Source organism: Peromyscus californicus, unplaced genomic scaffold (genome assembly GCF_007827085.1).
Source record: "Peromyscus californicus insignis strain IS unplaced genomic scaffold, ASM782708v3 Scaffold_5__1_contigs__length_169319896, whole genome shotgun sequence".
Classification (NCBI taxonomy): Eukaryota; Metazoa; Chordata; class Mammalia; order Rodentia; family Cricetidae; genus Peromyscus; species Peromyscus californicus.
In genome coordinates this window covers 159,203,654-159,347,832 of record NW_026294573.1, presented here as the reverse complement: position 1 = coordinate 159,347,832, position 144,179 = coordinate 159,203,654, and the positions used below count along the sequence as shown (strand labels likewise).

Sequence of the window (144,179 nt, the reverse complement as noted above, 5' to 3'; positions counted from 1 at the left end):
TTTTGGAACTTATTCTCCATGCTGGGATGCCTTACCCAGCCTTGATGCACGAGGAGGAGCTTGGTCCTGCCTCAACTTAATGCGCCATGCTTTGCTGACTCCCATGGGAGGCCTGCTCCTTTCTGAATGGAGGAGGAGGGGATGGGCAGTAGATGGGAGGTGGGGGGAGAGAACTGGAGGATAGGCGGGAGGGGAAACTGTGGTTGGTATGTAGAATAAATGAAAAAAATTTAATTAAAAAAAAAAGGAAAAAAAATGCCTACTGTGGTGATGGGAAGTAAGAAGTCCATTCATGCAGAGAAACCTCATTTGGGAACTCTAGCTAAATACCTCCATCTCACTAGTTTTCTGTTGGATGCTGGAAGTACCTGAGTTGATGATGTTATCTGCTGCTAACTGCCCTTTTATTTGGAAGCCTCACCTGAAGGACACTCTGTTCTACCACTCTGTTCTACCTGGGATTCCCTTTCAATTAGGAATTCCAGCTGATAGCCTCAATGGGGCTTCCCAGTTCTTGCTAGATGTGTGTAGATTCTTTACTATCTATTTACTAATGGTTATTTATTCCTTTACTTTGGTTCGCTTGCTATATACTTAACAAACTCACTCATTCAAAATGGAAAGGACGGCTATTATAGGTCATTCTCTGGCCCCTACAGAACAATGATTTGGTGTGAGCAGGAATCTCAGATCTTTCTTTTCAAAGAAAAGCCTTTTTAAATGAGTTCATACTTTTACATCATTATTGATCCTACCACGAGGTCTGGCCAAGGTTTCCCTAAGTCAATTCTTCTTTCTTCCTTCCTTTCTTCCTTCCTTCCTTTCTTTCTTTCTTTCTTTTTCTTTCTTTCTTTCTTTTTCTTTCTTTCTTTCTTTCTTTCTTTCTTTCTTTCTCTTTCTTTCCTTCCTTCCTTCCTTCCTGTTCTTTTTTTTAAAGATTTATTTATTGTATGTATATGGGGCTCTATTTACATGTACACCTGCATGCCAGAAGAGGGCATCAGATCCCACTATAGATGGCTGTGAGCCACCATGTGGTTGCTGGGAAGTGAACTCAGGACCTCTGGAAGAGCAGCTAGTACTCTTAACCACTGAGCCATCTCTCCAGCCCCCCCCCCCCCCAAGTCATTTTTTATAGTCTTAGTTAAAATCCTTGGGTCCTTTTAAACAGTGTAATATTAGCAACTGCAGCATCATTGGCCTCAAAGTTTGTGTGCTTCAGTTTTAGCTCATTGGAAAGTTTTCAAGTTTTTGCTCCTGACCTTCACTGTACACCTGGCTAAAAACAGACAGCTACATACATGCCACAGACTGAATTTTATGCTGTTTGAGATTTCCTCTACTAGATTCGTGTGTCCTCTTTAAAGTCAACCATATTCAGTGTCTTCAGGGCATGCAAAAATGAAGTTGTGAGTTCCCGTTGAAACTGTCCACAAAGCTCTGCTTAGATTTGAGGGCTTCTCTAACCTACATCTCCTTCTAAAGGCTTGTCAGCTGCACAGCCAGGTATTCACAACCATGACCCTATTCACAGTCCTGAATTTCTTAGTCATTTTTTTATTGCTGTCACAAATAATCTGGGAAAGTCAACTGTTCATTGACAATTTAAGTTTTCATCTGTGTTAATAAATGTTTTGAATCCATTTTTTTGTGTAAGTTATGTATAGTAAATCACTTTGCAAAAGAAAGTCACTGTGTAATTTTCTATATTTTATCTAATTTAAAATAATTAAAACATTTAAAAATTCAGTCTCTTCTCTCTCTTATCTATAGATTTAGGAAGGATAGGGATGCAGTTTACTTGCAATGAATTTTTTGCTCTGTAAAAATGGTACAAAATAAAAAAGCATGACTAGAACTCTTCCTGGCCCAAAGTTTTATCTGAGACCCCAGTATTGACAGAAGTTTTCCTGTGTCCTGCATGGCCTCATGTTAGCGATGAATCTCTACCAATCATGGTCCCGAAGCTGCTTATAAAATAATCACTCAGAGGCTTACATTAGTTGCAAACTGTATGGCTTATGGCTCAAGCTTCTTGCTAGCTAGCTCTTTTGTATTAAATTAACCCATTCCTATTAATTCATATGTTGCCATGTGGCCATGGTGTTACCGGTCTGCTGACATCTTGTTGCTCCTTTGGAGGTGGGCTGGTGTCTCTCCAACTCCACCCTTCTCTTTGTATCCCTGCTTGGATTTCCTTCCAGGCTGTAAGCTTTTTTTTTTTTTTTTTTTTACCATAGGCCAAAACAGCTTTATTTATTATCCAATAGCCACACATATTCACAGCATACAAAAAGACATCCCACAGTACCCCAGGATATGTCTTGAGGCAAGATGTGGGCTTATTTTTTTGCTTATAGAAATCACTTGAATTTTTGGCCTTAAAGTGGCAATCATGGATAATAAGATTCCCAAACTGTCTTATTTGTGCCAAAAATAGCCACTTAAGGTCATCATTGTAGATGCAATTCTTTTTGGAAAGATATCAAAGAACTTACGGTTTAATTTCATTTTTTAAAAAATTTTTTTGAGATTAAACATTTCTCCCTTCCCTTTCTGCCCTCTAAACACTTCTATATTACCTCCTCTTGCTCTTTTTCTTATTCATGGCTTCTTTTTTTCATTAGTTGTCATTACATGCATACATTTATATCCATATATGTTCCTGAATATAGCATGATCAGTCTGTATAATATTACTTATATGCATGTTTTCAGGGAGGACCATTCAGTATTGGATAACAATTGGTGTGCTCTTCCATGGAGAAGACTGTTTCTCCCACTCTCAGCATTCCTTGGTTGTCTGTAATTCTTTGTGTAAGGCTGAGGCCCCGTGTAAGGGCTTTTCCCTTTCACGTTGGCACATCTTTTGTTATTGTCCTTGTTCAACTCATATTTGGGCAGACATATCAGTGGGACTTTATGGGTGTAGCTTCTGATATACTAAGAGGCTCAACAGACTCCTGGCTCTCAGGCTCTGACCATCTTTCTGCCCTGTCTTCTATAATCTTCCCTGATCTTTAGGTGAGGGAGTTGTTTTGTAGATGTATCCTTTGGGACTGGGCTCCAGAACTCTGCATTTTGATTGGTTGTGGTTTTCTGTAATGGTCTCCATCTGTTACAAAGAGTAGCTTCCTTGATGAGGGGTGAAGACTATACTTACTGTGGGTATAGGACAGATGTTTAGATTGTTGCCAGGGATGATGCTGGCTTAAGAAAGTAGCTGTTGTAGATTCTTTTCCGATACCCATGACTCCATTGGCACTGAGTAGTCAGCTAGGATTCTGGCAGCAGGCATGATTTTACTTTTGTTGAGCGGGTCTTAAGTCCAATTAGAGAGCTTTTGGCTACCACCAAGGTACATGCCTCTACTTTAACCTTAGGGTCATTGTGCTGATGGTCATTAATGTGGTTCATAGGTATCATAGCTGGGTAAGACTATTGGCTGCCTCCCTCTTTTGGAAGCTTGCGTGGCAGAGAGAGAGAGAGAGGGGAGTTACATGTGTGTTGTATGCACATACATGAATGCGTGTGTGTGTGTGTGTGTGTGTGTGTGTGTGTGTGTGTGTGTTTGTGCATGCATTGAAGCTAGAAGTAGAGGTTAGGCATCTTCCTCAGTTGCTCTCTGTCTTTTTAGACACAGTATCTCACTGAATCTGTAGCTAATGATTTGGTAACTGACCAACAAGGCACAGTGGTCCTCCTGTGCCAGAATGGTCAGCATTAGCATTACAGATGCATGCTGCTATCCCTGGACTTTTACATGCTTGCTGGGGATCTGAACCTAGGTCCTCATGTTTGCACAACAAGCATGACTGAGCTACTTCCCCAACACTAATGACTTATTATTTTTGTATGTGTGCATGAGAGAGAGAGAGAGAGAGAGAGAGAGAGAGAGAGAGAGAGAGATGCATGTGTGTTTGTGATATGTGTGTATGGTGTGTGTGTGTGTGTGTGTGTGTGTGTGTGTGTGTGTGTGTGTGTGCATGTTTGTCATGGCACATGTGTAGATGACAGAGGAAAGCATTGCATGTTTTTTGCCCTTTACTTTATTTGAGACAGAATCTCTTTGTTGTCCTCTATAGTATATTCCCGGCTTCTTGAACTGTAAGCTTCTGATGTCTGTCTCCACCTCCCATCTTGCCACAGAAGATACATTGGAATTACATATGCTGCCTTACCTGGATTTACATATGTTTTGGATATTCAAACTCAGGTTTTCAAACTTGCACAGCAAGCATTATATCCACTGGCCTATCTCCCTCGTCTATTCTTAATGAGTACAGCATCTACTCCATTATCAAAGGTAGAGAGTACCTTGCCACCCCTAGTCACTTTACATCATTGATGAGTAAATATGGTGGGAAGAAGGTGGTGATGAAAAACGTTAAGTTAAAGAAAAATTCCTTTTAACTTCTCTACACAGAAGTAAATTACAGGCTTTCAAGCTGGGACAGAAGCCGTCTATTTATCAGTTTAAATTGTCATCCATACGGAAGGCAGAAAGGCCCTTGAGGACAGAGTGAAAGTCATTCTTTTGTAAGCTGAGTTCTTATGATCTTTTCATTAACTCTCTCTTCTAATGTCTAAGGATTTTTCTTTTAGAAAGAGTAGAATTATAAAAAATTGAACATCACTCTGAGAATTCAGTTGTATTGGCTGATTTTAAATATTGTACCCTGAATCCAGACAGGTTATAAATTCCCATTATTAGAAAAGATAAATGCCCTGCCACCAATATGACAGATTTTTTACAATTAGATTCTGGCAAGTTATAAGCAATATTTGGTGAGGTGATTCAGTGGGTAGCAAGTATTAGAAACAGAGGGAACAGAGAACTCAAAAGACAGAGGGATAATCAATATGCTTGATTCTCTAGCCTCTCCTGGTAAGCCGTGCCTCAGCTTTTGAGGGTACTGTGTAAAGTGTTTTCATGGACTCCTCACATATTTCATGCCAAATAATACATACATCTATCTTTGTCTTTATGTACCTAGAATCTAGCCATGCCGAGCAAAGTACACAGGTTTAGAATAATTAATCATAATATGATTCAGCATCATGGGAACTGTCACATAGAAGGGTAAATTCATTGGTTTTTGCTGAAAACAGACACAGTAATTGCAATTCTTTCTATATTGTAGAAACATGTTAACAGTACATTAGATGTTGCAACAAGCAGTGGCATTGGCAATTGTGTAGACTATTGACCTGATACTGTGAACAACTAGCATAGAAAAAGTATGGCTTTTCATTACATTGAAATATGAAGTAAATCAAGGCACAATATAATCATGTAGATGATTTTACTAATTATCAGCAAAGGGAATTGGAAAGTAACGTGTAGGGTAAATGTCAAACTGAACGACTTACTTTTCAAAGAATGAAAGCAGAATACACAGTTGGGTATCCACATACAAAATAAAAAAAGGAGAGAAAACAAACCATTGTTTTGAACGGCATGTGCAATGCAGGTGGAGTCTGTTCTGAGGTCTCTACTCTGCATTTGCCTCTATGCCGCAGAGGACTCTGGGTTTGGGGGCGGATGGAAGGTGAAAGCAGTTGTTCCAAACGCAGTTCAATGATGAAGGGAGTCTGAAGGGTCATGGCGACTGCCATGTGAGAACCTTCTTTGTTTCTGATTTTTCAAGTCTTTTCTGCTCTCCATGGAGGCATTTCAAGCAATTTCTTGTCTATTCCACTACTCATGTTTAGGACAACGGCTTCTTTCATGTTCTCCATAATTTGTAGCCCAGACTCTGAGGGTGGTGTCTAATAAATGCTTGTGGCAAACTGATACATTAAGAGAGAGATATTAAAAAATCCTCCATAGCATTGTTGATATTCTATTAATTTGTTATTACATTTGTAAGTAATGAAATGGCATTTCTTTTATGCTCTAGAAATTAAGTTTTTTTCTCATTAATTCATGTGGTATTTTTCCATATTTGATTAAAGTCAATTTAGTTTTCTTTTATGCTTGGAAGAGAAGCAATATGAACCTAATTTATAAAATCATAAAATTTAGAATGAATCAAGTATGGGTTTGGCTTTTGCTTTTGCCTGGTAACAAACTGTGTAGACCTTGTGACTCCCTGCACTGTGCCTGTGATTTTAGTTCATTTGGTCAGTTGTAAACATATGAACATGCTCTTCAGGTGCAGGTGAATCTAGACATGCCACAAAACTGGTGCTACCAAGAGAAGACAAGAGTCTATGGCACAACCCAGGATCAAGAGGGAAAGGACATGTGTTAAGGCAGGAATTGTAACCGGCCTGCAGCTAGCATCTCGAAGCTGGGCTCATTCTGCATTTTAGTCACTACCCTTTGTAGCTTCTTTTCCAAACACAATCTGTTCTGCCTGGAACACTTATTTTCTCCATTTTACCAAATGATTTGGTATCATAATTATGGTTTCACATCCTCTGGGTGACATTTCTTAAGCCTTCACTAGAACTTTCACTAAGAATCCCAACCTTATATTCTCACATAGCTCAGTGAACTATAGTTTATCAATTTTTTAATAATTACTTGGTTTCTACTATTCCTATCTCATTATCCTTTTAAAAAAAGATTTTTACTAATTTAGTTAGGTTAGGTATACTTTAGCAATGACCGAGTCTGAAATCACAAGTATATAAAACAATAAAGTTTGGTTTCTTGCTCATGCTTTGATTTTAGTGCAGGCCAGGAGTGGGTTTAGTGTTGCACAATCATTGAGGACTAGACAACTGAGGCAGACTTCAGTGTGTTGCCCATATTCTTGCTGGAACAAATGCCCCTTCCTGTGGGTGGGGATTTTTTTGTTATCGTTGTTATTTTGTTCTGTTTTGTTTACTTGTTCGAGAGAAGAGAGACTGCTGAGAAATTGCTTAAGGGTTTCTTATTGTCTCCTCTCTAGGGTTGCTCACACACTTCTGAGCACTTGAAATGGCAGAAATATAGCTTTCCATGTGCCTGGAAAGAAGGACAACCTGGTGACATAGCCTGCTTCCTGCAGTTATAACAGAATCCTCAATGCCAGGTAATTCATAAAGAACAGGGATTTATTTTTTCTGTGGGATGGGAAGTCCAAGATCAGTGTGCTGGCATCTGGTGAAGGTTTTCCCACTGAGTTCTCACATTAATGACATTAGTCCATTCACAAGGGCACAGCCTTATGATCGCACACCTCTCCTCTGATCCAGATTCCCAACACTAGTGATTGCACTTCCCATTCACCCTTCCAGGCCACTTCATACCATAGACCCTTATATCAGTGAACAATTCTCTTAGTCACTGCTCTGTGGCTGTGAAGAGAAACCATGACCAAGGCAACTCTTACAAAAGAAAGCATTTAATTGGAGGCTTGCTTCAAGTTTCAGATGCGTGGTCCATTATCATCATGACAGGAACCAGACAGGCATGGCCCCGAAGCAGTAGCTGAGAACTGCATGCTGATCTACAAGCAGAGAAGAAGAGAGAGACTAGGCCCAGTGTGGCTTTTGAAACCTCAAAGGTCACCCCCAGTAATACACTTTCTCCAACAAGACCACACCTCCTAATCCTTCCAATTGGGAAGAGTTCTGCTCCCTGGTGACTAAGTATTCAAATATGTGAGCCTGCGTGTGCCATTCTTATTCAAACCACCACAACAATAATAATCATCTTTGAATTTAAAACATTAGGAAAAGCAATGGTCAGAAGGAAATGAAGCTTTTCCATGTTTTTGAGAAAGTGCTTTTAGCTATTCTAATTAGCTTTGATCTAATTATACGACACAGCCACTAAAAGGATTTGCCACTGGGATTGTAAATCCATTTTCAGTGATTATTGAGTAATTGTGCACAGTAGATGAGGTTAAGAAAATTGAGAGGCCAAGTGTAATCCATTTTCTGGAAGTTTATAGGAAGTGGAGTAAGCAAACTATGAACCCATGGCATACTGGGGGTGGGGGGTAATTGATAGAAAGCTTTGGAAAGTCTGCATGTATCTGTGATAGTTTATTACTGCTCCATGTGGTAAGTCCAGAAAAGGTGAGTATTTAGAAATTGTTCAACACTAGTTAGAGCATTTCTTATCTGTTGGATCTAATAATAAATTTCATTTTAAAATAAAATTAATAAAAATGAAGCTATATTTTCTGTCTTGCCTTTCTATTAATTTATTTTCTATCAAATTATTTTTATTATATCCTGTGAAAGTCTGTCAGTCCTTGATAGATTGGAAAAATAGTTAATTATGACAGATAGATAATTTGGGAAGTACTGGCTTGGGCATTTCTGAAGGAATAAGGGAAATGATGCTTGGGAATCAGTGAAGTAGCTAACATGGGACTATACTTATTTTCCTTTCAAACAATTGACACATATAGTAATATTAGGGAAGCACAATACCCTTAATGCACATGGAATTCTACACATGATATTCTTTCTTGTGACATTCTCCTTTTGGGAAGAAAAGTTAAAATGTGTGCTGGGTACCAGCATCATTGGGCAGATTGCAGGTTAAATGACCATATGTAGAGTGCTGTATAATGTCAATGTGTACCATCTAGTTGCTCCACTAGACACTCTTTCTTGACACTATTTTATATCTGGGGTATAGTCTCAGCTCTTCCCCACATTTGTCACCTCTCTGTTGTAGAATTTTTTTAAGGTGTGTTATTTTTATGTTGCATTTATTTGTTGAACTCTGTGAAGCTGTGTTACTGTGCCTGTCTAAAACACCTGATGGTCTAATAAAGAGCTGAGTGGCCAAGACCAAGGCAGGAGAAAGGATAGGAGAGGCTGGCAGTTAGAGAGGATAAATAGAGGGAGAAATCTGGGAGGGAAAAAGAAGGAGCCAGAGAAGGAGGAGGATATCAGGGGCCAGCCACCCAGCTACACAGCCAGTCATAGAGTAAGAGTAAGATTTACAGAAGTAAGAGAATGGGAAAAGCCCAGAGCCAAAAGAAAGACAGGTTAATTTAAGTTAAGGAAAACTGGCAAGAAACAAGTCAAGCTGAGGCCAGGCATTTATAATTAAGAATAAACCTCTGTGTGTGATTTATTTGGGAGCTGGATGGCAGGCCCCCTAAAAGAGTAAAGACCAACAGCAACACTCTCTTCCCCCTTTTCCATTTGTAATGTTGTATCAGTTCTGAGGGATAAAGACTGCAAACATCAAATAATTTCTAATAATTTCTGGGAAAACATAGAGGAAGTATATGTTAAGACTTAACATAAGAGGGGAGATGATGCACAGGCTCCTGAAACTCAAAAGAAACTTGCAAAACTCTAGTTTTTGGGTCTCTCTCAAAGACTGTATAAACAATAAACAGTTCCCAGAGGAGAGCATATTTTTCAGTGGTGTAGCTAATTGAAAGTTGAAAATTGAGACGCAAGGATGCAGCTTTCATGATTCATCACCCATGCTGGGGTGGGGCTCAGTGATGCAGCTGCCTGAACCACCCATGCTCCCGTGAGTAATGTCTACCACCTCACTGGTTCACAAGCTAGACATAGTGGATTCATTTCTTTGGTTTGTTGTGCGTCTGCTGAGGTGTTCACATCTCAGATAGAATCACCCCACATAAGCACATGTTATGAGACATATGCATGTCAATTTGACAGGTAAATGTGTCATTTGGATATCAAAACAGTGAAAGTAATTTTAGATTGCACTATTACATTTCTTGAATACATATCAATCTATATTCAAATTTTCTACCACACTGGATTTCAATCAGTTTACTATCTATATTTATTGAAAAATATTATTAAACCATTGAAATAGTCAATTAACTGAGTTACATGCTGCTATATTTTAAGATCTAAGTCTAAAATTTGTTTCTAACCTATCTATTGCTCAGAACAAACAACAGTTATGGCTGAAAGTTGTTGTTCTGCAGAAAAAGTGCACTTTATCCTAATGCTAAACATTTCTTTATTCCTATAGAAAGGCAATTCTGTAGCACAGCGGTCAGTGTTCACCGATAAATATTTAAAATAAACATAATGCTGCATTTGTTTGTTTTAATTTTCTTACCGTAGCAACTTGGTGATATGGTTTGATCAAAACAAGTACCTAATGGGTTGTGTCAGAGTGACCCAGGGAGAGTCCAACTTGGCAGCTGCTGGGTGGGGTAGAGGAACCATTGTTAGCAAGGGCACCTCTGGATTTTGATGCCTGTCACCCATGGACCACAGCTTGAGGAACATTTATCTAGAGGAAGTCCTGACAATTTTCCACAGATACTTTAATCTCAATTGAGCCTTGCATAGGAATCTCTGGTACTTGTGATTGTTATTTGGCAAGAGTCTGAATCGCAGAAAGTAAATCTTGCTAATTCAAGAGACAGCCATATAATTTAACCTTAAGTGTTTCCTGTTCAAAGTTGTTCTTAAGAAGGAAGATTGACTACTGCTGTGTCATCTATTCCCCCTGGCTTCTCAGCTATAAGTAAGGATGCCAAAGATGGGGCAGAAGGAAGAGTGGTCTATGCAGAAAAGTTCTCATAGACAGAATAAACATACATTGCCTTAGGAGGTTCATGGGTGATGGATAAACTATGTAAAATACAATCTTAAAGGCCAAACTGACAAGCACCTTATTTAACCATTTAAAAATCAATTAGCTAATTAATTTAATTTTCATTTTAGATGACTTAGGATAGCATCCTTTATTTATTCTGAATCATGGTTATGTTGTACAAGAGGCAAATGGGCTAGTGTCTTTTATAAAACAGGGTTCAAAGTAATGAGTCATGTATTTTGAAGGTTTTAGGTCCTTTCATAGACCAAGAAGCACATGGTAGGGGGTGAGTACTAAATTTCTTAGAATTTGTGTCACTGATCCCCTGAAAGGGTGTTTGAACTAACCTCAAAAGAAATTTCAGTCACCTTCTTACAACTCAGGCAGCATTAAGAATCAGAGGACAAGATAAAAAGGGTCTGCTCTGTGCAAAAGAAACTCTTTTGAAAGGACTTCAGAAAAGACTGAAGCAAAAAGAATAGGTGTCCTAGATGGCAAAATGTCTTTCAGTCTCATACACAAACATGAGGCCAAGTAATCCTAAATTCATGCTAATGTTTTAAGGATCTTGCAGGTAGATCTGTTCATTACACTTTTGCTAAAAGTGCTCTATTTTATGGAACACGTTAGACAGGACACACTGGAATTCAGTTCTTAACAGGGAACCATCTTTTGTTAACATAAAAGTGCTGCCTAAATTATGGTAGTTCTTGAAGTATTATGCATTTCCTCACGGAACTTACGGTACAAATCTTGCTTTATGGATTGTAAGACTGATAGTTCTTGTCCACAGGATAAAAACAGGAGCCAGATATTTTAATTCTGATTTTATGGTCTCTAGTACATACATTTTTAACACACCGGCACAATGTTATCTACCCCAGGAGCAGGTTCCTTCTCACTGTTTCTTCCAGGTTCCCATTTGATCAGCTGCTTCTCTAGATGGGGCTCATCACTCTGTAATGGAGTCTCTCTCTTACTATGCATAGCTAAGGGCTGGCAAGTTGTCAGGCTAGACTTTCTCTTCCCAAAATTTTCCTCCTGACCCTCTGGTATGACACAGAGAGACCAAACAGGCATCCAAGGGATCTTTTCAACGTTTTTCAGGTATATTTGGTGTTCTTCAAGTCTCTCCTCTAGCAAGAATGTTCCCATGACTTCACATTTCAATTACCTCATATATTTCTTATACTACCAAGTAGTGTTGCTGGGTTTTAGATGTGCAGACTTTCTTGACAGTCTTTTGTTTAGGAATCACCAATCTTGGGTAACCTAATCCTGCTCATCATTATTTATATAAATTGATGTTTGCTTCTGTAATTTTTGGTTTGACTTCAAATGGCAGGAGATACAAAATTTAGGCCTATTTCTCCACATTGGAATCAGTTATCTATTTTGTGTGTGTGTGAAAAATGATCTTTAAACATATTGGTTCAACACAAGCACTCATTATCTCACATAGGTGCTGAGGTCATCTTAGATGGATGACTCAGGATCAGGGTCTTTCTTGAGGCTACAGCCAGTGTTTTGGGAAAGTTCAGGCTTCTACTGCTGCTGCAGAGTTATTTTCAAGCTACTTCAGATGGCTTTTAGGAGGCTGGCTCTCTGTTGGATTTTAGTTGGCACGCATAGGTGAAGTAGTACCTGGGAACCAAGAAGCAGACACAAGGAACCTAACGTCATCAGTGACTGTCACACACAGCATCCTCAGAACAGAGTGGGTCATAGTGCAGGTCATACACAGCATTACCCAGAACAGAGAAGCAAGGGGAAAAAAAAAAAAACAAGAGAATGAATTCAGGAAGCCTAGAGCACAGGGGCTGCTTGAGGATGGTTGGCAGAGAGCGATCAGTTTCCTATCTATTCTAGTTTAATTTCTACTTCTGTGATAAAACACTCTGATCAAAAGCAACTTAGGGGAAGAAAGAGTTTATTTGGCTCACACTTCCAGATCACAGTCCACCACTGAAGGAAGTCAGTGTGGGAACTCAAGCAGGAACTTGAAATAAAGACCATGAAGGAATGCTCCTTGCAGGCCAGCTTGCGGGCTCATGCTTGGTTACCTTTCTTCTGCAGCCCAGAATCACCTGCCTAGGGAATGGTACTGTCCACAATGGACAGGACCCCCTATATCAATTAACAGTAAGGACAACCCTCCTACAGATGTGCCCACAGACCAATCTGATTTTGGCAATCCCTTAGTTGAGACAATGTTATGGGGTGACTCTAGGCTGTATCAAATTGACAATTAAAGCTAACTAGGGTACCATCCAAGCCTTCAAATGGGAACACTGGATTCTCCTGATGATTATCAGTTTGTACTGGAATGAATAAAGTGGAGGTAGGGGATTAGGATTATGAATTTTTCTATGTCTTCTGATTTCAAATACTTATTACTGAATGGTCACCGTCTGAATCTGAGTAGCCTCACTCAGTATACAGACAATGGTCTAAACTGCATCCTAATTTTCACATCAGTTTCTTCCAACATTTTCAAAGATTAAGGTGAATGCTCTTGCCCCACATCGACACTAGTTAAGATTAGCTTTTTTATATGAAGTCTTCAGAACATTTTATTCAGTTTTAGAAATTTAGCTGTATGTGAACATATTCTAATTCTGTGCATTATAGTTTAATTGGGAATATTTTTGTCAAGACAGACGATATGGTGGCACAGAGTCCATGTATTCATTTCAGCTTTTCAAATTGTGCAAACTAATGTCTTCAGTGGGGGCGGTGAGACTTTGGGCCTTCTGCTTCCAAGGGTGCCAAGTCAGACTAAAGCCATTGGGCTGTGGCTGTGCCGACTTCACCCTGAGGCTGAAGGAAGTTTATTATCTGACAGTAGACCTGGCTAATTCACAAATGCCCATCACCTTTAATACAGACAAAGAAACTCTAATCATCCTGCACCAATTCTTTCTTGAAGTGTGGTACTTTTGAATGCTGAATTCTCAAGGAGTAATTTCTGAAAGTGTCTCTTGGCATTGTGTTATTTGCAAATAATGGCTGTATTACTTTAAGAAAATTCAATATCTGAGGATCATTATTTACCAAATACATAGAGGAGAAAAAATGGTTACTATTTGTACTATAAAAAGATTTCATTCTACAAAAGGATGCACTGTGTACTTCCCATAGACAAGGAACTCCTCCAGTGCATTCAAGAATGTGTACTGCAGAGCAGATGTGTGCTGTGTGCAATTTTTAGTCATGTTCTTATTGTAGACCAAAAAGGGAGAGAGTTTTTTTCCATATAAGTTTGTTTCTGATTAATTTGTATTCAGGGTCAATTTAAACCATTTGACAAATACCTTGAAAGTCTTGATTATTTTCACCAGTAATCTATCTTGTCATAGATTTCTTCAATCAGCATGATCACACTTATCTTTTAGTTCATCCAAATCCCACAGAGTTTCTCTGAATTATATCGTCAAGATGCTAAATGAGGATATAGGACATCTATGATCTCCTAATGCATCCGTTGCCATGGAAGCTACTCTTCTGGCCTGATTTCATCAATTTTTTTCAAGCAAGTAATTTGATAATTCTTTCCAAAGAGAAAATGTCATAATGTTCTTGCTACCAAATTGAAAGAACCAAATGATTTCTTTTAGCTCATAATGGCCTCCTCCTAATAGCCTTATTTTGATCATTTTATTTACAGTCAGCAGAAAACTAAATCTTGAATTTATTTCAATACTTATCAGTAGACAACTTTTTACTTTTAACTTCTTTCTCTGTAATTCTCAAAATATGATTTCAAACAATCAGAATCTTTAAAAATGTAAATATTCACAGGGCTTTCTTTGGACAGGTGGTTAATTGTGTCTCACAATTAATGAAACCCGTAGCCAACCTCTACCCTCACCACACGCATTCATTAGATGCTGCATCTGAACATTGCACTTGTCTCCCTCAGCAGAGTTGGGATACCTGTTTGGAGTCTCTTGACCACCTGGTTTTGATACTTGCTTCCTGAAATGAAATGCGACAGGGACAAAAATATGCCTTATATGCTTTTCTGTGAAATGTCGTGTGCCCAGGGGGACATTTCGGCTTCCCCCAACTAGTCTCAAACTCTAGGCAGCATTTTTATTTTACGATTATAGACATAGACCCAGTGGGCACTTACATACTTAATTTTAATGCTGCATGAAAAACAGGGACATCATGAAATTAATTAGGACATTTATTTTCAGCCATGAGAAGGAAAACAAGTTTTATCTACCAGCTGCGGACTGTCCTGTAGGTGGCAGTGTGTAGCAAGGAGAGGGCGACTGTATAGTTCTCGGGCAGATTACCAAAAAAGAAAAAGAAGGAAAAACAACCTGCGAGTTTCCTCTCAGAAACGTGTTCTAGCATTGTCAGTGTCTGGGCTCTCTCTAAGGCCAGACTCTAGTGTGAGACCCTACAACATACATGCCCTGGGTGATTGAAACCATTGTTTTGGTTCAAAGATGTGATCTGTTCTTTAATATGTACCTCCACTCACCCACAAGAGCACTACATGCCCCGAGGGTGTGGTGGGGTATTTTCTGACAGACTGACTGACTGTCAATACTCAGTTGGAAATAAACATCGCAACTGCTGGAATTTTGTGTTTCAAAATTGGGGCGTAGACAAGCACTAGACAAGATACGAAGAACAAATGTATAGGCAGGTCGCCTAAAAAGTACCCAGAGATAGGGATTTGTTTGGGAATTCCGAATTTCTCTCTGTGAGATGCCCTTCCATCTGGTTGTGTTGGGGATTAGCCTTTGCCAGATCTGCCAAATGCTCTGTCAGGATTTCACACATGGAGCCATGTTTATCTCTGCTCATGATAACCATGTGTTCATACAGACCCACTTTCTTTTAATGTGAAAATAAAATGCAAGTAGAGGAAAAGTCCCTGTGAATTTTCCTGATTTTCTTTTCTGTCACCCTAAACAGGAAGTGCTGGAGGTCTCCACTTGATGGAGATGTCTAAACCCAGCCCTTTCTTGAGAAAGACAGCAGAGGAGTCGTAGCCCTTCCGATGGAGCATCCCTGAAGTTTGAGCAGGGGCTCTGGGTCTTTTTTAGTGATGTGTATTCAGTCTGTGTCTGATTTAATGAGACGTCTTTCCGACAAGCAGGTTACATCATCTGGAGCTTTTGATCTCCTTTAAGCCTCTGATGTAATCAGGCCAAATGATCACTTCAAAAGGAGAATGCAAACCCACAAAACCAATCACCCCGATTCCAAATGATACTTTCAGCCCTATGCGCTCTTTGCAGCTGACGCCCATCGCCCACAGCTGGGTGTAGCTGCAGGCTGTCAGCACAAGCATTGTAGACCACTTCAGCAATTTTTTAATGCTGTGTTTGTCAACAGTGGCTTACTTTCTTTGCCTACTCTTTAAAAGGGCATCAAATCCAACTTATTAAATCAGTGTATTAAAAAACAAAACAAAACTCTGGAAGAGCAGCAATTCATGATGACCTTTTCAGGCTATGTGGACGTGTGTAGCTTTTTGAGTTTGTGAGGGATTTTCTGTTTCCGTAGTCATTTGAATGTTTTTAAATTAGGCATCCTTCCACCCCACCCACGCACACACCAAGCTTTTTCTCTGATCTTGATTTTCATCTTTCTGTCTTCAGATGTCACTAATCTTCATGCTCTGATGGACTTAGTGCTTTTTTGTCCTTTGTGAGGTCCTATGGATGACTGTGGGTTCATTTCACTGACGTTACTGCTCTCCTCCTTTGTGAGTTCCCTTCTGTGGGTAGAGTACAGATCAGCCGCTGGCTAGTGAAGCAGGCATCTCTTTTCATTCTTTAAGTGTTTCAAAGTGTCTTTGTCTAGAACTGACATTTTTCACTATTATTTGATTAACTTGCCACCTACAAGTGATTTTTCATTTCTTGATTGAAGAGAGAGACGCTGTCAAGGGTGGTGTTTTCCTTGTCAATTGGAAAAGGCCAGTCTTGCTCCCAGGTACAGAGAGTATGCTCTTCTGCCATTTTGATAAGGACTCAGGCTCTAGCACCTGGACGTGCCCATCTTTTGTGAAAGTCAGTGATATTTGGGAGATAATGTCACATATTAAGCTCCTGTTGAATCAAAGAACAAAGAAAAATGGCACCATACAAATGCATGGACTGCTCAGTTAATTATGGTTAGGACATTCTGAGTGTTGGATATGTAAATATTTTTCTTTGTCCATAGGAAGCTCAAATTAAAGCATTTATATATGGACATCCATTTATTTTCTTCCTATTATTCTTAAGAAAAAAAAACCTCAATGGTTGCTTTTTTCCCTTTTTGTTCGTGGACAAAATGAAGCGAGACTAAGTGAGCAGAAATATAGTGACAGAAGACGGAATAGATGTCTCCTGATTCCAAGCTTGCTGCCTCCAGCACTTTGAAGCTGCTGGCTTCTGTGAAAGTTAGTGATATTTGGAGGAAAATGTCACCATTAGAGCATGCTATAGTTTCTACTGGACTGAAAGGATTCTGTGGCTACAGTCTTCATAACATTTTGAAAAGCCTTGAGTATCTGTAATTGCTAAAAGAAGCCTATTTTGTTTGGTTACTCCAAGAGTCTCTTAACTGATTAGAAAGAGTTCTTAGTTGCAATGAGATTTGGGATCTGCTATGAATGTCTCTCCGCTGTACATTCCATGTGGTGGCTCATCATTAAAACCCTGTTAAATATACAAAGCATGTACATATTGAGGAACAGACAATGCCTATTGTAAGGTCTGCAAATAACCAATTTCATTTTTCTGAGGAAGTCAGAATTTTATTTAAAAGACTATATATATATGTGTGTGTGTGTGTGCATGCGTGTATATATTTACACACATATGTAGATATGTGTTAACTGTTTTCAGAGTTTTGAGCTAGTATGAACAGAACAGTTTTCATGCATGGATTTGTAATTCTTGAGAGAGTCTCAATAGCCAGTATCCTTTTTCTCCATCTGAAGTCAGAGAAAAAACATTTCAAACAGACATTGGAAGTCAAAACATTAACAAGGAGGATGTGAAGCAATTGGCTTTACATCTGCCTATGAAATACCATAGACATTTCCTACCTGCTTTCCAGTAGCACTAAACTAGAGCTTGCTTGTGCTGAAAACCTGCCCAGGTAGTGCAGATAGCACAGAGAAGTGGAAAACTTGTGTTCTCTGTAGGAAAGGGCCCTCTCACTCACGAATACACCCTATGTAGTCTGTCCAGACGTCTTAGCTAGTTAACACTCATTACAACACTTCATTTCATCTTTGTTAGCAAACAGTGTTATTTTCTTTCTATGAACTATTCATTAATTTAGTCAATTTACTGCCAGGTGACTGAGCACACTATGTCACTGAAGGATGGGTCCTGCCCACGAGTTCAATTGAATGTATATAATTAGCCAAGTAAGGCCTTGGGGACACAGCGGGCAGTAAACATTGATGGTGATACTATTTGATGAATTAGTGTGTGTGTATGTATGTATATGTATATGTATATGTATATATATATAGCTTTTAATAGATGGTAGTATATACTAGGAAATTTAAAGCTCGAGAGAACATATAATTCTGTGTTTACTTGGGTTACCTAAACTCTAAATATTCAAAGTAGACTAATAGAATTGCCTCATTATAAAGAGCTTCTGAACAGGAAAACAGTGGGTAGAATGAAGGCAGACTCTCAAAAAGAATGAGAGAAAAGATTTCTTGAAAAGTATCTTTGAAAAACATCTGACAAGGAGCTATGCACCAAAAATAAAAGGAAATCTCAAAGCTCTTTGACAAAGAAGAATGACAATAACACAATCAAAACAATTCAAAGTAGATCCAGATAGACATTTTTTCAGAAGACAGGCAAATGGCCAACCAATCAATCAATAAATACTCAATGTAAGGAATTATTAGAGAAGAAAATCCAAACCATCACTTCACCCCAGAAAGGATGGTTATCCTAAAAACACCAAACCCAGTCACAAGCAAAGATCACAAATGATAACAAGATGTGGAGAAAGGGAACTCTTACACACTGATGGAGGAGATGTAAATTATACAGCCACTGTGCAGGGAAGCACAGAGTTCTCAAGTAAGTAAAGAACTATCTTACAACTTCAGAATCTGAATATTAGGTGTATCTATGTAGATAGATATAGACAAAATGAAATTGGTATGTTTAAAATATATCCATCCCCATGTGTTTTGCCCTATTCACAATAACCAAAAATGGAACCAACTTAAGTATATATTAATAGGTGAATAGATAAAAAGAATTATTCATATATGTAATACTATGTAGTCATAGAAAACATTTGCCACTATATATATCGAGTTATATATATTCACTATATATACAAATACATGTATGTATACACACACATACACATACACACACACACACACACACACACACACACACACACACACACACAGCTGGAGATGATTTTATTAGATGAACCAAGTACAGAAAGACAGGTACTGCATGATCTCACTCATCTAAAGAGTCTAAAATGTTCGTCTCATAGAAGCTGAGCATAGGATGGCACATAGTGGAGGCTGGGGCCGTGGGAGGAAGGATGTGAGAGGAATAGAAAGATTGCCCACCATGTACTGAGTGACAGGAGAAAGACATTCTCATGTGGAACTGCACAGGAGGGTGACTACATCGTAACTCGCTGTGTATTCAAGAGCTGCAAGAAAAGATTTTGTGTGTTTCATTGTAAAGAAATGATAAGTGGGTAAGGAAATGGATATAGTATATAGTATCCTATGAATGTGTACATTGGTAGGTTTTTAATCTATTGACTAAAAATAAATTTAATTCAATTAAAACAAATATTCAATGTAACAAAACATCAAATAGTTTAAATCAACAAGAATTTCATAGAAGAACTCAGATGTCCCTTGACCCATGAAAAAGGAATATAATTTGATTAGCTGTGGATCAAAAGAAATAGCATTAGCAAAAATGGAGCCACATCTGAGGATTTTGTGGATTCTCAGAGATAGGGGCACATTTCACATCATGACATCAACCTTTTGTTTTTTATTCTTGAGAAAAAACTTCAATATATAAGTTAGGCTAGCCTAACATTTAGCATGTAGCTCAGGCTGGCCTGTAACTCCCAATTTTCCTGTATCTGCCTGAGGACTGGAATTGCAGGCATGTACCACCCCATTAAGTATTCTTGATTATTAATCTTCAGGGAGATTTGTATGTGTTGGACCTTTAGTGCTAGAATGGAGAATCTGGTTCCTCTTTTTCTTCGTCACAGTCACCCCGCCCTTCTCTTCCTCTCCTTTGGAACTTCTGCATTTTCCTGTCTTTTACATCAAAATATTGAAGATGTAAAGAACTTTAAATCTCATGAAGCAATTATGGGTAACCCTTAAATAACACTCACCTAAGCACATTTGTGGTCCGACCAAGTGGTGACTCTAGAGTAATCTTCAGTGTTAAACCACACAGTAAATAGTAGTTACAGTCTTCAAGTATTTCATGCAAGTTAATAATATATAGAATATGCAGTAAAATTGCTGACCCCAAGAATATTAGCATCTAAAAAGTTAAATGTTTTACACCGGAGGCCAGTGTACATTCCATGATGGTACACTAGGGGATTCTTCACACTTTTACATTTGTAATAATTGGTCTGGTAAGTGTTGATTCGGCCACAATCATTAATATTTATGAACTGTGATTGCTCAGTATTTTTTGATAACAGCATATACCACAGTGGAATTCCTTACCAATTGGTGTCTGCTTGTGCTATGAATAATGAAAAACCATTATATAAAACAATCCCTGGAACAGGAAAATATTTACAGTAGGAGAAAATTGGAACGGATTTCTGGTCCATGAGTTAGTTGATAGGGAGGTAAAAAACACAGTTAGGATTGGAAATTTTAGTTCTGTTGCTTGTTATTTTCATCCATCTCAGGAAAGTCTATGCCTCAAGACAAAGTCAGAATTTAATAACTTCTATTGCATAATTAAGATAGTCTTTATATGAAGCTAATACTAATATATATATATATATTATATATAATATATATATTTGAGTGGGTTGTCATCTTTAAAGTTGCTTGTCATACTTTAGTTTTAGTTATCAACTTGACACGGTTCTAGAGTCACCTATGAAGAGGGAACCTCAACTGAAGAATTGTTTAGCTCAGGCTGGCCTGTGGCCACCCTGTCAACAGAGTATTTGCTTAATCGTTAATTCATGTAGGAGGACCCAGGCCACTGATGGTGGTGTTGCCCCATGCCAGGTGGTCTTGTATAAGAAAGCAAGCCACGGAGAGCAAGTAAGTGTTCCTCTACAGTCTTGGCTTCAGTTCTTGCCTCAGGTTTCTGTCTTCAGCTCCTGCCCTGGTTCGCTCATGGTGGACTGTGTCGTGTCAGCTAAAACCAACCCTTTCCTGTCCTAGTTGTTTTGGTCACAGTGCTTATCACGACACTAGAAAACTAAATTAGAGCATCACTATTATTTGACTCCAATACACTTAATTATTACAATAGTAACTTCTCACCCAACAATTCATAAAGTACTTCAAATCTGCCTCAACATTCTGTCATGCTTAGCATTAAATCACACATCCAATGGTATTATTTACTAATATGTATAAAAGATTTGCATTTAGCATGTAAAATAGTTGGATTTGGATGTGATTCTTTTATTAATCATGCTTTGCTTCTGTTTTCCCACCAAGACATGTTTTGGTGTTTTGCTTGCTCTAATATTTTTTGTCTTTTCATTCTATGCAGTTAGAAGCTGTCTGTGAAAGCTCTTATTTTCTAGTCAGAATATTTGTTTCAAATATTTTACTGTTTAAATCTTCTACAGACTAGTCTTTTTTTTCAATTAAAAGCTCTGTTTTTAGCAATGTTATAAAAGAGAAAATTTAAATACATTAGAAAGTAAAAGTCATACTCTGAGTTTTTCTTCTAAAATATAAACACTTAAAATTTTAATATATTTTTACTAATTTTTTCTTCTGTGTTTTAATGTATATATTTTCATGTCTACTTAAAACAATTTGTTTTATTTTTGAGACCATAAAACAATTGCATCATTATTATCTTCTCTTTCTTCCCTCCAAACCCTCCCACATACCCCTACTCTATTTCATATTGATGATCTCCCTTTTATTCAACTGTTAGTATATACATGTATGTGAATATACATGAATGCAACCTACGCAGTCTACAAAATGATGTTTGTGTGGACATGCTTTCAGGACTGGCCACTTGGCAGTGGACAACCAGTTAGTGTGTTCTTCCCCACAGAGAGTGGGACAAGCAGCCTTCCCCAGTTTTTCACTCTCAGTCACCAAGTTTGTGTTATGATACTATAGTATATCTTGTTTGTTCTCTACTCATTACTCTGGAATGAAATGCCTACTCTTACAGGATGTGTTTATTAATGGCTATAACCATATAAATGCATATTTTAATAAACATTTAAAAATAATATACATTTTCCCAAATTGCTTTACCTTGCATTCAGTAAGAAAACTTGAAAATTAGTGAAATGTGTATGATTTCTAAGGGACAGTCACTCACTATTAGAAAATTAAAGAATGAGTACCACAAAAATACAGTCTTAGCTTTTAGGCATGTCCTTTCTTTTGACATTGTGAGACAATGTTGCCACTTTCAGAATTCACATTCCAGAAATGAGCAACTGAGTGTACACATGCACACAAACTCTCTCTCTCTCTCTCTCTCTCTCTCTCTCTCTCTCTCTCTCTCTCTCTCTCTCTCTCTCTCTCTCTCTCACACACACACACACACACACACACACACACACACACACACACACGCACAAATCACAAACTATCTCACAATGCTTAAGTGAGCTTATGGTTTTGTGTTCAGTTTCTTTTGCAGCTGTTCTCAGCCACACATGCAGGCTGAAGGCTGGACATGCCGACAGACTGCGTGAGGACAATGGATATGATCATGCGTGTAATAGAAACGTGCCTGAGAGAGCAACTGTTGCCTTTCTGCTTGCATGTAGCACAGAAAGCCTCCAGGTTGTTCTTTGGTTTGTAACTATGGCTGTGGTTCCCTTAGATTCAGATATTCTGTGTCTTGATAGTTTGAACAATAATCTCTACTCTTGAGCATAGTGGTAATGTGATTGAAAAATGATTTGGCCTTTGTTGTTTGGTAACATAGCGTATCATTTACTGCTGTGATTTATTAACCACCTGTGTATAGGTTTGCCATTTAATTCATCATATATTCTTATTTGAATAGATTTTTATGTCATTTATTCTCCAGCTGAGACTACCCTGGTAAAGTCATACAGATGTGTCTTTTTTTCCCCACAGCTGATAGCCAAGTTTTTTTTCTAGGACTAGTTGGTGCCTTTTTCTTTTCTTTTCTTTAATTTAAAAATAATGTTTATTTTATTATACATGGTTTATTGATGGAATTTTATTAGAAATCAATGACCCTCTCAAATTTTACAGGGAATTTATGGGGCTGAAATTGAATGTGGCACCCAAGAAGTCAAAGGATAGAACATAATTTCTGAGGAGAAATTACAGTCCGATCATATGAGTTAACATCACGGTGGATTGAGGTTATATAAGGTTTGGGTGTTGATTGGAGAGAGTCAGTCTGATGTGTATGTGTTCTACAAACCCATATTTATGTCAAATGTCAGCTTGCATAAACTTTGTGACAGTTCTTGCATACATGTCAACAGTGCTGTTGCCTGGACAAGAGAGTGATTTTTATAGCTTTCCCTTAGGGCAGTTACTAATGCATAAGGTAGTGCTCAAGAGAACGGTTTTCATATATTATCTTTTTGAAGAATAAGTGCATTCATTTTTTATTTTTATAGCATCTTTAAAACTACAAGCTTAACAATATAATTGAAAGTCATAAGGCAGCCACTAAGCTAATAACCCAAGGTAGTGATTCAAGGTGGAGGGGAGAATATGAGAGGGCAGAGTATGTACACAGACTCCTGTATCTTGTCTCTTGATGCTAAGCTGCATTCTTACCCACTTATGAAATAGGAAGATATATGCATCTATGGTGGTGAGGGTAGGCAGTGTGGAAATGATGTATAAAAGCTGTTGAAATATCTGTTTTAGGAAAACAGAAGGAGAACGGACTTTCTATTCTGTTCTGGGAAAGTACTTTATCTTTCATTGTTTGACTTCCAAGTTGTTTGATTTGGGTGTGAGCATATGCTTATACATGTCTGTGAGCATGTGTCTGTGTACCCAATATCTTCAGGAAAGGAAAACAGTTCCTTTGGTGTTTCCTGCCTCTATTCTCATTGTCTATGCCTCTTACAAACATACGTGGCTTTTCTAAAGTCTCAAATAGCGTCAGTCGCCACTGCCATCTGCTCTAAGAACCTGACTTCCAGAGTGCTTTTGTGGCTTATTCTCCCATCGATCTTCAGGAGGTTCCATCAACACTGTGTTCCCATTGTTGCTATGTGGAGTGGATAAAGCAAAGTAGGCGTGGCAGAGCATGGCTTCAGCGGTTACAGGCCACCCACCCTGCAGACACAGAAGGAAGGGAGAGTCCATTCAAAGGTGAAAGGATTGCTTTGAAGACAGTGGGAATCTGTCACCAGAAGGTCACTAGTGACTTAAAGTGATCAGTGAGGTCAAATTCTAGTTAAATTTCTGCTTTCCTGGAGCCTAGGGTATATGCAGGAGACCTTGCTTTCCTTGGATGTGTTGAAGAGAATGGAAGGTACAGCCTCTCTCATGGTGTCTCTTCACGTCTATCCATTGACCTCATACCTGTGTGCCATTCTTGCTTGAAGGGAAATTTCTGGATCCCAGATGAAGCTACATCAGCATTTTTTATTTATTTATTTATTTTTTTTGCATTGGAGAACATGGCTTTTCCTAAGTTCCCCAGGTGTTTCTGGTGCCCAGTAATCATGAGAGTCTCTCCCTAGAGAGTTAAAGTTGTGCCAGGTAAATAAAATATACACGTTGACAGTTTGGCAAGGATGTTACCATCACCCTGTGCACAGTAAAATAACGTCTGGGGGATGTTGTCAGTGGCAAGAATCGAGAAGAATTGTGTACATTTTGTTTTCTTTCCTCTTTCCATTTTCTTTCTCTTCACACTATGGCAGTAGTGAAGAATGTTAATGAGGCAATAGTTAATCCCACCCCAGGCATTCATTTTCGCTGATTATTTGAAACCGGAGCAGCACTTAACAGCGCTGACTCACCTGCCTAGGAGATTAAGTAATTAAAAGCTCAAGTCAGCCAGGTTTTTGCTTTCTGCTTTTCATGTTCTTTCTATTAGCTGGGTGAGGGGAAGGGGAAGGACAACAAAGAGGCCGTTCTGCCTCCCGGTGTCTTCCTACTGTCACTTTGTGTTGTTGAAATAACATACAATAACATAAAATAGGGCAACATTCCAGGTTAATTTGAGACGGATGGCACAGAAGGCACATGTAGCAGATAAATCACCATTTATCCAATAACATTTATCTAGAAAGGTTTGGGAAGGGCAATATTTTTGACGAATTATCTGGATGATTAAAAGAAAACAAAGTCCTAGATTTTATTAACTTGGTAGATTTAATATATATATATATATATATATATATATAAAATTAAATGTAATATATACATACACATCATCTCAAATCACGCCCCAGCCTCTTCACTGTACTCCAAACCGTTGCTGGCCTAATAAGGGAGATCAGAGACATCTGCAAAACTACCAATCAATGCAAAATGCACTCACTGTTGTTAGGAGAGGACCTACTTTTGCTCTTTTGTTCTTTTTCTGAGAGAATGTTAAAATGAAGCCGTGTTATCTTTCGCCCATTCTTGCACTTTGCCGAGGTGGTGATCAAGTGTGCCTTCCCGAGAGCCCTTGTTGTGCTTGGCTGCCCATTTACTTTTGAAGCTGTGGAGCTGTATATCAAAACCATCTTTAAAAGGTAGGCTCTCTTTCAAATGGCGATATCTTGTCTTTAAAAGTTTCCAGGCATTCTAGCATTGTAAGGATGCTGAAATACCTGCTCTGGGCAGCAGGGTTTTGACTAAATTTCACACATTATTAATCTCTCGGTGTTTGCTTCATACTCTGGGCAGTTTGGTTACACGTTGCCTCTTATAGTGTGGCGCGCCACTCGACTTTCTCCTCCGAAGGGCTGCAATAGCGTTGCGTGTGAAATGATCCTGCTTATCATTTGCTGTCAGCTTGTCAGATCTGGGAGGTGATTTGGGGGGGTCTTTGGTATGAGACACACGTTAAAATGTAGTGACAATGACCATTCATGAATTCAGATTCATGCATGGAAATGACAGCCTCTTTTTCTCTCTTTTGAAGCGAAGAGATGAGGGCTGTTAAAATTATTCCTTAAGATGCTATGTGCTCCTTAGTAGAACGTGAAATGCAGCTTTATTAAATATTCATCCAATCTGCAGGACTTTACGGAGTTTATCACCATTTCAATTTTGAGCTTTTATTATCTGCCTCCAGCACCACCACCCTGGACCACTCTCTTTCCTCCCTTTGATTTCAACAACAAAAGATGTAGATCCTTTTGAAAATTTATCTCACACTCATGTGTAGCCTTAGTAAACAATCTTATAATACTCATTCACGAACACTTGTCTCCTGGGATAAGGCAGCCGCGGTTTTCACTGCAGTTCTTTCTCTTTTCTTCTTAGAATTGAGAAGCTAGTTCTCATTTCCCAAGGCTCTTTCTTTAGCACATCCAACTTTCTGTGGCACTCCCCAGAACAGCTGTGGGTAGTGATGGGGATGTTTTAAGATAGTGTTCAGCACTCCGTCTATGCCGGCCAAGCAGCTTCAGAGGACACCAGACGCTGTAGGTGTGTATAGCACTGCTCTGTGGCAGATGGACTTTCAAATAGCATTCACCGAGAGCTTTCCACTTCATATCAAGAAACACGTGCTGTGTACCCTACTTAGTACGCTGACATTTCACAGTTGATATCCTCGTATATTTTCCCCTTCACTTGATGGGCAAGGATGGGAATTGAGGTGCCCTTTTCAAACAAAGCATGTTTTCTCTCCCTCCATCTCTCCTCTCTCTCTTCCCCTCCCTCTCTCTCCTTTTTCCTCCTCCTCCCACTTGTGAATGGTGACTATTCAATGAAATTCTGTTTGTTTTCTGACTGCAAGTGCCCATTAACTAGTGGTGGCTGCCCAGTACTGGGAAGATGCAGGGTACTTCTCAGTTTGCTTCATTTCCTGTTGGCTCTGGGATTGCTCTGTTCAAATACATATTTTGTTTAGACATTGTTATGAAAGTGACTTTGTACCATCTTCTGTTTCTTTACCTTTGGCAGCTTGATCACTTGTGTTATGAGATTTAAAGCTATCAGAAATTGGTGCTAAAACATCCCCAGTGGGCAGCTTGATGATACCAAATATGGTATTTCCAAAATCTCGGCAGTAAAAGGCATTATCTAGTTTACTGTATGATTGCAGTTTGTACTGACTTTTATCTTGTAATCTAGAACAATTAGATGGGGAAGCAATTTTCTCAAATGGAAGAAGTGATTTTTGCCAAAAAGATAGGGGGAATTGCTTTGAGGCTCTAACCTTCTTCTAAAAGGCAGTTTCAAATATCAAAAAACTTTGAGCAGAAATTGCTCTTGTCCTCAGCCCTGCAGTAACTTTGGTTATGGAAAATTTAATACAGTCCAGAAAGGCTGGAGATAAGCAAGAGTGTTGTTTCCTCTTGGGTAACTCCAAATTGTTTCCTTTAAACTTGTGATTTAGCAGGTAATCCTCCAGATGAACCCTCACAGTCTGCTTACACTGGGACAGTGGGATGTCTTGAAGCAGCAGGTGACCCGCCATCTGCTTCCCTCGACATTTCAGGCATGGCACGAGTGGAGATAGTGTTTATGTGGAGTTCCAAGATGAGCGTTGTTTAGAGTGAAAAGCAGCAGTGGAGGAGCAGAGAGGGCATTTGCGAGGAGTTTGGTTGGGCTCATTAGGGAGAGGCCGTTTTGAAGTCTTCATTTATGAAGCTCCGATTCCTGGTATCACCTCTCTTGGTTTCTGGACAAATTACTATCAGAGGTTCAAGATTAACTTGCAGAAGAGATAATTTTGACTTCCATTTACAGGGGATTATAAGGATGACAGGGGCAGGCTGGAAGTTGAAAACAGCCTCAGTTATTGTGGAAGCAAAGGGTGGATTTTGCTAGACGTGAATGAGAACAACAGACAGGTGATCACTCATGGCCGTGACATGATAGGTACATCAGCACATGCAGATGCCAAGGTAAGTGTGCTTGTGTATGCTCACATTTTGTTCTCCCAACCACACAGTGCAGAAACTCTCATTTCTCCTGTTAGGCAGGTGAGGAAGTTGGGCCTGATGAGCATGACTTTGATTTTAGTCTTCAGAAAATAACAGGGCCTAGAAGTACCTTAGTTTTGCAGAAAGAGACCCACATCAGGCTTCTGATTTCTAGAACTGTGAGATACTAAGTGTGTCTCAGTCACCTCAGGTCAGGTAACCTGTTACGACAATGTAAAATGAACGTAGTAACGGTCTTGTTCATAAAGCCGCCAATTAATAGAGCTAAGATTAAAACTCAGATTCGCCTCACTCAGGAGCTGAAGACCTTAATCTGTATGCAGTTTATTTCTTGTGAAATGGCCAAAAATTACTGTCTTCTGACTCTAGCTGAGAATGTAGGATGGAAGAAAGATTCCAGATTCCTATTTTCCCATGATGCTGAAACCCAAGGCCTGTGCATGCTGTGCAAGCCCTATGCTGTTGAACTGTGGGTTTACCCCCGGGAACCCTTTAAACACTCAATAATGTTCAGGCTTGGCTCTGAAAAATTCTGTAAGTATTTTAAAATAGGCACCATGTATGTATCTCTTGCAAATCCAAACCCACACCAAAACAATCAAACAAACCAAGAAAGTAAAAAACAAAACACCAAAACCCAAAGGAAAAATTTAAAGGAAGAAGTAAAAAGTAAATGTTCTAAAAGTTCTTTCAATTTGAATTAAAAATAATTCACTGGGCCTTGGAGAGACCGGTCTGTGTAGATCTCGGGACTGTCCTACTCGTGGCAAATCACTTCTTTCATTTGGTCCCACTCTTTTTAAATGGAACAAAGGGCACAGATGCTGCCATGTGGCTTTGACGCAATGAATCACAGGGGTGCTCTGTGTGTCTGGCTGTGTACCCCAGCCCCTGTTTCTTCTCCTGAGGTGTGAGGGTGCTTCACAATTGTCTCAAGGTGGCTATTAGTCTATCCACCCCTGGGTCTTTAGAGTTAGTTCTGGCTCATTTCTTCACTCTGGGCAAACATTCCTTCATGAGACTGCATGAGCTCAGATGTGGCTGGAGTAATCCTTTGCTCTCCCGGTCTGTGGGATGGAAACACAGGTTGTGGTGCCAGGAAGCTTATCTTTTTCTTTCTGCTAAGTCATTCCTAAATGAGGGTAGTTAGTGGGAACGATGCCCCTAAAACCTTCACCCCAATTGCTTCTCCTAATTATTACTGAATTGAACCAGCCCACTCCTCTCCATCAATTTCCTTTCTTCCCACATTTGCCCTTTATATAATTTTTAATTCGTACCCTGTTTCTGGTCTTATAATATAAAGTGGTGGGAAATTGGTTTTGGCATATGAGGTACTGCTTTACTCTCTTGTGGAACGTGTGTGCTTATCTTAAATATAACAATTTATACCTAATGTTTGGAGTAAAACCATGTGCTGAATTTTAAGCAAAGTGAGGGGGTGGAGGAAAGGATCAGAAAGTAAACAGCAAAACAACCTCCCAACAACCCATAACAAAGAAAATAGAGGCAATCAGTTCTTGTTTATACAGAAGCATTTCTGGTTCTGAAGGCATTAATTAGTTCTTAGCTGACCATGATAGACTGCTTTTTAATATCCCCTCTTACTTTATTATAATAATTTTAAACTATATGAAATGATTTTGTTACTAGAAACTTGAAGCTATTTAATACTTTGTCTTCATTTCTCTCCATGTCTCCATGTAAAATATTTATTGAATGCTTATTTTATGGCAAGTATGAGGGTAGGTCTTAGGTAGGTGGTGGCACTTCATAAATACGATGGTCATGATTGATGCTTTTCAGGGGGCATTGTCTTTTGAAGATATTAAAATAAAGCAATAGTCAAGCAAGTATTATAACCACAATTTTAGTAAGTGTGAGGAATTATATAAATGAATGAATGGGATAGAACTGTGAAGGCTCATTAAATAGTTAGAGAAGGTTTCTCTGGAAAATCCACATTTACATTGAGATTGTTGAAGTTGAGAGACAAGGAAAATGTGCTGGAAAAGTAGAGAACTAGGCAAAGAATAAGAGTTATGCTGATGTGCCAAGGAAGGCAAGGGTATGTTGTTACATCTACAGAATTCGGCAAATATCCTAGAGCTGGGGGAAGGGAAGCAAAGGGGAGACTTGGGACCATGTTGGGACTAGAAAACCAGATCAGACAGGGTTTCAGCAGACTTTGATTAGGAGTTTATATCTTGCTCTAGCCATCACAATAAACCATTAGACAGCAAAGGGTGAGAACAGCAAGAAGGAATGAAGATGATTGATGCCTCAAAGAAATCTGTTCTATAGAAGAACTATGGAGAGCAAGAGTTGAGGAATGTAATCCCAATGAACTAGGATGTTCCCAGCCAGCACAGGCCCACCTGTATACAGATAAGCACCTCTTGGGGAAGGAGACCATGCTAGATTCCCTTCTCTAAGAAAGGGCAGAAGGACTGCCTTACCCTGGCAGGTTCTTTTAGTCTAGATAGAAAGCTCTAAACTTTCTAGATAGAAAGTTCCTGCAAGGACTGGACATAGAGAACAAAGATTTCTGCAGTCTTGTTATCAAAACGAAATATATTCTTTCTGCATGGATATTTGTATTTATTCAAAATCTGAACTGTGAGCTGAAATAGCTTCTTCAAAAATCATAGTTCATATATGTGAGTCATTTTATATTTCTTCTGACTTTTAATGTGATTTATATGATTCAGTGTAAATAGCCAAGTTGGTCGGGTATAAAATTATCTCTGAAGTGGATCTAATGTCTATATAGGTCCTCACTTGGATAATGTGTTTACCTTTATATAATAATCTTTATTTTGCTCTGAAGACATTACAGGGAAATTTTAAAATGCCAAAAATTGAAGTGAATGCAACTTCTAATTTCATTTTGAATTAAAAATCCATCTGCAGTAAAAAAAAAAAAAACTTGACAATGATGTCAAGTTAAGGCTTTATGTCTGAAAAAATATCCCTTCAAGGAATTAAAAAGCCAATCATCTTGTAACAATAAACACTTGCCTAGATTGTTTATGCATGGCATTCTGCTTGTTAAAGAGGCTTGCATCAGTGTGTGGAGTACATGCTGTGTAGGTGAATTAAGAGTTCCTAACTACTTGTGTCGTCAACTGTGCGTTTTGGTAGGGGTTTTGTCTTGAATGCTAATGTGTTTTTTTAAAAGCATCACTGTGATGAATTTTTTTATTACACTAGATATAGTCTGTTTTTTTTTTTCAATCATGTCCACTTTGTCACTGTCAATGTGCTACCGTAACATTAAATATGACCAGAGGTAAATGTTAGTGAAGGCTATGTCTGCCACTGCTGTTTTACAGTAGCGTAATTTTGTTTTTATTTCCTTTGATTTTATGCTGATATGGGTTGCAGCAGTATTTGCCTGCAGCCTCTCTCAACTTTTCCTTTTAATTAAAAAGCCTAATTGGGAGTAATAAAAACTTCCAATTAAGCCTTTTAAATAAAAACCGAATGCTGAAAGTGGCTGTGGCTGCAGATAGAGGTTGGCACCGACACATTCGTTATGGAAGGTTCTATCACTGCGGCACTCTGTGATGCACAGGTCTAACCGGAGACTGGTGGCGTGTTAGGGACAGGGGACTTCAACAGATGCCCAGCAAACGCAACTCGCTGTAAGCTTGAGCAGTTAGGGTTTTTTTCTCTTTGGTGTAGGGGGACTGTCTTTTCAGAGGCTGGAGACTTCTAAAGAGACCATAGGCAAGAAAGAGTCCAGTGTTGGAACAGATGACAAACTATTTTAGTCTATGTGTTATTCTCATTTAGGTAGAAACCATATGCCTAATATGTGGCATGCATGCAAGCTTTAATACACTTTCTTTTCTTTCATTTATTTCACTGAAGTCATACGAAAGAAAGCCTGCCACAGAGCCTGTGATGACTCCATTTGAATCAGGGCAGGTTGCTGCACAGTTTGATCCTTGTATACTAATTGAATAATAAGAAACCAAAATAAACTTTTCATACTACTTGAAGTGTGTAAATAGGTGGTGTTTGGGGATTTGTCTGCAAATGTAATCTTTTAATGTCAACTTCAATTCCCATTAGCTTGCGGTTTCATTTGTATTTGGGAATGGGGTGAGGATACAGCGAGTGTGGCACTGGGGAGGTGGGACTTGTCACTTTGTTTTAAGGTTGGCTCTCAGCTGTCTTTATTTATTTAAAAGTTACAGGCAGAGCACTTTCTATTTCTGAATATCTCCGTTTAGCAAAATAGTTAAAAAATAACATTTTCATTATGGCCATTCACTCCTGACCTATCGTTTTCCACCTTCCCTGGGACCAGCGTTTCTTACTGAACCTATCCTGAGCCCCAGCGATCCTCCTGCAGGCTCCCATCCTCAGTGCTGGGGGTTACAAGTGCCTGTGGCCCCGCCCAGTGCTGGGTGCCCGTATTTGAACCCATGTTCTTATGGTTGAGCTGTTAACCTGATAAGCCTCCCCCTTGTTCAAATATTTTAACATACAGTTTTGCATTTAACAGAATGGTGGGTCTTTTCCTTACGTTGCTATCTGACATTTTTTCACATTTTGTTTTATTTGCCTATATACTCCTATCTTTCTTAATTTTATTCTATTAATCTTTCTTTTGTTTCAAACTCACTTCTACTTTTATTTCTCAAGCTAGTTATTTTTGTAACTTCCCTAAGTAAATGATGAGTTAGTTGTCTTTTTTTTTTTTAAGCAAAAGCAGGGCAATTTTGTTTTGTTCTGTTCTGTTTTCTTGCTTGCATCCTAGTGTATTCTGGCATTCAGTTAGTTTTCATCTTCTTTTGGGCTCTGGATTTTAGTGATATCGTTGATATTGGTTACTGTTCATAACTTTCACATAGCTTCTTTGTTTGTTTCTTCAGGGTTTGCAGTTTTTCTTGTCGGAGTCCATGTCAGACCAGGTTCCAGACTGCTTCTAGGGGAATCTCTTCCTTCCTTCCTTCCTTTCTCCCTCCCTCCATTCCCTCCATCATCCTCTTTTATTTTTTTCTTTTATTGAAAAATATTTTTCTCATACAATATATCCTTATTGTGGTTTCCCTTCCTCTATTCCCCCTGGTCTTTCTCCAGCTCCCCTCCCATCTGGAGTCAACCCTTTCTGTCTTTCATTAGAAAATAAACAGGGTTCTAAGAGATAACAACAAACGAATACAATACAGTAAGATGAAGAAAAAAGTAGCACACTGGAAGAGGACAGAACAAGCAAACAGAAGAAAGAGAGCCCAAGAGAAGGACGGAGGGTTAGGAATGAACAAGAGACACACGCGTTTGCACACTTAAGAAGCCATACTGTGTATGCAAAGGATCTGTAAAAAGAGAGGGAAAAAGAGACATATTAATAAAGCAATATAAAATAAAAATAAGATAAAATATAAAAAAAGCCCTGACAACATCATGAGACAAAAAATCCTCCAAAGGTGCTGTTGAGTTCGTTTTCTGTTGACCATCTGCTGCTGGTCATGCAGCCTATACTTAAAGGTAGTTTGTTTCCCCAGTGAAACTCCCTTGGAGAAAACTAAATTGGGATATCTTTTTAAAAACACAATGATTTCTAGGTTCCCTAATAAAACTTCTCCACTGACTCTACCTGATACAATGTGAAGTCAAAGTCTGCAGAAGACAAGTAGGTTGTCTGCATGTTGTCCCTGTCCCGGTCTATACTCTAGATGTATCATGTGTCTTTGGTGCCTCCGGTGAAGTGGTTCATCACGCACTCGGTAAAACTTGGTCTCTTTATTTGGCTGCTCTTAGGATGTCACTCTGTGTCTTTATCCACACCCTTCTTCCATGCACTGCTCCTGTGTGGAATGGCTTGCCCGTCTTTACGGGGCGTGTCCCTTCTTTTGAAGTTAGTAGGATACACCATACTACACAGGCACCATTCCCCACTGCGCTTGCTTCCCACAGGTGACAAGGTCACAAAACACAGCTTTTTGGTTATCATTCCCTATATTTAATCATCAAATGTGTAAAAGGTCGAGTCCACAGGCTTGCCTGAATAATTGAATGTCAGTGCAATATTCCACAATAGCACTTTCTTACAGCATGCACAAGACCTGCCCAGGTTCAAGCCAGCACTGAGAGAGGAAGAGGAAAGGAGCTACTTGTAACTGAATGTATTTTCTTCTGCAATAAGCCTCTGTGTTTCGCTTCACCTAGTATATGTTCATATATATCTTAATGTAAAACAATAGTTTATTATTTTCCTTTAAAATAAATAACATTTTACCTGGCCCTGATAGTTGACTGTAGTATATTACTTGTGATTATTAGTCTGAATCCCAAGAGGTGAATCCATGCCTTCAATTCAGCAGTGAGACAATTTATTTTTCTATTAACCCAGGCTCCCATAGCAGCACACATATAGATACTAACACGGGTTAGCTTTCAGTCACAGGAGAGAGCTGCCTAGAATTCTGCCACAAAGTGATACAGTGAAAAGAATTAAGCTAATGCTGATGGAGGTTTCTACATTCTTCTCACCTTGTTGAGACAGAAAATCACCTTCTCATGTGTGAACTGAAGGTTTACCTCAGCTCTGGCTCTTTTACTGTTTCCAGAAAGTTATTGTCAATGGACATTTCCCCAGGAATGCAATTCTTAATTTTAGCATTAATATCATCCGAACAATTAGTAATGTCTACAACTGACTTTCTTTGTCAAACTCCTACACTTCATTGTCACTGTGTCATGAGTTTTACATTAAACATATTCATAATTTTGCAAAGCTATAGTTAAGCATTCATCCTCAAATGAATGTCTGCTTGATACACTAACTTTATGAATTACTCTATTATCAAGGATATAAATGAAGCAAGTACCTTGTCACTTTTTTTGTTTCCTTCACAAAAAGAATAATGTATTTGAGCAATGAATTATAAGCCTCTCATCACTGACTTCTGAAGCCATAAGGAAAATCTCTGTAGTAGAACCATCCTTCATAGTCACCATTCATGAGATTATGTTTTATAGATGAGCAGTTGTAGTGTATTTAAAATGGTTCTTTTTTTTCTTGCCACATTTACCATCTCTAATGCTTTACCAAACACACTGAAATGACCTAGAAGCAAATCATTTGAGTTCATGATGCCTGGTTCTCAGGCTCTCAGCTCACTGCTGCAGTGTATATAGTTAATTGGATAGAAGCTAACTTTCCTGTGGTTGTACATGGCAAAGTTTGTCTCTATTCACATTTACCTATTCACTCATTGACTTTCCTAGCCAATAGAATCCTTTCTCATAAATGGATTCAGATATATTGATAACTTGTTCAACAATTGTAATCATTAATCACTTTAAAATGTGCACGTTTTAGTAGACATTGTTCCTAGACACAATTATCATGACCTATAGAACTACTCATTGTTCAACAGAGCTCTTCACCCACTTTCTCCTACTACATAGGCTTTTCATTAGAGAAGTTGACTTGGAAGGAAATTAAGCTATTTTAATGATTTACTCGATTCAATTTTTTATTAGATTATTCCAACTTACACTTTTTAATTCCTGGCTCTTCACTCATCTACTCAGTAGTCAGCATTTCATTGGTATTGGATTTTAAAGAGCTGCTATGAGGTAGTAGAGCTTTCTTGTGAAAGGAGGTAATAATTGCTTGGTAATAAAAATAATGCCCTAGAGAACACCTAAGGATATTTGAATGAGCTTAAATTTACTTACTGATAATTTGCAAATTGTAATTGGGCTAAAATTATTATCATGTTTGCTACTGTATTCTTCTGAAGGAGCCATGTTGGTGGAGTCAGGTAATGACTGAACTTCTTCATCATCTTAAACATCTCCACTTGCCACATAGGCTTTCAGCTTGACTATTTCTAGCATTGAATCTTTCTATTTGAAAATGATTTATAAAGTCACTAACCTTAGAAGGGAATGAAATATGACCCAGAAATAGCAGAATCAGTGTTTTACTACTTAATTATTGACAGGAGGGTGAAAGTAATATAAGATAAACTTAGATCTTATATCTTGAAAACACAAATTGGAGTTTACACAATTTCTCCAGGAAGTTAAATTGATTTATAAAAGTAAAATTGTATGTGTGAACTCAAACCTTAAAACAATACATGATGTATAATGTTAAGAACTTATTAAAGAAAGAAAAGAAAAAATGAGAGAAACATGTAATTTTGCATGTCTCCACAGACTTCTTGAGCCATTACACAGTTAAGATATCTCCACTTCTGGACCAATATGCTCTACAAGCCATGGCTCTTTCCTCTTTGAGTGCATCTCAATCATGCATATCTACTTTTGTGATAAGGGAAATAGTAATGTGGTTAATCCGTGGAGTCTATTTAATGATCAAAGGAATTTATTTGGAGGTAAACTCACAACCACAGGAGATTTATTATAGGGTCCAGGAAAGCTGAGCTATGTCCCACACTGAACAGCTTGATCCAAGATCTCATCATCCAAAATCACGAGGTAGCCAAGAGAGAGGGTGTGTATGCATCCCAGGTCTTAAGGGTCCCTGGTGGTCACGCCCCAGGGGCAGGTATCTCAAGGTCACAGGCAGGTGTAACAGCTACAGCTGCCTCACTAGGGGTGGTGCTTTAGGGCATGGCTCAAACAGCTGCTACCCACTACATCTCCCCCTTTTGTTTAAATAAGAAAGTTCTAACCTAATGTAAAACTATATACAATAGGAATGATTATCCAGGAGAAATGAAGGGTAATGACATAAATAGAACTGTCATCAACAAGAACATCAAATAAAAGACATATATTAAAATCCAGAGATGTCTAGAACATAAGCAAATGATGTGTTAGAGAGATTATTCCAAAAGCTGTCCTATCCTGAAGAATCAAAATTTAGTACTTAGTATGTTCTATCTAAGATACAAGAAGATTGTAACTGTAACTGTTAGTCTCCAACCCCATCAAAGAACTGAGAAGGAATATAATATCTGGGAAAACGGGAAATGCATGCAAACAACTTTTGGAAATCTTTTGAGAATAGACAGAGATAGCTGGCAGCCTGGACAGTCACCTAAAGTCTCAGGATCTTTGAGGCATGCAATTTGGCTATAGGCCTAGAATATCTGACAGACCATTTTCATCAGCAGGAATTCTGAAAGACCATCTTACCCTGTCTTGGCAGAGTTCTTGTGTCCCACTCATCCAGAAAGAAGAGCATTTGTACTGTCAGCAGTCGAGACAAGGGCAGTTCTTCGTGCAACAGGCCATTTTGTGTCAAGAAGACAAACTTCCAAAAGGAAATGTCTTAGAAGCCCAACATTCTCTCGGGATCAGATGGGTGCTTCCAGGAGCAATTGTGTCTCACTTCAACAGAATTCTAAGTTATTTAAATGCCATATTCTCTAGGTCTATGAAGTGTTTGAAGACTATCTATCCATCTGACATATGTTTCTATAAGTCTGGAGAACCTAGTTCTATAAGTCTGGAGAACCTAGCTAACATAACTATAGAGGTGACAAGCATAGGTGACTATAAATCTGTAAGTCTTATCTACCTAGATAACCTAAGGACTAAGGCTTCACATAAACAGAGTGAACAGTCTGTAAACAAATGTACAGTAAAAGGACAATGACCTCAAAATTGTGATAATACACAAACTATCTTAAACAGAGGTAGAAATGTATAGTGCAATATGCAATATGACAACAATCCTAAATATGTATCAATATATAAAATATCCTAAACAGAGGTAGAACATACATACAGTATGACAAATATAATTTTACATTTGTATCAATATACAAAATATTTCAAATATGAGTAGAAATATATGTATATTACAACAAATGTAGTTCTGTGTTTGTATCAATATATAAATTATCTTAAATAGGAGTATAAAATAGTTTACATTTCTATCAATGTACAAGAATTCATAACTGTAAATTATCTAAGGCTGATAATTTACTAAATTAGTTTACTAGTATATATAATAATCTACCTTAAGTATACCTATCCATTCCCCTATTTCTTTTCTTAAGGTATCAGCAGATCACACTGGGTTTGTATGGAATCTGTGGAATCTATCTGGGTGGGTAAAAGGCCAGGAATGACCAACCCATGCTCCCATGTGGCGGAGTTGGGTACCAGATAATGTGGTTAATCCACAGAGTCTATTTAATGATCAAAGGAATTTATTTGGGGGTAAACTCACAAACACAGGAGATTTATTGTAGGGTCCAGGAAAGCTGAGCTATGTCTCATGCTGAATGGCTTGATCCAAGATCTCAGCATTCAAAACCACGAGGTAGCCATGAGAGAGGTCATACATGCATCCCAGGTCTTAAGGGTCCCCAGTGACCATGTTCCAGGGGCAGGTATCTCAAGGTCATAGGCAGATGTAACAGCTCCAGCTGGTTCACTAGGGGCGATGCTTCAGGGCATGGCTCAAATAGCTACCCACTACAAAATAGAGTAGATTTTGTTCTCCATTACTATTACTTTGATTTTTTTTATTGTTTGCTTTTTTCTCTGATTTTCTTTTTTCTTTATTTATTTCTGTTTTCAATACATCCTGACCACAGTTTCCCTTCCCTCCACCCCTCACAGTCCCTTCCTTATCTCCCCTCTCCCCTAGATCCACTCCTCCTTTATTTCCTTCCAGAAAAGAACAGGGCTCCTAGGGATATCAGCTCAACACAGCTTAACAAGTTACAATAAGACTAGGCACAAACCCTCATATTAAGGCTGGATATCATAATCCAGCAGGAGGAAAAGGGTCTCAAGAGCAGGAGAAAGAGTCATGGAGACTCTCACTCCCACTCTTAGGAGTCCCACAAAAACACCAAGCTAACAACCATAACATATATGCAGAGGACCTAGTGCAGACCCGTGCAAGCCCTACACTTGCCACTTTAGTCTCTGTGAGCCCTTGTGAGCTGCTTAGTTGGTTTTGTGAGCCGTGTTCTCATGGTATCTTCCTCCCCTCTTGCACAGGGTTCTCTGAGCTCCCAGGGGAGGGACCGGATCTATCTAGTTTGGTCTCTCTTTCTACCTAATGTTTGGCTGTGGGTCTCTACATCTGTTACCATCAGCTGTAAGTGGAAGTCTCTCTGAGGATTGGGCTAGGCACCAATCTATGAGTATATCACAATATCATTAGGAATCATTTTATTGATGTTTTTATCATAGGTCTCTGGGCAATCCAGCCTCCAATTCCTGGTCATCTAGGCAGTGTAAGGCATGGGCTCCCTATCACGACATGGGACTCACATAAGACCAGTCATAGGCTGGCCACTCTATGCCTCCATTGCCCCAGCACATCTTGCAAGTAGGATCTATTATTAATTTTTAAGTTAGTTTATAAAATGATGCATTTCAATTTTATAGTCATTCATTACACTTAAAATATTCTCCTGCCAAGTATCTGCAAAGAAAATCATCAATTCTCCAGTACATAAAAATATAATTCTGTCAATATATTTATGAATAAATATGATAAAGCCTGTATTTCCATCTCTAGGCTTCCCCTTCCATCTCTCCCCCTTCCTCTTCTATTCACCCCAAACTTCCCCAGGTTACTTGGCCTTTGTGGACACATGGAAGCAAGGAATTGTGCTTTCAAGGACAAGCCTATCCTTCTCATGGGGCTTCTAGTCTGGAGTCCTAAGCCCTTGTTGTAGTTGGATTTCTACTGCTGTGCAAGCTGGGAAGGAAAGAGTTTGTTTGGCTTATGTGTCCCTGTCATAGTCCATCACTGAGGAAAGCCAAGAAACCGAAGCAGAGACCACAGAGGAATGCTGCTCCTTGGCTTGCTCTTATTGGCCTGGTTTTTCACACAATCCAGGATCTGCTTGGTGGTGGCACCATCCACAGTGGGCTGGTAGTTCTACATCAATTATTAATCAAGAAAATCACCCCCAAACTTTCCCACAGGTCTATCTGATATGGGCATTTTCTCTATTGAGAAATGTTCTCCTCCCAGATGATCCTACCTTATATCAAGTTGACTAAAAGCAAACAACAAACAAACACTGAGTCAGCACAGCCCTGCTGTGACCCATTCAAGCTCTGTGTTGCTCCTTACTCAGCGTTCCTGGATAGAGTCTTTTCTGTCGAGAACAGTCACTGTTGATTGCACAGCTGGGCCAGCGGAGATAAAAGGGAGTGGTCTGCTCCTATCATCTTCCCCAGTTTTTACTAGATTAATGAACAAATATTAAACATAACAGAGGCATGGAATTGCTAAAGGTTTATTATAATAGGAAGCCAAATACTTTTAGCCACAGCTCCCCACAGCATCCTTCACAGTATAAGGGAAAGAACAATTGTAACATCATGCCCTGAACCTGGTCTAAGATTTCATCTTTGTTCCTCAGCTCTCAGAGTCCCAACTCTTCCATAACACCTCCATCTTGAACTTCACTGTCCTAGAATACCTCCTTCCTGGACCTCACTGCTCTACAACACCCAACTCTTTTCTGAACCTAGGGTCATGAATTTTCAACATGTTAAAAAGAAGCCCAGGAGGCAAACTCTCTAAAGCAGAATATAACCCCAATGCTCAGGTATTTAGTCTGAATTAATCTGAATAACACGTCTAGCAGCAGAGTCTGTAGACACTGGCATTCTGAATATAAAAGACCTGGACACTAGAAAATTGAAATATGGTGATACTTTATGTTGATTATTTTCTCATGATAAATGCTTGCTAATGTATTTTCAGCTTTTGTGAATAAAATCATATTAAAGTGGTAGAAACCTGGTTTTTGCAGGAGTAATATGGTCATTCAGCTTGTGCCAATAATTCGTTTGTAACCCCACTCTTCTACCCATGTTTTCTTTTCTTGCAGTGAGTGTTTAAATTGAGCCTCTCCTAAGTTAATTCCATGATAAGCATTTCATGCAAGTTTGCTGCCAGGGTCTTTCCCTGTGAAGCTACTATGTCCATAATTTTAAATTTGTCCTCTCTTATCGTGTGACCTGACATCTGGAAAACAGTAGAACAGTTACAGGCTCCACCTGTTTTTTCTTTTACTTTTATTACTAGATTAGGACTCAAGTTTTCTGGTGAGTTTCATTTGAATGCTTTAAATGTGAAATCTCTTGAAAGCTTCCTTCATCTTTTAAAACTCTCACCCCATGACCTCGTGCTTCTTTTATTCTTTGTTAATATGCTCATTTATGGGACCATCAGTAAAGCTATAAAATAGTGTAAATAGAATGTCCTCTGGAAGGTTTCATGGAATTATATATTTATCAGCAAGTGAGTACACAGAAAAGGAAATCAGTGATAAGATACCCATCTACTGATGCACTGATGGTTTGGCGTAAAAATGCAGTGATTAAGTTAAAAGGTAGTAGTTACAGCGAGACTTGCTCTTCAAAAGCCAGCTGCTAACGAATGAAATAGAAGTGGCCTCACCTAGGATCACATTTTACTAAAGCCGATAAAGCACATTTTTTTTTGGGGGGGGGCGGGGACAGGGGAGGTCTGTTTGGGGCACTAAGTAACCAGGAAGAATGGAATAGGGTTCTTCACAAAATGACAGAGTCCATAAAGCAGGACTTAGAGGAACTCTGACAGTCTTTGCCGATTTCTGGCTGTATTTTAAAGATTACCCTTTGTAGTCAGAGTAAAGGAAGTCTTAATGGGCAGAACAGGAAGAAGCAGACTCTTAGTTCCTTTCTACCTGCTCCAATCAACTTTCCATGACTTGCCTCTAGACCTGTAAGCTCTAACCTCGGATGAGCTCCCGAGTAGAAATAAAAATGATAATTTTATTTCTTCTGTTTCCTATTCAGTCATAATAGGCAGATTTTCATTAAACATGGGAAGATAAAAAATGGGAAACGCACTTTCCCTGAACTCTCTTGATGTTCTATAAAATGTTCAATTAACTGTCCTTGCCACCATCCATATTTCTTCCCATTCGCTCCAGATCACATGAGGTCTCTCTGGTGGCTGAGTTAGCATTAAAAGGAGAGACTCAATTCAATTCATTATTTTTACTGAATGAGAAATAGCTGGTAAAACATTACTGCTGCTAGTCATTTTATTTGTCTCGTGACCTGTTATGTAAACTTTTAGAGAACCACAGCACAGCAGGAACTAAAACTACCTTAAAAGAAAAGTCAGCTACTGACCAACAGGAATAAAGCATGCCTGTCTCCCTGGCCTCTGTTTCACAGTTAAGCGTCTCTTTAAAGTAGGCAAGCAAGTCATCAACAACCAACCAGACTATTCCATTACACACAGTGCTCGCAAAATTAACAATGACAAAACCCACACAAGAAGTGGTGATACAGCTGGGAATATAAGGCGTTGCCCCTGGGGAAATCTGGCTGTGAATATCAATGCTGTGATCTAGTAGCTGTGTGAACAGGGACCAGTTACTTTGAGCTTAGTTTCTCATTTGTACAAAAGGGACAGTAAAACTTTACTCACAGGTTGTCGTGAGGATTAAGTGACACAGAGAATGAAAACCATGAAGAATAAAAAGTGGCAGAGGATATTAGTGTAATCGTCCAGTGATGTTATTATCACTAGAAACCAAGCAAGAGCTTTCCCTCATTGCTATAATCAAGGGATTACTGTTCCTAAAGAGAGCAAAGGACTAACTGATTTCTCTTTATGAGTTTCTTCTATTGGAAAGGACTGTGTGTGTGTATCTGGGTGGGGGTTACAGTGGATGGTGGTGTTCCTGCTTGGGTGTTCTTGGACAGGTTGTTTTAAAGCATTATTTAATGTCACTGTAGTGAAAAGGATGCTGCCATGGAACAAGAAAAATTGGTTTATATTGTGCCCACTGATGATTACTGATTATATTAAATTCATGATATGTGTGAGTGCTCAACAGACATGTGGCAGATTCAAAGACATGCATTGCTAGTCCCTTATTGCTCGGATTGGATATAGCTTTAGTGTTCTGCACTCTAAGATCTTGAGACAGCAGCAAGAACTTGAAAGCAGAATCCAGGCTGACTAAGTGTCTGCAGGTAGAATAAACACACTGAAGCTGATAGAAATGTTTTATTCTCCAGAATGTTCTTTTTACTTATCTGTAGCTACTGATACATACTCCATTGTCACTGGACATTATTTAGGCATGACACATAAACCTCTTGTTCTCAGAATCCTTTTCCATTTTTAAAAACAACCAAGGACACCAGAGACTTATGGCTTACTTAAATTATATCTACACATTGATGTTGCTATATTAAAATTCAAAATAAAAACATTTAAACTATTGTGAATTGTAGTGGTATATTAATGTAGTGGTGTATTAATATACTGTGTGAAGATGGATTGCTGTGATTGGTATAATAAAAAGCAGAATGGCCAATAGCTAGGCAGGAGATATAGGTGAGACTTCTGAGCAGGGAGCGATCTCTAGGAAGAAGAAAGGTAGTAGAATTGCCAGCCAGATGTGGAAGCAGCAGGATGGGCAGTATTGACGTAATGAATCACATGCCAGAACATAGATTCAAAAATACGGGTTAATTTAAGTTGTAAGAATTAGTTAGGAATAAGTCTAAGCTAAGACCAAGCATTCATAATACATAATAGGTCTCTGTGACATTATTTGTGAGCTGGCAATCAAACAAAAAAAAGTGCTGTTACAGTAAATCAGGTTTCATGCCAAGCATTTATTTTTTTTTTTTTTGTAAATCTTATGTCTTGCTTACTCAAAGGAACCAAGATTCTTCTTTTGGCTTTTGCATTCCATTTGTAAATGCTATATGCATAAATGAACAAGTGTGATAAAACAGTATTTTTAGAATTTTATTAGAATAAATATTTCAGGATCACAGAAAAAGTCTTGAGCATTCTTTTGGCTTCTTGACTTCACTACTGAGAACTACTGATGCAGACTAGTCAGCTTTTCCTTATGTCTTACCCTCCTGAACATTCTAGATGCACTTTACACACCTTGGATTCTTGCTCTTGGGAGAGAAGGAACAAGGGACAAAACGATGTAGACTTGAGAAGTTGGACATGGCCACAATAGGCAGCAGTTGAATTTTGCAGTTTCTACATTGACTCCAACTTTTAATAATAGCTTAAACTTAACCAGTTCATTTCTTTCTCTTTTTCTTTCTTTACAAAGCTTTAGTTCCCTGTTTGTAAAATAGGGCTAGTAATATTCAGTTCATGATGCTATCCTGTTGGCTAAAACAGTTAATGTAAAACACTTAATATTTGGTAAAGAAAGATCCATTATTAAATGTTATGTAACTCTTCCTGGGAAGAGATAGAGAAATATTTACTCACTCCAGGTGAAGAGGGCACTAAACACCATGTCTAGCTTATTGAGTCAATGAGTTCCCTTACAGGACCATAGGCAGCTCCCAGGAAGCTGAACCACCCAGAAGTCTTTTTGAGCCAAATGTTGACTCCTTGAATCTCAGGAGGGAAGGGGACTGACGGCAGGTCACTTGAAGGTCTTTTGAGCCTCATGGGTCTCCCCTTTCCCTCCATGATGGATGAGTATTATGACTTTCTGAGGATTTCCTATGTGTCATCACTGCTGTGTGACTCTGCTTCAATGGTAGTGGTCTGTCCAAGCGGGGTGGGGGTGGGGGTGAGCGGCGGTGGGAGTGCAGCTCCACAGTGTTATATCACTATATTTACTGTTATTCTATCCATGCTATGACCTGCTTATAACACATATGAACTCTCTCTTTAGGGTTATCCTGTTCTGCAGCAATAAATATCTTTGAAAAAAGCTTTCCATATTTAGAAAAATGTCCTTGGGTTAAAATTTCATTGGACTTAAATGTCACAGTCAACAGTTGCAAAGCTTTGAATTTTTATGGTAGGAAATTAGTTTCCAAAGGACTCTATCACCCCCTCTCCCATCAGAAGAGCATGAGTGCATGGCAAGTTTATGTAGATTCTGGATCCTGGAATACAATAATAATCAAATATAAGACTTATATTCTTTGCTATAATAAGTAAAGTAATTTGTTTAAAATTTCACAAATTACAAAAAGTTTGGTAGATAAGAGACACAGTATTTACTGACTATAAAGTAAGAACACAAGCACTTGGGGAAAGGTGTGGTCTTGGTACATACATCTTTTTTGTGACTTAACTAGCATCTACTAAAAGTGAATTTATCATGTTTTTCTGAATCTCTAGTGCTAAAGGTTTTGTTTTGTTTTGGCTGGTGGACCCTAAAAGCTTTCATAGGATAGTTTATCAACCTATTTATTTTCTAGGCAGGAGTTTACCCTTGGGGAATGTATTCTAAGGGCTTAGTATTTTATCTTATTTTCAGATAGTGGTAGGGATGAGGCAGGAATGAGGGCAGTGTAGAAGATGGAGAGTCTTCTAGTGGAATGTGGGATTGTAGAGTAGGGGACCAGGTGGTAACAGGACCTGAGTTGTGCTCTTTCCTTGTTGCGGTCTCCAATCATAGTACTCCAAGCTGTGACTGTGTTTGGAGACAGTTCTTACTTTCTGAGACAGGATCTTACTATGAAGCCTGAACCAGGAACTCACTATGTAGACCAGGATGACCACAGACTCACAGAGATACATGCACCTCTGTTTCCCAAATGGTGGGATTAAAGGCATGCAGCTACCATGCCTGATTGGAGACAGGGCTTTAAAAAGATGATTATGGCTACATGAGGTTATCATGATTATCATAAGAGGGTCCAATCCAATATGACTGGTGCCTGAGCAAGTGGACATCTGGGAGTGCAACGTGGTGTGGAGCTGAATCTGATGTCCTTCCCCCCACTGCCCCCCGTTTCCAGATTGCTGGGGAACAAATTCCAGAACAACTTTGAGATGTTTTGTTAAGAAAGCTGAAGCTAGAGATGCTGTTCTCAGGAATTCATCCCAAGGAAACAATCATGCAAGGACAAGAGTTACTGGTACTAGGATTGTTGATGATAGGGAAAAACTAAGAATAAACCCTAATGGTTATTAATGGCAGACAGCTTCAAGTTTTCCATCTCCAGTAGACCCTCTGCAGCCATTATGAGTAATACGATGATGGCTACATAGAACCATGCACTGGTAAACTGAATGTAGATTCTGTCCTTTAGGCCATTGTGTGGAGGCCACTTACACTATAGCAACTGGATAGACTGAGCCTGGCGACACTAGAGAATGCGGCAAGTGCAGAGCCACCTGCCCAGACTTCTATGCAAGAACAAGAAATGAGCTTCTATCATGGATTTATCACTATTTTTCTTGTTTTCTGCCCCTTGTAGGTGAATATGTATAAATGTGACCAAATTATGGTAATTAGCATATTCAAAAAATTTATCATTTCTTTGTGGTAAAACACTTAACATCTGTTTTTAGATACTCTTTTCATTTTCATTAATGTTTTAGGGTAGCAAACAAAGTATTAGATTTTATTACAACTTTTTCACGTGTGTGCACACAGCACAGTGAATGTGTGTGCTCGTGACAACATCAGCAGTCACTGTTTCTGGACTGCAGGACACACAGTGATTTATCTTATCTATAGACACATCTTACAAAAAACAAGTCAGAAGAAAAATACAATTCCCTTTACTTCTGCCCTCTAGTTTCAGTTCAGTGATCAAATTCTCACCTGCCCCTCTGCCTGTCCACAGAGCTGTGACTCTGAATGACTGCTCACCCTGCGTCTCTGCTTGCCTGATGCTGAGGTTCAAGCTTAGTCTGCAAGAGTGTGTCTTCAGCTCACTGCTCTTCAGTGAGAATGAGAAAAGAGGAAATAGCAGCAGCAGCGGCCACAGCAACAATCAAGCCAGAGAGATGTGCATCTGTATTGCATTCATTTATTCAACACACGTGTCTGCAGGGTTTTAGGTTCCCGGCACTGTGTTAGGCAAGAGTTAAGGCACCAAACAAGTCTTTGATGCCATAAGTGCACGGTCTTGTAAAAGAAACAACATTTAGCCATAAAGCACATGGTCCTGTAAAAGGTCCAACACTCAACAATCAATCATTCATTTATTCATCCATATTTTTTAAACTAATGTATTTTTTAAACTAATGTAACTGTACAAAGTTATAGAGGACAATGTGATGTTGGGATAAACATTTACCTTGTATAATGGCCAAATCAGTGTAATCAGCATGTCAATCACTGCAAACATTTCATCATTCCGTTGTTATGGTGATACATTCAGAATGCTCTTTTAGCTATGGTGACAGCTGCACTATGTTGTTATTGACCATAGTGACTCTGTTGTATAAAACTTCTGAAAGGAATCGTAGAGGAGATTACAACACAGGCACATACAGTAGGGTCATGTGAAGACACAGGGAGAAAATCGCCATCCACAGGCCAAGGAAAAGAGCACACAGGAGGAAGGTGGTCCACAGACACCTTGACCTTGGATTTATTGCCCTCAACACTATGAGTAAATTAATTCCTGATAGTCAAGACACCTCGGGTGTGGAACTTTGTTAACTACCTAGTGCAGACAGCATCCGGGGACAGGAAAGGTCAATTCATGTTCCAGAAGTTTCTTGAGGTCAGGAGTGGCAGATTTTCTGTCTTTGGCTATTCCCATAATAGCTGCTGTTATGGGTTCATGTTCTTGAATCTGATTTGTGGCTGCAGACTGGGTGAATGAGAAATACTATCAAAACTATAACCAGAAGGGGCTCTTTTGAACATGTTGTTGGTATTAAGTATTAACTTAATCCATTCTGCTCAGAGTAATTTTCACAAGAATCTCTTTGCTTGCAATACCATTTGCATGTTTTCACAGGCATCAACTTTTACTTGGTCATTTATTTTACAAATGACTTTTGATTTACCTTGGAATCTTAAACAAGCGGCCAGGCTTCCTTGCAGGATAACTTTTGCCCTAGTAGTTGTTTTGTCATTAAACTCCTTGTTGTAAATGTTGCAAGCTGAATCAGAATAAATTTAAACTTCCTTAATTGAGTTAGGTTTTATTAAAGTTATAGAACTATGGATAATTAAGTCAAGAACAATAAACTACGTGGGATCCTAGTGGAAAAAAAAATCAATGCATGCAAATCCTACTGCTGTTTTTCCAAGAGATGCTAAATTAGGGACTGCAGACTGCTTTAGTACGCTCAATTTGGAGCCTCTCCTTTAGCTGGCATGCATTAGCAGAGGCATTGTTTTAAACAGGAATGGAGATGGCTCCAGATAATGACGTTAATTTCTAGCTTTCTGTCTTTCTGGATACCGATGCTTCACTCTCAAGTATTTTATAAAGGAGAGACTGCTTGTCACACCATTGTTTCTCTCTTTGTCAGATTCCTTTAGTAGCAATGTTCAGAGATTTGGAATTAAGCAAGTAGAGTAGGTGGTAAATAATTCCTTTAAATAGGCTTTGGTAAGGTTGTTTCTTTTTCTGAAATAGTGATTATTTATATTCTTTAGTCATTGGGTATGGATAGAGTGATTACATTATGAAATCTTTTGGAACTAGGTTGAAGTTTGAGAAGATAAGATTTAGATGAATCTGTCACCTTTATTTCTACATAAATATTTGGAAACTGTATAGGAGAACATTTATTTAAAAAGAAACATGAATCCTTTTAATAAGTAGAAGATGTCCTTCCGTCTTTGCTTCTACTGTCTGGGTCATGTGTTATAGGATATGATTTGTATTAAGATTAACAGAAAATTTAAATGGAAAGCCGTAGAATATAGTCCTAAGAAAACCACACAAGAGTAGGTGTGGGAGCCATACAACTAAAAATTCACAGAAAAAAAATCAGGATTCACTGTGTGTATAAATTATATGCACTTACATTCTCTCTGTGTACATTTTAATTTTGGCCATTGATCTTGGCCCTCCTTTTTTTTCTTCCCCACCTTTTCCTGACTTTCTCCTTTTCACGCATCAGGCTGGTTCACAGGATTTTCTCACTGTGCATTTTCAGGTGCACACTTAATGCACTGTTCCTGAAGCCTTTAGGAGCTAGGCTGGGCTCAGTCTTTTTGACCCACATAGCAACCTCATGAATCCTTCTAGTCTGCTTTTTAGAATAGCTCAGTAATTTGTTTCGATGAGTTCTCTCTGCTTCCTTTTCCAGTTTAAATTCATGTAAAGGAAACAACGATTTTGGTATCTGAATGGCCCTTTCTTGAAATGGGAAGCCTGCAGGTGATGTGAACACTCCTGTGGGAACAGGTCCATCTGATTCTTCTTGAGGCCTTAATTGTACAATCAGCCCATTTTGCTCATATTTTCTGACTCACTTAAAGCTCTTCTAATGAGATATTTTAGTAGCTACAAAATCTATGGGGACTTAACTCCAGTGGTTACTGGATTTGATATTTTTTGAAAAACATGGATCTTTTCTTCCTCATTTACAGAAACAGTGATTATAGTCTCCATCAAAGGCAACTGAGTTCAGAAGAGCACTGGGCACTTGATAGAAATATAGATTTGAGGTCTATGCTCTGTTCTTTGACATCTCAGGCACGCAATACTGAGTCTGTGCATTTCTCAAATGGTTCCAGAGTGGTTCTGATTGAGAAAGAGGTGGGATCTGAATCACTGCATACAGATACCTCCTTACACATCAACTGATCTCTGTGGGTTTTGGGGCTTAGGTTCATTTATATCCAAGAGTTTCCATAATATCTAGCAACATCTCTGCCTCCCATCTCACTATTTTGGTTTTGGCTTGCTAGTCATTATGTTTTCTAATTGTTTTGATTCCTGTGTTTGCTAATTATTTTGATTTTGATGAAATGTTACCATATTGATATCTGTTGTGCCCAAATTTTTTTACTCTTAGATTCATTACTGTTTTCAGGCATGACTTACTAACTTATGAACTTACATTATTGGATATATATATATATATATATATATATATATATATAGTCATCAATTTATTGTTTTTCATCATTGACATATGGCTTTTCTTTATTAAGAATTAAATGGATTTCCTAAACAAATATAGAAGAGATTACTAAATTGCTAAAAAGAAATAAAGCTATTGTAGTTTGGCTGGCTTGAAAAGGAGGTTTTATGAAAGATTTTAAAAAATGAAGTGAGAAAGAGCTGCCTCTGATGTCAGCATGTTTGTAGATGTAGAGGATCTACACACATTGTTGTTAAAGGGTAGTGAGGGTCATTGATTACCACAACATTAATTTGTGGGTCACTTACGCTTTATCAGATTCTCCTAGTGATACAGGTGTAAATAAAAGACTGAAGGTCTTTCCTTATCTGGATTAGATTCATACTGGTGGGAGGCAGGTAGTCAATAATCAATCAATAATTCATTAAATAAATGTTAATATTAAGATAGATGATAAATATTACAAAGTCAATGAAATGATGTACTAGAAATACTGTGTGGTTTCCTTGTACTGGGGGCTGTGCAAAGTCTCTTTGAAAAAGTAACAAGAAAGCACAGAGTTCCTTGACCAGAGACAACCATGCAAAATTAAAGAACATCCTCTGTGTTGAAAGGTGGGCTTGGAACATTTAGCGAGCCATAAAAACATCTTGGAGAAGAGTAAACAGTAGGGAAGAGTCCTGGGAAGTGGATAAGTGAAATGTTCAGGGCTTTGCAAGAACGTTTAGTCAGGTAAGAAATGACATTGTTTTATTTAACATATTTTTTAACAGCATGTGGAGAACTACTAGAAGAGATCATAAACACATTTCAGAAGGTAAGATAACTTGTTGGGCAAGAAAGAGTAGAGCTATGGTATCGAAGATGGAGTAGTAGAGTAGTGTATGAGACTCTATGATTGATTTACAAGGGAATTTGTAATGAGTCAGAAATCATTCAAGATGCATGTTTGGAACATCTTGAAAATGATGGAACTGTTTACTGAAAAACATATGTTTGCTTCTCCACTCTTAAATTACTGAGGTTATTTGAAATGGAACAGCACTTCTAGTTGTTGAAACGTCTATGCTATGCCCTCAACCAGCCTTGGGCATTGAGCTATTTATGTAGATCGTGTGAACTTAACCTCTCAATGTGCAGTCTTGGCATTTGATGAGCTCTTGATTGTGCATGGCCAAGTTATGGGCATCATAGCATGCCAATCTTTCCATAAGAATCTAAACTTACAGGCTGAGACTGTAGCTAAATATTAGAGTACTTGCCTCGTCCAAGTGAAGTCCTAAGTTCAATTTCCAGTGATGCCACACCAACTCCAGTGTCATCTGTGTGACATGAATAATTATGTTTATAATATCGGACGGGAGATACATGTCCCATGGGACTAAGCTCCCTGGAGGTCCCTGGCAGAGTGTCCTCGTTATGTTTCCTTTTCGAAGAAGATGTACTTTATAGATCATGAGTTCCCTGGGCTATGGGAACTGTTTTTTTGATAATGTTTTAATTAATCTATAAAGCACAGGCAAAATTAACGAATGTTTGGGTTGTAAACTATGGAGTAAAGGGGAAGCTGGACATGGATCTTAATTAAATATAGTAGAATGAGCTATTTTTTAAAGACTCTAAGCTATTAGATAAAGAAAGTATAATAGTTTAGGCACTTTTAGGGAATGAACACTCATCCACTCGGAATCCTTTAGGAATCCCAATTAAAGTGATTTATGGTAGAAAAACTTTATCTCATAAGAGACAGATGGTGGGCCCCTCTGTTGAGGAAGTTCAGCATGGGAAACTTAAGGACTACAGCAAAACCCCTTCCCCTTACAGACAAAAAAGTACAAGAGTCCATATTCCAACAGGTAAAAAGGTTTTATATTAAAAGAGATATGTGGTGAAAAAACTAAAAAAAAACTTAAAGGGGGTCTGTAGCATCCAAATTGGCTAAGTGGGTCATAAGAACCAAAAAAGTAAAAATGTATAATAAACTAAAAAGCTGCTGAGATAAGATAAAAGACACAGCTACAACCACAAGAAGTCTACACAAGTCTAAGAACTGTATTGTTTAGAAATCACAGACTGCTCTTTGGGTCATAAAGTTCTTGTGGGTGAAGGGATATGTCTAGTGCCGATTAAAATTGTGTGCTTGCTGTTTTTTAAAGATGATGTAATTAAATTATTGCCAAGCTCTTGTTGTTCCTTGTATAACTTGATAGTTTTCTTTTCTGTATATAAACTACTGCTTTACAAAAATAAAATTACAACAGATTCAAACCACTTCTGAGTGTGTTGTCTGTCTGTCATTTGCCAAATCCTTGCCTTCCTGACTACCCAAGCCCTGTTTCTCCTATGGTTGTGGTACCCCCTAATGGGCCAGTCCGTGACACAGTGATGAATCCAAGCTATTTTTGACCACATTCTATCCTATCAACACAAGCATGGCTTTTACTATTTACTTGTTACTTCAGGTCATTTTAGCACATGCAATCTGAAATGATGAAGGATCTGGAATGTTTTGATCTTTCCTTGAAGATCTTGAAGCTTAATTACCAATGGAATACTAAGCAATTCTCTAGCTCATCCATACATGTAGCTGGAGAGTTTTCTCTCCGGGTCTCACCAAGCCCCGGCAGTTGGACAGCCCACTTATAAAATAAACACACAGACGTTTATATTATTTAAACTGTTTGGCTTAATGGCTCAGGCTTCTTGTTAACTGTTCTTATATCTTAAATTAACCCATTTCTATAAATCTATACCTTGCCACATGGCTCGTGGCTTACCTGCATCTACCATTTCTCAGTACCATTATATTCCTTCTCGGGTCTTTGATGGGATTGAAGACTAGCAGTTATAGTTACAACTTAGTGTATATATATATACATATATATATATATATATATCTTAGATAGAACATATTAAGTATTAGATTCAGGTTCTTTAGGATAGGACACCTTTTGGAATGATCTTTGTAACATGCCATTTACCTATGCTCTAGACTTCTTTGGATTTTAGTATGTGTTTCTTGCTTGATACTGTTCACATTGGTTGTAGTTCCATCTTATCTAGGTCATTATCCCTCATTATTCCTGGCAATATTTGATAACCATTCCTTTGTATGTAGTCTTGTATTAGGTTAGAACCTTCTTATTTAGACAAAAGGGGAGATGTACTGGGTAGCCATTCCAGCTTTGATCTGGAAGTTCCAACCCCCATTGAGGCTTCAGTAACTGTCAAGCCTACAAGGCGGGGCCAAGAGAGGACTCTGAAGACCCGAGATCCGGATGTGCCGGCTCTCTTGGTTCCTGGACCCTGGACACTGGAGGTAGACTGAGCAGAGTTCTCCAGAGAACACTGCCGGACTGTGCTACGTCTTTCCCAGACCCTGCAACCTACCTATCCCTTCATTTGTAAGTTACACCACTAAATAAACTCCCTTTTAACTACATGGAGTGGCCTTAATTATTTCACCAATACATACACAAGTACATGACCCTACTATTCTGTCAACACAGGGATATGTGTTTTCCTAATTGACTGAATGCTATTCATCACACCTAGGGGTTAGAGCACACTGGACAAACTTGGAAAAAATGAGACATCTAGTTACTTGCATAAATTGATGGAAGTTCAGCTGTGATGCATCATTAAAACATACATGCTGCTTTACATATGTATGTTAATCATATATGACTGCTAAGCAGTACATCTGCATATTGTTAAGAAATATAATTTATCTTATTAAACTATTTATACTTTAAAATTTAACATCATAACCACTTGTAGGTATGGAGTTCAGTGATATTAAACATATTAATCACACTGTAGAGCCATTAGCACCACCCATCTCTACAATTCATTTTAGAAACAATTACTGTATTATTTAAGGTATACAACATAATATTTAAATATACTTGTGAGTAGTGAGATGGCTATTTCCTTAGATGAATTCATGCCCATTAGCTCACAGAGGAACTATTATTTTTGTGGTGAGTGTACCAAAAATGTACTGTTTTGCAAAAATGTTGCATAGAATATATGATGAAGTGGGGCCTTCTTGCAGCACCAGCGCTCTAGATTTGCTCATCCCTGGAATCTGTGACCTTGTTTCTCCCATCATTTACTCTTAACTCGTACTAACCTCACTGTTTTATTCTCTGTATGTGTATTCAACATTTTGTTTCTTTGTTTTTGTGTGAGTGTGCTCATGTATGCATGTGTATATGTGTGAGTATGCTTATGTGTGAATATGCTCGTGCGTGTATTTATGTGTGTGTTTGTGTGTCTGTCTGTGTGCATATGAGTGTTCCTGTGTGTGAAAACTAGAGGTCAGTGTTGAGTGTCTTAATCCCTCTCCATCTTATGTTTTGAGAGAAGATCTCTTAATGACCTACACCTCACCAATTTGGCTAGACTGATAGGCCAGCAAGCTCCTGGAATCTTCATGTCTCTGCCTCCCAAGTGCTTGGATTACTGATGTACACCAAACATTTTTATATAGGTTCTGGGAATCGAACACAGGTCTTCATGCTTATATGATAGCACTTTACTGATTGAGTTGTCTCCTCAGAGACAGAGTGTGACTGATTTGTATCTTTTTGCTTTTTAAAAATTTCACATGTACCTGTGAACTGTAGTTGGAATAAAAGACGTCTTATGTTAAATATTCTACAAGGTCAACTGACTAATTAGAACTACCATGATTTTGGAGAGTTAGAATATTACAGGTCTTTGTTTATCATCTTTAACCATTCTTCTTTTGTTTGTTTGTTTGTTTGTTTGCTTTTTTCGAGAGAGAATTTCTCTGTGTAGCCCTGACTGTCCTGGAACTCACTCTGTATACCAGGCTGGCCTCAAACTCAGAGATCCACTCTTAACAGCTTTTTATTTTGCACTTATTTGACCTAACATTCATCCTTGTGACTTGTAGGTAAATTCTCTTGAAATGTACCAAAAGACTATTAGTTTCACCGATTCAAAGGTTCAGAATGTCATCAGATAACATCCGATGCTTATAAACAGAAAATTTCCCACTTCATTGCAACCAGTCTACCTGCTGTTACCATCAGTGTGTTTTAAAAGTGTCTTTATCTATAAATTACTTCTTTCTTTTTTGTAACTCTAAGAACTTCATAAAACTCTTTTCAAGCTGGAATATGTTATTTGGGGTAAGTAGATTCTGTGTTCCTGGGCCATGTTCATTCACATTTGGCTCCAAAATCAACTCTCTTTTATTCTCTTTGGAGAGCTGTGTGTTTGTGTTGACATATCTGAGATCATGAAATGCTTTTATTTTTGTGTCTGGTTTGCTTTAGTTTCCTTGATGTCCCCAGGCTCACCCACGCTGTGGCAAATGGCTAGGTCCCCTTCTTCAACACAGTTTAGTGTCCACCCATGTACACTCTGCGGGTATGCCTTATTTTCTTATCCATTCATGTGCAAATGGACATTTTGGTTGTCACCACATCGTGGTTGCTCTTGAACAAAGCAGCAATGACCATAGAGTTCAGATGAATCTATTAGATGATGGTTTCATTTCCTTTGGCAGTGGCAGGGTTGCTGGATTGTGTCTTACTTACACTTATTTTTCTTTTAAAGTTTATTTTATTTTTAATCATGTATCTCTGTGTGAGCATGTGCACAATAGTGCAAGTGCCTGGGAAGGCCAGAGGAGGATGTCAGATACTCTGGAGCTGGAGTTACCTCATGCATGGACAAAACTGACCTCAGGTCCTTTGCAAGAGCCACAGTGCATGGTCTTAACAGTAAACTATCTTCACACCATTTTCTGTGATGTTTTCTACACAACTGTACTGGTCTCTCTTCTGACCAGCAGTGTTTGCTGTCTGCATTTGTTCTCTCTCTCTTTTTTTTTTCCTTCATGACAGTATATCTCTGTGTAGACTTAGTTGTTCTTGGCTGTCCTGGAACTCATTCTGTAGACCAGACTGGCCTTGAATTCACTCTGTAAACCAGGCTTCCCTTGAATTTAGAGACCCACCTACCTCTGCCTCCCCAGTGCTGGATTAAAGGGTGTGCCACCACTGACTGGTTCTGTCTGTTTTATAATGGCCTCTGACCAGTCTCATCGTGTGACTGATTTGCATCTTCTTGCTAGCTACAGATGTGGAACATCTCTCTACACACCTGTAAGTATCTGGATGTCGACTTAGCTCTTCAGTTTTTAGTTGACTCATTTGCTTTTCTGCTATTAACTTGTATATTTTTTGTAAGTTTTAAATATTAGTCCAATAATTTCTTCTAGGAATTTGTGGTCTCAGGTTGCGTTTAAGGCTTTTATCCTTTGGCACTGATCTTTGTGTAATGTGAGTGGAAGATAAGGGCCCAGTTTCATTCCTGTGAGTGTGGAAGTCCAGTTTCTCAGCACTGTTTATTGAAGAGATCAATCTTTTTTCCTTTATGTCTTGGCTCCACGGGACTAGAATTAGCGGGGCACATTTGCTCAGGTTTACACTTTCATGATTTGCTTTCCCCTCCAGTGATAGGGTAAGCTCTCCCTTACCATTGTGTATACTATGAGACCCTGACCTTCATATATCCTCCATGGGTGAGCTACACATTGCTTAGGAAGCTCTCACCACTAACAGAACTGAAGGAGAGTTAGAATGGACAGAGGTAGATAAGGAATGTGAAAGAAGTTTCCCTGAGATGTGTAGCTAAAGTTTTCCTGCCTGGCCCACAGTCAGGACAAATCTCTCTCACCTGCCAGTCCCACAGCCACTCAGACCCGACCAAGTAAACACAGAGACTTATATTGCTTACAAACTGTATGGCCGTGGCAGGCTTCTTGCTAACTGTTCTTACAGCTTAAATTAATCCATTTCCATTAATCTATACCTTGCCACATGGTTCGTGGCCTACCTCACATGCTGTTTCTCATCATGGCAGCTGGCAGTGTCTCTCTGACTCAGCTTTCCACTTCCCAGCTTTATTCTCCTCCTTGTCCCGCCTACACTTCCTGCCTAGCCAATGGCCAATCAGTGTTTTATTTATTGACTAATCAGCAACACATTTGCCATACAGAACATCCCACAGCAGAGATGTCTGCTTCTCCATCCAGGAAGACATTATGGGAAGAAATGGTGGGAAGGCATGGAGGAGGTTACTAAACGGGACCAATTAAGGAAAGGGGAGAACCTGGAGGCTCTATAAAATACCTAAGCTAGCATCTATTTAGTGGATTCTTAGCTCCAGGACCTCTCCACCCTGAAGGGATAAGCTGTTACTCTCCTTTTCTCAGTGGCTTGGCTTCTGTCTTTCCCAGACATTCAATTCTCTATCTGTGCCAGGAAACGAGCTTAGTGATTCCCTAGCCCACTGTGAGTGCAGGTTACAGAACCTATTGGTACCATCAGTTTCCATTCTTCAGAGTGGGACTGAACATTCCATCACTAGGGTTGCTGAATCGTTCTTTTGTGTTTTTTAACTTTGCTTTTGGCTGCTCCTGAAAAATCACACCAGCTGCATCCCAATGGAGATATTTTATATTTTGAGTACAAACTTATGATTTGGGATTTTGATACGCCAATTCATAGATTTAGGCTCATACTTTTTCCATGGATATTGGACAAATTGAATTATTTTGTAAGTGGAGTGGATTTCATGTTTAAAGAAGCCTGCATAATTGCCTTTAGCCTCTTTCTATATTTAAACATTTCTTTGAGGGGGAAAGCATAGTGCCTAATACCTTTGAAGCTAGAATTAAAGTGCATTAAAGCTTTCTTGAAACTTGTTATCTGTCATCCTAAATCCTCTTGAAGTTAGGTATAAAGAATAATAGATATGTATGCAGTCAGGATACTGAAGATTTTTGCTGGCTTTTGGATTAGAAGATTTTCAACTATCAGTGTCTAAGCTTCAACTTTCTGACAGTCTTGACAAGGCCAAAATAAGATTCTAATGGCTGCGATTGTAGAGGGTGGTTTTTCATTAGATGAGGCAACGTGTCAATTAAAAGGGTATTGAGATAAAGAAATAGAAACTAGATTAAGTTTAAACTTTTTCATGGATGATAAGAAAATCCATTTTTGAGTTACAGTGCATGGGAGATACACTTCAGAGCCAAAGTGAGAATACCTTACTAGTTAAAAGATCACCTTTGGTCCTCAAAAGACTTATTGACTTCCTGATACTCATTTCAAAACAGTTATATATAGCAAATTTTAAATAAAATGAAATTCCTATGCAAAAATAATGGTAGCAACTTGCAAAGAATTTATGATTAGTGATTTTATTTTCTCTCCATTTTTCTCCACATTCCTTACTGTTTGAACACTGAGTATTTGCAGTCATTGGCGTAGCTTCTAATCTCACAAGAAAGCCTAGAAGCTGTATTTGATGTATGTCCACAAAATAAATACTGTGTGCATTTTAATGTGACCATCCTCTTTTAGAGCCATGTATGGCAAGCTCAGGCTTATGATTTGAGCACTCCCAGGAAAACTGAGTATGTGTCTATAAGATGCACTGACTAAAATGTAGTACTTGCTCCTTTGACTGATCTTTATGAATAAATTAAATTTCTCCTTGATGGCTACTGTATCTCATGAAAATGGTTTATTAGATACTCCCAAGTTTAGAAAGCCAGCTTAAAATCATTGGGCAAAAGATGTAGGCTGAGTGTCCAGTAAGAAACTCAGAGGATGTGCGAGGCTTCTGCTGCCAGTGGAATGAAGTTATCCATCCACACAGAGATAAATTTAGGCAGCAACTTGGTTCCTTGTCTTCTAGCTAAGCACCACCTAGCCTTTAAGGGCTTGATTAATAGAAAAAAACATGATGTTGATATTCACTGACTCTTCCCGATTTCTAAGGTTTGGTAGAAGAGCAATGCTGTTCCTAGGATTTTATTCCTCTGTTAGAGATACAAATCTCTGAGGGCTCAAGACATGTTCTCCATTTTAGTTTTGAGAATTTAATTGTGGGGAGTATTGACAAAGATTTAGGTGGGTTGATCCTGTTGAAGGTGCATTTACCTCTTGACTCTGGCAGACTTAATGTGTCTTGAACTTCCTTCTCTGATTATCCTGTTTCCTCAACTTCTGAGGCTTGATTGATTGGTTCATTTTGCACTTGTTTGCTATCATCGTGTAGGTTTGTTCATTCCCTCCCTCCTCTGTTTCCCATTTTTTGACTGAGGATATTGTCCTGTCCTTTTACTAACCCAATTCTGTTACTCCACCTCTAAGAGAACCCTGGAAGGTTATGATTTCTGTTTTTGTAAGTTTTAGCTCTACAATTCACATTTAGTTTATTTTTACTAATTCTATTTCTTTGCTGATGTTTTTTGTTTATTTAAAGAAAGAAAATTTGTAAATGACTGTTAAAACATTTTATGGTGGATAATTTAAAATCTATTCTAGATGATTATAATTTGAAACTCACCAGCAGATATTAATTTTTTTCCATTTAATTTATAGTTTTGTGGCTTGGGCATGATGTGTAATTTTTTTCATTGCATCTTGGACATTTCATCTATTTTGGTAAGGGACTGTGTATCCTTTTAAATCATTACTTAGTAAATAGTTGAACTTTGAACTTTGGTTCCCAAACCAGTTTCACAATGTTATTTGGGTCTCCTTAGCCTATCAGGTGTCAGTGTTGCCATTACTGGTCTCTGCTAGTGCAACTTCAAAGAGCAGGTAGTGTTTTGTGGAGCTCAGAAGACAGTCTCTCAGTAGGTGGGAGAAATTAGAGCCCAGGAGTAATGTAGGGCTTCCCAGGATACTGAGATCTGTGATGAGTCTTCCTACCTTTGGCACTGGGTTAGCTGTATCTCTCCATGGTGCACAGAGCCATAGGCTCTGAATGGAGGGAGAACAGCACCATTGACTCTTTGTTACTGGGGTCATCTGTCCATCTGCCTTAACAGTGGTGCTGATCCCATTGGGCATTTGAGAGGGATGCTGGTCCTTCTGGGGGCCATTAGCCTTCTATTGCCCAGTGAATTTTGTTAACAGAGTTTTCCTTGTGCTGTCTGTAATTAAGGGAAGTCATGTAAAGCATCGCCTTGTGCGTTTTTCTCAAACTATTTTAATTTTCACTTTGGCTGCTCTGGTCTTATTTCCAGAGTTTAAAATCATGTTAAAAGGGGGAGGGGGCCTCAGGCTCTCTTGCTCACATCTTAAGTTGCTGTAGGCTAGAGCATATACAAAACAAAATGGAATTCAGGGCCAATCAAGTTCATCTTGTAAGTGCTCAGTTACTACTCCATGTTATCTGCATATGGGAAATTCACCAAACTTCTTTGGGTCTTGTCTCCTCATTTGTGAAATGGGTTGAGTCACTGGCTCATCTGCTCTTTTCTTGAAACTAGTGTCCTTTACTGAGCCCTTGCTTTCAGCTGGGCACTGCCCCAGCACTGGAAATGCAGCAGAAGCCAGCCTGGCGAGCTCTTGGTACTCTCAGGACCTGTCATACTTATGTGTGAAAAAATGGACCAGTCCTGATGGGGAGCAGCTGACATGGATAGAGAGGAGAATGTTTTTGGAGCTCAGGGAAGGCTCCGTGAGGAGGTGATGGTTCATTCAGGCATGTATTTCACTGCTGTTATCTCATTTAACCCTTAGAACTCCTCTATACTGTAGATATGAGTATTAGTTCTACTTTACTGCTGAAAACAAAGGCCTAGAGTGGCTAAGTAGTTGATTCAAAAACTGTGAGTAATGTCAATTTAAAAATAAAATCTCAATATATTATTTTCACACTTAACACAATTGTGCTTTTGTGTGTTAGCTTGTGTTGAAAGACTTAATGAAAATGAAATGTCTGGAGAACCTGTGTAATCAAGATTCTAGACTGGATAAATAGTTTTATTTAATTCAGAAACACACACACAGAAACAGAGAAACAGAGAGAAAGAGTTAGATAGGTCATAGATACAAACTCTAGATATAGCAAGCTGCTTTTAAATGTGGAACTCTATGTCAGATTTAATGTATATCTTGAAGAAGGGGTAGGGCAGAGAACCAGGTCAGTAGATCATAATCTGTATGATCTATCTATCTATCTATCTATCTATCTATCTATCTATCTATCTATCTTTCATCTATCTATCTAATTAGTTGTGGGTTCAACAGAAAGGAAGCAAAGAGAAAGGAGAAAATATGGGCAGAAACCTTTTCTGTAGTTTCCATAGGAAAGAACAAACCAGGCAGAGCATACAGGCTTAGAGCTGGATAGGTGGAAGGACTTCAGTGGGCTTTGGAGGTGAGGAGTGTTCAAGTATGTGGTCCTGAGATGATTAAAGACATTGGATTAGAATCTGAGAAGTCTGCTCTCTGTTCTCCTAGACCCAATTCCTCAGTCTCACCCCTAGTGCTGCAGCAGAGCACCAGCTGTAGCCTTCCTCCCCGCTGCCCATATCTCCTGTGTATCCCACAGACCATTCCCTCCTCACTTCTCTCTCCCCACTCATCACACTATCCCAGATCCAACTCCAGCAGGTATGCCCTACATGGCCAGTGGTTACTGGCCATGCCTGCCAGAAAACCAGGTAGGCTGCCTGCAGACCTTTTCTCTTGCTGTTTCCCCAGACCCAATCCATCAGTGTTATCTCTAGTGCTGCAACAGATCACTAGCTGTAGCCTCCCTTCTGACCCTGACCCACATCTCCTAAGATTAAGATCCTAAAACCCCAAAGATTACTCTCTCCTAACCTTCCTCCACCCATTTTCTGCTGTATCCCAGATTCCAACAGCAGCAAGCATTCCCTGTGAACACAACAGTTGAACATGGTGTAAAATAGGAAACACACAGCCATCACACTCTGAAAATCCAGAAAGGAAACAGAAACTAAGGAACAGAATACCCACTCAAAAAAGACAAACCCAAAAAGTCAGCACCTAGATTTATAATCATCCTAAACCCAGATGCCTAGATACCAGCATGAGAACACAATAATAGCCAGGGTAATATGTCTCCACTAGAGAGCCCAGCAACCCTACCACAGCAGGCCTTGAATATTCCAGCATCACTGAAGCACAAGAAAGAGACCTTAAATCTAACTATATGAGAATGATAAAGGTCTTTAAAGAGGAAATGAATAAACCCCTTAAGGAATCTAGGAAAATGCAAACAATTGGAGGAAATAAATAAATCCTTTAATGAAATCAAAGAACATAGAAACAGTTAAAAAATGAATAAAACTGTTCAAGACCTGAAAGTGGAAATAGAAGCAATAAAGAAAACACAAACTGAGGAAATTCTGGAAATGAAAAATTATGGAATTTGAATAGGCACTACAGAGGCAAGCTTCATCAACAGAATACAAGAGATACAAAAGAAAATGTCAAGCATTGAAGATATGATAGAAGAAATGGATACCTTGATCAAAGAAAGTGTTAAATCTAAAAATTTCTGACATAAAACATCCAGGAAATCTCAAACACCATGAAAAAACTAAAGCTAAAAATAATAGGAATAGAGGAAGGATAAGAATCCCAGATCAAAGACATAAAAAAATATTCTCAGCAAAACCATAGAAGACCATTTTCCTAACCTAAAGAAGGAGATGCCTATAAATGTACAAGAAACATACAGAGCACCAAATAGATTGGATCAGAAAAAAGGCCCCTTGTCATATAATAATCAAAGCACTAAACATCTAGAGGAAAGAAAGAACATTAAAAGTTGTAAAGAGCCGGGCGGTGGTGGCGCACGCCTTTAATCCCAGCACTTGGGAGGCAGAGCCAGGAGGATCTCTGTGAGTTCGAGGTCAGCCTGGGCTACCAAGTGAGTTCCAGGAAAGGCGCAAAGCTACACAGAGAAACCCTGTCTCAAAAAACCAAAAAAAAAAAAAACCAAAAAAAAAAAAAAAAACCAAACAAACAAAAAAAAAAGTTGTAAAGAAAAAAGACCAAGTAATATATAAATTGTGATTTACACTATTAGAATTACACCCAACTTCTCAATGGAGACTCTAAAAACCAGAAGGGCCTGGACAGATGTGCTGAAGACAATAAGAGACCATAGATGCCAGCCCATGCTACTGTATCCAGCAAAACTTTCACTCACCATAGGTGGAGAAAACAAGATAATCCAGGATAAAGTCAAATTTAAACAATATGTATCTACAAATTCAGTTCTATAGAAAGTGCTAGAAGGAAAACTCCAACCTTAGGAGGTTAACCACACTCATGAAACACAGGAAATAAATAATCTCACACCATCAAAACCAAAAAATTAGGGAAGGGTATACATACTATATACACCACCACCATCACCACCACCATCACCACCACCACCACCACCACCACCACCACCACCAACAACAACAACAACAACAAAATAACAGGAATCAGTAGTCATTGGTCATTGATATCTCTCAATATCAATGGCATCAATTTCCCAATAAAAAGTCATGGACTAATAGAATTGCTGAGAAAACAGGACCCATCCTTCTTCTGCACCAAAGAAACACACCTAAACATCAAGGAGTAGACATTACCTCAGGATAAAAATTGCAAAAAGATATACCAAGTACATCAACTTAAGAAGCAAGCTGGTGTAGCCATTTTGATACCTAACAGAACAAACTTCAAACCAAAACTAATCAAAAGAAATAAGAAAAGATACTACATAGTCATCAAAGGAAAAATCCACCAAGATGATTTTTCAATTTTTAACATCAATGACCCAAACACAAGGGAACCCAAGTTTGTAAAAGAAATACTACTATAGCTTAAATCATATATTGACCCTCACACACTGATTGTGGAAGTGTACAAAACCTCACTCTCAACAGTGGACAAGTCATTCAGATGAAAACTAAACAGAAATACAGGAGCTAGCAGAAGGAATAAACCAAAGGGACCTATCATATCTACAGAATATTTCATTCAAACACAAAAGAATATTCCTTCTCACTACCTCATGGAACTTTCTTCAAAGTTAACTACACACTTGGACAGAAAGCAAATCTCAAAACATAGAAGAAGATTGAAATAACTCCCTGTATCCTATCAGACCACCATGAATTAAAGCTTGATTATCAACAACAACAGAAACAACAGAAAGCCTACAAACTCATGGAAACTGAACAACTCTCCATTAAATGAAAAATGGGTCAAGACAGAAATAAAAAAATTAAAGACTTTCCAGAATTCAATGAAAATGAATATACAACATACACAAACTTATGGGACACAAGAAAGTGGTACAAAGAGGAAAGTTCATAGCTCTGAGATCTCATACTAGCAACTTAACACCACACCTGAAAGCTCTATAACAAAAAGAAGTAAGCACACCTAAAAGGAGTAGAAGATAGGAAATAATCAGGGCTGAAATCAATAAAATGAAACAAAAGAAAGTATCAATGAAACGAAGAGTTGGTTCTTTGAGAAAATCAACAAGCTAGAGCAACCCTTATCTAAACTAACTAAAAGACAGAGAAAGAATATCCAAAATAAGCTCACTACCTATGGTGGGACACCTCACGCAGCCTTGAGGCAGGAGGAGGGGCGTATACCTGTCTCTACTGAATGTACCAGGCTCTTTTGACTCTCCATGGGAGGCCTTATGTGCTTATAGGAAAGAATGGGGGGTGGATTGGGAGAGGGGAGGCTGGAAGGGCGGGAGGAGGGAAGAGAGGGATCTATGATTGGTATGTAAAATGAATAAAAAAATTTCTTTAAAAATAATGAATATCCAAAATAACAAGTCAAAAAAACAAAAAGGGGAACTTAACAACAGACAACAAGGATATCCAGAGAATCATAAAGTCATACTTTAAAAACCTGTATTCCACCAAACTGGAAAATATAAATGAAATGGTTAATTTTCTTGAGTGGCGCCACTTACCAAAGTTAAATCAAGGTCAGATAAACGATTTAAATAGACTCCTAGTGAAATAGAAGTGGTCATTAAAAGTCTCTCAACCAAAAAGAGCCTAGGACCAGATGATTTTAGTACAGAATTCTACTAGACTTTGAGGAAGAGTTAATACCAATATTCCTCAAATTATTCCACAAAATAGAAAGAAGGAACATTGCCAAATTCATTTTATGAGGCAACAGTTACCCTGATACCCAAACCACATAAACACTCAACAAAGAAAGAGAATTACATACCAATTGCCCTTATGAACATGGATGTAATAATACTCAATAAAATACTTGCAAAGGAAATCCAAGAATACATTAAAATGACTATCTATCATGATCAAGTAGATTTCATCTCAGAGATTCAACGGTGGTTCAGTTTATGAAAATCAGTAACTATAATTTACCACAGAAGTAAATGGAAAGAAAAAAAAACATGATCATCTCATTAGGCTATAGTAACAAAAAGCCACATGATATTTGCATAAAAACAGGTTGATCAATGGACCTAGACACAAATCCACACACATATGGACACCTTATTTTTGACAAAGAACCTGGAAATATACAATGAAAAAAAAAGGAGGCATCTTCAACAAATGGTACTAGTCTAATTGGATATTGGCATGTAGAAGAATACAAATAGATTCATGTCTTTCACCCTGTACAAAAGTCAAGTCCAACTGGGTCAAAGGCCTCAACATAAAACCAAATACACTGACCTTAATAGAAGAGAAAGTGGGGAATACCATTGAATTTATTGGCACAGGAGACAACTTCCTGAACAAAACATTGGCTCTAAGATCAACAATTAATAAATGGGACCTCATGAAACTGAACAGCTTCTCTATGGCAAAGGATACTATCATCAGGACAAATTGGAAACCTACAGAATTGGAAAAGATTTTCATCAACCCATCTGATAGAGTGCTAATACCCAAACTATATAAAGATCAGTAGGATTATGATGGTAAACATGGCCATTCTACCAAAAGCAATCTACACATTTAATGCATTCTCCATTAAAATTACAACATAATTCTTCATTGAACAAGAAAGGACAATTTTCAGGTTCATATGGAAACAACAACAACAACAAAATGTCAGGATAGCTATATCACTCCCGAATGATAAAAGATCTGTGGGTTTATCACCACTCCCAATCTCAGTGATAAAAACAGCATGGTACTGGCTCAAAAGCAGACATAATGATCAGTGGAACTGAAATGAATACCCATAAACCCACACACTTATGGCCACCTGAATTTTGATGAAGAAGCTAGAAATATACACTGAAAAAAAGGCACCATCTTCAACAAATGGTGCTGGTCAAGCTGGATGTCTACTTGTAGAAGAATTCAGATAAATCCTTATTTAACACCCTGCACAAAACTCAAGTCCAAGTGGATCAAAGACCTCAACATAAAACCAGATACACTGAATCTTTCAGAAAAGAAAGTGGGGACTAGCTTTAAACTCATTATACAGGAGAAGACTTTCTGAATAGAACACTGATAACACAGGTTCTAAGATCAACAATTAATAAATGGGACCTCATGAAACTGAAAAGCTTCTTTGAGACAAAAGACACTGTCAATTGGACAAAGCAGCAGCCTACAGAATGGGTAATGATTTTTACCAACTCCACATCTAGCAGAAGTCTAATATCCAAAATATACAAAGAACTCAAGAAGCTAGACATCAAATAATCTATGCAACTGTCAGCTGGGTAGTTTGGTCTTGTGGGACTCCCAACAGCGGGAGCAGGAGCTGTCTCTGACTCTTGCTGGCTTTTGGGACCCTATTTTTCATACTGGGTTGCCTTGCACAGCCTTAATACAAAGTGAGATTTTTAATCTTTCTACAACTTGATATGTCCTGTTTTTTTTGGATATCCATGGGAGGCCTGCCCTTTTCTGAATAGAAGAAGAGTAGGAGTAGATAGAGGGAGGGGCAGAGCAGAGGTGGGGGAAGGGACTGGGAAGAAGGGAGGATGGGGAATCTGCAATCAGGGTATTAAATATATAAGTAAATAAATAAACAAATAATTTAAGTAAAAAAATGAAGTCCAGATCTAAACGGAGAATTCTCAATAGAGGAATATCAAATGTCTGAGACACAAAGAAGTATTGAACATCCTTACCCATCAGAGAAATGCATATCAAAAGTACTTTGAGATTCCATCTTATACCTGTCAGAATTGCCAATATCAGTAGCACAAGTGACAACTCATGCTGGTGAGGATGTGGAGCAAGGGGAACACTCCTCCAGTACTGGTGAAAGTGCAAACTTGTACAGCCACTATGGAAATCAATATGACAGTTCCTTAGAAGTTGAGAACTGATCTACCTCAAGATCCAGCTATACCACTCTTAGATATATACACAAAGGACCCTCCATCCTACCACAAGGATACATGCTAAGCCATGTTCATTGTGGCTTTATTCATAATAGCCAGAAACTGGATACAAACTAGATGTCCCTCAACAGAAGAATGAGTAAAGAAAATGTGGTACATTTATACAATGGAGTCTTACTTAACTGCCCAAAAAAAATGACATCATGAAATTTGAAGGCAAATGGATGGAACTAGAAAAAAATCATCCTAGACTCAGAAAGACAAACATGGTATGTATTCATTTATAGGCTGATATTAGCCAATAAGTAATTGATAACCAATATACAATCTGTAGACACAGAGAGGTTAGATAAAGAGGAGGTGTCTAGGGAGAACACATAGATCTCCCTGGGAAGGGGAAATGGAATAGATTTTACAGGTGGACTGGGAGACAGTGGGAATAGGAGCAGGATGGATCAGATGGGGGCATGGGATGGAGGGGGAACGCATGAGGAGAGATGGCTAGAATTGGGGAACATTTAAGGGGTGATATGGACACAGTGCAGTGGAAACTTACTGGAATTTATGACAGTGATCTTAATGGGGACTTCTAGTGATAAGGGATATGGAGTCTTCAACCAGCCATCTCCTTTAGCTAGGCAAGGCTTCCAGTGGAGGGCGTGGGTTGTGTTCAGTTGAGTTGCTGGCTAAGAGGGGTCCCATGGAAATCCCCAAATAACCCAGGCTGATGCTAATACAAAGGGTTGCTCTCTGCAAAATGATAACAGATCCCCATTGTCTAGGAAAACATCCACACAACTCATTCATTGAACATGGAGAAGTTGAGCTGGTGACTACATGGAGGCTTCATCCCTACATTCTAGTCTCTTTGATGCAGGAAGGTCCTCTGCAGGTTATCAAAAGAGAAATATGAAGACCAACACATCCACAAAACCTTTGACCTACAATCCATTCTGCCTGCGAAGTGTACTAGTTCAGTGTTGGCACAGAATGTGTGGAAGTGGCCAACCAATATCTGATTTGATCTAATGCCTACTCCACAAAAAGAAGATCGTATATGACACTGCTTAGGTAACCAAGAACCAAACTAGATAGCCCAGATACTGAGGGTAAAACCAAACACACATGACTGTTCTAAAGAAGATGACTCCTAATGATATTCTGCTATACTCATAGATCACTACTTCATCCAGTAATCATTAAAGAGTTTCTTCCAGCAGCAGATGGGAACAGATGCAGAGACCCACAGATAGACATTATGCAGAAAGAGAGTCTAAATTGGAGGTCTCCATAAAATTCCTCCCCTTAGAGCTCAGAGAATCCTGTAGAAGAGGAGTTCGAAGTATTGTAAGAGTCATAGGAGATGGAGGACACCAGGAGAACAAGGTCCTCTGTATCTACTAACCAAGTCACATATGTGCTCACAGAGACTGAAGCAGCAAGCACAGGGCAGACATGGGTCTACAGCAGGTCCTCTGTACATATATTATAGCTATTAGCTTAGTATTTTAGTGGGACTCCTAACTTTGAGAACAAGTGGGTCTCTGCCTCTATTGCCTGTTCTTGGGACTCTTTTCCTCCTGTTGTTTTGCTATGTCCAATTTTGATATGAAAATTTTTGCTTAATTTTATTATATTTTATTTTGTCATGTCTGGTTGCTGTCTCTTAGAAGCCTATTCTTTTCTAAAGAGATACAGAAAGGGAATGGATTCTGAGGGTAAGGGAAATGGGGAGAGGGGAAACTATAATCATGATACAGTGTATGAGAAAAGAATCTATTTTCAATAAAAAAAAAACATTTCAATAAAAAGAAACAGAATCTGAGAAGCCACTAGGGAGGGCTGTTGGTGTGGCCTATACATTGTTTAATTTGCATATGAAAGGTATATCCCTTGCTGGCAAATAGTTTCTACATATTAGCAGGAATATGCTGACCTAGGCAGGGGTAGTCCTTTCCCTCCTGAGGCAGTGAGACCCAGATGGCCAAAGAATAAAAACCCAGAAAATAAAAAAAAAGGCTTGTCCAGTGGAGTATTAAACATTTACTATAGAATCCAAGGACAGAATTTATGTTGTTTTATTTTCATGACATCCCTGGAGGTAGGACTTATGTTCAGTTTTATAGCTGAAGGAATTGATGTTGAATGTTGTGAGAACAGACCTAATTTGAGTCAAAACCCAGCCAGCACCACTGTATTTGCTGATGGGTATGTCTGTGACGGTGCAAAGGGACATAAATGATGTGTGAGGCTTCTTCTTTCTGAATGTGCGATCTGTAGTGTCCCAGTGAAGAGTGATGTGAAGAAACTCAGCCTGTCTTGTGTGGAAAGAGTGCTGCTGATAGGCAGCTCCCTCAACCAAGTGTGGCCTCAAAGGTTGTAGTACAGGGGACATGGGTCAGGATCACGTGTGTTTCCATTCTAGCCTTCTTGCAAGGCAGTGGATGGGAAGTGCTGAGTGACTTCTGTGCCAATGATTCAAAAACAACTCTGGAATGTCTGAGGATTCAGAGCAGTGTAGAAGAGTTGAGGTTCATGAAATAAACCAGAAATGGAAAGCCAGATGGTGACATGGTAGTTATATGGAAGTCTACCACAGGACAACTTCACCTGATGGCAGAGCTTTTATGGAAATCAGACTGTAGTTAACTTCAAGACAATCTGGATGCCTGTAAAGTGTACAGATTTCTGTTATTTATTTCCCCCTTTCTTTGTTCTGTATCACTGTATCTTTGATAGTTAAGATGGTGCTTATGAATTAGTATTTATTATGTTCTAAGTGCTTTTTACTGTTTCTTAAAGTAGACTGTAAGTTCTTCAGGATGGTAACTGTATATAGATACTGTAGCATCTAGAAAGGTCTGGAGATATTTATTCCCAATACATATGAAAAGATTATTAATCTATTAGTTGAAAGGATTTTAGGACTTTTAAATTTGGTGTTATAATCTCTGTGCTGAAGAACTTGGGGAAGATGAAAGGCTCATCCAAGTTCAAAGGCAGGTCAGGGGTACCATGACAGTCCAATGTCTTACTGCCTATGCCACCCCTCCTGGTTGAACGATTGAATATTCATCCAGCTCTTGCTTAAGCTTTCTTACGAGCTTGCTGGGTTTAAAAAGAAAAAGCTAAATTCATTTAAATATTTTACAAATTCTAATTGCCCATAATTATATAAAATTTCTTAGATGCTGTAATTTTTAACAAGGCCTTCATTCTGTCATTTGTCATTGATACTGGTGACAGGAATAGAATATGTATTAAAATGTCAAGTGTACTAGGATGATGGCATTTTATCTAAGTGCATAATTAAATTGCATTTTAGAACTGATAATCCCTGTTTCAAAGGAAGTGAATTGTATTTGAGAATCCTTTCTTGAGGTGTCTCCAATTGACATTCCATAACTCTGTACCAACCAGCTCTATGTATGATTCCAGAGCTGCCAAAGGAGACAAGATGGTGCTTTCCATGGCAACATGGGAAGACTGTGTGAAATTGAAGATGTCTAAATCCTTCTCCAAGGCATAGTCGAGGATGAACATTTTGTGTCTAGTAGCATGTCCTGGGGCCAAAGACAACTGCTCACCTCTGTTATGAACAGTGACAGAAGTATGATCCAGAATGCGATAATTGAAAATATTTACTTACTAGGAAGCAATAGCCCCCACAGGGATTTGGGTGACGGCAATCCAAACTTTCAGCAGAGTTTGGCACCTGTGCTTTGGCCCCTGTTGTATGAAGTTCTCAAATGCCAAGTTTTCCACCGGACAAAAGCATGATTATAATTATTGAAAATGTATATACAGTATGATTCTGCTTTATAGTTACATAAGCATAGTCCTACAGGACAGAATATTAGTAATAAACGACATGTGTTTTTAAAGAGCTCTATAAGAAATTAAATTTCTTTATATGTAAATACTCATGTATGTATATGCACATGTGGGTATAAATGAGTTGGAAGAAAACTAAGGAAAAGTCGTGTAACAGAAGAATTTTGTAATTAGGACTAGTAAATTATTTCAGACCTGTTATTCACAATTTTGTTCATTTTTTATACTTCTATTTCTTGGTATTTGTGGTGTGTTTACCCAGATTTACAGTTTTACAATACATTGTATGATGACCTTAAAAATCTCGGTTTTTGTTTGTTTCTTTGGTTTTTAAGATAGCATCTTACTCTATAGCTCATGATAGATTTAAGCTATGCAACGTTTCTTCTGCCTCAGGCAACTGCCGTGATTACAGGTGCGAGCTATCATGCCAGTGTGTTAGGGTTTATTATTATTATTATTAATATTATTTCATTCCTCATCTTTAATCAATTAAACTCTACAAGATGGCATAAGAAATGGTCTATAGTGCTACATATGGAATAATATGTATTTGTCAAAATATTAGAAAGTGTTATAGCACCAAGTATAAACATTGATGTATCAGCATGTCTTACAAATCAACTGGGATTTCAGGAATCTCAGGGTAGAATTTTGATTTTTGCTTTGAGAAAACAAGTATCTATTATTCTACAAACTTTTCTGTGAAAGCAATGCCTTTTCCCACCATTTATTGAAAATAGCTTCCACTCCCTCACATAATATGTTCCAATTATGGTTTCCACTGCCAGTGCCTCCCTTCCTTCCCTCTTAGGCAATTCACCAGTGATTGTGTATACAGATGTGGCCTGAGCTGAGTCTGGGCATGTCATGGGTAGTGCAGGCTGGGGTGCGGGACACTGACTTACTGGGCTGGTGTTCAACTTTGTGAAGGGAACAGGGACATACTTCTGCCTTTGCATCAGTCTGTGTATTCTAGGTTCTAAGTGGAAGAATTTTCAGTCCTTTCAAGGACTATCTAAACCTGCAGCTTGACATTTCAGCCTTGTACTTTCATGTGCTAAACAAGATGAGGAGCCACAGGACAACGAGTAGGGGAAAGAGGCTGACCTCCAAGAGTCAAAATCTTGCCAAGAAAATCAGCCTTCTAGAAATAAAATATGAATACATTATTACTCTTTGCATTTCTCCTGTGAGAAGTTTTGTTCTTCTTGTATGCAGAGGGTGCCTCAGGCTGATCATGAGAAAATCAAATTTGGAGAACAGGAAAAGAGAAAATACATGATCTTTTTTTCTTTTCTAATTAATACTTGAATATCACTCAACACCTTTTGTATTGCCTTTTTGCTCTTATTCTTATTTGAATGTATTCTTTCTGTTGAATAACGCCAACTGGATATTTAATGCAAGATCATAAACATCTATTTATTTTTTCTCTCTGCAACCCTTCTGTCTGCAAACCGTAGTCATATATAGAATTCACATTTGCTTTCAGACTTTCTGTTGCAAAGTTTCCTGACAGCTTTGATACTTTGCTTGAAGATTTCAGATAAAACTACTTCTTCCTGCAGTTCATGCCAGCCATCACATAGGTTAACTTCCTGTATTTTTCTCTTTTTTTTCTAAGTGTGCGAATAAGTGAGTCTCTGATTCTCATGCCTTCTCTTGGGCTCTTTTCTTTCTGTTTGCTTGTTTTGTAGAATTCAATGTGTTAATTTTTCTTTTGTCTTACTGTATTTTATATTTTTATGTTTTATTATTATCTTTTAGAAGCCTGTTCTTTTCTAATGAGAGACAGATAGTGAGTGGATCTGGATGGGAGAGGAGTACCTGGGAGGAGAAGAGAGGGCAGGGAAACTAATCAGGATATATTATGTGAGAAAAAATTATTTTCGAAAAAAGGAAAAAAAACCCAAACTCTTCGTTTCATTGATTCTTTGTATTTTTTTTGTTTTTATTTTATTGATTTCAGCCATGAGTTTGATGACTTCTTGATGCTAAGTCCTTTTGGGTATGGTTTGTTCTTTTTGCTCTAGAGCTTTCAGGTGTGCTATTAATGTACTAGTATGAGATCTCCTCATTTATTTTTTAATGTAGACACTTAGTGCTATGAACTTGCCTCTTAGAACCACCTTCACTGTATGCCTTTAAGTTGGTTATGTTATATATTCATTTTCATTCTCGTCTAGAAAGTCTTCATTTCTTTCTTAGTTTCTGTATTGGCCCATTTTTCATTCAATAGTGAGTTGAACAGTTTCCATGAATTTTCAGGCTTTCTGTAGCTCCTATTGTTGGTGATATACAGCTCTAATCCATGGTGGTCAGATAGAATGTAGTGTTATTTCAATTCTCTTGTATCTGTTGAGACTTGCTTTGTGTCCCACTGTGTGGTCAATTTTGGATAAAGTTCCTTAGGCTGCTGAGAAGAGGGTATATTCTTTTGTGTTTGGGTGAAATTTTCAATCATATCTGTTAGGTCCATTTGGTTTATAAGATCAGTTAGTATTTCTTTGTTTAGTTTTTGTCTGCATGACCTGCCAGAGTGGGGTACTGAAGTCTCCTATGATCAGTGTGTGAGGGTCAATATGTAATTTTAGCTGTAGTAGTCTTTCATTTCTTTTACAAACTTGGGTGCCCTTATGTTTGGTGAATAGTTGTTAAGAATTGCAATGTCCTCTTGGTGGATTTTCCCTTTGATGAATATGTATTGTCCTTCCCTCTGTCTTCTGATTAGTTTTGTTCTGAATTCTATTTTGTTAGATATTAAAATGGCTACACCAGCTTGCTTCTTAGGTCCATTTGCTTGAAATATCTTTCCTCATTCTTTGAACCTGAGATGATGTCTATCCTTAATATTAAGGTGTGTTTCATGTGTGCAGTGGAAGGATAGATCCTGTTTTCCCTTCCATTCTGTTAGTCTGTCTTCTTATTGTGGAATTGAGACCACTGATGTGTATGTGTGTGTGTGTGTGTGTGTGTGTGTGTGTGTGTGTGTGTGTGTGTGTGTGTGTGTGTGTGTTTTCCCTCTTTAGATTTGCTGGTCTGGAATTATTATATATTCCTTGTGTTTTCTTGGTGTGGTTAATCTCTTTAGATTGGAGTTTTCCTTCTAGCACCTTCTGTAGGCTGGATTTGAAGATAGATATTGCTTGAATTTGGTTTTATCATAGAATGTCTTATTTTATTGTCTCTTGTGATTGAAAGTTTCTCTGGGTACAGTAGCCTGGGTTGGCACAGCACATCTGTTCAAGCCCTCTGGCTTTTAGAGTCTCTATTGAGAAGTCAGGTGTTATTCTAATAGATATGCTTTTATATGTTACCTGGTCTTTTCCCCTCTGAGCTTTTAACATTCCTTCTTTGTTCTGCACATTTAATGTTTTGATTATTATGTACAGAAGAGAATTTCTTTTCTGGTTGTCTATTTGTTGTTCTAATTTCTTCTTGTACCTTTATAGACATTTCCTTCTTTCGGTTAGAAAATATTATTATTATTATTATTATTTACAATTTTGTTTAAAGTATTTTCTGTGCTTTTGACCTGGTATCTTCTTTCTCCATTTCTATTATTTTTAGAATTGTCCTTTTCACAGTGTCCCAGATTTCCTGGATGTTTTGTGCCAGGATTTTTTTCAGATTTAACATTGTCTCTGACCAAGGTATCCATTTCTTCTATTGTGTCTTCAATGCTTGAGAATCTCTTTTCCATCTCTTGTATTCTGTTGGGGAGGTTTGCTTCTGATGTTTCTATCAAGTTTCTAAATTTTTCTTTTCCAGATTTCCTTCAGTTTGTGTTTTCTTTATTGATTCTATTTCCACCTTCAGGTATTGAACTGTTTTATTCATTTCCTTTCACTGTTTGTGTTCATTGATTTCTTTAAGAGATTTATTCATTTCCTCTTTAAAGACCTCTATTGTGTCTATAAAGGTCAATTAAGGACATTGTCTTGTGTTTCAGCTGTGTTGCAATTCTCAGGGCCCACTGTGGTTTGGTTGTTATACTCTAGTATAGGCATACTGTCTTTGTTGTTGTTGACTATGTTTTTACACTGGCATCTAGGCATCTGGGTTTGGGAAATTGCAATTCTAGATTTTGATATCTGGTTTTTGTCTTTATGGGTTTTGTTCCTTGGTTTCTATTGCCTTCTCTGGTTCTTAGGAGAGTGTGGTCACTATGTTTTGCCTGGTGGGGAATTCTTCTGGGATCTTGCTAGGTGTGGTCATTTGGGGTTCCCAGTAAAATATATTTCTAGATATTGTTGACTGACACTTTATAATGGGGATGGGGGTGTTGAGAGAGTCCTCTGGAGGGAGGAAAGCAGGATGTTCCACAGGGATCTACTTAGACCTTTGGGAATGGTGTTAGAAAGTGAGGGGAGGCCAGGGCAGGTAATCTGCTGTAGAGGGCCAGATGAGACTGGGAAATTAGATATGAAGGAGAGGAACGAGATTGAAGATCTGAAGGCTGCCCATCTGCTTTGCTGGGATATTTGCTTCTACGGCAGGCTTGGCTGGTGGGTTCCCAGGAATGCCTGCTGGAGTTGGCAGCTGAGATAACAGCATGATTGGGCAGGAAAGTTGGAGGAGAAAATTTGTATGATCCACTGGAGATGGGAACAGAGATGAGGTGGTGGCCACAGCAGGTGTAGGGTAGTACAAAGCTTTGAATAGGGGGCAGGAAGTTTGGAAGGGATGATTTCTATGATCTACTGGAGATAGGTGTATGTGGGGAGTGGGGTGGTGGTGGGCTGCAGCAGGTGCTCTTTTGCAGAGCTGGGGATCAGACTGGGAGAATGGATTTGGAGAGAGGAGGAGGTGGAGAAGCTCTTCAGTTAGTTTGCCTGCTTCTCTGGAGGGAATACATTGCTGCAGTTTCTTAAATGGAATGTGGAAGATACCTAAATGTGTCAAATACTTTTTTCTTCTAGATCTTTGCCTTTCTGATTTTTAGTGACTAATATTGAAAACAACAGGGAATTACAAATAAGCACCTATGATTTTCCTGCGAGCAGGATACAGCACTTTTAATGAATTACCAAATGAGCTCTGTCTTTTACTCTGCATCCAAAATGTCAACTATGGGATGGTAGAAACACCATCTTGCAGGAAGAGATTTAACTTTGAATAATAAATAGCATTCATAAGAAACAAGGTGATACCAGAAAGTGATATGAAGTAAACCAGATATTAGTAGGTTGTTGTTAGTATAACTGCTAATTAATAATCCAATGATCTCAATGAAAGATTTCTTTTTAAGTAATTCAAAGAGTCCGTTCATGGATAATAGTCATTGTTAAGAGAAAGAAAAGTACATATTTATAATAAATTTGTGTACACCCATCACTTTAATTACATCTGTCTGTATATTTTCTATAATCTATCTATGTATCTATGTATGCATCTATATATCTATGTATCTGTCATCTATCTATCATCTATCTATCTATCTATCCATCTATCTATCTATCTATCTATCTATCTATCTATCTACCTACCTACCTATACCTACCTACCTATCATCTTCTTTCTTCTCTGTACTAGTATAAGGTTTCTTGTACTAATCTATGCATCACCCACCCTTCTCTCATCTAACCTGTTACTATCCACCTCTCATTTATCTAACCTATCATTATCTATTCTTCATCTACCTTCTGTGCTAGAGTATAAAAAGGAAAACAGAATTTGAAAGAAAGAGAAGTTGATCAGGGAACTGTACCCACACATTTTATAAATAGTAAAGAGGAACATGTTAATCTGTAACCATAGGGAGGAACAACCATTCTTAGGAAAGCACATAGGCTACTGGACACTGGGAACTCAGAGTAGGGCTGCATGGGGGCTGTGGCAAGGCCTTTGTGGAGCAGGTGTTTGGGTAGAGTATGCAGTAGCTCTGAGGATCTCCACTCAGCAGTTTCTCAGATACCGAGCCTTTCTGACAGGAGAGCAAGAGTGTAAGAGAGAGCACTGTGGCTGGTGTTCAGGCTTTGGGAGTGTGATGCCATTGGTCTAGCTGCCTCTAGATCTAGGAAGCCGGAAGGCAGCATGAAACTCCATTGCAGAAGCAGCTTGGAGCTGGAGGCTGCTGTCTGCTGCTGTTACCATAATATAATAATATAATATTTGTGGCCACTAGAAAACATAAATTATTTCATGCATTTCTCCTTCTTTCTTACAACCTTAAAATAAAACCCAATGATCAAGACCCAGCTATAGCAATCTTGGGCATATATCCAAAGGATGCTCAATCATACCACAAGGATGCTTGCTCAACTATGTTCATAGCAGTGTTCTTCATATTAGCCAGAACCTGGAAACAACCTAGATACCTCTCAACTGAAGAATGGATAAAGAAAATGTGGTACATTTACACAATGGAGTGTTACTCAGCTGTAAAAAACAATAACATCAGGAAATTTGAAAACAAATGGATGGAAGTAGAAAATATCATCCTTATTGAGGTAACCCAGACCCAGAAACACAAATATGGTATAGACACACTCATAAGTGGATATTAGCTGTATACCATGCTACAATTCACAGCTCCAGAGAGTCTAGGTAACAAGGAGGGGCCAAAGAGGGGAAATAGAAGAGATCTCCTGGGTAAACTGGGGGTGGTTGGGGATGAGAATATGAGGGATCAGGTTGGGGGTAGGATGGTGGGCAAGAGTAATGAAAGCAATGTCTTGATGAGGGACATTTCTGGGTCAGGTGGAGACTTGGTGCAAGGGAAACTCCAACAAATCTGCAAGGATGACCCCAGCTAAGACTCCTAGCAATAGCAGATAGATGGTCTGAACTGGCCATCTCCTGTAATCAGATTGGTGACTACACTAATTGTCATCAGAGAGCCTTTGTCCAGTAACTGATGGAAGCAGGTGCAGAGATCCACAGCCAAGCACTGGGCTGAGCTCTGATAGTCCTGTTAAAGAGAGGGGGGAAGGATTGTATGAGCCAGGGGCTCAAGGTCATCACAAGGGAACCCACTGAGAAACTGGTGCAGCTCAGGAGCTCACAGACACTGGACCAACAACTAGGGAGCCCTCATAGGACTGACCTAGGCCCTCTCCATATGTGTGACAGTTGTGTCTACTTGTGGGACTCCGAGCAGTGGGAGCAGGGACTGTCCCTGATGCTTTGGGTGGCTTTTGAGAACCTATTCCTCACACTGGGTTGCCTTACCAAACCTGAATACCAGGGGAGGAGCTTAGTCCTACCTCAACTTTGATAGGCCATGCTTTGTTGACACCCACAAGAGGCCTACCCCTTTCTGAATAGAAACAGAGGAGGAGTGGATTGGGGGTAGGCATAGGGGAGGTGGGGGGAGGAATTGGGATGAGAGAAGGGAGGGGAACAAATTTACTTAATAAAAAACTCCAATAAATACTAAATGAGAAACAAACAGGAAGTCAGAAGTGAAACATGTATTGAATATGTAGCTTTTAGTAAACTAGCCTCAATCTTACAGAGCCAAATATACAAAGGTGGGCACCAGCCAGAGACTACAGCCCGCTCTTCTTGCTTATTTTGTGACAGTCACCATTTAGATGTCTACGAGACACCACCTAAATATAACAAGTATAAAAACTGAACAATTGAATTTTGACCCTCATCCCTAAATATGCCCTTTTCTGTCTGTGAATGACATATCCGTCAATCTACCGTCTGCCCAACTGTTTAGAGGGGAATTTCCATTCTCACTTGTTTAATAACCAACATTTTTTAATTCACTTGGAGTGTTAGCAGTTTTATCTCTGGAAGAGACTCTAAACTCGGTGCTTCCTGCCATCTCCACATCCTGATGTGAGTCCTGCGGCCACCACTCATCCTGTCCATGTGGATGTGGCACTAGTCTCACACCTGGTCACCCAGCCTCCTGTTCCTGTCTTCCTCATGTGCTCCACTTTATGATCCCGCAACAGAAAGAACACAGTCATTGCCTCCTTGGGCCCTTTCCCATGTCTTCACATCTGTTCTTCCATGTATTGCCATGCCCACATCTTCCGTATTTAGGCCCTAGTTTCAAGACTATCTCCTAAGAGAAGCCTTCCTTACCACATAGACTGAAGTTTTCTGTCCTGTTTTTCAATATCCATGGTTTCTTTCTAGTCTAATTTTAGTCCTGGTAATATTTAAAATAATGTTTGAAAACATACATACAAGTAACATCACACAGACTGAGCATATTTTATATATATATATATATATACATATATATGTATACACACATATATAAATATATATATATATACACACATATATAAATATATATATGCAGGCAATAACAATTAGTGAAGAAAGAGGCCGTGAATCTGAAGGAGAGTGAGGAGGGGTATATGGGAAGGTTTGAAGGGAGGAAAGGTAAGGGAGAAATGCAACAATATTATGATCTCAAAAATGAAATCAAGAGAGCACAAAAAGGTTTGCCATGTTCCCATTGTTTCTATGACTGTTTCTAGCTCTAGTTTTCTAGAGGGGCAACATCAGACAATAAAGCAGAACCACAGGTACGTTCATGTCTAGAGAACAATCAGACAAGGAGGCGCAAAGCCAGAAGTTCCTGAAGATGAGGCAGGATAGCCAGGACCTTATGACAACACTAACACAAGCAAAAAGGAATGTGTTTAAGTCAAATTGCTAAGGAAAATTAAATTGGCAAAAGAATGTTTAAGTTGATACGTAAAATTAGTTAAGTATGAATCTCTCCTCATGACTCATGTTTTTGGATATTAATTTTGGTATTTTTCATGTGTCTAAGGCATATACAGTGTTTGTCTTCAGATCATGGAAAGGAATTTTGAGAGAGGATTAAGCCATAAAGTCTTGTTTGTGCTAACAGAAACCAAACAGTGACAACTTGGTCACATTCTTTTACTAGTGAGACATTTAGAGTAGTGGTGGCTCCTAAGATAAAGACAAATGTGGGCCAGGTAGGGAATGCTGGTGACTGGGAAGCAGCAAACATTGTCCAGGCTGCACATGTTGGCTGAAATGCAGCGAGTCCAGTTGGAGGTGTGCCTCATTCAGCCTACTGGATATTGGGATGGCAGGGGAATGGGTGGCACAGAGGTTTATGATGTGATCGAGACTTACACACTAAGAAAATCTGTCTATGATGAACTGGAGGTAAAGAAGGGTTATGACAGTAAATTGACTTTAGAAGTGAGTGAAGATAAAGGACTATCAGATACCCAAGATTCAGATGATCAGGGAAAATGGAGATACCCGGACAGCTAAGGAACCCAGAAAACAGTGATAAAGTAAGAGATAACTTATTCCTTGGGGACATACAAATGGTTTTAGAAATTTAGAGGGATGAAATTGTGGAGATACAAAGGATTTTATAACTTTTCTATTTGATAGTGCAGTGGGTTGTACATGCTGTCTTTGCTTTTGGTTTGTATGTGGATGTGCAGAAGCGAAGCACAGATGAGAGAGTCTAGAGTTTCTAGTACAAGTTCTTAAGTGTTTATCATTATTTGGAGGTTTTGAAATCATCACTCACTGCCATACCTTTTTTTGTGCAGAGGACTCAAGGGTATTTTTGGTTCCTGTGATTATACAGGGATGCTCTGCTGAAAGTGTGTTCCTTTGGGTATAGTGGAGAAAAAAAGCAATAAAGAAACAAAAATAAATGGAATAGATGTGTTTTTACTTATGAATATAGCCTGAATTTAACATTGGTAACTTATTGTCAAAGCTACAGTCCTGTTTTGTTCTTTATTACAACCCAGGGAAACAGAGGTTAGATTCTCTAAATAAAAATGTTTTAATATTTATGGGGTAGTCTACGTGGTAGGATATAGATTTGTAGGTATTTCCCCATCTTATGACATTAGGAGAATGTTTCTTTCTTTTTTACTTTTTAATTAACAAAGTATATAATTGGATTTCACAATTAAGCTCAAAAGAACTTTATTTTTCCTTCATTCAAATTCTGCATTTATAAGGACCAGCCAGGGCTATTGTTAGAGATTTGTTTTGTTATCTGGAGAGAGAAGTGGGTTTCAGAGCAGAGAAGAGGTAGGGCACTTGTCTGGTAGAAGAAATGATTCCCTTGAATGAGCACACTGAAGGTTAACAGAGGAGGCAGATAGAAAGACAGAAGCCCTCAGGAGAGAGTCCTCCCCACCAGCTGATGCCAGGCAACTTTCCAGAGAAGAAAGTTATGACACCCATTTAGAACCAAGTATGAGAAATTGTGGATGATCAGTGGTTCTTCAGGCCTGGTGCAGAAATGGGGTCACTGAACACCACGCTGCATTCAGCTATGCATCTCCCATGGACACTGCCCTTCTAGAATCTGTCTCATTGTTTCATGAAGACCTTTCAGGGGCACTCACCATTCAGGGTCCCACAGGGTATTTGTGTATCAGGATAGACACATGAACTTGTGAATCAGGAATGGTACCTTCTGCTTTCAGAAACATTCTGTAGGAACATGGAGCTATGAGAGTTTGCATAGCTTGTAGTCAGCAAAGCCATTTGAGAGATTGGGTTCAGTCAATTAGAAAACCACAGCTCTCTGATTATTTTCTTCTCTCCTTCCTGCTGTCTCCTCCCCTTCTTTCCTCCCTTCCTTATCTACTCTCTCCCCAGTTCTTCAAATAAAACATGCTAGTATGCATTTTCTTTATCTTTAAACAAAAGCCTTTTGAGTCCCATTGTGTGTTGCAGGTGGCTAGCAGCCTTGAGCCTCACATCCGTGCATTAGCCTTCTTGCCAGAAAAGAATGTTACTCTCTTAAATGCTTACCAGATATGTTTCATTGCAAGAGCCACACATTTCTAGGAGCGTGGCTTATCATGACTCAGTCTGTTTGGAGGCTGGGTGTCTACTGTAAACATCTAGAGGAGAAGGTGGAGGAGGCAAGATAGAGAAAAGCTCACAAGCCCGGAGATTTGAAATTGTGAAAATCACCTCAAATAGCTGATTTACAACCTTTTAAACTGACTTTATAACTCAAAAGGCCTGCAAACAAGAGACCCAAGTTCTTTGAACTGCATTTAAATGCTCCTGCTGAAAATTCTTTTATGTTGTTTATTTATAGTCTGCTTCAGGCTTTCTGAAGTCTGAGTATTCATGTATATTTCATAAAAACCATACAATTTTTAACAAATTTTGCTATTTTATTGTTGCAGGTATATTCAGCTATCATATGTGACTGAGAATAATGCAATTATGATATAATCATATTTCATGTCTTCTTTAAGTGTTTGAGTTTTGAATGACGACCTCGAACTCCAGAGCAACTGCGTACTGTGCCACCAAGAGTGAAGTACTTACTTTGGTAATGCTGCCTTCCACAGAGCAGCAGACAATGAGAGAAGCTGAAAATGGAGTTTCTACAAAACTTTATTAACTTTGAGAGTGAAGGAGAGCACAGATGTTTTTATGTGTTTGTTTTTCGGTCTTGTGTTTTTTTATTGTGTATGGTTGTGAGTTAAATATTAAGTATGATTACAGGACTAGGTTAAATTGAAGCGTGTTTTGAATCTAAGGGAACTATCCATGCAAACGGAGTTAACCTTCTTGGTCATCATACTACGGGCTAATCCAGGGACAGGCAGATCCAGACTGACATACATAGTGGAGTTACTCACTTGGGACTAATAGTCTGAGGCCAAATGAACAGTCTCATCACCTATCAACCCAAAATGCACTCAGTCTTGTGTCTCATATAAGCCATTTACAATTTGTGTGTATAAGTTATATCTGGCATGTTAGCTTTTTATCATCAATATTCTCCTAATAACTATTCTTAATCTGTTAAGCAAGCAGCATAGAAACAATGTCTAATTGCTGCTTGCCAGTGGAAATAGCTAGGATTTTTGTCTTTAATGGAAACTTGTCAAAATGTCTTAAGTAGATTTTTTTAAGATATTACTTTTTCATCAGGAAGATATTTTTATCATTGAAATTATCAAAAGAACAAGTAAAAAAAATAGAACAGCAAAACCCAGCACATTTAGGTAGGATTTTGTCCACAAGCCAGATGAAATCACAAACAGTTTGAGTATTTAAAAAGAACAAAAGCTTCATGCAAACTGAGAAATTACTCAGGAAGAAAAAAAGAATAGCAGCCCCTCCCATCTGACTGGCTGCCAGTTTTTTGTGTTTATTCTTACATTCTTTATACTTGCACAATCTAACACATTTATCCTTCCCACAGGAGTTACTCTGATATGCATTGCACATTAATATGCACATTTAAATGAGGAGTCAGGTTCCAGGTTATAATAAAAACCACTTATGAAAAATGCCTTCCTGATTTCAAATCTTTAAGACAGCCACAACAGATGAAATTATTTTTCAAGGAAGGTAAGTTGGGCTTTATTGCTTCTTTCTAAATGTTCAAAATTTACTTTATTAGTTATTTTATAGTGTGTCCCTAAATGAATACATTCATATCAGACCAAGGGGAATGAAACTCGCACTGAGAAGGCTCTCTAATGAGCCATGCAGAACTGAAATAACTACATATGCATTCCACAAATGGACCATTAATTGGAAAAAGAACCAAAGTGTGAAGACATAATCCTATAGGATGGAACTCAAAATGGTGATATATTTTAAGGCATTAGAACTTTCGATTTACTTTTGTGAAAGAAAAAGTAAAGGCAAATGTGAAATCTGATTCTTTTCCCCATCTACCTCAGCCACAGCATTTCCATTAAGCCATTGTGGTACCATCGAGAAAGAAATCATTTTTTAAGAATTTTGTCAGTTCAGGAAGAACTCTCCTCTTGATCTAATCCATTTTCCTTGCTATTTCAATAGCCTATATCTCCACACTGGTGGTTTACTCTCTCAGGTGCTGGAGAAACTGATTAAGGCATGATATTCTGAGTGTAGGAGAGACAGGGACATGTCAATACTAATGGGTCCCAAATTGAACCTGAGCTGTGTTTAGATGAATTCATCTTCTACACTGGGATCCTTCTGAGAGTAATGCTTCATTACAGTCAGGCCACAGGTCTGTCTGGGATGCACTGCAAGTACGGTGAGCTAGCTCCTTCGAAAGAACACCTCACTTGCTGCCTTGCAGCTGAGCTCCATCCATGGCAACGCGTAGTTTCTTTTTCCTTCTCTGGAGTGAAACAAGTCTCTTGTTCAATGTCTGCTCTTACCTTTGTTCAGCACTCACTTCTTTGACTGCAATTCATGGCTTCTCTCTACCTTCTTTGTCTGTGTATATTATTTTATGACGTCATTTAAAAGCAGTGCTTTGTAGACTATTCTCTGTGACAGGATGTGGTGTGGGGATTAGTGAGTTGAGGACTAGAGGCACAGGGTGTTTTTCACACACCATTTTTGCCTCAATTATGGAAGCACCATTATTTTTCTATTTTATTTGTTCTTCCCAGTTAGCTTTTCTTTCTTTCTTTCTTTTTTTTTAGAGCGAACAAGTTGGCTAAAATGTATTAAAATATTGATGCAATTTTTGTTAGTGAGGATGTGAATTGGCTTCAGATCTGTGAAACCGTATGTGGAATATAGCTGTATATTTTTTTGAGTAGAGACACACACTAGGTTTCTTATTTATTGAAGAAGTTTACAATACATTAAGCAGAACTCGTCAAGGATTGTGTATGACACTCTCGGTTTTCTGAAGAATGTATGATTTAGAAATGGTGCATTAGGGCTTTGAAACTGCTGACTGCTGACAGATCATCCTGCATGTTTCAGTCCAATCACTAATGAAATGATCTTGGGATGATGCAAGGATTCTTGATTTTCAGGGGAAATGAAAAATGCTCTTTGAATTCCCACCTGATGTAGTCATTCTGGCTTTCATGTGGACATATTTGATATGTGGGGTATTTAATACGTTTTTGTTCAATAGCCTTGGACAAGACATGGCAAAACAGGAAAAATATTGAATCCCATCATGTTTAAAGATGAAAAAAAATCAGTTTTCTATTGTTGTCAAACAAAAATTCTTTACACTAGACTTAAAATAACAGCATTTGCCATTTCTCATGATCTTGTATTGGTCAAGTATTTCTTCAGAGCTGTCTGGGGTCGCTCAGTCTGTGCTTTGGGTTGAGAGTACGGCCCAGATGCCTTGATTCTCCATCTAGAGTCTTGTTCTGTAGTATTTCTACAGTTCCTCCAAGAGACTCCCCTGCAGCTCTCTGCAGCTTGAAGACTGGATTCCCAAGAGAATAAGACTCAGTGCAAGAGCTTATAAAGCCTGTTTGTCATGTTTGGTAACCTATGGCCAAGCAAGTCCCACATGTAAGTGCAGAATCAGTATGGGAAAGACGCCCCTTAAACATGGTGAGTAGGAGGCATGACCCTTTAGGAAGCACTAGTGTGGTGTCCCGCATACAAAGGAACTTCTGAAAGTGAGTGTAAGGCAGGTCAGTAACTTACAGACAGAAACAGAACCTATCACTTTGTTAAGGTGTTATGACATTTTAAATATCCAACTTAAGAAGATATATCAACTCATCTAATTTTAGAAAAAATCTTGATTTAAAACTTTTCTGAGGGCAGAAAAAAATGACCAAGTATTTTATTCAAAGTATTTGCATAGAGCATCCAGGAAATGAAAACCAGTGGGAGCATAGGCTTAAGTACTAAGGTGAGACTGAGTTTAGGAATTTGAGAGTCATTCTTATGAATTATTTTTATAAATATTGTTTCTATGCAAAGGCTGATAAAGATCCATAACCAAAAACCAAGTAAAACAAAGCACATACACAATGAGGAAGCAAAGTCAATTCTAGGAAGAAATATTCTCACAGTTACTTCTAGGGTCATTAATAATGTTTTTGGTACTATGCTGGGTTTGTGACTAAACATTATGAAGAAACTAATGCTGATGTGAAAATACTGAAAAATATTTGAACTAAAATATTTTAAAAATACAGAGAATTCAATAAACTAACACCAAGAAAAATGAAACAAAAAACCTAATTAAAATGCAAGCCATGGAACCGAACAGAACAGAAAATTCTCAAAAGAAGAAATACAAATGAATAAGAAATATTTCAAAAAGTGTTCGACATCATTAGCTGTCAGGGAAATGTAAATCAAAGGTACTTTGAGATTTCATCTCACCCCAGTCATAATGGATGTCATCATGAAAACAAATGATAACAAATTCTGGTGAAGATGTAGAGAATCCCTCCTCACTGCTGGTAGGAGTATAAACTAGCTCAGCCACTATGGAAATCAGGGTGGAGATTCCTCAAGCACCTGAACATAGAACTACCATATGATCCAGTCGTATATTACTGCTGGGCATGCGCTCAAGGGATTCCATATCCTATGACAGAGCAGCTCTCTTTGGATGTGTTCATTGCTGCACCATTTACAGTCGTCAGAAAGTAGAATCAGCCTCGATGTCCATCAACTGATGAATGGATAATAAAAATGTGGTCCATACACACGATGGAATTTTGTTCAGTTGCAAAGAAAAATGAAAACCAGGAATTTACTTTCTACCTGCTAGCTAGCCTACATAATGCTGGAGGATGTTTTGCAGACCTTTGTTGGAGAAAAGCCATTAGTGCTATTATTACTCAGCTGACCCTTGAATGCTACAGTGCTGTGATGGTGTGATATTGGTAAGATAGTTTACAGGTATAATCAACTACTTTTTAAAATCAAATTTGAGGCCTGCAGCACAGGAAGGAGGGAATCCATGCCTGGTACTATAAACCTGGTCCAAAGCCCCTGCTTTAGGAGGTCATAGGCTCTAGTAAACCCACTGTTGTTTCGATAATTGGAGACCTTGTCAAACTGCTTTCTAATATTTATGTTTATACCCATAGGTTAGCGATGTTATCAACTTTGGCCAGAAAAGCTTTCATTCTTTTCTGCAGCCAGCAGCAATTAATGCAGAGACTCATAACTGCTAGAAATGCTGAGGATAAATGAGTGTTGAATGCTTGGTCCTAAATCTCTGTCAACCCCTCTTCCCTCCTGCCCCAGCAAGGCTCAGGGAACATTGTGGAGGAGGGGACAGAAAGAATATAAGATCTCAAGGATGAGGGGGGAGTGCTGTGAGATTCTGTCCTCTGAATATACCATGGTTGTTACACTCACAAAATCACTACAGATGTCATTACCTGCAAGACATGCACAAGGTCAATCCAGCACCAAGTGGACTCAGTGGGTTATAAATAATGGAGAGGACATGAAGGTGGAAAGGGGATATATTGGATGTTGTTTGAGGGAAATGGAGTTTGGGGGAGAATTGAGGGTAGATATGAGCAAGATACACTGTATACAGGTATAAAATTGTCAGAGAATAAATAGAATGTGTTTTTTAAACTAAAAACATGGTTCAAAATGATCAGAGATTGTCCAATTAATCGATGCTCTTAAATATTTTCAGGATAAGTAAGCATTAATAAAACCAGATAAAGATTGCGTGTCTCCTCTAGAGAAGAAGACAACACTCAGCACTTGAGATACAAAGAAACCATCAATTAAATGAACACAGGTGATATTTCCATATAGAAAGTATTGGTATTGGAAATATGCACATTTCATTCTGCTCAAGATGTAAACCAAAATCAAATCAGTTAGATCCCTTCCCAAAGTCAAACCCATTAGGTCCCTTCTCAAATGAAGTCCAGTGGGTTCCTTCCCCAAATGAAGTCCATTAGGTCCCTTTCCAAAATCAAACCCATTAGGTCACTTCCCAAAACTTTGTAAAGCTTCAGCTTACAAAAATGTTTATGGAAGGATAAATAGGGAGAACAGTGTTTATTGTTTTAAATAGAAAGCAAAAGTCTGGGAATTACCAGATACTTAATATTAAGTAGTGTAATGATAATCAAAACAGGATTTGACTAGCACCAAATCTCAATGCTGACATTACCAAAACTGAATTAAAAAAGTCAGGAACAGGCTTCAGCATAACCATATTTGATGTATGGATGGGTGAAGTTTCAAACCGGTAGAAAAATAACAATTTATGCAGCAATGCTTGAAACTTGAAAATAAATCTCCATTAGCTAAACATACACTGAAAGTGTTGTCTTTCCTCTTCTTACAGGGATATGGTTTTCTTCCAGTCATTACTCCACATTCTTTGTGTAGAGGATCATCTCCCTGCTTCCACCCCTAACACCTGCAAAGTGTTACTCATTTGCACCTGTCCTCAGATGCGGACCTTTCCCCAACATCTGATTTTCCCACAGTGGGTAGGACAGCCCGCTTCTTCTTTCCACTGAGAATCTCGTTACCGTCTCCGGTTTTCTAAAGTCTGAGAATATGGAGATACTAACTAGGGTGTTGGGATTAAAAAAAAAAAAAAAGGTGAAACAAGACTTTAATTTGTCAGTGGAAACTTCCCCTTTGAGACGAAAAGCAAGTCAAGGATCAAAGTTCAGTCAGACAGTACATAACACTCATGAATTAAATACAACCTGGTATTGACAGACAGGATTCAGGTGCAGAAATATTCTGGTTTACTAAACTTTCTTTGTAAGGAAGATAAGAGTACTCACTTCTTGAATCTCAGAAGGAAATGATTCTACTTTTAAGGGCTTTGGAGAGAGAGAGAGAGGGCTATAAGCCTGGTTCCGCTCTGATGGACAGACTTTGGGAGAAGAACTATGTAATTTTGTGCATCGACTGTAGCTAATTCAAATGGCGCTAATTGCTCCCCAGCTGCCAGTCAAGGTGATGCTTTGAGACTCAACAACCCTGCTGAAGCGCCTCCGAGAGCTGAGAACGATGGAAGGAAGCTATGTGTTTGAGGAGGAAGAAGGAGCTTTGCTTTAGCAATGCGCAGCAGCCATCCCTACATGCACTGCGGGAAGCAGGGGTGGGTGGGGCAGCGTCAGGAATCCCGTCTCTTTTTGTTAATATGGTCTATAGTTTTTATTCCTGTCAAGGAATGCTTACCTTATTTGATTTATTCAAGATAGTGCTCTTTACCAGCAACCACAGACAGATATTTGCGGGCTGGAGTGCAGAGGCACAGCAATAGAATAGCTGGAAATCTGCACTGAGAGCCCAGAGATGTTCTCTGCGGCTCCTTGTCAGAGCACACAGGCCGCATAGCAGGCTCCATCTAAGGAAAAATGGTTAGAAGAGACCTATCCTAAAGTTTTTCTAAACAGCAGACAAGCTTCGATAAAATTAGGCATTTACGTATGTAACGATGGTTAATCTAGGAGAAAGGACAGGTTAGTTATAGCCAGTCACGTATTATTTTAAATATAAACACATAAACATTTATCGTTTGGTAAACAAAATTTCAATTCTTTGGGTTACAGGATGAAGAAAAATTACCAACTCTAGTTCAGATCTAAAGATTCAAGTTGACTCATCAATGCCGCTCTACCGAATTGTCCCTTTTCTGCTTCCGTATTCTGAACTATTTTCCTCATTTCACTATTCTCCACCCTTCCACGCACATTCCCCTTCCAAGGCATTTGATAGTCAATTATTAAGGGAATCTGGCTTAGTCTGATGACACTCTGTCCAAAGAATGTGACTTCTTCCTAGCGATTTGTGCTCTTCTGTGGTCGTCAAAGCACATTCAGGAATTCCCATCTGCATTTTTACATCTCCATCTGGAATTTGCCTTCCCTCATCTTTTTAAGAAAAAAAGTTATTTTTGAAATAAGTGGTAAGAACTTTTGCTTTCTACTCTTGTCTGAAGAGTTTTCCTACCTTTAAGTTTGTAGCAAAATATATAAAAAGATTTGCCACACAGGCAATCTGTATGTGATCCTGTAAATGTCGGATGACCTCTATCACCTCCCCGGACAGCCTGGCGTGTTAGGTCAGGTTAGCTACATTTGCTCTTGACATTCCTCTTGGTAATATTCCACCCATCCATCTCCACCCTACTGCTTCTTGAATAACAATTCCCACTTGGCTAGACCGTATTTGGAGTTGAGATGAATCTCATTGCTGTGTTGTTATTCAGGTATTTTCTTTCCAGTCACGATGGACCTGAATAAAGTCTGCATTACTGTTCTTTAACAGGGATTAATGAATTTTTAAAATTTAACAGTATGCATTTATGTGGTGGTTTGAAAGAAAATGACCCCCAAAGGACATGGCTCTATTAGGAGGTGTGGCCTTGTTGGAGGAAGTGTGTCACTGTGGGGGTGGGCTTTGAGGTCTCCTATGCTCAATCTACTCGAGTGTCACAGTCGACTTCCTGTTGCCTGCCTATCAACATATAGCAGTCCTTCTCCAGCACCATGTTTGCCTGTACATCGACATGCTCCTGCCATGATGATAATGGACTAAACCTCTGAAACTGTAAGCCACCACCTCAATTAAATGGTTTCCTTTGTAAGAGTGGCTGGGGAGACAGAGGCAGGCAGATCTCTGTGAGTTCGAGGCCAGTCTGGTCTACAAAGCGAGAACCAGAACAGGAACCAAAACTACACAGAGAAACCCTATCTTGAAAAAAACAAAACAAACAAACAAAAAAAGAGTCGATGGGGTCATGGTGTCTTTTCACAGCGATAGAAACTCTCACTAAGACAATTTGCTTCATAGAAGCTGTGAACTTACACTTTATGCATTCTCTGAATAAATAAGCATTCTTCTCATTGGGTGAAGATCAGTATTTCTCATTAGGGTTTCAGAGAGAAATGAAAACACACTCAACAGAGAACCCCTGTTCATGATGTCTTTACATGACAGGCTCATTTTTGTCTCATTTAGTTTTCATTTTTCACTTTCTCCAGCTTCTTTATTTCTCCTTAATGATGTGGTTAGAAAATTATATTTTTGCGAGCATAGAAGATTTTTGCTGTGTATGTGTTTATATCAAAAAATAGAAAAGAATGAAACAATTTATTTTTTTTCTTTAAAATGTAGAGCTGCCTTATTTTATGCATTTGGCTTATTTTCCTAACTATAAGTCATTAAATGTTTTGCATCAAAGGAAAAAATAAAGTAAACAAAACAGTAAATATATATGTATACATATATACATATATCTTTACTTTTATTTTTAAAGAGAAATATGAAAACAAATGATTTGTTATCTCGAGGAATTGCCTCTCAAAACCCATTATCGTATGAATATTGAAATAAGTTATTATGAAGACGTTTAAATCACATTTAAGGAAGAATATGTACAGATGCTAAAATCTCCCTGGCATCTTGTATTTACCTTATGCACAATATTTTTGTCCCTGTCTGTCACAGGAGGCCAGTTGGGACGCTGTCTGGCATTACATTGACTCTCAAGAGGTTTTGGTTTTTCGAGCATTTTGTATTTTGAAATTTTGAATTGGCGTTGCTGAACCTGTAATTGGTCTGGAAGAAATGATTAGAATAAGGGTTGGTTAAGAAATAAATGTGAGCACAGAAAACGTTTGAAGCACAGATCAGCATTTATAAAGGCCAGGGATGAAAGAATAGGTCCCACTGGGAAATTTACCTTAATCCTTCTGTCTGACAGAAGCAAGGAATTTAAGAGAGAATGACAAGGGATGGAAGCACAAGGAGAAGAGGGATCCTGAGTGCTAGAAACAGAGCACAGGCATGGGCTGAAAACTGCTTTTAAAAGGATACTGGAATCTATTAGGTCATCTGATGGATTTTTAGTACACCACAGCTCTGTTTCTGTCATTCCGTCTTAACTCTTGAGTATTTCCTTTGGATATCTGAGTAAGAAATAGTCATTCTTCTGGTTTGTATTAAAGGTGTACCTTGCAAAAGAAATCTGAGCTGGCTTTCCAGCAGATTAACTGGGTTTCTGTGCTTCTTCTCTGCTGGAATTCTTTTCATGGCTTTGACGGTGTAGCCATGAGAGTGTGTGCTGGTAAAATGGGAACTTGTTCAATTGCAAGGTTACTTTGCACTCATAGTCGGCATTATGGTCATTCAAAAGGAGTGAATTGGCATGCAACAGCAAGTCATTTGTGTTACAAGCAATTCGCTTTCAAGTTGATCTTAAGGAAACATGTTACCTGTGGCAAGTTCTGTATAAAATTTATAGCATTTCAGGTTAATGTTATTGACCACTAGGGGAAGGCAGTGAAATTGAGAGTGCGTGCCAAATAATCTTTCATAATAGTAGACTCGAGCTTGCCTCGTTTGACCTTTGATAGCTTAGATGTTATGGGCTGCAGTATCCCGGAACAGTGCACAGCACCCTGGACCTTGGGAGGCGCAGCATCTGTTCCAAGCGTAATGATTCCTAGCACTCTGGGCACCTGTGCTCTGCACTCACGGCAGCCGTGCTGGCTCATGTGGGTAACGGAAACCGTTTCTGTCTCTGTGGTAGTAAATGCTCTTAAATGATTTTTTTCGCAAAGAACTTTTCCTTATAGAACAATTCACACTGTTTTTGACCTTGTACAGAACTCATTCTCCTTTACAAAAATAGTCATTGCTGGCTAAAGAGCTAACATTCCACGGCTATCATGGCTGGCTGGCCTGACTTCAGCCTTGGAAACTGAAGAAAAGGGCTTAAATGGGTGCTCTTGAATCTTGCTATGCACTGTTATTGTTTCCCCTGTCTCGAGACAAGCTGTTTTGGATTTTTTTTTTCAGTAGGGATTTTTATTACCCAAGCAATTGGCTGTCTCATTTCCTTTGGGAATTATTAAACTGCATAATAGACTAAATGGTTTAGAGTCATATTTCTGTGGTTTGACTTTTAGGTACTTTGAATTCTAAAGGGGGATTTCAGTTGGTCTAATTTATCTTGAAAAAGTAAAGCTATGGAAGCAGCTTTGGGTTTGAAGGGATGCCTGTTTGAAAACATCATGGGACTATTTCTGTGTTTTTAAACGTCATTTGTTAAGCCATCTTCTATGCATTCCTGGTTTTACGTCAGCTTGCATATGTTTGTACCTGCTTTTTAAAAAGCTATGATAGAGCTGAAGAGAGATGGCTCAGCAGTTAAGAGCACTTACTGCTCTCACAGAAGACCTGGGTTTTGCTGTCATTTCTCACATGGCAGCTCACAACCAGTGGTGAGTCCAGTTCCAGGAGATCCAATGTCTTCTTCTGACCTTTGCAGGCATGCATGTGGCACACAGGCAAAAATACTCATACACATAAAATAAATCTAAAAAATTTAAAAAAGACATAGTATTTATGTAAATAAAGTAATACAGCAAAAGCTAAAAGTTTAGAAGGATTATTTACATCTATGGGAAATGAGAAGATGTAGAGGAAACCACACAAACCACGCAGATGAGGAAATGAGTGCTGAAGTTGATGAAAGAACCATTTGGGGTTTCCAACAGCCTCATTAGATCATTGCGGGGTGTATTTTAGGAGCTGATTATGATTGTCCTTTCTGTGTGGGGGATATATTAAATATCTCTTGGCATTCAAACCTTCTCTTTTAAGATCAATTAAAATCAATAGGAAAATATATTCTAATTATGAAGTGCCTCTTTCACAGGAGATAATGTGCAAAGATTTGGACTCTCTTGTCTTCTCTCTTTACCCTTGTGTGAGCATATCTCCGCTGGCCATCACTGTGAGTTATGCAGTTGAGCAATTTCTAAAGATCTTCCATAGTCTAGAATGATCAACTTGACTGTGGTCAAGTGGGATGACAGAGGGACAGTAGGAATAAAACTGAGGTCAGAGAGATTACTGGCTTGGAGGGGACTCAACAGCCAGACATAGGAAGAGAATCACCTTGACACGGAAGTGAAAAGGACTTTAGTGACTGAACTATCTCCTAAGCCCAAAGATTTTTTTTTTGGATTTTCGAGACAGGGTTTCTCTGTGTAGTTTTGGTGCCTGTCCTGGGTCTCGTTCTGTAGACCAGGCTGGCCTCGAACTCACAGAGATCCCCCTGACTCTGCCTCCCGAGTGCTGGGATTAAAGGCGTGCGCCATCACCACCTGGCTGCCTATGCCCAAGGATTTTGGTTTAAATATATATATATATATGAACATTTCATATATATATGAAATGGCAGAAGTTTCAAATCCTATATGCTAGCCATCTTTTAGTAGAACAGAGAAAAAGCCTCTTGTGATGGCCAGGGATTATCTAATTGCGTGTAAGAAAATACAGGCTAGGGAACTTGAAGATTCTCTGCCTCAGGTCAGGCTTCAGTTAACATTCCTATAAATGAGTGAATTTGAGTAAAATATCCTATATTAAAAGTCTATTATGAAATGATTACTATTACATTGTAGAATCATCTAGAAATGTAGCAAGATGATCAGGGTTTGATGTATCACACAAGTGTAAATGTACACACATGCACATATGTGCACATAGATTGAGTCCTGGATTATGTTGGCTTTAGCAATTTCTTGGACATGACACTCAAAGTAGAGCTGAAATAACAATGTAGATTGTGGGGGGAATCTCTCTTCAGCGTTCTATACAGTGTGGCATCTTCCAATGATTAGTGCAGATTTGTTTGAAACTTTCAAATTACATCTGTGAGTATTGAAACTGATTTTTTTCTTTTAAAATATTTTTTGTATTTCTAATTATTTTATCTCCCCACATAAAGTTTAGAACTAGCTTGTTTTAATTTATTATAATTAAACTGTAATGTTCATTAACATACCATTGAATCTATGAATCTACTTGGAGAAATAAGCATTTTATCATATGAAGTATTACAGTTTATGAACATGTCTTGTTATTTTTTATTTAGAATCTACTTGATTTTTTCCATTAGTGTTCTTTTAATCTCCCTCTCTCTTTCCGTGTGTGTGTGTGTGTGTGTGTGTGTGTGTGTGTGTGTGTGTGTGTGATTATATTCACATTTATGTGTATGGCACAACATATCATGAATTGTATATAGAGGTCAGAATAGAACCTTAAGTGTTGTTCGGGCCTTCCAGACCCTATGACAAAGTGAGCTGGCTTGTGAGTTTCTGAGGAAATGCATGTCTTCGTCTCCCTTTTTGTCACAAGAATGCTGGGACTACAGATGCATGCACTGCTCTGTCCATCTTTGTGTGAATTCTGGGCACCTGACAGCAGATCCTTATATTTATGTCTCAGTGTTTTACCTACTGAATCGTCTCCCAGCCTCAGTGTTATATATGTCTCATAAAAACTTTTCACATGTTTTCTTAAATGGATACCTATATATCTGCTTAATATTATTATAAATACATTGATTTTCAAATGCCATTTTCCAATTATTGATTGCTAGTACAGTCAGCCCTCAATCTCCATTGAGTCTTTATCAATAGACCCAACCAACTACAGATAAAAATACCCAGAAAAATTGCATCTGTACCAAACATATACTTATTTTTATTCATGCCATTATTCTATAAACAACAGAGTATAGCACAGTCTTTACATTTTATTAGGTAAACAAGTCAACCAGAGATGGTTTAAAGTTTACAGAAATGTGTGCTTTGATCATATGCAAACAACTCAATTGTAGCTGTAGGGCACATTTAATGCCCCCTGTATTTGCAACTCTGTGACTGAATTTTAGCCAGGATAACCTAAGCTCTGGATGCCACCTCCAATGTTAGTTAATAACTTTTGATTTCTGCCCCTCTATGTATCATCCTGTCAGGGACAAGGACAGAATCTCTAGTTAGTGGAAAAATACAGACCCCCGATAAGACAGGGAACTAGATCATCTTACAGTCAGGTCGCCTAGCAACAGGACATTGAGTCAGAGCCCTTGACCCTTTTACCCTGTAAACATCCTATACAAACATCCTGTTAGCTTGCCCCACCTTATGCAGATGACAGCTTCTTGCTCCCCCCCCACCCTGCAGGAACTATATAAACCTTCCTGGAGAAAAATAAAGTGGCACCTTGATCAGAATCTAGACTTGGTGTATTTCCTTGTATCTCCTGTCTCTACATTCTGTCCTTAGGTTGGTCGAGAACCCGTTGTAGCCCTGCAGGTGGGGCATCATCCCACACACCACAGCCAAGGGATCTTGGAGACTACAGAGCTGCTGTGAGACTAGGTCTCTTCATTACTGTTTGGAGGAGTTTCTGTGCCAGCTTAGGCATCTGCTCAGTGATGCTAAATGAAAGAAAACTGATACCTTTGGGTCATGGGGATGCATTTTCAACAACAGCTCAAATTACCTCAATGGAACAATGATAATGGAACAATGGAACAGGATAATAATTCTCTCCTAAAACCACTATAATTTTACTACTAGAAGAAATTAATGTTCAAATTTGATCAATATTAAATGAACTTGAAGTATATTTTAGAAAGCGAATCATTTATTTATAGCCTCCCAAACTTGCAAAGCTAAGATTAAAAAGGAACAGAATACAATAGGTAAGAGTTTGTTAGGTATTGGTACCTGTAAGCACAATACTTCAGTGGGTAGGAACGGAAGGATCAGGAGTTCAAAGCCAGAGTCAAACAAACAATGAACTCCAGGTCAGCTTTTTTTACATGAGACTTTGTCTCAAAAACAGCAAACCAAAGCACCACCACCAACAAATGGAACAAAACTAAGAATGTGTTAGGTGAATGACTCCAGGTGAGGCTGGTCATGTTGCTTGGCTGCTTGGCTAAAGGATCAGAACAGTAATCCAGTCAAAGCCTCAGAGCAGGCATTCTGAGCAGCGCTGACATTTAGTAAAAGCAGCTCAAATCTACTCAAACCTATGACTGTGCGGCACAGAGTGGGAGCAATGTTGACTCAAGGATTGGTGGAGGACCACAAAGGAAGTTAAAAGATTGACATGTGTGCCAGCACTGAGAGACAGCTCCTATTTATACAGCTCACAATTTCTTTAATTCTGCCTTAATGGTAGTATTTTGCACATTTAAAGACTTCCCCATAGTTAAGAAATGAGAAACTGACAATTGAAACACAGTGAGTGATAATGGACTCACATGCTTTCGGTGTGATGTAAGATGGTTTAGACTTCAAGGTTTATTTTGTCCTGAAGCAGAGCCATTAATCTTCCTTCTTTATTCCCTTCCACTGCTGGGATACGACAAGGATTTTCTTTCACCTTGAAAAACTATACATGGTAGTGGGTTTCTTTGGCTTATTCCTGCAGTCTTAACATATCCTATGGAGTAAAAATAAATTGTTTTTTATTCTTCACTCCATTATATTCTTGAGAAATGGTCTTCAATTACAGATTTGATTCCTCTCCTGGTATCGGAAGATCATAAACAAATGCGTTTTTATGTTATTTTTTCTTTAGTAGGCTTTATGTTTTTATCCTCAGCAACTGGACTAATTCAATAAGCAGCAGACCATAAGGCAGTGAATGGATACACTATTAATTTTTATTGCGAAAGTTTCTTTTATGTACTGTTTGATCTAAAGATGTTATTCACATTTTTATGATGACAGCAGCAGACTTGAAGCACATCTAACTCCATAATTCTTATTGATAAAGCCTGGATATTTTAAACTTAGCAGCCCAAGGAATAACAATTGCTCACCAACCATTTGATAAACTGGAAAGTCCAGGCTGTGAGAAGAGAGTGGAACAGGCCCTCACCATTCAGCTGGCCAATAGGCAGGACACAGTTGGAAAGGGCTGAGGACAGTAGGAGTACAGGTTCAGGACAGGAACTTGGAGATGACTGGTTATTTTTCTTTGTTCTCCTCCGAAATGAGGAACGTAAGCCTTAAGAGCAGTTTTTTCTACATTGTTCTAATGCTGTGGTTACACAAAAATTGCAGATGAAGCAGGTCTCCAATAAAACAGGATGGTCAATCTGGAAGCAAATAAAAAGGGAATGAAAACAATGGATGTAAGGGTTTTCTTAATCCCAGACAGATTGATGCCCTGGCCACATTGCCTGGGACATTTTGCATGAACTTTGCATTTGTAATTATCAAATGTGGCAGAATCTCCTATTCTCAGTTTCTGACTCATCCAGTGCTAGTGATTAATATTCCCTTAAGACACCCGAGCACAGTCAGAAGTAGACAATTTATAATGCAGGAGGAGTGATATCAGTTAAAGCCTTGAAGGGATCATAGTATATCAGTTTGGCTGGTATTTATTGCAGAATCAATGCACAAAATTTTACAGAATGCAAATAAATACAGTACGGCATTTCTGGGAACTTAATCAGAGGAACAGCATCTATTCGAAGAAGGTACATACGGTATAAGTAGATAATTACTAAATGGCTGTTTAAACCTGTTATATGGTACGTGCCTAACAACCAGCTTGAGTATTTCAAGTAAAATAGTACATTCTATGCTATGTGGTCAGGATGTCACAATGGGCATTCCATTTACTCTTGGAAGGTTGTTTAATCTAAAATAATTTTAGAACACAGAAGAAGCAGGTAAACACTGAAGGCATTTGAAGAGGAAGACATGCTTTAAGGTTGCATGGTCCATCTGCAGCTTCTTTTTAAGGAGGATGCGAAAAATGATCTGAATGTCCCCACTAGTTACTATATCGTGCCACACTCAATACATAACGAATATATGCTAGAAACCCATTTTTAGAATGAGAAATGAGGCAAGAATATCATTATGAACACTTCTGTTTCATATTTGGCCAGCAGTCCTACCAAACTCAGGAAGATACAAAGTAATGAAAAGAATGTGTGTTAAAAAGCAATATATATCGGAGACCTGCTTCATCTGCAATTTTTGTGTAACCACATCTCATATATATATGGTGATATTATGTTCCCCCAAATATTGTGCACCCTAATAAACTTATCTGAGGTCAGAAAACAGAACAGCCACTACATAGACATAGAGGCCAGAAAATGGTGGCACACATGCCTTTAATCCTATCACTTGGGAGGCAGAGATCCCTCCCGATCTCTGTGAGTTCAAAGCCACACTGAAAACAGCCAGGCATGGTGACTCACACCTTTAATCCCAGGAAGTGATGGCAGAAAGCAGAAAGGTATATAAGGTGTGAAAATCAGGAACTAGGGCCAGTTAAGCTTTTAGGCTTCTGAGCAGCAGTTTGGCTGAGATTCATTTGGATGAGGACACAGAAGCTTCCAGTCTGAGGAAATAAGACCAGCTGAGGAATTTGTAAGGTGAGGTTAGCTGTGATTTGTTCTGTTTCTCTGTCCTTTCAGCGTTCACCCCAATAACTGGCACTGGGTTTGTTTTTATTAATTTGTTTTTATTAATAAGACCTTCTAACATTCATGCTACACACACACACACACACACACACACACACACACACACACACACACATATATACATATATGTATATGTATGTATATGTAGGTGGTAGACCACCCTGAAATAATTTTAAGAATTTGTAATTCACACACCAAACAATTCAATATTTGTTTGAAGTATACAATTCAATACCTTTAAGTATATACACAGTCGTGCAACCATGGTCACTATGATCTACTTTTAAAATATTTTCATCAATCCCCAAATAAACTAGTGTCATTAGCATCTCATCTGATTCCATGTACCTGCAGCCTCATCATCCATCCATTTGCATTCCTGTCTCTGTCTGTGGTGGGCAGGTCATGGCGGTGGACTGAACTGGACACAATGTGCTATCGGAACTCAGCTCCTCATGCTTTTGCAGAAAATGTTCTTATCCACTGATCCATCTCTACAGCCTTGAATTATCTTTTTTTTTCCTTTTGTATATGGTGTGAGGAGATCATCCTTTTGAATATGCCTATGCACTTGTCCAAGAACTGTTTGTTCTAAAGAGCCAGTGAATTGTTCTGACAACCTTTGAAAATAATAAATGACACAAATATCAGATTTTATTTCTGAAGACAGAATCTTTTCTGTTTATTTGTATTTCTACATTTTGATAGTTCTAGTGCTTCAGCAAATGAAGCTTTGTTGAAAATAATAAAATTTTGAAGCCTGAGATTTACCCAATTTTTTTTTTAATCCTCTGAGTGTCTTACAGGAATTTCAGAATCAGCTTGTATTCTGCAAAAATCCATGAACTGTCATTTTGGTGGATATTATGTCAAAGATCAAATTGAAGAGCAACACATTTAATAATATTAAGTCACCTTTTAAATTCTTTTTTTAAAAATTAATTTATTTTTATTTTCTGTGCACTGGTTTTTTTTCTTTTTTCCCCCTTTTTCCTACATGTAAGTCTGTGTAAGGATGCCAGTTCTCCTAGAACTGGAGTTACAGACAGTTGTGAGCTGCCATGTGGGTGCTGGGAATTGAACTGGGGAAGAGCAGCTGGTGCTCTTAACCACTTAGCCATCGCTCCAGCCCCACCTTTGAAATTCTTAAAATTGAATGTCCATTCATACCATGTTCAATTTCTTTTTTTTAAAGTCTACTTTTTATTGTTTATTTATTTATTTATTTATTTATTTATTTATTTATTTTTGTCTCCCTATCTTGCTGTGTTAGAGATGACATTTTATCAAATCAATGAAATGCTGTTTAAGATAATCCCAGTAGTATGGGGTTTCTGAGAAAAGGCAGAAACCAGCGGCTTATCAGAAATAACATCTTTGATGTTCAATTTCTTTAAACTATGTTTTATTCTTTAAAGACTATGAATTTTGAAATTAGCTTTATTCTTAAATATTTCATTTTTATTTTCAATGAAAGTATTCTCTAAATTTTATTTTTGAGTGCCTGCTGCTAGTACACAGAAATAAAACATAAATTTTGATCCATGTTCAATAAATTTGATGCATGATTTGTTAGTTCTAATATTTTTATGGATACCTTAAAATTTTCTCTCTATAAGATCATGCTATCTGAAAATACATGTTGCATTTTGGCTGAATTTTTTTGTGTATGCACATTTAATGCATTTTTAATATATTAGGTTTTATCTCTGACATTTCACAGTTTTTATGTCTCTTTTTGTTCTCTTTTTCTTACACTACTTTCTTTGACATTAGATGAGTATTTTAGTGTAATCTTTTTAATTCCTGTAATAATGCCCTTGGATTATAGTTTGTTCAGGGACTTATAATGTCTCTCTTATAAGAATCTACCTACTTTTATTCAAAGGTTTTAGCATTATTATCATATAAGTTATGCCTGAATATGTTATAACTCATTGATTAAAAAAGCTAAGAGAAAAACGAGGTAAGATACATAGTTATACAGTCTGTAATCTGAAAACTATAACTGTGTTTTATTCTCCCCATTTTCCCCTGTAGATATGAGCTGCTATTTGGTGTCATTTTATTACTCTGGTAAAGTATTACTCCGACATGTGTCTTTTGCAATATTATTTATTTTTCTTTTAAAAATGTTTACTAACAATTTGATACATGTATATAATGCTTTCTGGTCACCCCATCCTTCTACATGTGCTTATCTTATATCTCCTTTCTTCCTAACTTCCCACCTTTATGTCTTCTTTTTTTTTGTATTATATTGCTTTTGCTTTGTGACACAGTGGGTTTAACCAGGGCTAATGTGTGGGTGTGGGCATGGGCATGATGCTATCAATGAGTGCACATGTAAATCATGAGTGTGCACATCACTGAAGACAATGGCTTCCTCTTCTTTAACAACCTTAATTTGCATTTCCTCACTTGGGTGAGGTGGGGTCCCATAAGCCCCTCCCTTATCTACAATAGAATATTTACTATCTCAGTCTTGTGGAATCCTGATGCAGGCAACTATTGTGAGTTCATGAATGCCATGGTAATGTCGTGCCAATAAGAGCATTTCATGGCCTCCCTTCCTATCTTTTGGCTCATATTCTTTCTGCTCCCCTCTAAGCTCTTCCCTGCACCATGGCAGGGGTGATGTGGATGCTTATTTAATACCAAACACTCAAAAATCACTTTTTCTTAACACCTTGGTCAGTCATGAGTCATTGTATTATCATTCACTACATAGAGAAACTTCCTGACCAAGACCGAGAACAGTACTAGTCTATGGAATGCTATAGGTATGGGTAAATATTAAAGAGACAGTTTGACAAAATCTTCTCTTAGAAAAGCAAAAGTAGTAGGTTCACTCCTATTGTTTATGAACTGCATGCCATGGGCTTTTATCCAGGTGCTCAGTATTAGGCATTCACTCCTCCCTCTTACGGAGTGGGGTTCAGAACCAGCTAGAAATCAGTTGGTTGCCTCTGTAACTGGTGTGCCACTACTATACCACTAAGAATCTCTAGTCTGGCAGACCAGTCCTGTAGCACTGAAGAGTCTAAAGCTGAGAAAGACCATGCTGGCTTTTCTTCCTAGTTCCCTGAATAGCAACTTCCAGCAATAGGAAGGTCTTCCAGCAGGGAGGAAACTTTCAGCTTAGTTTCAGCATCATTTCTTTCAATTCTGAAACTGAAGAGTATGATGTTTTCAGCAGCAGGGTCTTATGGCCCAGTTATGGTGGGCAACCAATGACAATGGCTGAATGGTCTCCAGGCTTCTGTGAAGTTTCCTGGTCAACAACTCCTATGGAAGTGTCCCATACCTGGCACTGGGATTAATGTTTAATAATTCTTGACTTCTGAGATTGGCTTTTATCCACCATACATGGTACCCCCCATTAAAAATGTCTTTAAAAAATATTTTTAAATTAATGTGCAAAGTAAAGTTCTTCCATCTAATTTCTTCATAATATTTATATTCATGCCCTTTATTTTAAAATCCTATATTCCCATGTTTTATAGAACTAATGATACAATTATATTTTATATTACTTTATAAAGTTTCTTTTTAAATTAGTCATGAGAAAAGAAATATCCATGATTGTCCTTAAGATGACAGTACTATTTTTACTCCATTCTTCTTTTCTTTTTAATAATAATAATAATAATAATAATAATAATAATAATAATAATAGTTCCATTGTGGCATTTTGTCTTTAAGATTTTATGTATTTAAATGTACGTGTCAGTGTCTGTGTGAACATACTTGGACGCAAGTGTTCTTAGCTGCTAAACCATCTCTCCAGCACCTCTTCATTGTTCTTTGTATAGCTTGTAGTACTGTCTGAAATCACTTGCTTTTCTTAAAGGTGTGTGTGTGTGTGTGTGTGTGTGTCTGTGTCTGTGTGTGTTTATGTGTCTGTCTCTGTGTGTTTATATATCTGTGTGTGTTTATGTGTCTCTCTCTCTGTATATGTGTTTGTGTGTGTGTTCATGGTGTACGTGCACATGTGCACTTGTGTTTACAGTATACTCACCCACTGATGGGCTTGTGTATGTCAACCTTGGGCATCTTGCTTTGTTGCTTTTCACCTCATTTTGAGACAGAGTGAACCTGGAGCTCACCATTTCAGCTAGACTCGATAGTAAGCAAACCTCCAGGATCCTCCTGCCTCCTTCCCTCGGTGATGAGGTTACAGATGCTCCACACCTGACTTTTGCGTGGGTGCTGGGCATCCCAGCTGTTCTTTTGACTCTTGAGCAGCAAGCACTTTATTCACTGACCCTTCCACCAGTTCTTCCTTCATACTGTGTGTGTGTGTGTGTGTGTGTGTGTGTGTGTGTGTGTGTGTGTGTGTGTGTATGTGTGTGAAGCTGAATTACTCACAATGAATCTTCTTTTTCTATTTATCTGTGAATGCATTTGTATTTTCTTAATGTTTGAAAGATAACTTTATAGATGTAAGATGCTTAGCTAAGAGGTTTTGCCAACATTTTGCAAATGTCATCCATTGCCTTCTGACAAAAGTTGCCCCTGATGTTAGAGTCACTGTGGTTCCCAGAGGGATGCTTTCAAGACTTCTATTTGCCTTTAGTTTTTAGTAAAAAGTGTCAGATTGTCATTTTTTTTTTAAAAAATCTTTGAGATCTATGAAATTTTGGATGTGTCTTAAGTTTTTAAAAATAAAATTTGGAAAGTTACAGTGATCATATTTTAATTTTTTTTTCTGTTCCTTGTTTTTGTCATCTGCATTTGACATAACTATCTGATGGCATTTGTGATGGTGCCCTCCATTTTGATGAGGCTCCTATAGTATATCTTCATTTTTCAGTGGCATTTGTAATGGTGCCTTCCATTCTCTATGAGGCTCCTATAATTTGTCTTCATTTTTCATTCTCTTTGTTATTAAGAGTACACCTACTCCATCTATCTCTAAGTTTGTGGGGTTGTCTTCTGCGGGCTCCTGCCTACTGCTTAGTGTCTTGTGGACTGTTTAATTGCTGTACACAGGCAATAGCAAGGTCGCTTTACGAAGGAGCAAGGTAAACTGTATATTACTCAGAAATTCACTTAAAAATCCAGGAAAACCAGAAATAAGTAAACTTCTAGATTTAAATAAACCTGAAGGACTGTCCTCACTGATTGCCACCAGCAACTGGATATTACCGTGGATCACCGATGACCAGAGAGCATTGGAAACACAAAAGAAATCAAACTATAAATTAGCCTACATCCTCTGAAATCCTAGTGTGATTCCAGTAAAATTAGACAATCTGACAACATGGTCAATGAAAGTTTACTGTAATTCTTGTGCCTTCTCTTTTTAAACATAAGTCATGTTTTATTATCATTATCAATACATTTTATCTACATATGAATGTTTCCCTGTGACGTTTCCACAGTGTATACACTTTGCTATATCACCTTCCAATTACTCTTTCACTCTCTCTACCTTTTCCTGTCCTATAGCTTCCTTACCTTTCTCTAATAGTATCTTTAATACCTTTAAATTATTTGGAACAAGTCTAGCAGGTGCGTGTGTTTGTGTGAGTGAGGGCACAGCACATGGGCGTTTGTGTGTAAACATGTGTAGAGGTCAGAGGATAACTTCAAGTTTTGTTTCTCAAGCACTGTACCCCATGTTTTCCTACTTTTTTTTTGAGACATGGTCTCTCACTAGCCTGGAAGTAAGCCAAGTAGGCTGAGCTGGCGGGCCACCTTTCCAGTCCTGGGATTATAAATATTTATCACTATGTCTGACATTTTAAAAGGGTTATAGAATCATCTTTGGTTCTGTGTTTGCAAGGCAGACACTTTATCAACCACCTGAGCTAGTTCCCCAGTCCTTCCCCTGATTTAGCTTCTATACATGTGAGAAAGCTCGGGGTGCTTGCCTATCTGCCCCTGACTAATTTCACTTAGCACAATAACTTCTAACTCCACCCATTTTTCATGCAAATGACATTTCATTCATTGTTCTGTTCACAGATACTAGATGGGTACCCACACTAGGCTATCATGAGTAGTACCACAATACTAATGGCTATACAGGAATCCCTCATGCATGCTGATTTTTTTGGGAGGCCAGTGGGACTGGTGACATAAATATAGCTCAGAAATAAAAGCAAGGCTAGCACTCAGACTATATCATAGTAGATAGCCATAGCAGCACAAGGACACAGTCAACAGAGCAGATGCAGCCCACATTCATCTGGCAGAGAACTAAAACCCAGAATACGTGAAGCACTCAAAGAACAATTCCCCTACAAAACTATCTAGTCTGAAGGACTGTTACAAAACAAATGAACAAACGCAAATGCTGACGAGGATGAGCTGAGGAAGGAGGCAGCCTTTATACTTTGTTGTTGGCAATATAAATCAAATTCGTACCTCCCTTGTGGAAAACAGGACTGAGGTTCCTCAGAAATATGAAAATACAACCATACACTTGTGCAGAGGTTCCTGACACTCTCTTATATGCACAGGCTCTGAGGACATTCCAGTGTGTTTCCTTTCAGAGAACATTCCCATGATATTTCATCTTACAAAGTCTCTGAGTCCAGTCTTTGCTTCCCATATGTTTAAGGGCATGTGGCCAGCCACTGGTGGATAAACAACCTATTAGTCAGTTCTGGTCCCCAAAAGATAGTGACCCCCCTCCTACAGCAGCCAACTGCCAATAGCTCCTTTACTAGGGATGGGGCCTCTGAGAGTTCGCCTATGTTCATTATTGAATTTTGACTGGCTTGATTTGTATTGCACTTGTGTAGGTAACTGCAGCTACTGCCATCTGTGGAGTGTTGTAGTCATGTTGCATTAGAAGTGAGCACTTCACAGGGATCCTCTCTATATGCCGGTTCTTAAATTCTTTTTTAAATTTTTTTATTAAGAAAAATTTTCATCATTTTACATACCAATCAAAGATCCCCCTCTTCCCTCCTCCCACCCCACCAGCCTCCCCCACCAACCCACTCCTCACTCCCTCCCCCACAAGAAGACAAGGCCTCCCATGGGGAGGTACATCCAGTAGAGGCAAGTCCAAGCCCTTCCCTCTGCCTCAAGGCTGCACAAGGTGTCCCATCATAGGTAGTGGGCTCAAAAAAGCCCGCTCATGCACCAGAGATGGATTATGATCCTACCATCAGCTCCCCCCTGCACCCCAAGCAGATCAAGTTACACAATTGTCTTGCCATGCAGAGGGCCTAGTCCAGTCCTATGCAGGCTCCACAGCCTTTGCTCCAACTTCCATGAGTTCCCACTAGTTTGGTTTGGTCATCTCTGCAGGTTTCCCCATCATGATCCTGATGCACTTGCTCATAGAATCACTCTTCTATCTCTTTGACTGGACTCCTGGAGCTAGGCTGGTGTTTGCCTGTGGATCTCTGCATCTGATTCCATCAGTCACTAGAAAAAAGCTCTGTGATGACAGTTAGGAAATTCACTTAAGGAGATCTCATCTATTTTCCCTTCCCAGGGCGATGCATACATCCCTCTTTGGGTCTTCCTTGTTAGCTAGCTTCTCTGGAGTTGTGGATTGTTTTCTGGTTATCCTTGCTTTACTTCTAATATTTGTTTATTAGTGGGTATATACCATGTTTGTTCTGAGTCTGGGTTACCTCACTCAGGATGATATTTTCTATTTATATCCATTTGCCTGCAAATTTCATGATGTCATTGTTTTTCTCTGCTGAGCAGTACTCCATTGTATAATGTATCACATTTTCTTAATCCATTTTTCAGTTGAGGGGCATCTAGGTTGTTTCCAGATTCTGGCTATTGTGAATAATGCTGATATGAACATAGTTGAGCATGTGTCCCTGTGGTATGATTGAGCATTCCTTGGGTATATGCCCAAGAGTGGTATAGCTGGGTCTTGAGGTAGATTGATTCCCAATTTTCTGAGAAACTGCCATACTGATTTCCAGAGTTGTTGTACAAGTTTGTACTCCCACCGGCAGTAGAGAAGTGTTCCCCTTGCTCCACATTCTCTCCCACGTAAGCTTTCTGCAGTGCTTTTGATCTTAGACATTCTGACAGGTGTAAGATGGTATCTCAGAGTCATTTTGATTTGCATTTCCCTGATGACTAACAAAACTGAGCAATTCCTTAAATGTCTTTCAGCCATTTGAAATTCTTCCTTTGAGAATTCTCTATTTAGCTCTATAGCCAATTTTTTAATTGGATTGTTATTTTGATGTCTAGTTTCTTGAATTCTTTATATATTTTGGAGCCATCTCAAATGTGTGGCTGGTAAAAATATTTTCCCATTTTGTAGGTTGTCCTTTTATCTTATTTACTGTGTCCTTTGCCTCTCAGTTTCAGGAGGTCCCATTTATTAATTGTTGCTCTCAGTGTCTGTCTACTGGTATTATACTTAGTAAGTAGTCTCCTGTGCCAATGAGTTCAAGACTACTTCCTATTTTCTCTTGTATCAGGTTCAGTGTAACTGGTTTTATATTGAGGTCTTTGATCCACTTGGACATGAGTTTTGTGCATGGTGATAGATATAGATATGGACCTATTTGCAGTCTTCTGTATGCTGACATCCAGTTATGCCAGTACCATTTGTTGAAGATGCCTTCTTTTTTCCATTATACGGTTCTGGCTTCTTTGTAAAAAATCAGGTGTTCAAAAAAAATCAGGTGTTCATAGCTGTGTGGGTTAATGTCAGGGTCTTCAATTCGATTCTATGGGTCCACAAGTCAGTTTTTAAGCCAATACCAAGCTGTTTTTTTTTAATTACTATAGCTCTATAGTAAAGCTTGATGTCAGGGATGGTGATGCCTCCAGAGGTGGCTTTGTTGTACAGGATCCTTTTAGCTATCCTGGGTTTTTCTATTTTTCCAAATGAAGTTGAGTATTGTTCTTTCCAGGTCTGTGAAGAATTATGTTGGGATTTTTATGGGAATTGCATTGAATCTGTAGATTGCTTTTGGTAAGATTGCCATTTTTGCTATGTTAATCCTAACTATCCATGAGCATGGGAGTTCTTTCAATTTTCTGATATCTTCTTCAATTTCTTTCTCCAGAGACTTAAAGTTCTTGTCATACAGGTCTTTCACTTGCTTAGGTAGAGTTACCCCAAGGTATTTTATATTATTTGTGGCTATTGTAAAGGGTGATGTTTCTCTGATTTCTTTCTCAGCCCGTTTGTCATTTGTATATAGGAGGGCTACTGATTTTTTGAGTCAATCTTGTATCCTGCCACATTACTGAAAGTGTTTATCAGCTGTGGGACTTCCTTGGTCAAATTTTTGGGGTCACTTATGTATACTATCATGTCATCTGCAAATAGTGAAAGTTTGACTTCTTCCTTTCCAATTTGTATCCCCTTGATCTTCTTTTGTTGTCTTATTGCTCTAGCTAGAACTTCAAGTACTATATTGAATAAATATGGGAGAATGGACAGCCTTGTCTTGTTCTTGATTTTAGTGGAATTGCTTTGAGTTTCTCTCCATTTAATTTGATGTTGGCTGTTGGCTTGCTGTAAATTGCCTTTATTATGTTTAGGTATGTTCCTTGTATTCCTGATCTCTCCAAGACCTTTAACATGGAGGGGTGCTGGATTTTGTCAAAGGCCTTTTCAGCATCTAATGAAATGATCATGTTTTTTTTTTCTTTCAGTTTGTTTTTATGGTATGTTACATTGACAGACTTTAGCATGTTGAACCATATGCATCTCTGGTATAAAGCTTACTTGATCATGGTGGATAATTTTTTTGATGTGTTCTTGGAGTCTGTTTGCCAAAATTTTATTGAGTATATTTATTTGCATCAATGTTCATGACGGAGATTGGTCTGCAATTATCTTTTTTTTTTTCCGACTTTGTGTGGCTTGGGAATCAGAGTAACTGTAGCCTCACAAAAGGAGTTTGGTAATGTTCCTTCTGTTTCTATTGTGTGAAACAATTTGAAGAGTATTGGTATTAACTCTTCTTTGAAAATCTGGTAGTATTCTGCGTTGAAACCATCTGGTCTGGAGCTTTTCTTGGTTGGGAGTCTTTCAATGACTGTTTCTATTTCCTTAGGGGTTATTAGTCTATTTAAATGGTTTATCTGGTCTTGATTTAACTTTGGTATGTGGTACCTATCCAGAAAAATTTCCATTTCTTTTAGATTTTCCAGTTTTGTAGAGTACAGATTTTTGAAGTGTGACCTGATGGTTCTCTGGATTTCCTCATTGTCAGTTGTTATGTCTCTCTTTTCATTTCTGATTTTATTAATTTGGATGATTTCTTTCTGTGTCTTTTGGTTAGTTTGCATAAAGGCTTGTCTACCTTATTGATTTTCTCAAAAAACAAACTCTTTGTTTCATTGACTCTTTGTACTGTTCTCTTTGTTTCTATTTTGTTGATTTCAGCTCTCTATTCAATTATTTCCTGGTGTTGATTCCTCCGGTGTGAGTTTGCTTCCTGTTCTCTTAGAGCTTTCAGGTGTGCTGTTAAGTCACTAGTGTGAGATTTCTCCAACTTCTTTATGTGGGCATTTAGTGCTATGAAATTTCGTCTTAGCACTGATTTCATGGCATCCCAGAAGTTTGGGTGTGTAGTACATTTATTTTCATTGAACTGTAGGAAGTTTTTAATTTCTTTCATTATTTCTTCCTTGACCCATTGGTGATTCAGTTGAGCATTATTCAGTTTCCATGAGATTGTAGGATTTCTGTAATCTTTGTTGTTGAAATCTAACTTTAAGCCATAGTGGTCCAATAGAGTATAGGAGGTTATTCCAATTTTTTGTATCTGTTGAGATTTGCTTTGTCACTGAGTATATGGTCGATTTTAAAGAAAGTTCCATGGGGTGCTGAGAAAAAGGTATATTATTTTTTGTTAGGATGGAATGTTCTGTAGATATCGATTAAGTCCATTTGAGTCATAACATCAGTTAGGTCCCTTATTTGTCTGTTAAATTTTGATCTGGAAGATTTGTCCAGTGGTGAGAGTTGGGTGTTGAAGTCTCCCACTATTAATGTGTGGGGTTTTATGTGGGGTTTAAGTTTTAGTAATGTTTCTTTTACACATGTGAGTGCCCTTATATTTGGGGCATAAATGTTCAGAATTGAAACTTCTTCTTGGTGGATCTTTCCTATGATGAGTATATAATGTCCTTCTTGATCTCTTTTGACTGATTTTAGTTTGAAGTCTATTTTGTTGGATATTAGGATAGCCACACCAGTTTGTTTCTTAAGACCATTTGATTGGAAAGACTTTTCCCAGCCTTTTACTCTGAGATAGTTCCTATCTTTGAAATTGAGGTGTGCTTCTTATATGCAGCAGAAAGATGGGTCCTGCTTTCATATCCATTCTGTTTTCCTGTGTCTTTTTATAGGTAAATTAAGTCCATTGATATTAAGGGATATTAATAACCAGTGGTTGTTCATTCCTGTTATCTTTTGGTGGTAGTATGTGTGTATTTTTCTTCTTTGGGATTTACCGCTGTGTGGTTGGTTATCTGTTGCCTGTGTTTTCGTGGGTGTATCTGACTTCTGTAGGTTGGAATTTTCCTTCTAGTGCTTCCTGTAGGGCTGGGTTTGTGGATAAGTATTGTTTAAGTGTGGTTTTATCTTGGAATGTCTCGTTCACTCTGTCTATGGTGATTGCAAGTTTTGCTGGGTGTATTAGTCTAGACTGGAGTCCATGGCCTCTTAGTGTCTGCATTACATCTCTCCAGGACCTTCTGGCTTTTAAAGTCTCCATTGAGAATTTGGGTGTTAGTCTGATGGGTCTGGCTTCATAAGTCACTTGGCCTTTTTCCTTTGCTGCTCTTAATATTCTTTCTTTATTCTGTATGTTTAGTGGTTTAATTATTATGTGGCGAGGGATCCTTTTTGGGGGTCTAGTCTATTTGGTGTTCTATAAGCTTCTTGTATCTTCATAGGCATTTCCTTCTTTAAGTTGGGAAAGTTTTCTTCCATGATTTTGTTGAATATATTTTCTGTGCCTTTGAATTGGTATTCTTCTGCTTCTTCTATCCCTATTATTCTTAGGTTTGGTCTTTTCATGGTGTCCCAGATTTCCTGGATGTTTTGTGTTATGACTTTTTTGGCTTTGCTGTTTCTTTTGACTGACACATCTATTTCCTCTACCATATCTCCAATGCCAGAGATTCTCTCTTCCATCTATTGTATTCTGTTGGTTACCCTTGCATCTCTGTTTTCTGTTTATTTACTCAGATTTTCTATTTCCAACATTCCCTCTGTTTGTGTCTTCTTCATTGTTTCTATTTCACTTTTCATGTCTTAAACTGCTTCCTTCACATGTTCAATTGTTTTTTTCATGGTTTTCTTGGCTTTCTTTAAGGGATTTATTGATTTCTACCAATTTTTTTGTTTGTCTTTTAACCTCAATTTCTTTATTGATTTTTTTCCAATTTATTTGTTTGTCTTTCCCTCAATTTCTTCAAGGAATTTTTTTCATTTCCTCTTTAAAGACCTCTAGCATCTTCTTGAAGTTATTTTTAAGGTCACTTTCTTCTGCTTCTTCTACAGTGTGATGTACAGGTTTTGCTGTTGGAGGAGGGCTAGATTCTGGTGATGCCATCTTACTCTTTATGTTGTATGTATTTTTGCACTGATGTCTACCCATCTCTTCCTCCAATAGGTATAAAAGGTGACTGTGTCTGATTCTTTCAGCTCCCTTTCTGCAAAATTCCCTGAGCCTTGGATGGTGGGATGCTGATATGGATGACACATCCACAGCCAAGCACTCAGCATCCAGACCAAGCACTTTGACCAGTTGTGAGTCTCCAAGTAAACTACTGCAACACGACGCTTCCCTGAATAGTGTCAACAGCAGCATAAATACATCAAATGCAGTTTGACAACACAACCTCTCAGCAAAACAGCGTTTAGGTTCCTTCATAGGTCTACAGTCTTCCTAGTCCTGGGTTTTTGACTAGACTTTTGGTACCTGGAATGAAGTCCCTCCTATGGAGCATACCTTATAACAAATCAGATTGTAGTTGGCTACCCCCATAACCATCATGTGACCATTATACCAGTGGGAGGGCATGTCAATATTATAATATGCAATATATTAGCTCTGGTTTTGATCACACAATATTTTTCTCTCAAAGCAGCCTGCAAAGCACTTCTGGAACTATGTCAACTAGCCAATTGGGAGATTTACTCAGTTTGTTCAAGATTACTTTCTCTGTATTCTGCATCTAAAAGAAAGGGTACTGAAAGCTGTAAGCAACCACAGTTATTATTTTTTAGTACATATACTAATATCTACACTTAAGACTGATGCCAGTGAGGAGGATGTGTATTATTGTAACTGCTTCCCTATCTAATACAGTTTAAATGGCAAAAATACTTCCATGTATGATTAAGGTTTTGCATTCTTCGATAGGAAGATAGGTTTTGGATTTTTCAATGTTCACAATCTTGTTATATGAGGTATGAAAATCAGAGAACCCTTTCTAACTGTGTGAGAAGAACTTGACACTCCTTTGCTGGCTGCGAGGTGTTTTTATCTATGTATAGAGAATATGAAAAGATGTCTAGAAGCTAAAAGTGGCCTTATATGTTGCAAGTGAGCAAGAAAATGAAGGAATTAGTTCTGCAATACAAACAAGAGAGAGTAGAATATATGTATATGTGTATGTGTATATGTATATATATACATGTGTATCTTGTGTGTACATAGATTTTTTTATCTGTTCTGGTATATGAAATACAATTTAAATTAAAATTACGATATAAAATTCAGTGGTGTTTTATTACAACATAACTCATAGTTTCTTTCATAAGGGCATATGTCTTTGAAGGATAACCTTAAAATAATAAATGATTGTTAATATGTGGTACATAAAATTGATATTCATTGTACTGTTTTCTCTACATCTGTGTATAGCTGAAAATTTCCATAATCAAAATAGAAAGAAAAGAATGTGCTGGAGTTCACAATGTCACACATGACACAGTAAATTTCATGGAGCTTAAATTTTTGAAATTGTCAGAAGGATATTAAACTTTGATTTTTATCATGTCACATTCTTTGACATCTTTGTGTGTGTGGAAGGTATATGCCCTGTATGTCATTCAGTCAAAGACACAATATCAAGAGATCTTGTCTTCAAAATCAGTAAAACCCTAGATATTTGAATTAGCTGATGGGGAAGAAACATGTGAAGCATTGAAATTAGAGAGCCAGAATGAATACCAATTCATTACATAAAATGTATGCAGGTCTCAATATTTGCACATGTAGATAGTTATGGCTGTTTAAAGTCTATTTCTTTTTAAATAATTTTCTTCTTTTTGATTTTTTTAAAGAAAAAAGAGTAAATAGTATCCTTGTCAAAAATCTGTGTATATTATTTTTGCTTTAAAACATCTTTACTATTCAGTAAGATTATTAATTTAAGGATAGCTAAATTACACTTCTACAGTTTCAGAGGAATTAATGGAGTAATGAAAGAGTACATTACAATTTAATAACCTTAAAAAAATCAAATTGGTGTATCTTGGGTAGGAGACAATCAAATGGATATGATTTTAATATTTACTAACAAGCTAATGAGAAAACCAGCTCAAGCCAACCCTATGCTTTGATTTTTTTCTTTATTGCTTTGCTCTAGATTAGGGCAGATAAGAGTCAAGCACCATTTCTCACCTCATAGTTTTATCTGTCAAATTCTATTTCTCTAAAATTAAATGTGAATGCAGTCCTATTTTGTTGGGAGTGAGAAGCATACAGTCTAGTGTTATAATTTATTCCACACCCCTTTGAAATGAAAGAATAATGAGTCATTAGAGCATCCATGCTTTTCTAGTTGTCCTTTCAATGTCATCCCTCACCCTATCAAAAGTTCCAGACCTGCTTATCTGTCACTAATGAGAACTTTTTTTCTAGCCCTGGTGCTCACATTACCACCATCTATAAACAGTGTCTCTGTGTTGTAGCCTTTATTTTCATAGCACTGAATATCATTAAAACCTAATGACATTAACTGTAACAGTCATGTCTTCTCTGGAAAGATATTTTGAAAACACAGTGAATTTCAGGGTTGAGTTTTTTCTTCATCCCCAGCAAAGAAGTTGGTTAATGACTTCTGACCCGAACAGTTTCCCCAGAACATGGGCTTATAGTTGTGTGCTCATTTCCCAGGGTAAGACACGGTTTGATCTGTTATTAAAAAATAATTTTTTTCTATTCCAGTTATCAACTATTTATTTGGTCTGCTGTAGAAAAGCTATCTGTATTTGTACGTTACATTTAAAACTAACCAGATCATCAAAAACCCTGGGAAGACTTCCTTGAAGTGTACGATGTTTCTTAGTATAACCTTTTCACTCATTTAGAATGTGGCTAGTCCTAAATAGGATGTGCCCATCAAATCTCTCTCCTCAGGAATCATGGTACCCTGCAGAAGAGGAGGCAGAAAAAGTGACAGAGCCAGAGGAGATGGAGGACACCAAAAGAACTAAATCCACATGAGCAAAGCTCACGTGAACTCACAGAGAACCAAGCAGAATGCACACATCTGTAGCAGACCCTCTGTGCTTGTATATGGCTTCCAGTTTTGTATTTTCGTGGTATTCCCGAGTGTGCAGATGAGTCCGTCTCTGTTTCTTGTCCTTTCTCTTGGGGCTTCTGCTTGTTTGCTTTGTCCCATTCAAATGTGATTTTTTTTAATCTATTCTATTCTATTCTATTTTATTATTTTCCCTTAGAAGTCTGTTTGTTTTCTAATGGAAGACAGAAAGGGAGTGGATCTGGATGGGAGAGGAGGCATGATAAAAATTCTATTTTCCTACTCTGGTGATAGGATGGCCAAACACTATAATTGTCGTGCTAGAAACCCCATCCAATGACTGAGGGATCTGGATGCAGAGATCCCTGGCTAGGCCCCGGGTGGAGCTCTGGGAGTCCAATTGGCGAGAAAGAGGAGGGTTTATATGAGCGAGAATTGTTGAGACCAAGGTTGGAAGAAGCACAGGGACAAATAGCCAAACGAATGGAAACACAAGAACTATGAACCAGTGGCTGAGGGGCCCCCAACTGGATCAGGCCCTCTGAATGGGTGAGACAGTTGATTGGCTTGATCTGTTTGGGAGGCATCCAGGCAGTGGGACCGGTTCTGTGCTCAGTGCATGAGTTGGCTGTTTGAAACCTGGGGCTTATGCAGGAACACTTGGCTCAGCCTGGGAGGAGGGGACTGGACGTGCCTGGACTGAGTCTACCAGGTTGATCTCAATCCTCGGAGGAGTCTTTGCCCTGGAGGAGATGGGAGTGGGGGGTGGGCTGGGGGAAGGGGAGGGGGGGCGGGAGGGGGGGAGAACAAGGGAATCCGTGGCTGATATGTAGAATTAAATTATATTGTAAAATAAAATAAAATAAAATTTAAAAAATTCTATTTTCAATAAAAGAAAAAAAATAAAGTAAATAAGCAAACCAAAAGGAAGCTGGCTAGTTACATGTGTGTGTTCATGGTGCTTTTCTTCTGTTTCTCACTTCCTGCCCGATATCCTATGAGTATGTTTGCTCCTCTGTTCAAAGTGCCAGTGCCTCATTTCTTACTATGGAACATTCCTCCTCAGTCCTTAATTTGGGCATCCACTAACTCTGTCAGTCACGAACTGCTTTCTTTTCTTTTACTAATGAGATTCACTTATGAAATAGTTGTCATATTATAAAAATTCAAACTCTAGGGTGCTGGAGAGAAGGCTCAGTGCTTATGCGCTCGGACCAGTCTTGGGTAGGACAAGCTACAATGTCTCTGGCTTCTGTGGGCACCTGCACTGACGTGCAGATACTCACACAGAGACTCATATACATAAGTAAGTAAAAAATATCTAAAAAATAAATTAAAAATTAAACCTCGTCTCTTAATTTCGTCTCTTGGTAGCTTTTCCAGAACTATTGCTTTGAGCTATCTTAGGACGACCAGTCTCTCCCCATACCCACAAAGCTACAGAGTACTGATAACAGCGCAACACAATCTAGGAAAAACACAAGGATTGTGTGTGTGTGTGTGTGTGTGTGTGTGTGCATGTTAAAAAGAACTGTTCTAGAATTCAAGTTTCACTGGATAAGGATTTTAAGGATAAATTTAGTAATATATGCAAAAAAGCAGTGTTGACATTCAGAAAATGTTATTTCCTTTCTTTAGATGTTTGACTGTTATTCCATCTATATCACTCTATGTTATTATTCAAGAATTTCTTTTAAATATCAAGTATTTGACAGGGTCTGTTGTATAGTGCCACTCAACAAATGTTAGTCAGTATTAAAATGATTGCTTTTACATTTCCACATCTTTTCTAATTCTGTTTTCCACAAAGTTCTTTATTTTAAATAGAAAACACATTTACTTCTGCTTTTAAATATATACTGAGAGTGTTTTCTGGAATGGACTAGTTTTTGTAGGGTCCTTCTCAGGAGGTGGAGTGAAATGAAGGAAACACAGCATTGTGTAACAGAAGAGTCGGATGGAAAGAACAGAGGCTCTTCTTGCCTATTTTTATAGAATTTAAGAAGAATTTTGAATAGTGATGTGCAGTCTGTAATAAATTGTTATGATATTGATATTTTTAGATTCACTCTCTGACCTTTTGACTGATCCATTTTATTAATAGTACACACTGATGTTCGGCCAATTTAACAATAATTGAATGTAATATGATGCATGAAATCTACTGTATGATTACCCTCAAGATGAAAATTTATTTTGTGAGTGATATGAAGTGCCCTGAAATAGAACTTCAGAACTTACCTTGAGATAAAGTTACAATGATGTTTCAATACAAGTGGCTAGCTGAATTTTCAAATACATTTTGAGGGGAATGCAATAAAATGTTCATTTGTGCTGCCTTTGAGTGATGCAAAAATAGCACATTGATGCTTTCTTTGCAAATAAGTGCTATTTGGTACCATTCTCCAGCATTTGCCTTAGGTGATATGTGTCATAATAATTACTCATGCCTTCTTACGTCAATGCCATGAACTGTTGTTACAAAACATCCCTTCTCTCTAAGTCATCTGATATTAAATGCTGTAACAATGGTGGAAAGCACACATATGTTCCACCACCGACCCTTCTACATACTTTAGTAGTTTAACATATGCACACTTTACGGAAGTGTCTCCTTGAAGGTGAGTGGGGAGCTTTTTGAGTCTAAGCATTATGGTTTTAGTGTTCTAGACACATTTTGTCTGCAACCTACACAGGGCTCTCCCTAGAATCTATTCCTGTATTCTGCTTAATGTTCATTGCTCTAGACATTTATATTTTAGTTATAAACTCACTATTTTCTCTTCATTCAAATATTAATAAAAGGAGACACCCCTCACAGTTGTTTATTTTCATATTTGGTATAGTCTAATATCTTCTTTATGAGCAGTGTTCTTTCATGATAACAGTGTGTTTGGAGTCCTGCCTCCTTAACTGATGCCCTTTCTTGTTCTGCACCATTGTTTAAGCCATTGGTGTAATTTAGAGTGTACCATTTAGCTTTGCGTTGATGGGACAAAATCCGTAAGATAAACAACTTAAAGGAGGAAGGGGTCATTTGATGATAGCTTCAGATGCTTCAGTCCATAGTCACTAGGCTTTGTTGTTTTTGGGACAGTGGTGAGGCAGTGTCATGATGGGAGTGCACACCTCATGGTGATCAGGAAGCAAAGAGAAAGAAAGGATCCTTTGTCCAATATCCCCTTTAAAGGCCATGCCTCAACAAGCTTTCTCCCACAAGGCCCTTTCCCATGAAGGTTCTACCACTTTCCAATTGTTCGCAGACTGGTGATCACACATTTACACATGGGCCTTTGGAGTATGCTTAAAATACCATTTTTGTTCCTGGTTTCCAAAGGCCTATGTCCATCTCACAGTTGAACATGCATTTAGTTTCTCTCCAAGAATTTCTGAAGTCAACTGTTCCAACACTGACCAAAAGTCCAAGTTCAAAGTCTTCTCTAAGGTTTAAAGAAAACTCAGCCACAGGCCACTGGAGAATAGAAATACAAGTTAAGTAATTTAAAGGTACAGTGGCATGAGCGTGAACATCAATTTCCAAATGTGGGGAGTAGGAGACTAGTAAGGGAGGCGTAGGCCAAACCAGACCAAAACCTAGCTGAACAAACATTGGACACTATAGCTCCGTGTTTGGCATCTGAGGGACATGGTGGTGTGATGTGAGTTCTAAACAGTTTGCCAAACCTTGTCTCTGAAACATGCTGGCAATAGCCTGCATGGCTGCTCTCTGGGTCAGGTTCTGCTAACTGCTGGTAGCTTTCAAAGTAAAGGAAAAAAAGGTTTACTTTGGTGTTTAGCACATAGATTTCTTGGGGACACTTAAGACCCAACCTATCACATTTGCTTTCTCTGATTTGTGTCCCTAGATGCAATGTCAGGTAGAAAGTTATTTATATCATGGCACATTTATTAAAACAATTGCATGAATGAGTCTTCTCTACCCTAAAGCAAGAGACAAAACTATTTATCACAGTTCTGTGTTACTGCAATTGAATTGTCAGTGTAGTGGTTTGGAGATGCAGGACCTTGAAGAGGCATTTTAGGACATGAGGGCTCGACACTTACACATAGACTCATGTGGTTATCTCAGAAGTGGTTGATGTTGACATACTCTGTCCTTTGGTTCAGTCCTCAACCTTTCTCTCACATACTTTCTTATTATGTGATGCATGTGGCCATGTTATAATGCACCAAGAAGATCCACAGTAGGTGTAACTTCTCTTGGTCTTTGCAGCTCCCACTATTTTGAGAAATATATCTTATTTATAAACCACCTAGTCTGTGGTATTCTGTTTATCAGTTATTCAGACACCCAGGATATCTTCACCTGGCTCCAGTTTCTTCTCGTACTACCATGTCTGTCTTTTTGCCCCACTATTCTTCGCTATAGCTTCACTAGACCTCTTCCAGTTTCTAGAATATCTTAATCATAATGTTGCTTGGGACACATCTTTCTTCTCCTTCTGTATTATTTATTTATCCTTTTTATTAGTTAGGATTCCTCAGATAAATAGTTCCAATAGTGAATGTGTATGTGCATGCATGCATGAAGAGGCTTGTTATAAAAAGGCCTGACTTATGTGATTATAGACACAGAGAAGTCTCATATTCTGCAATAACAAGCTGGAGGCATGGGTGATATTCCAGTACAAAACTAAATAAATCAAGCAGGTCAGCTGATGGTGTAGCATTCAATACCAAGTCAAGTTCACACAAATGAGGGAACTTATTCATCTAGAAAATATTCATTCAGAGATGCTTCCTTAATCCACTGTTTGCCTTAGTCACTGGACCAGGGCCATCACAGTGAGGAGGCCAATATGCTTTACTCAGTCTACAGCTCAAGTGTTCATGTTATACAGACTACAGAAACAACCAGATGTAGTGCTGAAACAAAACGTATGAGTAAAACATGGTCCGCTGGTGTGGGCATACTGAACTATCATTGCCTCCTAGTTACATTGTGAATGCACCCCCCAGATATTTTACATGACCCCCAAGTCCTGAGCAGATTGCATTGTTAGTATCTCATATGGTCCCAGAGAATGTGTCCACCCCTTATCCCTGTGTAAGATTCTACACCCACTTCTGCTTGTCTTGTTCCTTCATGTCCTAGTAATTCCTAACCTAGGAGTTATGCGTTGGCACTTAGGAGGTGTTCAATAAGTGTTCATTGAATGCATGAGCTGTTCCATTAACCTTTAACTTGAATTCTTACTAACATTAAACAATATAATTATTTTGGCTTGATTGCTTGTGTAAAGCCAACATTTACTCCTGGCCAATTACCGTTGAATATATATGTAACAATATTCAACATTCTGGTTTCATTAACTTTCCTCTGGGATTTATACACTAAACCTGTTCAATTCAGGGTTTGGATATTTTATGCTGATTAAAGCTGTGGCTACCTTGTTAGAATTCTCTTTGTTGCGCTCCATGAGGGAAAAGGATGTTCAATTTAGCTGTCTCGAATTAGAAAGTAGAATATGAAAGGAAAAGATGCTTCCGAATAAAACTGCCTCAGAATAGGAAGCCAGTGCTGTCTGTCTTTGTCCTTAGTTACTGCCTGATGCCCAGAGTGTTAGAAAACCACCTGAAACAAATACAGCTCAGAAACTGCCAGGCAGGTGAATCCTGATATGATAGAAAAATTTTTTGAGTCATGTGATGCTCATTTTGTATGTGAGGGTAACTGTCTTCACAAAGGATTTTAAATAGATTATAGATGAGTTGACCCACCAAGTTGATGGCAGAGTAGATCTAAAATTAAACCCACTATATTTTTTCTTTTCATAGTTTCAGAACATCTGCAAATGTCTTTCAATCCCTGATCACATATCTCCCCTGCTCCTTTTTAAATTGTTTCTGCTATGCCAGGTATATGCTCTGTGTTTTGCATACACAATATTATTTTATTTGTCTTCATTTTCTTCTTGTTGTTGTGATAAACACCATGACCCAAACCGCCTTTGTGGAGGGAAGAGTTTATTTGGCTTGCAGGTTACAGTCCACCACAGAAGAAAGCCAAGGCAGGAACCAGGGCAGAGGAATGGTGCTTCCTGGTAGCTTAATTCATTTTCCTATACAACCGAGGACCCTGCCAACACATGCATAGGGGTGGTACCACCCACAGTGGGCTGGATCTTGCCACATCAACCATTAATCAAGATTAATGCCCCATAGGCCAATCTGATGGAAGTAATTCTTCACCTGAGGTTTCCTCTTCCTAGGAGACTCTTGTTAGTGTCAAGTTGACAAAACTAACCAGCACACCAGCTTAATAAGGTATTGCTTTGCTCAACTGAGGAGAGAAATCTAGTCTCATAAAATAGCAACATTTTCCCAAGCTATATAGCTATGATGTTTCAAAGCCTGCACTGGCTTCTGGGTTTATCTGGTATCAAAATCCAGTAGACGTAAAACTGTAGTTTTAAAACACCCAGAATTTGCCATGTCTATTTAAAAGGTAATTTATTTCTCCATGTCATCCACAGGATAAACATTCTTTTTTTTTTTTTTTTTTTTTTTTTTTGGCATTTGGATTTGCATGCAGTGTGCCACATTTAGCGGAGTGTGGCTTTTCCAGAAGGTGGTTCGAAGACTCTTTCTTGCTTTAGTTGCTCTGGGCTCCTTCCCAGCCTCTCTACCTACAAATGGGCATAGATACCAGGGCAGAGCTGGAATTCAGCACGGCTGCTTCAGAAGAATCTTTCCTGGTGTACTTAGAACTTCGTGGATTGCTGGAGGATTGATGATCAGAAGGCTGCTTGACTCTCCTTCATCTTTGAAAGTAAGATCTGGATGGCAACATGCAAATATAAAGTAGAGAGGTAACATTTACTTTATGTGTTGATGCCTGTCTGTATCAGTTATTTTCTTGTTGTAGTGATAAAAAAAATCTAAACTTGACAAAAGCAAAAACAACAACAAGGGAACAACAGCAACAAAAAATCTCAAGGAAGAAGGACTTATTTTGGCTCATGGTTGCGAAGAGGTCACAGGCCGTCGTGGGAAGGAAGATGGGGGAGTTCTCGGGCAGGAGCATGCAGCTGGGACACTTCACATTTAGGGAAGCCAGGGAACAGAGAGCAGGGTGTTTGGTGTGCCTCTCCCCTTCCTATTCAGTATAGGTCCCCAGCCCACACCTTGGTGGGTGTCACCCACCTTCAGGGTGTGTCTTCCCTCCTCAGTCCCACCTCTCTCGAGATGCCCTCAGAGACACACCAGAGGCATATATCAAGGTGAGTCCAAAACTAGAGCAATGAGCTGAACCATCACAGCGTCTTAGCCCTGTTCACTGCCATATATAAAGTGAGTTTATGCATTCACTATTATGTCTCAGTTTTAATACAGGTGCTGTCTTTCTACTAATATTCTAGAGACTTCCCTTCCTTCCTAGTCACTGATTCACTTTCATCTTACTGTATCGGCGGTGCTTTCCCCCTTCATTGCTATTTCCGCATTTTCCTTCTTCTCCAGGACTGACAGTATTCCCTTCTATTCTACGAAAAAAATAACAATATATATATATATATATATATATATTCAGACTTCTGATTTGCTTTTAGAGTTCATACTTTCTTTATTCATTAATGTAAAAACCTTAGAACATATGGTCATCTTAATTTCTCCCTATTGGCTGCTAAGCAATATAATTTGCTTTGTTAAAAGAATTTTAAAAATATTTGATTGATTTTTTAAAAAATGTAACTTGGAATATTTGCATAATTATATAAATTAACCCAGTAGCGGAAATTGATTTCACTATTTTAGAAACTCCAAATATTCACAGAAACACTTACATGCTCTCTTGTTATATTTTACATCTATAGAATTAAATTTTTATTTGTAGATAGTAGGATCATTTTTAATATTGTAAATCATTGGTCAATTTATAATTTGGTCTGATTTATAATGCAAGATTTGTTAAGTTGATCTTTACGATAAATTAAATTATAGTAGAAAGATATTTTTAATGAAAATGTTGATAATCAAAACAGTGTTTTCCGGTCATGATAGGGATGTTGCACATATGAGCTCACAGAGACTGAGGGTGCATGTACTAGACTTGTATCCGATCAAGCTAGCCCAAATTCCAGTATGAATGGGGGTCAGGTTTCTGAAATTCCTTCCCAAAGCTAAGGGGTTACTAGCAGTTAAAAGCTGTTAGGAAAGGAAGAGTTAGTTTTCTTCAGGGATACTACCCCTGGTAGGTTGCCATACTCTATGGATGTTTCTGCACCCACCCACATAAATGGGTTCAATGGGTTAAAAAAGAGCACATGAAACTGGGGCTGGGGGAATGCTTGAGGAATTTAGGAGGAATTTGGGGAGAAATAGATTGGATAAAATCACATTATATACATACATTAAATTCTCAAATGGTAAAAAAGAAATGAATTTAAATATAGGAAGGCCTGCTTATTTTTTCTCTTCATATGTTCTTAGTCAGCATACAAATACATATAAAGACACATGCAAATATTCATACCCACAAACACATACACACTACTCTGCCCACTTTAACCAATATCAATTTTCTTAGTAGTTTAACTAGTGGGATAAAGGAAAGAAATACTCTATTTATGGTAAGCATTTAAGAGAATCTTAAAGACTTGGTTCTGAGGAGTGGAAAACAATGCAAAACAGGGCAGCAAAGTATTAGATTATTTTAGCTCTGAGAAGCAGAAAAATATGTATTTAAATACTACTTCTTGTAAAGAGTTTTTGTCTCTGTCTTCTGTAAATTTGTATCCTTCATTTGTGAATGTTTATATAATATATCCAGTAAATAAGTTTTCTGGAAGTATTACTACTTTCAACAGATGTAGTTTTTAATTTTATTGCTCCACATTTACATTAGAGCTTAACGTGTTTGCCTGAATGTTTGGCAGAGGAAAATATTTGTTTAGCTTTATGATTTTTGTTTTAAGCTCTGCCAAAGCCTGTCATTGACAAACGTGAACTATTGTCCTTATTTTTCTGATTATTGTGCTGTTGAGAATATGGCAAAATATGCCTGCATATAAATTTGATGATGAAGATGCAAGTTCTATTTACAAAAATATGTGCTTTTTATTCTTAAGTCTACTAGATGAGGAAATGCAAACCATTATTTCATTTTTAATACTTCATTGTCATTTTTAAAACTACCATATTTGTTTCCAATTTTTCAATTTCTTTAGTAAGTAAATTGACTGCTTTCAGTTATCTACCATGAAAATTAAATTCAACTCCAATATTGCTTTATGGAGAAAACCTAATAACTTCTGAGTATTTAATTAACTCAGTTGTATAAGGGTTAACCATCAGATATATATCCAGGTCATCTAAGGCATATAATAGTCAAATGGTTGCTAGGCAACAGATACCAGGTTCAGCTGATGTGTGTATCTAGGCAAAGCTTATGATGTGAAAAGAAGAACAAATTACATGATACCTGCATTTTTGTTATTATGCTTTTGGAAAATAAAGTCGTATTTAGAAAAAAATCTTGACATTCATTATTCACAGCATCTTTTTTCTAAATGTCAGAATGATACCACTTGATAGTTAAGTGATAAGGGGACAGTAAATTAAAATGACAGATGACATTTCATTTCTTATATGGTCTTAGATATGGACCTTTTATATAATCATGTTTTTCTATCTTGTCTGAAATTAATTAGGTTTCCTAAATTCATTGTGATTGAAATGCAGCCACAAATCACTGTTAATTGAAATATAATTAATTTAAAATACACACATTTCCATGCTACTGACAACTGGAAATTAAAATGACTTATATGACATGATCTAGGCAAAACAACAAAACATTTAATTAGTGATAGAGATGATGTTGAGAGAGTAACTCTTGGAAATCTAGGATGAAACTTTTCCTTTGTGATGGTCATAAGTATTGCTGCCACATGTAGTCAGATTAATTTCTATTGTCACAGCAATATAACACAGAAGCATTGATATAATAAGAAATATAAAGTATCCAGCATGATGCCCATCCTATGGCTATACACTCAAATCATGTAGTATTTTTGTCTTTGATTTTAATAATTCTTAATTACTGACATACAGGGAGTAGGTGAGAACGTAGGTTTGGGGCAAATGTTATGCAAAGTAGATGAATCTAAGAAGCGATAACCAAAGCCATTTAGTAGAAGGCTAGGACACAAAAGTGTCACTTGGATATAAGTTTTAAAACATATTTTTAGGGCAAACTTGAAAGATCTGATTTTTATCCCTGTAGGCAGAGTTTCTCTGGGTCTCAGCAGCCTCTCCCAAATATCCAATCAGAGACTTAATATTAATTTTAGATGATCAGCCAATAGCTCAGCTTATTACTAACTAGCTCTTACAACTTAAATTAGCCCATTTATAATCATCTACATTCTGCCACATGGCATTACCTCTCGTTTATCTTGTGCCTCCTGTTTCCTCTCCATGTCTGACTGGTGACCCTCTGATTCTGTCCTTCTTCCCAGTGTCCTTAGTCAGGTTCTCCTACCCAACCTTATTCTGTCCAGCTATTGGCCAGTCAGCTGCTTTATTAAAGCAATCACAGTGACATACATTTACACAGTGTAAAGTAATATTCCACATTAACTCTTGTTGTCTAATTAAAAAGGAAGGTTTTAACTTTAACATAGTAAAATGATATACAACAAAAACAGTTATTAAGTAAGAATTACAGTTACAATATCCAGTCCATTTGTATTTGGCAAATTTAAAGAAAATTCTATTTCTCTTATCTTTGTGAGTCTAAAGTTTTGTACTTAATTTACCTTTTTATCATAACTAAGGAAAACATACAGTATAATAAGTTTAACTTTAATTTGTATCAATAAACCCAAATCCATACCAATGTAATATATTTTCAGATTAATAGTTTTTTTGTATTAAAATAGATTCAATAATCTACTCTTTTATCTCATAATTTCTATATAATAGCCCCCTTTTCTTCTTTAGAGAGAGATCTTTGAATTTAACTCTTTTATTTAGGTTTTTTCTTGTCTATGATCAATAATAGCTTGTAACCAACCCCCCTTGATTGATGGCAAACATCTACAACCATCTTTTGAGAATGTAGGCATTGTATCCAGACTGCTTCCAGTTGTTTGGGGCATTGGCATCTTTGGGGGACTCTGAAAAAATTCAGGATAATTATTAAGTCCTGGATGGAGTAGTTTGTGAGGCTAGACCATCTCAGCCAGCAGTCTTGAAGCTGTTCTGGACGCAAAACTCTGAGGAAACTGCAACAGTGGCATTTTGAGATGCTGGATCACCTGGGCCATTTGTTTTCATTGGTATCTCATCCCCTTGGTCTGAAAATGCATAAACTTTTAAAAGTAACATACATTTCTGCATTAGTACAAGTATAGACTGTGTGTTGCACACAAGTTAGCCAAAGATAATTTTTTGTTTAGTGTTTGAGCAGGTAAAATATATGTCACACATTTGTAGTTTTTCTAGGTTTACAACTTTATGTTTGTACTCAGGATTTTTTGTGGGGAGGACTTCCTTGATCAAACCAGATCCATATCAACCTGGAATGAAGACATAGCCTCTCATTTCCTGTGGAAATAAAAGCATAACCTCTCCTCCAAAGTAACATATTTTTGACTTCCATTTTAAAGGCAAGACATTTTTAAAATATATAGGTTAGTTTAATATAGCAGTTCCATAATCCAATGTCTCTTAATAGCCAAAAAATTTAAGGACAACACAGTAACATACAGGATAAAGTTTCTCTGTGTATTTTCTACCTTTAGGTGGCTGTTTTAAAATTTTATATTGCTTTACTCCCTTTCCAAGGACTTTACTTTATTATTTGAAAGCTATATATATATTTTTATGGCTGTCTATATCCTTTTTCTTTTCTCTCCCAAGGCTTTGTACATTTTTAAACATACTGTAACCCATTTAGATCTGTCATTATTAAGCATCTGTATTGATTTTTGATCACATGAAATGAGTCTTTTTTTTGTAGAACAATATTTTTATGAACATAGATGCAGAATTTCTCAATAAAATATTTCCTAGTTAAATACATGAACACACCAAAAAGTTTAGCCATGATCTTCAAGTTAGCTTCATCCTAGATTTGCAGGGATGACTGTTCCATATACATAAATAGACTGAAAGACAAAAACCGCATGATCATCTCATTAGATGCAGAGAAAACCTTTGACAAACTCCAATACCCCTTCATGATAAAATTCCTGAGGAGACTAGGAACAGAAGAGGCATACTTCAAAACCACGAAGGCAATTTAAAGTAAGCACAGCCAACACCAACCTAACTGAAGAGAAATTTAAAACATTTCCACTAAAATCAGGAACAAGACAAAGATGTCTACTCTTTTCATGACTATTCAATATAGTACTTGAAGTCTTAGCTAGAGTTATAAGAACTAAAGGAGATCAAGGAGAAAGAAATAGGAAAGAGAGAAGTCAAATTATCTTTATTTGCAGAAGATATGATTTTATACATAGAAGATCCTAATAACTCCACCAGGAAACATGTACGGCTGATATACACTTTCAGCAAAGTAGAAGAATACAAAATTAAAATAAAAATTCATTAGCTTTCTTATATACAAATAACAGACTGAGAATGAAATCAGGGGTGCAGTTGAAAGACTTGTATGATAGAAACTTTACTACACCAAAGAAAGAAATTGAAGAAGACACCAGAAGATGGAAGGATCTCCTATCCTGATGCATCAATAGAGTTGATATAGTGAAAATGGCTACCCTACCAAAAGGATCACATGAAGTGAATCTTAAACTGTTACATGAATCACCTGCATGACTCAGCTTAGCACATGGCATTGGTGGCTGGCTCCTCCCTCCACCCTGGATGCCCTGAGAGCTTAGCTTTATCAAGGAGGTATCAGTGGGAGTCACATTTATTGCCACAGATCTGGGATATTGTTGGGTCCATGCTGCCACCAAGCAGTATGCCATCTACTGCTCATAAACCCTTTTGAAGTGTTTGGTAGCAAGGCCTCTTAAAGAGTCATGTCTGTGTTTGCCCTTAGGAAAAGCCAGGAAGTTGCCTCTTAAAGGAGTCATGTAAACAGAGCCTACCTGAGTAAAGGTAGTTATGAAGAAGCCATATTTGACTCTGTTTTTGTGTGTTTGGACCCTCCCTTTTTTAAAAAGCTTTCTCAGGTTTTATGTGGATCCATGTTGCAGAAGTTTGGGCACCATTTGTAGGCAGTGTTTCTCTGTGTCTCAGCAGCTACTCCCAAATAACCAATCAGAGATTTTATATTAATTATAAATGCTCAGCCAATAGCTCAGGCTTGTTACAAACTTGCTCTTATAACTTAAATTAACCCATTTATATTAATTTGCATTCTGCCACATAGCATTTCCTCTCTTTCATCTTGCTCCTCCTATTTCCTCTCCATGTCTGGCTGGCAACTTCTCTGACTCCGCCCTTCTTCTTCCCAGTATATTTAGTCTGGTTCTCCTGCCTTATCCTGCCCACCTATTGGCCAGTCAGCTTCTTTATTAAACCAGTCACAATGGCATATATTTACACAGTGTAAAGGAATATTCCACATATCCCCAAACTAAGAATTGTGACAAAAGTCATTAAAATATGCTTTTTATTAGCTTAGTTTGTAGTAGAAAACATTTAAATAAAATTTCAACAAACTAAAATAATATATGTAATATATTTTTTGTAATCAGATATGATATATCACAAATTAAGAAAAATTTCAGTGAACATTTTATATTTAGGATTGGAGAACAAATCTCAATGGGAATTTGGTCAACTTTCTCTCTGGAAGTACGAGTTCATTCATGGTACTCTGATCTCCAATAGAAAGTATAACCCAGAGACTTCTGGTAAAATAAAGTATGCACAGAAGGTGAGACAGGTGTGGATTAATAGTGACAATGACTTAAAAGACAACTGAAAATAATACCATAAACATTTGTTTTCACAACTCAAGTCAAACCTCCTGTTTACATGTGTTTGAATTCTGGATTCATTTCATAGGGAAGATGTCAGTTGAGGGCTTGAAAATCAAGTCTAGTATTTATTGTTTAGGAATAGATCATCCAAATATCATGGTTTCATTGTTAGGAGAGAATATGGATATGTTGGTAATATCTATTCTGAAAATCATAAGAAAGTAAAAATACTTTAAATTATGAAGCAGTCATTTTTTTAAAGAAAAAATTATGCTTGTGTTTATTTTTTAAAACAAGTTTTTATAGATCTGACCATGTTCAAGAGCAAGCTAACACTGTTTGAAATAAAGAAAATACTGAACACTGTTGGCAGATTTTAGAAGCATTTAGCACATTAGGAAATAAGTACATAGACATTAAGAGTTGTTGAAAATTGAGACCAGTTTACTCTGAAGGGAATGCCCTTAAAGTTGCTACTCTTAAAATTGTTGTGCCCAGTTACACTTTCCTTTAGGACAGTCAGAGATGGAGGGGAATCCAGGTGCAAAACTAGTTCATTCATAAGGTTAAAAAAAAAGCAACTTTAAAGAGTTACTCTAAGTACTTGAATAATGACTTCTAGAGTGACTTTGGGAATTAGTCAAATGAGGGAACATTATAAATTACTTTTAGAGGTTTTCCACACTAAGGGATGCAAAATCAGTGGATGCAGATATGCAGAGGAGAATCTCACTATTAATTAACTTTGTGTTAATTGTAGTTATTTGCATTTTAATAATGAAACCTTTATTAGTATTTGGAGTATTTCTTGTCTTATAAGTTCCTTTGAGTGGTTTGAGCACTGTTTACCTTGTTTCTATAATCACATCTTCAGTAGAACATCCAAGATACTCTGCATCTGCATCTAAGAAATGATGATGACAGACTCATGAATCTTGAGGTGACATGGAGGAGAATAGTGGAGTTGTGCCTGGACAATTGAGTCATGACATTAACTCCAGGAAATTTACACTTTGATGAAACCATAATTTGGTCTTGAACCATACTTTTGCTGTCTGTATGGAAACACTTTGCTAGAGATTGTCAGCATCTTATATTGGCTAATAAACCAATTCAACAGTAGAACTTTAAGTCCAGGTTTTCAAACCTGACTTGGAATATTTCAGTGTGCAACAATATTGAGAATGGTCCAAAAAGATGGTTTGCTAAAGTATAAATGGGTGAACTAAGAAAAATGACTCAGGAGAAACAAACTGAAAGAAAAATCGTGATATAATAAAATTTGCTTATATTATATTTGATCATATTATAGTTACATTAGACAATGAGTATGAAGTATAATTAGAAGTTCTATTCCTGAAAAGCCTCTGTCATGAGACCAAGGCAAGAAACTCAAGATACTTCTTTACATAGTAGGAAACTGTACCTGGGAATTGGGGAAGACAGAGAATAGAGAAGACACTGTATTTATTAAGTGCCTAGTACTTGATAGACACAGTGCTGAGTACTGTGACAATATACATAATCCAGTGAAGTAGAAAGTGTCATTTGTAAACCAAGAAGAGGAAAGAGAAATTTCCAGAAGTTGTATAAGTTGTGAAAAAAAAATCTTAAACTGAAGGCCATTTGACACATCATTTGATGGACGCTGAGCCTTAGCTCATGTTATTTCCTTAGTTTTTATAAGACAAATACTTCTGAGTTAGGTATTCAGAAAATATCTAAGTGTATTTATTTTACTAAAAGACCATGCAGTGCTTGTGAAAAGGAACAAATGGTGCATATTGTTTAAATCATATTTCTTCCAACTTGTGTTTCCATATTTATTTTTGAATATGACAATAGTGAGAAAATGCACTTCATCCCTAACACACACACACACACACACACACACACACACACACACACACACACACACACAAACATACTTATGATAGTACCAAAATTTTTCTAAAGCTTAGCTGAGTGTCCTGAAAGAACATTCTTATATAATGCATTTTGTTGTATTATATTTGATTTGATTCAATTCAATTTCATTCTAATTAAATACCAGATCATGACATTCTATCATGAGTATAAAACAACTTATTTTTGACATAGCATTGATTTCACGACACAGGATGGTTCATGACTTTCCGTTTGTAATTTACTGACTACGTAGTATCAGGCAAATGCTTCTAGAAAAGTGTGTACTATAAACTATGAAGGTAGAATAAGGAAATAATTAATGAGAAAAAGTTAGGCAAAAATGGGGCAAATTAGGGTGCAATTCTGTGCCAGGTACAGAAAATAAACAGTGCAAAGGCTCAGCTGTGAAATGGGATTTATCGGCATGCTCAAGAGTAGAACACATGAGGGAACTCTGTGTGTTAGCAACTCAAGACCATGCAGACCATTCTAATGGCAACGTTTTTGAAGATCACCACTATTGGAGGAAGGTATGATCAGATTTGGTCCAGGCAGAAGTCAGCTTGAAGGCCTCTGAAAAACCCTAGGAGGAACAAGGACAGAAATCACAACATCTACGAAGCATCTGTTGTAGAGAACATAGGGGTCAGAGACATGGTAACTTAGAATAGGCTTGTCAAGGAAGGTTGGGAAGAGTTAGGGGGTAAAGAATAGTCTTGGAGGAGAATTAGGGGTCAAGACACATTTAGCAAACAAAAAGAGTTGGTGATAAGTTACTTAAGAAAATGAGGCAGTAGATAAGAGTGATGGTAAGGACCATAGTTGGAATAACCGCTCTTATTAGGATAGCTGCTTTGTCATACTTCCTTAGCAACTCATGTGAAATTTTGCTGTCATATTTTCTGAATGTAACACACATAAGAATATCATTCATCATTTATAGTATAGGCATTTGTAAAATAGGACCTCTTAGATTTATGAGTTAAAAATTGGCAAGGGTCATTTGATTCTGGTGGCTTGTCCCTTAATTCCAGAGGGTTATGTTAAAGACCTATCTGGGACACAGTTTCAGTTCATCGCCAGCCTAGCCAATTTAGTTAGAACTCTCTTAAGCAGAAGAGGGATGGGATATGCATTATTGGCTGAGTTCTGGTCTAGCATAGACAAAGACTTGGTTTCAACGTCTAGGACACCTTTCCAAATTGCTAAAAGTCAGTTCAAAAGAAGTGAAATAAAGAAAAATGGTAGTCTTGTGACCTGATCTGGTGGCACCCACCTCTAATTTCATAATTTGGGAGGAGATAGAAGGATGGCATCCTTGGATAGCTTGGACTTTTGAGATCATCCAGGGTTACATGGAATTGAGAGAGAGAGAGAGAGAGAGAGAGAGAGAGAGAGAGAGAGAGAGAGAGAGAGAGAGAGAGAGAGAAATAGACAAACAGACAGAGACAGACAGAGACACAGAGACACAGAGAGAGACAGGCTGTGGTTTGATGGTAGATATTAAAAGCTAGATATCTCAACCCACATCTGAAGATCTGAACTCAGAAGAATAGGATGGGTTATTGATAAAACATTTGGCTGTGTTCAATGATTAGATAAGATGAAATCAGGAGTGCTGAAGGAAGTCACTTGGGCAGATATTGATATAGTGAAAAAATAAGGTTTAGTCTGGAGTGTTGTCCAGTCTCTATATTTAATATCAAACTGAAAGAGTGGAGATGGAGCCTGAATGGAGTGGGCTGAAATGAAGATTTATATATAAATATGGGCAATAGGCCGTATGCAATCCCTCTATGAAATGAAGAATGTAATTATGAATAACATTTCCTTCTGGACTTAAAGATATTTTTTCATCAGTGGGAAACTCTGTGAGAGATGAACTCTATCATGGCAAATATAGGACTTAAAAAACTGTTCATGTACTTAATATATAATGAGATGAATTTAATAAGCATGTTTATAAGATAATGTTCCTATTTTTGAACAGGTAAAGTCTGCCAAGAATCAGAACATGTCCCTCAGGTGTGAAGATGTACTTCTCTGGCACACTGTCAAGTTTTGCTTTTCTATCACTATAAGAACATGCAAGTAAGAAAAGCCATGGAGTAATGCAGACACAAGAAGCCTCTTCTATAGCACAAAGCAAGTATTCTAGGAGTTAAGGGAGAAGGAGGCATTGGAGACCGGTCAATGGGAAGCAAGGAGAGAGCTTCCCTTGTTGCTGCCCGTGAGTGCCCTTCAGCCTTCCAGCTCTGCTCCCAAGCCAGCTGCTGCCCTGGGGAGATAGGACAGCTGTATCAGAATGGAGTAGAAACTGACGCTTTTCTCAGTTGCCTCCAACTGAAGTTTAGAAACGTGAAGATGTCATCACCTCTGTGATAGGGTAGATTTTTCAGGCTACAGCATATTCAGAAGAGAAAGATAGACATGAACACTTCCATACAGAAAGCCTCTTACGTGGGCCCAGAAGCATGCTGGGCCCATAATTCGGAGGTCGATGGATCATAAAGCCTCTCACTCTTAGGCAGCTTAGCCTGTGCACAGGAAAAGCTACATTTGCAGTTAGGAGATTTCTTTGAAATCATGAAAGCTTTTATTTAAATATAATTTTAATTAAAATATATATGTTTGTGCATTTCCGTGGGGGTGCATTATAGTAATTTGGCACATATATTCTATGTGTATTGATTAAATCAGGATATATGGGTATTCATTTTTAAAACATAAGTCATTTATTATGTATTGTTGTTTATTATGTATTGGGAAGTCCATCTTCTATATCATTTTGAAATATTTCATTTATTGTTTTAGTGCATCGTTACCTTTCTGGGGCACAGGAAAACAAAAGCGATCCCTCCTCCCTGCTTGCGTTTTTGTATCTCTCATTGACTTCTCACCTCCTGGTCTTCTTTCCCCCTAGGGGCCAGTATTATATCCAGTGTTTTCCCAAGACTGACCTACTACTTTCCACAAAGGAGTGAGAATATGTGGTACCTGTTTTTTTTCACATCACTTCTGTGTTCTTTTCTGTTCTCTTAAAACAAGAGAAAAGATAAGAAACAAGAAAGAGAACAAAGGAGCTCAGAGCCCCTTGAGGGCTCATGGGTAAGATGTAGCTGCCAGGTGATCATGATTTGGATCACCTCAGGCACGTGACTTTTCCTGCTCCTGCAACAGTTGTCTCAAGGAAAGGGCTGCAGAGACCCTGGCTGGGGGCTGGTCAAGGTAGGGCTAAAGGGCAGTGGCCACACTCTGTTGACTCTATTAGCAGGAATAGGGGATTAGGTCATGAATCTGTTTGCTAGACTGGAAGAACATGGAATTCAAACTGAAAATAAGTGTCTTAAGTTGTTTTTTTTTTAAATTTGTCTTTTATTTTTGAGATTACAATGCAATTATATCTTTTCTCCTGTTCTAAATAATCCCCTTGAGAGGAAGTATTCTATTAACTCAAAGGTCCTAATTCTTATCATGGGTATTTCTCTCCAAATCAAAGCATCTCACTTTCATCTTTTATTCCACAGAAATGCTTCATTGGCTGGGCAGAATTTATCTATAAGAAGTGTATTCATACACGAGGCTGGTTTCTTCAACTTCTTTTATGAAAGCGTTCAACAGTGATGGGATGAGAGATGAAAAATCCGAGGTTCGCCTTTTGTGTTTATTCTTCTGACTTTTCCATCTTCCTTTTATCCTCCCCTCAGTAAGTGTCTCCTCTGCTGGTGTCTTGTTCAAATATGCACCTCGACCCTTCCTTATCATCGTATTTTCTATGAGTACTGCTAAATGGAGGGGGGTGAGTAGGTAGGAAGAAAGGAGGCAGCCTGGTGAATTGTTAGTCCTAAGCAGGTAGGAAATAGATGTAGTGAAGTGGTTCAGAAATGAGATGGAGGTCAAGAAGGGTGACGCCTGAATATTTTACTTGTTTTAAATTGTTATTTATTGCTGGAGACCAGACTCAGAGCCTTGCACCTCCTACCTTAAATACCCTTGGTTTTTCAAGCTAGGCTTATTCTTTGTGATCCTCCTGCCTCTGACTCCTGACTGCTTAGATTACAAGCTTGTACCACCATTTTTGACAGGATGGTGAATGAACTAAATGCTTAGAGCTGAGAAGGTTTTGTAGATGACAATATCTAGAATCTGTTAAAAGGCATTGTTGGCAGAAATAGGACAGACAAGTGGACACCGAAAAGGATGGAGGTAGATTGGTTTATGTGATTTGTTATCAGCACTAACAGCTCTTCAGAGACCAGCACAAGGGTTCAAGTGGATGCCTGATTCGAGACACAACCCTTGACTTAGGATGGGAAAGAATCCAAGTGGCAGTGGCAGGAAGATTTCAAATGCCATTTTTGGTAGCGATGCCGATCAGCATAGAACAACGGGATCTAGGAAAACAAATGCATTACTTATGTTTTTTGCGTTTATTTATTTGTTTTCGTGTGTGTGTGTGTGTGTGTGTGTGTGTGTGTGTGTGTGTGTGTGTATGTGTGTGTGTGCGAAAGTGAGGGTCAGAGGACAACTTGCATGAGTTGGATGGACTCAGGTGGTCCAGCTTGGAGGCAAGTGCCTTAACTTGCAGAGCCATCCCACGGGTCCGAAGAGCAAATTTTTGTTACAGATGACTTTTCGAGGTGTGATACTACAAGGGGAAATGTATAGATACAAGATTACTAATGTAAATGATCTCTGAATGTGCATGCTATGATATAGCCTGGAAATCTTGTCACTTGTCCCAAAGTGTTACCTTGACATGCAGCAAATGTCTTCATTTACACATAGTTAGGAGAAAGAGGTAGAGGAGCATATAGGAAGCAACTGGGACAAAGACACTGAACTGTCCTTCCCCTCCTCTCCTCTTAGCTCCAGCCTGGTAGCATAGCAGTTGATGTTACCATTGTTACATTCGACAGCCTTTTCTGCTCTTCGCCACCATTTTGTAGAACAGAATGCAAGAATGTAGTAGTGAGTGTGATTGTTAGTTACTGACAGTGTTTCTTATAGTTTGAATACTATTACTTAATATAAAATTTAATATTAAAATATCATTAAACAAATAGGCTTTGCTACAGGCAATTCCAAATCTCTCATCCTTGGATGTGAAGTGCGTGAAGGTTCTTTAATATTTGAGTGGAATGAAGAGAGATATAGAAAATTCCTGGAATGAAGAGAGATGTAGGAAATTCCGTCTTGAATGTAACCTGGCTGAGTGTTTCAAATTTATTGTTTAGTTGTGATTAACTAGTTAAGAAGTTGATTTAATTAGTTGTTGCTTTAATTACTGAGGGTAAGTGGATAAATAATTTTTGAAATTTCTAAGGCTACTTTGTATGAGTAGATTTTTATCTATAACTAAATCTACTTACATGAAAGATGAATTACTTCAACTTTCTTTTCATTAGAGATGTCAGAATTGATATGTTGCTGAAGCTTATTAAACCAGTGTACAAAAGCATTATCCCACAGCATTGATACTCTCTAAATATAGTTCTACATCTGCAAATCTGTCTTTAAAATACACCCACATAAACCAAAATATGCTAATGAATTTCAGAATTATCATGTGGTTTCTTTATTTACAATCATGAGAACTTTTCTGTTACCAGAAATTATACCTTATTACATGGCTTATTTTTCTTTAATGCTAAAGGTGTTACCTAATTGCACTGTAATTACACATAATTTATCAAATAGAAATAAAGACAAAACCAGTAATCAGAGACTCTTCCTCCATTTACAGACACTGTGTGAAGGTATGTCATGTAATTAGTTTACCAATGTTTACTCCAGAACAAGTAGAATAAATTGTCATCATTTTGCCTTTCATCATCTGACAGCATGCTTGGAATTCATTTGCATAACTTTACAATGGAAGTCATTACCTCATCAGAGATCTAGTGTTCTATAATATAGAGAATATAGCAAGAGAAAGTAAGCTTACCAAGAGGATAGAGGCAAGAAGATGCACTGGTTGTTGGAGGAAAAGTTCTACTTCTATTCTTTTTGAGTGGAGCAGCAAGGTCTCTTGTTATCCCAAGTCCAGTGAGTCTCCAAGAAGATGCATTCTAGTCTATGAGAGTGCTGAGACAGGACTTGGGAGGGGAAAGGTCAAAACACAGAGCTGGAAACATGCTTTCTCACCATCCAAAACAATAGTAAGAGTTAAGTGGGAGCAATCAAGTCTAGACATCTTGACAGTTGCTTACTGTATGCTGTTTTCCTGCTTCTGATGGCATGAGGAGGCAGAAGGATGTGGGAGAGGAAGGGGTGCTTCCTTTTGCTCTCGAATCTTATTGCCCATAGTAAATATGTCCACATTTGTTCTTTTAACAAGATCATCACATTCATCTGGACCACAGATGTTTAATGTAAGATTCCCAACCAGTGACCAAGTGTCTGAGTTTATGATATGGAAGGCATTGCTTCCTAATTTATCCACATCTCCAACTCAATCCTTTTTACATTCTTGTGTTGCTGGACTCATGTTCCCCTCTGAACACACTTCTTGTGCTTAAGTACTAAGTATTGGGGTCAGACACACTGAAAAATTGTTCATGTGTTTTGTTTTGTTTTTTTCCTGAGGATCTGCTCACATATTCCTGGTGGCTGGGAAGTCGTTGTTGTCTGAATTCTGGAAGCCCTGGAGCACTGGTGCACCTGTGAGTCTGAAGCCTGAGAAAGAGGAGGTCGTTGTATGCACCACAGTCTCAGGGCAAGCTATGGTAGATGAGCTCAAGCACTGATACAGAAAACAATGCAAAACAGGGATGTGTTTTTCCTTTGAGTTTGTTTCATGAAGGTACTCCAGGGATTTGATAGTGCCCACCCACAATGAGGCAAACCAATGGCTTTCTCAGGCCACTGAGTCAAGTACTATTTTTTTACAACACACTGTCACAGACACACCCACAAATTCGGTTTATTTGAACAAGGACAAGACAGTCAAATTGATGTAAAATGAATGAATATATCTTATTTATATTTGCTTCTCCAGTAGAGGTTTCTGTCCCATTCCAAAGCCCATTCTGTGTAACTTTAGGGTTTTCCAATCTTATTCAGTCTAATTATTCTCTATTTAAAGCATTTATAAAATGGGCATTTCTTTATGAGACATAACAATGATTTTGTATGGGGCCTTACATATTTTCATAAAATGACTTTGCCAAAGAGAAAGGGGAGGAGGTATAATATCTAGAAAGAAATTCAAATTGGGTCTAGTTCATATCATGCCCTAGTACATGTTCACATATGTGTTTTAAATTAGATTTATTAATTTTATTTTATATGGAGTGTCTTGCCTGCATGTATGTGTGTGCATGGTGTGTGCACCATGGAGGTCAAAAGAGGGCATCAAAAACTGTGTTGCCATGGAACTGGAGTTTGGATAGTTGGGAACCACCATGTGGGTGCTGGGAATTGGGCCCAGGTCCTCTGCAAGAGCAAGAGGTGCTCTTAACTGCTGGGCCATGTCTCCAGCCCCCTCATATATGTATTTAATGTTTAAATATATGTTATGTATTTACTGAAAATAGGTACCAGGTATTCTTATCTGACTTCTAACCTACCATTTATTTGCTTGGTTATAGTCAATTTAATACCCAACCCATAACTAACACTGTAAAAAGGCTTTTAAACCTTTAATTCCCAATCAGTTGTTTTAAAGTTTTCTCCAAGAAAATGCTCTGTTCAAAATTTTAACATAGTAAACTGTTGCAGAACTGGACACAATATTTCTTAGATCATGATAGTGATAAGGACTGATCACTAAGTATTCCTACTACCTTATCAGTCAATGTTGTATAACTTTGGGGCAGAGATGTCAGATACAAATGAAGAGTTAAGAAAGTATTTATCTGTCTATACAGTGTATTTATGCCTAGGGCAGGAAAAATTAACATTTTTGATCTCCTGTTATCAGATGTTTATTTCCTCAAAGGAATATGAATTAATAGATGCTTATCCTGCTTTTAAATATTGTAACTAAGTTTGTAGTTGTTGGCTTGGGGAATGAGGAATCTGTAATGTTGCTCTGTCTGACAGGGAGCTGTTAGCTGCCTGTGTTTTGTAGGGAGAAGTGTTTTTTCCTTGTGTATATTGATCAGAAATATATAGAAGAAATTGTAATGAAAATCAGTATGTATATAAATTTTATAATCAAAATTTTCCAGTCTATACTTTATGTTTCCTAAATCATATACTTGTAAAGAAACCAGTCTGTGAGTTTTTATGGTATAAATCCCAAGAAAACCTATGTAAATTCATGTGTAAAATATGTATCGCAAGGTAATATATTAGACTGATATCTACAACATACATCCTTATGAAGTTAGTCTTAGGATATGATTATTGGAATTCTGCAAATATTTTTATTTAAGCTTTATTATTAAAAATCACTCAATAATAAACATTTTGGTGTGTGATTTAAATAATATTTCTTTTATTTTTTCAGATTAGAATATATTTACATAATTTCCCCCTTCCCTTTCCTTTCTCTAAACCCACCCATATCCATTTCTTTATCCTTTTCAAATTTATGGCATCTTTTTTCATTAATTGTTATTACATACATATATGAATGTTCCCCGGGGCCAGACCCGACAGTTGACAGGTCCCAGACAGGTAAGGAGTTGGCGAGGCAAGGATGAGCCAGGCATTGATGGTCAGGAGAATCTTGCAGCCTGATGACTAGCAGCCAGAGTATTTCTTTATTTATGCAGAATTCAGTAAGCAGGGATAGATTCATGTTGTTCCAAAACATAGATCATAACATTGTTTGGGGACATGTGTTTCATTTCCTCTTGCATATCTTTTAGTCATCATTGATAAACTGTGACAGAACAGAGTTATCTTTTATAATCATTTTCCCTCGAGTTTGATCATCATTGATTAACAGTTATCTATTCTAACCATTTTTACTCATTAACCCCATAACCCAATTTCTTAAGAATCTAGAGGTACATGACAGCCTGCCTGTTTTCAGGCAAATAGTTTTTGTGGCTTCAAGGATGCTTGACCAAAACAAAATCTCCAAGTCAGCCCAGGCAGATTGCCATGTCCCAAGGAGTGTATTATTAACTCTTAATGATCAGCGTGCCCAAGAAGAATCCTCAGGCCAAAGCTGCTACAGTTATTATTCAAATTCTGACACAATACAATGTTTACATTTTATATCTTTATATAATATGTTTATATGTCTAATCCTGACATTCTTTCATTCTTTGGTCATATGACATCACAGCTGCTCTGCATGTGTTAGTTAGAAAGGGAAGCCCTGACATCTCATTCTTTTATCATCTTTCTACATTATATTTTACTCATCAATATAAGCCCCTGTGGAGGTCAGAGGTAACTTCACCTATTCTAACTTCATTGCTATATAGGCCAAGTAGTTCCCTGAGTGTATAGTGGGAAGAGGCTTGCAATCTGATCTGTGGCCAACTCCTCTAGCCCACCGAATCTTGTTGACCTTTTTAAGTTTACTTCATTTTGATTATTTTGTTCCTGAATAAGTACAGGGACAAATGTTTCAAGAATATCTCCTAGACTCATAAAGAGACCTCTGGCTTCTTTATCTGTGTCACAAGCTCTAAGGTGTAAGGAAGACCTTCAAGTAGATAAGGATATCTCCCTAATAGCGGGAAGGGGAAGTATGTTCAGGACTTTCTTGGGGAAGCTTAGAAGCAGTACTCCTGGGAGAAGACATAAATAATTCATAAAAACTTCCATCAGTACAATATCCCCAAATTGTACAAATATTAAAAGTTCCCCCAAATATGCAACAGGAAGAGATCAAAACCAAAAGTGGCATGGTAGACATCCTGCAGCTCAGCTTTGCTGGATCTTTGTAAAGCAGTTGTGCTGGCTTTATGACTTCTACTGTTCCCATCAGGTATGACTGTGCCATGAGTGTACATATAAATATATAATCTATACAATTATTTTATGTAAATATATATATATATTCCTAAATACCTAAATACAACCTTCTTAACATGTATAATGTAACTTGTATATGTTTTCAGAGCTGACCATTTGCTATTGGACAACGAGTTGATATGCTCTTACCTGGGAAAGACTTTTGATGTATGATTTAAATTTTTTTAAATTCCTAGTTTTATTAAAATTCTCCATGATCATTTCATTGCTTATCATCAGTAAGACTGGAAGGAAGAAAAAAAAAATCCTATGTTCTTCCTGGTCTCAGTATGGACTTCTATCTAGTGGAATTTTGTGTCAGTTATGTCTGGTTTGATAAACCTTCTCCTTTGCTATTGTTAAACAAAATTATTTGTGTACTTTGATATTAATCATATAATTGTTATTTCACTTTTTTCTGATCAGAAGAAGATTGTGACTGATGATATGGGGGCATTGCTAGGGTAAACAGATTCTAGGGCATGACAACCAGGATAACATCAAAACTCACAGAGGAATTAAATCTTCATGTTTTGTAGGACTTAAAGAAGATACAAAGATATTACTATGGAAAAAGTAATTTTCCCAGTGTTTAAAAAATTATTGTCTTTTAAAGAATTTTACCCTTTCATATATAGGTTAATATGCCTACATAGGAAATATCTTTCCTTTTAGTATTCATGCTCTGGTTTTTGACACTTTTTTTTTCAGGAACAGAGAGAAATAACTGTGCCTCATTTTCAGCTTGTCTTTTGGCTTAGAAATGCTGTGTACATTACAAACTTGAGCCCCCAATGGTTACAGGTCAAGTTCCCTAGTAAGAATCGCTGTGAAGAGGCTGCAAGGAGTTGGATGGAGGGATTCCTGCTCTCTCTTCCTTCTAGAAGACAGGTCATAGGAATAAGTTCCTTTTCATTTTCATTAATGTCCAGAACAACTTGCAGGCTTCTTCATGCTGTGAGTCCTCCAGCAGAGAAGTAGGAGACAGAATGATTGTTACACAGGGTGCCATTTCCCTTTAGCTCTGCTCAGTACCTCATTCATTCCAGGAGCAAAAACTATACTATTATTATTATTATTATTATTATTGTTGTTATTTTTAGAAAACCCAGAACTAATATAACTGGCTGGAATGAGAACTGGAGGTTTAACTTACTTCTCACGCATCTCTGTCTCCAATTTGGAGCCAAGGTTAAAGTCACCCAGCGCTTATCATGTCATTTGAGGCTGTCTCTATGCAGTAGAAACTGCCTCATAAGCAGTTTTGCTCACAGGAAAAACACAGGCTGTATAAATTGCTGGCTCAATCTTTTTTTGTGATATGATTATAAAATGAGAACTCTGGATTTATTTCTTACCTCTTCTACACCAAGGAAACTTAAGGAATAAAAGCTATCTTATGGAGTCTGTTGTGTGCAGCAGGAAGCTTGCTTCCTGGTCTCGGATTCTTGGATGTGACTAAGGGAGACAATGAACATGTGCTCAGTGTTCTCTTTAATACCCAGGTTTTCTCTCCCAGATACCTTTCATGCTTTGTTTGCATCAGTTTATCCATTCTGTTGTCAAGTCATTTTACTTAAATTTTCTTTTAGATACATTTTTAAAGTTTTACTTATGTGTATATGTCTATGTGTTAGTATATGCACATTTATGCTTATGCCAGCATAGGCCAGAGAGGGCAGCAGATACTCTTGGACTGGAGTTACAGGTGGCTATCAGCTTCTGAACATGGGAACAAGACTTATCCTCTATAGGAGCAGCAAGAACTTCTAACTGCTGAGCCATCTCTACAGTCCCTAAAATCCTTTAACTTTAAGGTTTTAAAAAAACTTTTCATCTCCTAAAATTTATTCATTATTTTTATGGCACAATATAATGTTTTAATATCTATCTATATATCATGAGATAATTTACCACAGTCAAGCAAATTTTCCTGCCTATTACCTTTCATAGGGACCTCTGTATGTATTGGGAGTTCTTTACTACTTTTAAGCACATTTACCAAATATAAAGCAGAATTAAACAACAGCTCAAATGTTGTAAAGTAATTCTACCTACTTATTCCTTGTGCACAGCTACAGTGTGTACTCATGCAAATTCGTTTGTATTGTTGGAATGGGGTTTTCTCCTTTTAATGACTGAATAACATTGATCTCTTTCTCCCTCCCTCCCTCTCTCTCTCTCTCTCTCCCCCCCTCCACTCTCTGTGTGAGTGTGTTTCTGTATGTGATTTTCCATCTCTAATGGATATTTCTGTTATTTCCATTTCTTGCTTTGTGTGAACAGTGTAATAAACACAAGAGGGCATACATCTCTACAGAAGACTGATGTCATCTTCTTTGGATATGTTATACTCAGTACATAGATTGATGGACACGTCAAAATGGAAAGCTACCCTATTGGAAAATTAAAGATGGCAAACTGTTCATAGTATGGTACAGAGAGAGTTCACAGATAAACCAAAGCATAGAAAAACCAACTAATTTTCAATAAGGCCACCAAAAGGTTACAATGGGTGTGCCACATTTTCAATACACGGGGTGGGGAGAATTAAAATCTGGAGTTAAAGAGATTGGACCCTTATATTAAACACACACACACACACACACACACACACACACACACACACACACACCATCAACCCAAAGTTAATCTTAAGACCTAAACGTGTGTCTGGAAGTGACCAAGCTAAAATAAAGTCAACAACCAAAGAAGAAACAAAGCAGGAAACAGGAGAAAGTGAACACTCTGTAATAGTTGGTGTCACAACAGCAACCAAAATAGACACAAGCAATTATGTCAAGCTGGAAGACTTCTGCAGTGCACAGAAAAATAAGAAAATTAAAAAAATAATCCATGAAGCAAGAGAAAACACCCACAAATTGCATTACACATCAGATCGGGCACATCTGATTGGAAATTCACTAATGAGAATCTATACGAAAACAACAGAAAGCCAGATTTTGTGACACTGTCTGCGATTGCAGCACTTGAGAAGCTGAGACAGGAGGATTGTGAGTAAAAGTTCATCTGGGCTGCTGGGTGAGACTGTTTCAACAACCGAACTGAGGGGGAAAAGGAAAGAAGAAACACGACTTGACAGAATGATGACCAATGAGCAGTTATGAAGTGGGCCAAGAAGCTTACACACATTTTCCTAAGACAACTATAAAATATCCAATAGGCATGTAAAAAGGTGATTGACTTCATTAATCACTGCCGAAAGTCAAGTTGAAAAGAAGCACAAGATGCCTCCCGTCTCATTCTTTTCTCTGTTGTGGAATTGGTGCCAATGGGCTTCAAATGTCCTCAGTCATTGGTAGGCGCCGGGACAACGGAGGGTGAACGTGCTCTCCACTTATGGTCATAAATGAGAGTAAGACTCCCTTTTATAGAAAGATGCTCTTTTAAATACGCTTGGCACTTGCATAGTGATTAAAAATACAGATGTTTACTTGAAGAGAGGCTCCATTTAAAAACCAGTTGTGTGATACACCATCCTATTGTTAACTGAGTGTTTAATCAGTTACCATGAAAGATCATGTAAGATTAATACGGAATATTGAATGCATTCCACGTTGAGTGCTTAACTGAACAGAAATAACTATGCTCTTAAGTAATATAGGAAAATGTCAACAGAGAAATGACTGCATGACAAAGTAACATGGGTTATTTATTTTGTATTTGTAGGAGCATCATCTCATTGTCAAATGGTGATTGAAGCTCTCTATGTTATGGGCAATGATATTTCAAGCTATAATTAGAAAAATCTTCTCATATTAAATATAGTGAGAAATAGCTGTTCAATGTAATATGTATGCTATTTTTATTTTATTGTGGAAAGAGTATGCTTAGATAATGTATTTTCAATTTCTATATGCCTATGCAGGGTGCAAGGTTTTATTAATAGAAACCAATCTTGAATCTGTTATTCTGTGGTTCTTTGTTTCTTTTCTCTAATTAAGTATACATTTTTCTTATTTGTATAAATTTTAAGAGGAGCATTGCTGAATATAACATACATATCTGGAACACTGAAGTAACTTTAAGCTTATGTCATTACCTTTAGTCTTTAGCTATAATTCTATAATATGTCATAATATATGATTTATATATAAATGTAGCCTGTGTGTGGTGTTTTTTTTTTTTTTTTTGTGTGTGTGTGTGTGTGTGTATGTGTGTCCAGGGAAATGGTAACTCTGCTTATGTGCTTTCTTATTTAGGCAAAAGTCACTCTACTTCAAAGCAGCAGATTTTTTTTTCTGAGATACTGCCTTTCTATAAATGTATGGTTAACCTATCACTTGTTATATTGACCATGATGGCCTCAAACTCATATGATTCCACTTGTGCCTTCCTCCTAATTTTGGAATTAAAGGTGTGGACTACCACACCCAGCAATACCTCAATATCA

At 38.0% G+C, this 144,179-nt stretch overlaps 1 long non-coding RNA gene across 3 annotated transcripts; it reads left to right on the top strand.

Annotated features, from left to right (window-relative positions):
- The first annotated feature begins 25,242 nt into the window (after nucleotides 1-25,242).
- On the top strand, nucleotides 25,243-138,249 carry LOC128097616 (uncharacterized). Of its 3 annotated transcripts, XR_008213917.1 has the most exons (5): nucleotides 25,243-25,419; nucleotides 120,565-120,841; nucleotides 131,835-132,837; nucleotides 133,372-133,550; nucleotides 136,433-138,249. It is a non-coding gene; the product is annotated as an uncharacterized LOC128097616 (long non-coding RNA). The 3 variants fall into 3 exon arrangements; XR_008213915.1 differs by having other exon boundaries at nucleotides 131,835-133,550; XR_008213916.1 differs by lacking the exon at nucleotides 25,243-25,419 and adding an exon at nucleotides 81,828-82,903 and having other exon boundaries at nucleotides 131,835-133,550.
- The last annotated feature ends 5,930 nt before the right edge of the window (nucleotides 138,250-144,179 follow it).